The sequence below is a fragment of the Pelmatolapia mariae genome, linkage group LG10_11 (assembly GCF_036321145.2).
Source record: "Pelmatolapia mariae isolate MD_Pm_ZW linkage group LG10_11, Pm_UMD_F_2, whole genome shotgun sequence".
In the NCBI taxonomy this organism is placed as follows: domain Eukaryota; kingdom Metazoa; phylum Chordata; class Actinopteri; order Cichliformes; family Cichlidae; genus Pelmatolapia; species Pelmatolapia mariae.
Genome location: NC_086236.1, coordinates 58,047,114 through 58,180,528, shown reverse-complemented (window position 1 = coordinate 58,180,528; position 133,415 = coordinate 58,047,114). Strand labels below are relative to the sequence as shown.

At 40.9% G+C, this 133,415-nt stretch overlaps 5 protein-coding genes across 10 annotated transcripts; 2 read left to right on the top strand and 3 right to left on the bottom strand.

The window, feature by feature from the left end:
- Positions 1-21,369: 21,369 nt before the first annotated feature.
- tars2 (threonyl-tRNA synthetase 2, mitochondrial) lies at positions 21,370-53,178 on the bottom strand. Of its 3 annotated transcripts, none has more exons than XM_063488256.1 (18): positions 35,894-36,057; positions 29,740-29,921; positions 29,545-29,659; positions 29,086-29,207; positions 28,603-28,711; positions 28,117-28,181; positions 27,954-28,032; positions 27,245-27,391; positions 27,064-27,162; positions 26,179-26,348; positions 25,904-26,066; positions 25,309-25,446; positions 24,811-24,888; positions 22,812-22,912; positions 22,174-22,275; positions 21,999-22,071; positions 21,739-21,853; positions 21,370-21,635 (listed from the first exon to the last, which is right to left on the bottom strand). In XM_063488256.1, exons 1-18 carry the CDS (start codon positions 35,945-35,947, stop codon positions 21,493-21,495), a joined length of 2,055 nt encoding a protein of 684 aa, XP_063344326.1. In that variant the 5' UTR covers positions 35,948-36,057; the 3' UTR covers positions 21,370-21,492. The 3 variants fall into 3 exon arrangements, 2 of the variants coding, with proteins under 2 accessions (XP_063344326.1, XP_063344325.1); XM_063488255.1 differs by lacking the exon at positions 35,894-36,057 and adding an exon at positions 31,164-31,791; XR_010095167.1 differs by lacking the exons at positions 21,370-21,635; positions 21,739-21,853; positions 21,999-22,071; ... (11 more) ...; positions 29,086-29,207; positions 29,545-29,659 and adding exons at positions 38,099-38,263; positions 39,902-40,159; positions 40,302-40,587; ... (4 more) ...; positions 43,981-44,110; positions 52,983-53,178 and having other exon boundaries at positions 29,811-29,921; positions 35,894-38,006.
- Positions 53,179-53,374: 196 nt separating this feature from the next.
- prpf3 (PRP3 pre-mRNA processing factor 3 homolog (yeast)) lies at positions 53,375-66,730 on the bottom strand. Of its 3 annotated transcripts, none has more exons than XM_063487031.1 (17): positions 66,584-66,730; positions 66,007-66,160; positions 65,284-65,414; positions 64,702-64,869; positions 64,498-64,584; positions 64,106-64,392; positions 63,868-63,986; positions 63,579-63,766; positions 63,315-63,481; positions 63,125-63,207; positions 60,612-60,755; positions 60,421-60,520; positions 60,213-60,326; positions 59,978-60,096; positions 54,380-54,457; positions 54,231-54,286; positions 53,375-54,132 (listed from the first exon to the last, which is right to left on the bottom strand). In XM_063487031.1, the coding sequence occupies exons 2-17, from the start codon at positions 66,149-66,151 to the stop codon at positions 53,983-53,985; spliced, it is 2,136 nt and encodes a 711-aa protein (XP_063343101.1). In that variant the 5' UTR covers positions 66,152-66,160; positions 66,584-66,730; the 3' UTR covers positions 53,375-53,982. The 3 variants fall into 3 exon arrangements, with proteins under 3 accessions (XP_063343101.1, XP_063343103.1, XP_063343102.1); XM_063487033.1 differs by having other exon boundaries at positions 64,106-64,368; XM_063487032.1 differs by lacking the exon at positions 66,584-66,730 and adding an exon at positions 66,393-66,485.
- Positions 66,731-77,170: 10,440 nt separating this feature from the next.
- LOC134637625 (circadian-associated transcriptional repressor) lies at positions 77,171-83,545 on the bottom strand. The gene is made up of 6 exons (XM_063488087.1): positions 83,359-83,545; positions 81,565-81,917; positions 81,341-81,416; positions 80,847-80,925; positions 80,311-80,494; positions 77,171-80,185 (listed from the first exon to the last, which is right to left on the bottom strand). Exons 2-6 carry the CDS (start codon positions 81,913-81,915, stop codon positions 79,616-79,618), a joined length of 1,260 nt encoding a protein of 419 aa, XP_063344157.1. The 5' UTR covers positions 81,916-81,917; positions 83,359-83,545; the 3' UTR covers positions 77,171-79,615.
- Positions 83,546-91,911: 8,366 nt separating this feature from the next.
- On the top strand, positions 91,912-105,934 carry ca14 (carbonic anhydrase XIV). Of its 2 annotated transcripts, XM_063488052.1 has the most exons (13): positions 91,912-92,076; positions 92,318-92,341; positions 95,632-95,811; positions 96,035-96,180; positions 97,602-97,697; positions 97,827-97,893; positions 98,929-99,086; positions 99,728-99,854; positions 100,692-100,715; positions 100,857-100,941; positions 101,118-101,159; positions 102,354-102,407; positions 104,543-105,934. In XM_063488052.1, exons 1-13 carry the CDS (start codon positions 92,007-92,009, stop codon positions 104,652-104,654), a joined length of 1,185 nt encoding a protein of 394 aa, XP_063344122.1. In that variant the 5' UTR covers positions 91,912-92,006; the 3' UTR covers positions 104,655-105,934. The 2 variants fall into 2 exon arrangements, with proteins under 2 accessions (XP_063344122.1, XP_063344121.1); XM_063488051.1 differs by lacking the exon at positions 101,118-101,159 and having other exon boundaries at positions 91,923-92,076; positions 104,543-105,544.
- Positions 105,935-120,342: 14,408 nt separating this feature from the next.
- crabp2a (cellular retinoic acid binding protein 2, a) lies at positions 120,343-127,387 on the top strand. The gene is made up of 4 exons (XM_063488117.1): positions 120,343-120,657; positions 123,905-124,083; positions 124,659-124,775; positions 126,734-127,387. The coding sequence occupies exons 1-4, from the start codon at positions 120,576-120,578 to the stop codon at positions 126,785-126,787; spliced, it is 432 nt and encodes a 143-aa protein (XP_063344187.1). The 5' UTR covers positions 120,343-120,575; the 3' UTR covers positions 126,788-127,387.
- The last annotated feature ends 6,028 nt before the right edge of the window (positions 127,388-133,415 follow it).

Sequence of the window (133,415 nt, the reverse complement as noted above, 5' to 3'; positions counted from 1 at the left end):
ACGCGCTCATAACACACACTCACTATGGGCCCTGACTAAGCTATAATAACTCTCAGAGCCGCTTTCTTAGTTGCTCAATCTAACATAAGAATGCCCCATTGTGCTTGGTCACACTGATCAGTAGTAATGATCTAAACACTGTCAGGAACAGCCCTGAGCTGGCAGCATCTGCAGCAGCAGCACTTTAAAGGGGGAAGTACAAAGAATTATGAGCTTACTGTTGTGCCAACACAAACACTAATTGTTGTCTGACAAAGTTACAGACACAAATTCCAAGTGGGAGATATATGTGTGTTTTTATTTTGCGTGGATGAAATATGGCTGTTGACTTACTGGAGGAAAAAAAAAAGACTTTTTCTCATAACTGTTTAATCACATTTAAAGACTGTAACCAGACATGCTTCACCAATTTGGAGCTCAGATAAATAGACCCAAGAGACACGGCTCCCCTGAGCACAGATTTCACTCTGTGTGTGTGCATGTGTGTGTGTGCTTGAGAGAGAGAGAGAGAGAGAGAGAGAGAGAGAAAGAGAGCAGGAGCTTTGGTTGGAAGCAGATGTGAAAACTGTCTGTTTGGTTGCAGTCCACCAACCTTTCCAGTCAGTACCAGGAGGCGTCTCTAAAGGAGGGGTTACTGCCTATCTCCCCCAATCCTGGACTGGATTATTCAGTGAGCTCAGGCCAGGGGTCCATGCACAATTAGGGGCACAGCCAAGAGTTAATAAATGAAAAAACAAAATCCATAAACAAGTTGGTCTTTATGCCACTAGAATTACCAATAAAACAACAAAAAAACATGAGTATGTGATACATTATTCATCTTAAAATTCCATAATTGCTAGAATTCACTGATCCATAGCACATTGTTGTTGTTTTTTTTCTTTTCCACAAAAATGAAAACAGTTCAAACATTAAAGCTGTTGAGAAAATGCTCAGCAAGCTTAGCCAGAGGGTAGCTGCTGCAGGGGCTCTCGGTGAAGTGGATTCCCAGACATCCGACTCCAAGTCGTGGCTGGAAGTAAATGAAGAAGCAAAGGAACAAGGTGAATACAGGTGTGTCTCTGTATGTGTGTTAGGATACTTAACAGAGCATTATCATTATGAATAACAATGTTAAAAAGATTTTTCTGGTCATTTTCCATTTATTATAAGAGAACCTTTAGTGAAGATGCATTATGACAGTTACATTTCATTTTCTTTGGACTCTATAATCAAAGATTTAGAGTCACCTGATCCAGCCCTAACTACATTATCTAAAAAAGGAAAGCATAATCTTAAAAGTAGACAGGGTGTCTGTCTCGCAGGCCTGAAAGCTGAAGGCTCTGCCTCCCATTCTACTCATATATATATATATAAACCAGCAGTCTGAGAGTGAACTGCTCTATTACGGAGATACAGTAGTTTTAGGTCTTTAAAATAAGCTGAGGCCTACATTTGTTCCCAGGGTAAGTAAGATGATCTGTGCATGTCCCAACCCCTCTCAGACACAAACATACACACCTGAACTATGATCGCTCCCTAACTCCTTCAGTCAATAACTATTGGCAAATACTTGAAATAATAATTTTGATCGTTTTTTCAATAATACTACATTAAGCTTCTTAGCAGTAAATAAAGTAGTTAAAATGACGCCATTATATATTGCACATAGCAAGTACTTTTACTTTAGGTACTTTAATATATTTTGAAAGTAATACTTCTGTACTTTAACAGAGGATATGAATGCAGGATTTTTGCTGTAACAGAGTATTTTGACACTCAGCTGTGTGGTGGAGGTGGACTGGGTGGGTGGTCCACCAGCTGTTAGGTTGGTGGTTTGTTTCTCCTCAATTCCTGCAAGTCCAACTATCCTTGGGTGAGATCCTGAACATCAGATTGCTCCAGATGCATCCATTAGTGTGTGTGTGTGTGATTGTGTGTTAGCTTAAAAAACACTATATGTGTAGAATAAGTGTGCACTGGTGTGTATGTGAATGACTGGGTAAATGGAGTTTGCTGTGTAAAGTCCAGTCTATTTTTCATGCGGTCAAAGATTTTAGTAGTTGTACCACCAATTCAACTTCATTACTGTAACCTCTACTTCACAATAACAAGAGTCTAAGGTACTTAAATTGTAAGTAAAGATGATCAAACAATAGTCAAACAATCACGTCATCCACACTGAGCGAGGACTTGAGAGGTAAGAATTCCCTTCAAAGAACACAACCAGGGTCAGGGAGGGGCAGGAATCTGCCTCGACCAGCTGGGGATGAAGGGCACAGAGGGAGGTTAGTATTATTCATTAAACATGCTAATAAACAAAAAGTAAAAAGCAACTTTCAGATTCATGTCCAGGGCCACTTTTAATGCAGTACCACATGTTTTATGGTGCAGTGCACTGCAAAAGAGCCTGAAAATCATACCCGATGTTTACTTCTCCAACTTGCAAAGGCGTATTTACTTCTGATTGGACTTTCTGGTTTCCCACGAGGGAAAATGTGTTTAAATGTGTCACCATATTTAAAAAACAAAACAAAACAAAACATCCTGGTTGGTTTGGTTTTCTAAAACAGAACACACCAAACAGCCAAACAGCTCACAGGGTGACAGTGGGAGTGGGGGTAAAGAGTGTCATTTAGATCACATGCAGAGGGTGTATATATACAAACACAGCTATTACTTCTTTAGTTGCATGGAAAAGAACTGGTAGTCATCTGCTGTCTATTAACATTGACAAATTTAATAACAGTAGGGAGAGACATTGTTTTTCCTCATGTGCAGCACAAAAAGAAATAAGAAAGAATGAGTGTCACAAACAAGAAAATGGGCTTTCATTCTGTTTATTCTTTCATCACTTATTCTCTTAATTAAGATTTAATGTATGAACAACATCTAAGGCACGAAAGCATTAAAATTATGAGTTTGTTTTGTGTTCTTTATTTTTGGGCTGTGCATTCTTTCTTTTTTTTAAAGATATGTGCTCGATCCCTGGATCTGGTTTACATTATTAGCTGGTGTCATGCCCCTTGAGGGCTGGGCATAGCTGCATGACACATTAATAAAAAACATAATCTCCTCACCACTGAAAATAGTGAGGCGGGGAAAGTTCAGAGCATGTGAAGAGTAAAGACGAGAGGAGGATCAGCTCAGAGAAAAAGCAGAGCATGAGAGGACAGCGGGAGGAAAGAGGAACGATGGAGATTCGTTTTCTAGTGTGTCTTCTTGAGATCAGAGCCCAGAGAGTCAACATCACAGCCCCCCGCTACTTGTAAGACATTATCTCACTCAAGGTCACTTCTGATCCCGCTCTTGAACCTCCTCATTAACATTTCCCACCCTGCTACCCTGACGCAAAGAGCCGACACGGTGTAAATGAGAGCGGGAAAGGAGGGCGTGCATGTAAGTTATAGTTGGACACATATTAACACACCCAGGGTTAGCCCGCTGCTTTTCTTGGCAACAATGTGGACACGGCAATGGTGACAGAGATTAGCGACTTCAAAGCCCGCTAAGAGCAGATGACTGAAGACTAAACAACATTACAGACAGGGCTTAAGATCTGATCTGTCAAAATAAAACAAGTTCATGTAAAACCAAGAAATGCGCGGGTGCAGTGGGTGAATACAGACACACACACTCTATACATACATAGTGTGTGTTTTTTGTGTGTTATTAGTGTAAAGGATATCTCTGTACTTCTAAGCACCATGTCTATCAGTAACTACAATTAGCCAGAGGTCATTGCCATGGCTACCACTGGCCTGTGACCACTTATAGCCCTCTTTCCCCCCCCCTTCCGTTTCCCCCTATCTATGTCTTTCTTCTCCCTCCTTCCCTATCTATCTTTCTCTGGATCCTTGAGAAGCAATAACTTACATGCCGGCCTGTCGACACGCACCACCAACCGCAGGACCCTGATTAGCAAAATGTCTCTCTCAACTAGTCACCACAGCACAGAGATAATGTGTGTTTGTGTGTGTGTATGTTTGTGTGTGTGCATGTGTCCGGGGAGGTCTATATGTAGCAGCAGATCTGTTATTTGTCTCGGCTGGCTGATCTGAGTAATAGCACTGCAGATCAGAGTAGCGGGGCCCTGTGGGAGTGATAAATCACTTGAAAAACTTCTAGTATGTACACACACCCTGAGTCCAAAAAACACACACGCCTCAGCCTCAGGCACAGGAACAGTAGGCCCGCGACCATTTCGCTGTTACGGTTAATGAGGGCTCCGGGCTTCTTCAGGTCAGCAGACGGGTTGGGCCTCGGGGCTGGACCGCTGTGTGCTAAAGATGGCAGCAGGGCGGAGAGATGATAGAGACGGAAGCGGGGGAAGGATCAGTGCTGCAACACTCTTCCAGTAATGATAACAAAGAGCTCATTTCACATTCAGCCACTGACAGACAGAAGAGTCAGCGCTGAAACACGCTTCAACAAAGATGTATGTAGGCACCTCTGCGTGGGAAGGAGGGAGAAGTTTCATCTGTTGGTTCGTCCAAGCTGAAATAAATCAGCAGTTATCGGATGTACTGGCATGAAATTATTAAACTTTCACGGTGCACAGAGGATGAATCCTGCACTGAGCCGAGCCTCTTTGCTCCAACACAGTGCTGCTCAAACTTTTTCTACCTGTTCCACTTTAAAGGCTGAAAAAGATCATCAACAGTGAAAAAACTTTATTGAAACAAAATTCAGCATTCTGTTTATTTTCCCCACATAAGTCATAAATATTCCGTTGGTTTCCCTCTGCATGCCCCACCTCCAGACGCTCTGTGCCTCCTCAAAGGTGACCTCCTCACAGTTTTCACACATGACCTTTGGATAATATCCAAAGTTATGCATGCAGCATGCAGCAGTGTTCTCACTACCAGGTTGACCAGATGACCCTCTTCATGTGGGACTGCACTTCATTGATTCATTTTCTGCGTTTTCTTCAATATGATGGGAATTACCACAAAAAATGAAGCAGCGCTATATTCTGAGAAATATTGTTTTTATCTTTTTTTCACGGGAGTTATTTTTGAATTTCACACCAGAATATTTCTGTTAAAGTATGTCTGTGTCATTATGTGTCAAAAGTGCTAAAATTGTCAGATATGGCTCAAAAAAGATATGCCAATCTACGGCACACAGAAACCCAAAAAACTGCTACCAGACAGAGGAGCAGCTGAAATAACAGCGAAATAAAATCCAGACATTCAGGCTACCTCTCAGCATTTGTCCCACACAAACACGTGTAGTTTGTTGGGATCTGGTCACTCTTCTGACTGCTCCATTTACTTTACATATTGATGTTGCCTAAGCAGAGCTGGCAGCAGGCAGGTAAACCCACTCACTCACTGTGAACTCACAGGACCCGTACCTGCACATGTGCACAGCTGGACATCACATGGACTTATAGAGAGTTGAGAGGAAAAGGGTCAATGAGACTGTGTAGGATTTGAGTAAAACAATTCTCAGTTGGACACATGCGTTGGTATGGAAGGTTGTTTCTATCACTGAGATAAAAAAAATCCACTTCCTGATTGGTGAAGCGAAGTCAAAATTTTGAGTTCTTTCAAACTTTTGAGGAATTTTCTCTAAAGCTTGAGTTGAAATTTTGACACAACAACCCAGAATTTTGAGTTATGGACAGAAAAAGTAGCATTTTTCTGTTTTGTTTTTTTCAGCAGAGGAAACAAGCTTCCACACATTGGCACAAATTTTGGTAGATGCATCAGGGTTGCCAAAAGATAAACAGTGACTTTGGGAATCCCCTGACTATTCCTGTGTTTAAAAATGTCTGCCGCTCCAATATTTTTACACAAGTTTTGCCAGAACAGATTTCTCTAGGCGTCACATAAATGAAGATTATGATGAAGATCATCATGCTTGTGTAATGTGTAATGTAGTATTTGGACTTTGTGAACTTATCCCAATATATCCTCCTGAGAACCAGCCTATTCATTTATGTCCTCTGTAATGGACATTTGTTTTTGATCTGTCTTTTGACTTATTTGAGCTACTAAGTCCAAATACTAAATAGAAGACATCCTGGGCTTTCTACTGATATCTCTGTTTGGGTGGCCTCTTTTAGAACCAAAGATGGAGAAAATCACAGAAAAGATTCTTTTTTCCTCGGTTCTCAGGAGGATATTATCCTTCTCACACATAAAACACGAGATCAAAAACACCTTTTGAAGGGAAAGAAAACAAAACTTAAGTGTACAAGTTTTACTGTGACCTGTAGCGGTCCACAAATTGGGAATAAGCTTCAAAGCACTTTAAAAATGTTAACATATTTTTCTGGCTTCAAACATACACTAAAACAGCTAAAATGTGTTTGATTTTGAACCCTGTATTACATGGCTCTTTCAAAGCGTGCCACTGTCTAAATATAGGGGATTAGTGTTATTTTTATGATAGGATTCTTAGGGTACTTTTAGAATATTTAGTGATTTAGGTTAGTGTGATAATGTACATCGTGAATTATATGTATTAGTGATAAATGATCTGATGTTTGGGCCCCTACTCATAAGCTGTGGTCAGCTTTTGACTAGCTTGTATATAATCATGTTGGAATTTGCATTTTAATTGATTTGTGAATGAACAAAACTAAAACTGTGGAAAAATATCCCCAGTACCCATCTATACTTCATCCTATTATTCACTTATTCCTTCAGTTACACGTGTAAATGCTTTGTGTGTGTTTGTGTGTTTTCTGAGTAGCATAAAGAAACTTGATCCTCAATTCAAAAGAACCATGTTTTGAATTGACAATTTAACTGAACGTTGAGGTTTTGGGTAACCTGTAAGCTCTTTCTCTGCTCTGGTTTGCAAACATGTCTACACGTAACTTTGCAGAAGTATCGCCTCAGCCTTAGTCTTCTATAGTTCACACTGGAGTGAGTGTGCACATCAATAGTTCAACATGATCTGCACATATAAAAAAACTGGGGTTGCATCAGCAGCAAACATGAAAGCAAACAAAGAGCGAAAGCCATGAAAGTTTAATTTGAAAAAGGCTTTTCGTTTCTTGATCTCTCCGCTGCAGTCGGCTGCAGCACATATGAGCATCACATGAAAGCGTGTTGGCACGTACCTTCACACAATGCCCGTGCATGTTTGCACACTCTCAGATGAGGCAGCACGTTCTAGGCTCAAGGCAGAAGCATGCAGTTGAACATTTGAACATACAGCACAGGCAGGTGTTGAAACCCAAAGTAGCTTTAAAGTGAGACAGAGAGAGCTTCTAGGGGCAGCTGAGAAGGGGAGGAGGCCTGACCTAACAGTACCGACAGCCTGAGAAGCCTGGAGAGAGAAGAGAGAGTGAGAGGGAGAGAGAAAATGACAGACAGGGACACAAAGGGGGTGAAAAGAAAAGCAGCAGCAGAAAGGACATGAAAGGGAATGTGAGAGAAAGAGGTAATGGCAGATTAGACGGGAACTGAGCAAGTGTAAAGGAGACTGAAAGAGAAAGAACGCAGGAAGGGGGAGTGATTTGTCTGGCTCAGATGGAGTCAATATTTGCTCCATTCCACCAATCCTGTGCCAGAGTCTGGATCAAAGCGGGGCGTGTGTGCTCTGAAAAGGGCGCAAAGAGCCAGAGGAGAAAAATCGACTGACATCTTTACAGTCTACTTTGGATGACGCTGAGAGAGCCACGAGAGATACTATTTCACTAAAAGTATTTCAGCTTGAAATTGACTTCTGAGAAACTGCAAGCACAGCTCCTCAGTACACCTCAAAGAGGAAGACTTTATTGCCAAGGCAGTGAAGAGGAGGCAGTGAGGTGGGGGTGTAAAGTAGAGAGGGAAATAAGGCCGTCTATGGGAGGAGCGCTCTAATGACGATTTCCAGGGGTCGCTGGCGAGACAAGCACACGAGAGGGAGAGGTCAGCTCAGTCGGGGCCTAATTGGCTGACGAAACTGCTGAAATAACCTTGTTCCAATTACTCAAACAAAGAGCAATTGTTGTTCATTCAGAGAAGCCACTGGGCCACCTACAGTATATACGCATATTCACAACAAACAGCACGATTCATGGTATGTGTCAGGAGGCACGTATGGTACAGCTCGGGCATGTTGGGGTCAGAAGACACAGAGAGAATAAGTAGTATAAGGGTAATAAGCTCTTCTATGTGTTTACGGTCGATTGGTTAAAGAATGTATCACAGCCTGTGCGTCAATTAACTGCTGCTGCTGCTGATGAATTCCTGTATTGTTCTTTAATGGAGATCTGGAGCACTGATGAGAGACCCTGCTCACATCAGATGAGAATAATGTTCGGTCGCTGCTGTACATTTAAAGGACAAAAGTTAACTCACTTTGCTGGTCTGTAAGGACGAGCTGCTGCACTCACGCTTTGAATTCACTCAGCTGGGACACTTCTGGAAACTTAAAACCGACTATTTTGGAATCGCTGCTGTTTGAGAACTTGATAGGCTCTGTTCGCTGCCCGGGTTCTGGTCTTATCAATCATTCCCTGTCCTTACATGATTTGTCACGCCTGATCACATGACTCTTTTCCAAACGAAAACATGCCTCAGACTTGGCAGTGGTTAATTCAAAAGGTTTCACTGACGTTGTCTGTGCCAGCGATTCCCAGACAAGAGCACTTTACATGGAAAGATTCGCTTAACTGATTTAAAAAAAATAAACTAGGAATTACAGTTTCTTCAGATTCAGAAAACTAGAAAAAGAGAAGTATAACAAGTTGTTTCAGAGGACATAAAGATGTTCCATCCATCCATCCATCCATCTTCTGCTTATCCAGTCTGGGGTCACGGGGAGCCTGGAGACTATCCCAGCTACAAAGGCCGAGAGGTGGGGTACACCCTGGACAGGTCACCACTCTGTCAAAAGCTAACACAGAGACAGACAACCATTCATGCTTACAATCACACCTCCACTCAGTTTACTCACCTAACTAACCCCATGCATGTCATTGAGAGGAAGCTGGAATACCTGGGAAGGCTCAAGGATGTGGAGTGTCAGGAATCAAACATTTTTCACAAACAAAAGTATGAAAATAATGAGCTACACAAAGCTGCTAACAAAATCCAGAAAACTAGACTAAACTTAAGGAAATAACCTCACAGAGGCACATGAAAAAAAAGGAAAAGCGGGGCATGTACAATCTGGGGAGGTTAGCAAACAGCCCTGTGTATACAGTACACTGACAGGACTTTATACTAACACACAAACACACACAGGACTGACTCAGGAGGAGAAACAGGAGGGGAGAAGGCAAAGGTGAAAGCAATTAAACACAAAGGAGTCTGATAAGTGTAGGGGACAAAATCCCTTTGGAGTAAGGAAAATGCAGGAAGTGAAACTATAATGAAAAGAGAACCAACCTTCAAAGTAAAACAGGAAGTGACAAAGTGACACTGAGATCATAGGTTTACACTTACTTCCAGACTCACAGCAAAACCAGCAAATTTAACAGACCAAAACAGCTCAAATGCAACACAACAACCTTATATCAACCATTTAGATCAACGGTGTCAAAAATAAGGCCCAGGGTCTAGAATACGCTTAACAGTTTTGGAAAATGTGGAGGAGGGCACAGATTTTAAACTTTTAACTGGATTTCCATAGGTTTTATGGTTCTTTTTTGGATTTTTGTATGCATCTTGGACACATCATCAGTGATGTCATCAGGTCTGGGGTCATTGGGTGTTTCGGATCTTTCAACATCAGACACCCTCAGCCAGGCGACCCAGTCAGGGGGACCTTGATGTCTTTTCTGCTGCATCTGTGGTGTTCTTGATGGCTCTAAGGTTTTGGAAATTTCTAACTGTCTCTATCAGTGCCACGTAGAGAGGCTGGCCTGCAAAGCGTCTGGATAACACTGGGTCTTCCCTGGTTCAGCAATCAGCCATAAGCCCCCCATACGTCGCCTTCTTGCTCTTAAAAGCCTCCTCCAGACGGTCTTCCTGGGGGGACAGTCAATTCCAGAAGGACCACTTGTCCTGTAATTTCTGACACCAGGACCATGTCGGACCTGAGTGAGGTCTCTGTGATGGTGTCTGGGAATTTGAGCTGCTTCCCAAGGTCAACCTTCAGCTGCCAATCCCATGCTTTTGCCAGGAGCCGACCTGCTGGACCTATATGCTGCTGAGGCTTCTGCCCAGCTTTGACAAAGGTGATGGTTTGTAGGATGTCAGCGGCCTTCTCCCAGTGCTATAGGGCAAGAGCTTAGAATATGCTCCAGAGACCCCTTCTCTGGTACAGTGGGCACAGATTGGATTGATGGGAGGAAAGTCGTAGACTGACTGAATCAGGAAACTTATCTGGTGGGGCTCAGCCTTCCAGAGTTCTGATCAAATCATATCCAGGTCCAACATCTATTTCCATGGCATCCATGCTCCTTGTCGCCGTATCCCTAATGACTTGCAATAGTGGCCTTCTTCAACCCCTGCACGAACCTCTTCTTGGAGAAGCTGGCATCCTTCTTTCCCTTGGGCCTTGCTATAAAGAGGCCAGGGAAAGTTTCCAAACCCTGCTCACCCTGATGCCACTTTTACCACCAACTCGCTGTGCTCCAGCCAGAATTCAGCCTCACATGCCTTCCACTTCCTCCATGTTCTGACCTCAATGCCTGCTGCAGAGACTTTATTGTAGCTGGAGTTGCTGGAGTCCCTGTACAAAATCACTTACTTGGCCTGGGTGACGATGAATTCTGATTACTGAAAGAGGGAGTTGCCGCTTGTTCTTGCTGCTATAAAGTCTAATACTGCTGAGACTTCAGGGTAGTTACAACCACCAGCGCAGGTAGTGGCTAATCCTTCTGAGTGGAGCCTCATAGACCTGCTGTGGTCAGACAAGTTGAGGCAAGATGCCATGCAGGTAATTTTTAAACTTTAAACTCTTCTGGCAGCCCTGATTTATCCATTGCTAAGGGCCAGTTGCCCAGCTCACTGTTGGTCACTTGGAAAGCTGCAGTGTCCTTCAGGGTGCTATCAAACATCCTGCCAAGGTTCTTGACAGGCTTCTCTGTGACTGATGGAATCGGGATGCCTCCCACACTAAAGCAGAACTTGTCAGTCACCTTCCCCTTCCTCATTACTAATGCTCTAGGCTTGGCAGGCTTGAAATCCATCTGTGACCAGTTGATGAGTTCTTCGAGTCCTTGGAGCATCCACCTACCCCCGGTGACCTGGTGAGGTCATCCATAAATGCTCTTATAGGGGGCTTTACAACTTTTTTCTACAGATAAATGCCTCCCTTATGGCTATTCATACTACACATAAGGCTCAATTAAGTGCACATGTGACTGAAACATTCAGGTTCTCCCTTCAAATACTGCTTGAATGCAAACTTTATTAAAATGACCTAAATATTGACTGTTCCACTGTAAGAAATTACTATTTCTATTACTATTTACATTGTCAGTGTATATTTTGTTAAATCTAATTGAATTAACCCATTACAAACAGCCTTGTGTCAGTTAAGGGACCCTGACATTTGAAGGAAGCACACCCCTGTGTAAGTGGAGTTCAAAAATACATCAACATAGCTTTAGAGTCTACAGTGATGCTCTGTGAGGCAGTGTTTCAAGCTCACTGCTAAAGTCAAACATGCCTATATGCCAAAAATCTGGGTGCAGTTTGCAGGAGTGGATGGAGTAATTCCCCCTTCACCCTACCCACCAAATGGTTTTGATATCTGTGTCTCTGCTAAATTATTTTTATCCCTGATGGGGATAAAATTGATCTTACACTGCTGCTAACGTGTTACTGACCATTTCTGTTTGGCACATCAACATATATATGTGCAAATTTACATGTATAGACAAGATTCAAAGGTCTGAAACAGGTTCTTGGTCAAGACAGTTAAAAAAGGTACTGACTTATGACTTCTGTTTTTAAACTTCGAGTTTGACGTTTTGGTCAATATAAGTATCTTTAAATAAAACCAAACTATAGAAATTAAACGTGTTGCATAACAGGTTGTAAACACTGTTATTTCTGCTGTAGATTTGTGCATTTTAATATCAGAGTGACTTGCTTTTGGAGTCAACCTCAACTTGTAGTGAAGTGGCGGCAGTTATCAAGTGCATTCACTTGACATCCTGGAAGGCCACTGGAATATTATATATGTGCGTTAACAAGCAGTTGAACAGGTGAACCTAATGAAGTGTATTTTGTACTGGAATCTATATTGATTTATATCATGTCTTCTATGCATATAACGCTTTTCACATGATTTTAATTTTGCATAGAATTTCAAATAAGACCAACTTAAACTAATGCTGCAAAGAAATGCACCAGTGCCCCAGCCAAACTGTGATGCCGAGGGGCCCAGAGCTCTACACAACAGAGACGCAACACTGGTTAATAATGCTGGGCTGTGAAGGAGGCCCCCAACATCTGAGCTGATACTGTGTCTGAATAATGGACATTCCCACTGAAATTTGCATTTAACTGAATTACCACACACCAAAATGATACAAGGTGAATGTGGGGCCCTGGAGGAGCTGAGAGCCTTGTTTGAATTATATTCCAACCTCAGCAGAAACTCTAATATTATCTGAGGCCTGAGCACGACGGGAAACCATCTAGTCATTAGACGCTGTGTAGGATTAAAGAAGATATGTCAGAGGATTTTCTTTTTCTTGCGCATACATTTTGCCAGCTGTGCAACTTGTCGGTTTCACAATTCAGTTTTTTCACAGTGTGTGCAAAGAGCATGTTTTTTTGTGGACTTTGGGGGGGGTCTGGTTGTTGTTTTGTTATTCTTTAGAAGGTGCCTGAAATACTTTTTTTCAGTCGACTAGAAAGAAAAAGACGCACAAAGAGGAGGTTAAGCTTGTTTGATATGATCACACACACACACACACGCACACACACACACACACACACACACACACACACACACACACAAACCCTCACCAATAAACTTACGCAAGTGTAAAATGATTAAAACAAATAATCATGACACACTCAGAAACAGTTATGAAATAGCTGAATAAACCTTTGCATCATTTAAAGCATGCCCTAAACCACATCTATGCCAAAAACTTGGCAGCGCACTCTCCCCTCCCTTAGACCCGTATGAACCGACTGGTCCGTCTCCCTTTCCCTCGGGAGGTTTGAATTACCTCCTGAAAACAACCTGGGGTCAAAGTCCGAGGTCAGCCTCTCCTCAGCTTACTCCTCCAAGGCTGCACCGGTCTCTGCACAGTGTACTGAGATGTTTATTCAGTGTGCACAGAAGATGACCGGTATATAACAAATGAACTCTGGTGGACTGGATTTCAGAATGAATACAGTTTGCACTGCACCTTCAGTTTACAGTGCAGGGCTCTGAATCGATTCTAAGACAAATGTTATCTTAAATGACGTCTGGATTGCAAATAATATAATATTTATCCTGTAACTGGTGATAAATGGCCTGGGATTATCACTTTAATTTCCTCCACATCCTAAACGCTTTTTTTTTTGTTACATAAGCAAAAGTAAATCAACTGGATTGTCAGTTTTAAATGGTTATCATGCATCTTGGGAGTCTGTCGGTGCAGATTCACGGCACACCCTGAGCTTTTCTGTCAGCTTTTCTTTTTTACTGCCTCTTGATTTCTAAAGTCTGCTTTGGTTCAACAACAAAAAGACAACACAAGCACCAGTAATGGGATATTAGAGCATGGGCGTCTTCTGCATGAGTTGGCCCAAAGTCATGCAAGAAAACTCAAAGCTGGTGCTTGCTTCAAGAGCCTTTCCACTTCAGCTTTCCTAATAAAAAATTTTCTACAGTGACTTGTTGAGAGGGGAGAATGTCAGCTGTAAATATTTGCACGTTCCCAGGGGGGTTAATTTATTCCCCTTGCTTACTAAACAGTCCTGAGAGTCAACATGACCTCTGACCTTCCCTTGAACCCTAAAACTCCTCCCTCTTGAGAGCGAGTCGACAGGTTGGCTAGAACAATAAACCGAAATGCCTCTTCCACACAGAGTCTCTTGACTGAAGAAAGAGCTTCTTTCTCTGGCCTCTGTCTGCTCTCTCTCTCTCTAGGTATCCCGCTCCGATGAGAAGCGGGATAGGAAATCAGGTCAGCAGTGTGCTGAGCATAGCAGGAATACTTTGGAGCAGTCCGAGGCCAGCCCGAGACTGTACGCCACTGTGTCGAGCTGCGAGCTATCTGTTTGTCTTTGCGAGTGTGACTTCCGCAGCTTGGCACAATTTGTCGGCTCGGTGCGAGTGTGTACATGCTGGAGCATCCATTACTTTGAAATTAGTCTAAAGCCAAGTGCAAGGGCACGTTTGAATCAAAGGCGAGAACGGCACACTGGCGGATTAGAGTGGAGCCCGGCTGACGGGTGGAGAGAGCAGCCAGGTCAAATAAGGATACCCAAAAACTCTTTGAGTGTAAACTAAGAGATGGCTCTTAGCTGAACAGAGTTACTGGACCCAGAAGAATTACTGGAAATGGAGATGGAGAGAAGAGAGAGCAGCCTGGGTGGGCTGAGGTTTTGGGGGTATCCAGTCAGAAGCAGAAAGCTTTCTGACAGTTTTATTCCGCTGTCCTATTAAGAAGTAACTTTTCTTTTTTATTTGATTGTTACTCGGCAGCGCACACAAAAAACGAATCGCCTCCCCACCCGAGTGCACGATCTAGTGATGATTTGCTTGCACTAATGCTGCAGTGCTGTCATATGTTTGCTTGAAACTCTTACCCCGATCGGCACACCTGTTGAACAGAGTAAACAGTACTAATGATCTAGGGATATTCCCTCAGGTGGTAATTTACAAGCCCCTATCCAAACATTAACATGACTCAAAGGCATGGGATCATGCATGTGCACAGACGACGTGCAGTACTGAAGTGTGGAAATTGGAGGGAGTTGGAGTCTACTGCAGGTTAAAGACTCTAAACTGGGAATGTGTGTTAGAAGAAGTGGTTGGTCGAGGGTCTCGACCGCTGGGCTCCTGTCACCGTTTGGCTCTGAGCCTCACAGACCTCCTGTCATTGTTTTCAGTGGCTTCACTTTCTAAGAATGCTCTGGCAGTTCTCATATTTGTCTCCCTTTGCTTGCACACACTCTTTCTTTCTTACCTCTATCTAAAACACACACTAACATGAAATGCATGAACACAGGCCGCTCACACACACACACACACACACACACAGAGGTTATTTATAACAGGGTGGAAGGGAAAGGCAGCGCGGCCTTGCAGGGCCTATTTTGGGAGGTTGAGCCCTTCAATCACTCAGGCTGACAGCTTCTCAGTGATACCAGGAGAACAATACAGAGCAGCTTGTTTATCTTCCTCTAGCCATCCTGTTAGACTCTGCCTCCATGCCTGGGTCACTGCCTCTCAGCCTGCCTGCCTCCCACCAGGGAAACGGGACTTCCAGGACAACGGGACTTCCAGGACAACGGCGATCTCCAAATCTGACATTTCACAACCACAAAGTGATTTTCCATTATTACCTCCCCCCAGCCCGGATGTTTACAGTAAGCAACGGCTTAAAACAAAAAAACAAAAAAAAACAAAACAAACATCTTTAAGTATTATTTAATAAAAGCTTAACGCAAAAACTCTGAGTAAATCTGCTTTTGGATCATATTGATCCAGCATTAGAGCTCCTGCAGATTAACTACCTTAGTGACCAAATTTTAACCGTCGTCATTTCTCAGATGTGAGGATTGTCCTTGTCAAAAATGATTTCAAGTGAATCTCTTTGAGATTTTTGTCCAAAGATGTCATCTTGGGTTCTGGGAAACTATGTGAAACATATTTTTTAATGTCGTTAGAGACCGATTCAAATGTTACTAAATCTTGATCAGACTTTAAATCGGTGAGAAAGAAGTCCACGTTATGTGACCTTACATCCAAACCCTGTTACTTATTTTAAGAAGATGGAGAAAAATGAAACAACTTTGAGTAGATGAATTAGATATGGACTGGCATTTAAACAGTGCTTTTCTAGTCTGAGTGAGAACATAAAGGTCTTTACATTACAGCGCTTTCTTCTGGGAATTTTAGGATCTTTATCTAGCTCGCATCCACAGATACGGCCAAATTAGAGTCACCCATGAGCCTAACATGCGTGTCTTTAGACTCTGCAACAGATGGACAGTTCTTTATGACTTTCCCATCGGGCTTATTCCAACATTAAAATGCTGAAGATATCCGTTCATGTCATTATGAATGAATTCTCTTCACTGTCCTTCCAAAGCAAAAAGCTTTTCCGCAGCAGCCTTACTTGTGGTAAGTCTCTCTAGCTAAAAATAATTTCCTGTGAACTCTGTTCGACTCCACCAGTTGAATGAAGGATTGCTTTGTGTGTGTGTGTGAGCAGAGATAGTAATGATGGAGGATGGGCAGAGTGGGGACGTGAGGAGTGCAACAGGAGGCTGATATAGTTATCTGGTAAAGATTCGAGCGGTGTTTACTGGAGTTAATGGCCTGTGTCATCACTACGCAACTACTGTGCAATGTTGGCCGGTGGCTGTGCCGTCTGGATTGCATTTTATCGCCCCATTTTGGACAAAACCTCCAGCAAAGAGAGCCCAGCCTTACAATAGACCTATAATCAACGTGATGAATACTGCAGGACATCTAGGATCGCAACTGTTTGAGTCACATTCGGACTATTTTCCTGAACATGTCTTAAAACATTTTCAGAGGTCTCATCAGTCTGACAAACAGTACAAAGATGTTCAGTTTTCTGTTATAAAAGGCAAAGGGACTTTTACAACTTCGGTTCAAAACCTGTGAATCAATAATACAATAAAGCTGATTTTCTAATAAATGACTAACACATAAGGAAAAGTTCATTTTTAAAATCTCTGTGTAGCTGTCTGCTTTAAAAACAAACCAGACTCAAACGTATAAAACCCAAACGTCCTCTAATGTTAACTGTTATCATTAATCAACTATTCATTCCATGTTATCAGACATTGTTTGAGCTGTATATCATGTCTGTGATACCATAACTGAGATTCAGGAGACAAACATGTTTGATAAATCCTGTAAAAGTACAGTTTGAGTTTATGAGTCCATTTAGATCCGATTTAGGTAAAAATGGTATCTGCTGTATTGTGAGGCCGTCTGGTTCTCCACTACAAGCAGCTACCATAATCATCTAAGAGGCTGATAAGATGGATAAACACAAGGACAAAGTACAGACTCCTTCTTTTTTATCTCTTTTATGACTCAATATTTTTTTTAAACTATGTATAATACTGAGTTTGTTGGTTTTCTATTCTTAAACAAAAAAAGAACAAAAAAAACCCCTAACATTTATCACATGTGTTATATCGATTATTCAGAGGACCAGGGACATATTGCTTCTGTTTAACCATTAGCTACACTTGCAGCATTGCTAATAAGATTGCCAGTCGATTCACCCAGGGGATGAATCTAAGTGACTTTGTTCCCTGACCTTCCTACAGGCACCAGCAGTAAATTATTTTTTAGCATCAATGTAAAATGCAGTCATGCAAAAAAAAAAAGTTTTCACAGGACTCTATGCAGCCCCGGGAAACTACAAGACTAAAGTGCACCCTTAGTGCAGAGGGTAAGTAGCAGCCAAGTGCTGTTAATCAACTGATCATCAGCACGCGTGAGCAGCTCTATAAAAGCTGATATTTTGGCAGGTTGAAGCATTCAGGTTTGTGGAAACACAATAAAACAATCCTGGAGTGGATGTCCCAACAAATTCTTCTCAAGGTCAGACCATGCAATGGTCAGAATCTACTTTTGGCTGCTCCCTTCCCACAAAGGGTCACCACAGTGGATAACTCTGAATTTTACACTGGATACTCATCAATGGTGACCTTTTGCTTGCTAGGCAAATGTTCAAACTATGGAGCCAGTGCAAGAAACCCAAAAACCTACGTGTCAGACTCTCAGTTAGCATGTTTAATGTTAGCGTTCACGACCGTACAATTAGATAAAGACTGAACAAACATGGCTTGTTTGGAAAGGTTTCCAGGATAAGGTCTCGTCTCAGCACGACTTAGAGTTGCAAAGCTACATCTGAAGAAAACATATCAGCAAAAACACCTCATACCAGCTGTCAAGCACGGTGGTGGAGGGGTGATGATTTTGGGCTTCTTTTGCAGGTATGGTCGACCATGAACTCCTCCATATACCAAATTACTCTAGAGCCATACGTAAAGCCATCTGTCCAACAACTAAAGCTAAAAACTGGGTCACGCAGCAGGACAGTGGCCCCAAGCACAACAGAATGCCTTAAAAATGAATAAAGTACTGCAGTGACCCAGTCAAAGTTTATTGCTCCTAAAACTGGTTCCAAGAGCTGTTGGGGTGCACAGTCCTGTGAAAACTTTCCCTTTCACATGACTCCGTTTCTCCACTTACTAGTTGGGCAAAAAGTTTGTGGGACAATGAAAGACTTTAAATTTGGCTATATGCAACATAATAAATAGACACCATTGACATTTATTTTGTTATAATTCAACATTCCCAACTTCTTACATACAGTACCAGCCAAAAGTTTTGCCACTCACCTATTCTGACTCACTGCAAATGGAAGTTAAACTTTCTTATTATTGTCTTATGTCTTTGTATTTCTCTTTAAGCCATTAGCTGTTATTTCAGCTGCTGCTCTGTCTGATAATCATTTTTGGGTCTCAGCGGGGATGCATCCACAGCTCAGCACAGCTCTCTTTCAGCCACAGGTTTCTTATGAGACATGTTTACTTTTTAAAATAACAACCAGCAGAGATGTGTGACAAGAAGTAGGTGCAGCTCTGCAGAGCTGTCAGTGCCGCTGTCATTTTTCAAGGCTGATAGCACAGCAAAGGATATTTCCTTCACCTCCATTGTATTAGAAAGGCCACAGATCTCAGATTTATATCTCAGCCCAAAAAAGAAGCAAAAATAACTAACTGGCCAAAAAAAATGTGTGTTTAATGGTGTTTCTTTGCGGTCTATGGGGCAAACTTTCCCATTAGAATCATTCTCTGTTGGAGTGACAGCAGCTCAGGTGGTAGAGCGGGTGGTCTATCATTCAGGAGGTCGGTAAATTGAATCCCAGCTTCTCCAGCCTGTCATACTGAACCCTAAGGTGTCACCGGTGCATCCATCTGTGTATGAATGTCCCTGCATGAGTGAGACTTGTGGTAAAAAGTGTCTTGTGTGCTCTAATAAGCTCTACATAAGTACGAGCTAATTTACTATTTGATGCTCAAATTACCTGCCTATGTTTGCACTCTCGCTTCTAGTCAGATCTGCGCTTCAATTAAACGTACTTTCAAACCAGCTCCAGCAGAGAGCTTTTACAAATTTGCCCCAGCTTCCCTCTCTGCGGCCCACTAAGCGATGTCGGGAGGACTTGAACACGGTCACTCTACCTGTCTCACAGTGTGCTTTGTTGAAGCGGTTGCTTTTGTCCAGTCAACTCAGATTATTCTCTCGGGGCTCACACCTCCCACTCTCCCTCTGTGTCACTGTTGTGACTGATGTCTTTTCCATCCTGCTGCCCTCTCTCAATTAAAAAGGAAAAAACCTCCAATTCCTTTGACCTTTACCTTGACTTGGCTGTTTCCACTAAACACACATGAAAACACACAGCCCTGACATGGCTGCTCTCTCTCCTATTTTAGTCAAATCTCCCTCTGTGTCCTCCCTTTCTTCCAGTCTTTTAAAGGTATGCCCGGCTTTCTGCTCAGATAGCACTGCGCACACTTATATAAGCAGGAGGTTTGCACGTTTGATGGCTTATAGGGAACAAATTGCATTGGTAGCTGAGTAATGCCACAGCAGTATAATCTCTTCAGTTCAGTTCCTCCTTCCCCAAGGGACCGCTACCCTAGCCTTTACAACAGGTAGCTCCACCCAAGTGACTGACCCTTAAAGTCTAAACCTGCATAATCTCCATAAGAAACTATATAAAGAACATTTTTAAGCATCCTGTAGAAGAAAAAGTGAGATTTGAAGAGTCTTCTAAACTCATGGATGGGACACTGAATTTTAGCTTATGGCCTTTATCAGTATACCAGTTAATTTTAAAACTCATTTAGCTTTTCTAGATTCAGCCCTGCTCTCCTTACATTAAACTAGGCGAGGGCTTTTATTGTGGAAAGGTGTATCATTTATGTTTCTTTATGGGGTTTCCCGACTTTTCCAGGACTGTGTGCCAGTGGAGGCTCTTAACAGGTTGGTTCTTTTCCACTGTTCCCATTATTAGGCACTCTCATTCCTACTGCTTTTGTTGGACTTTCAGTTTTTCTCTGTTGTTTGCAGATGGCTTATGAGTCACTTATAGCAGGAAGTGGGCTGTGACCTCGTTATCCATCATTGTTCCAAGACTTTTAAATAGATGTGTGAGTCATCGAATGCAAATTGTTAATTATAGCATGTATTATTATTATCATTGTATTATTAATGAATGTGTTTTAGAGTAAAACCTTTTGGGTAGAAAGCTCAGAGAAAAGATGGAAATGTAGCTCTACTGAAATTCATTCATCATCCACTTTGTTAGAGAAAATATCCAGTGAGCAGCAGTTTTCTGAGGCAAAATGCTTTTTTGACGTCAGAGAATGGCCAGACCCCTTTGAGCTGATAGTAAGAAAATATGACACATCATTTCATAAAGCTCATATCTCAAACTGGTGTCTTGAACATGACATTGAGTTCAATGTATACAAATGGACTCCACAGTCACCAGATCGCAATCCAGTAGAGCACCTTTGGGATGCAGTGGAACAGGAGATAGACATCATGGATGTGCAGTCAATAAACCTGCAGCATGTGTGATACAATCACGTCAACATGGACCAAAATCTCACATTTTGAATTTGTCATGAGGAATTGAAGCAGTTCTGAAAAGCAAAAGTGGGGGTGGTGCAGGTACACACGTGTACCTTATAAAGTTTATTACTGTAAATTTGTAATACAGATGCTTAAAAAGAGCCAAAAACTGTAACACAAGTATAAAAATCACTTTTTTATGTGACACATTTTAAGTGTGTTAATTTCTTGGTTACTAGTGATTATACTGCAAACGGTTGTGTGTCCATGAGGATACAACCTACTGTGTACAGTGACCTTGAGTGTTTTGAAAGGCGCTTTCAAATAAAATGTATTATTATTATTACTGTAACTCATACATTTTTGTGTAAACAGTAAGGAGTGTTGGATAGCACTGCCAGAGATGGGACTGAGTGTAACTTTTCACATTTCCTTTGTGTTATGTTTCCTCTCAAAAGGCTGACAAAAGGTTGGAGCAGAAACCACAAAGGGTTCTCCTATGGGAGCAGGTGGTAGGACTCTGTGCTTCTAGTTGGCACCATTATTTCTAAGAGTGTGGCGATCCTTAAATAGCCTTAAATCTCTCTCTCTCCAGTCTCCTTTTTGCAGGACTTTGCAGGACAGTTTAATCAGCAAATTCCATTAAAGGACAAAATCAGCAATGAGTGCAGAACATAAACATCAGTGTTTTATAGACTTTTATTCCAACTTTAACCAGCCGCTTCTTCAGACAAAGCCAAAGTGTAAAAGGCTGAACATGTAAAACAAACATTTCATCAGTGAGTCATTATTTCCAGGACATCATCAAAACTCATCGAGGTTGCTTCTGGTGTCCCGTAGCTTTGTGAGGGATATCAGCACCTCCTCTGTCGGCCTCCTGCCCAGCTGTTTACCCCCTCTGCTCCTCACGTTCACTGTTCCACTCTCACGCTCCTTATCACCCACCACTGCACAGAAACACACACAAAAGACTGTCAAATATGTCAACAGTACTGAAAAACAGTCACAGTCTTTAGTATTTTAAGTAGCCTCTTAGTTATTCATCTTTACCAAATATGTAGTTATACTGGGCGAGCTGAGCAGAGCGGATCTTCTTATTTAAGGTGGCTCCCTCATCGTCATTCAGATCTGCCATAAAGCCAGCTTCATGGAACTGCTGGACCACCTTAACAGGAGAGAGAGAGGGATTCATTCTTTTAAGACTGTATCTGTAATCTACCTCTTATATTAAAGAACAAATTAATCATGGCAGGATGAAAGTTCACTTTGTCTGCTTATGCACCCGAAGCAAGTTTCCATCAGACACTGACCTGCCTGCCGTACGACTCATTGTTGCCCCCCACAGGAATAACTGCGACCTGAGCCGGAGACAGCCACAGAGGCCTGGGTGAGGCACAGAGGGGGGTGACAGGTTAGCGTACAGCTAAAGGACAATAATCCCACTAACGGGGTATATTCAGATTTTGTGCATTATCATCTTCTCACCATTTCCCTCCAAAGTTTTCAGCCAGTATGGCGATCATCCTCTCCAGCGATCCCAGCACTGCTCTGTGGATCATTACTGGTCTGTGCGACTGTCCGTCTCGTCTGAGAGAAAGGTTACAAAAAAAAGAGGTCAGGGGGTGGTGCAGCGTGGCCAAGCTACAGACACAAATACTCTTCTTGACAGTATTGTGAACTTTACATTATACTGAAGTGAAGTAGCTGAGTGGAAGTAAATATGCAGATCTCTGTTGCTTATTTCTAACCTACTTTTCCTATAAACTATTCTACAATGGGACACTAATCTATGTTTGAACATATAATCTAATCAGATTATAATCAAAAACACTTCAGTAGATGTGGACCAAAAGAAGTAAGGCAGACTAGTTGAGGGCAAACAGAAAATTCGACACGCTTGAGCTGATAAATCCAATAAAGGGCTAATGTTTCATCATCAAATTAGCTCCCAAAGTTAGACTTGTGCCATCTTATCCCGAGTAATTACTGGATATACATACACAAGGATGCATTTTCAACAAAAAGAAGTGGCCATCTGTAAAGGAGTAGTGGTTTAAATCAGTGCAGATGCAGGAATGTTAAAGAGATTGAATGCCAACTACTGAAATTTATGAGTGACTCACCCGACGTACTGAAGGTCAAATCTGATTGGCAGCTGGAAGTCCAGCTGGATCGTGGCACACTGATGCTGTCTGCCAATAGCATCTTTGATCTGGATGTCAATCTGATGAAACATGAAGGCGTGTGTTATTACTGGGCTTCACTTTTCCCTTCCAGTTTAGCGCTCTGAGACAAAGTACCTTTTTGTGCACTGACTCATTAGAAATGGGTTTCTGAGAGAAGCTGATTAGCTGCTTAGATTGTGGTTTAAAAATCCTGGATACACGTGCGTTTCTTTGTTTCAACGAGCGTTTAAGCTCAACCTGATTTCACCCATCGCCTCCTCTCAGTGCTTCCACATGAGCACACTGACGTTTATCTGAGGCCGACTTCTTCTTGGAAAGATAAATTAAGTCTCCAAAAAAAAAACCCCCAAAAAAACAACCCCCCCAAAAAAGCAAAGGTCATTGCCGCACTGTCGTTTCTATTTTATTTAAAAATAAACAAACAAAAACACACGCACACAAAACCTCTAAATATTCTGTGAACTACAATAATTCGTGTCTGTAGTTTCTCTGTGCAGAGCCGAAGCAGAACAAAGATGTCTTAATCTGCGTTGCAACATAAATAAATCCCCTTTAGAGGAATTAAAATCATTAAATCTAATTTTATTATTGTGAAAACTTGAGAAATGCACTTGTTTGTTGTTCTCCCAAGATTTCAGAGATAATGAAGAGAAAATGTAAGCTTGGCTCTGTATCAAATGGAAAAATGATCTACCTACCAGCACCTCTAAGCTGATGAACACATTGTTACAGGCTTGTGAGAAACAAAGGTTTCACTGGACTACTGTGGAAAAAACTGAGTGCAGCCCAGTATTCAGTAGCTTGTAGAGCAACAACTGCAAAGTCCTAGCCCACTCTCCTTTACACTGAGTTTCAATCAGGTTGAGGTCTGGACTTTAACTGGGGTATTGTAGATTTGCTGCTGTGCATTAAGTTGTTGTCCCGTTGCATCTGGTCATCTCAACAAGGGGCCCAGGCCCTGGGGCCCCAGAACAAGCCCAAATCATCACCCCTCCACCACCGAGCTTGACAGCTGCTATGAGGTGTTTGTGCTGATATGCTGCGTTCGGTATTTTGCAAATGTGCTGCCGAGCATTATGACCAAACATCTCCACTTTGGATTCTTCTGTCTAAAGGACATTGTTACAGAGGTCTCTGGTTTATTCAGAACTTTGCAAACCTAAGCATTGTTTTTTGGTTCTTTTTAGATAGAAGAGGCTTTCTAAACAAGTCATACTTGTTCAGTCTTTTTATAACTGTACTGTCACAACTTTTAACATTTAACATGCTAACTGAGGACTGTAGAGTCTGAGATGTAGACCTTGGGTTTTTCTGAACATTGCATGGACTGACCCTGGGGTGAATTTCCTGGGACGTTCACTCCTATTGTGGCCAGACCAGCCAACTGTCAGAACTTCTGCTTTAAAAGAAGTGGCAACACTTTCTGATGATCAGTTAGTCAAATGCATTTGATTAGCAACAACCTGGCTGTTAGACTTAGTTTTTAGTTGGACTGCATTAGAGTCATGGTTTGTTTTTTCAGTTTGAGGATACAAGTCAGGCAGTTAAGACTTGGAAGTTGCTATACCTGATAAAGAATTTTCCCACATGGAGACCACCCTAAAACCATAATGTACCATTTCTTGGCTTGCTTTAGAGGTGCTGGTAGCTGTCCCAAAAGTAGCTGCTTCCACCATTTCTCCTGGTAAATCAAATAATCCTATCTTTAATAGTGCTTCAGCATAAAAAACCCCAAACAAACAAAAAGACCCCCCCCCCCCCCAAAAAACCCCCCCAAAACAAAACAAAAAACCACACATTCCCTTAAAGTTTTTTATATTAAGGAGGAACAGAGTGACTAAACTGATGTCACGATGCTTTGGTGTGCTGTAAACAAACAGTGATAAACAACATTTACTCCTGAGTCCATTAAGTGCAAGTCTTCCTTCTCACTGACCTTTGGTCCGTAGAACGCTCCATCTCCTGGGTTTAATTCCCAGCGTTCACCAAACTGCTGCAGACTCCTCTCTAACTGCTTCTCACACACACACACACACACACACACACACACCAAAGACCACAGTAAGCAAGTAGTTGCATGACAGAATATAAGTACATTAAAGCACATTATGATCGCCATGTCTGTGTTTGAACTGTGCAGGCTCAGAACTGTTATGTTGAATTACACTCAATTGAATCAGCTTAGATTGCTGCTGTGCCCATTTAAAAGGTGCTCGGGGGATTTGGAGATATACATCTACCCAACAGCCTGACGCAAAGCAGCTCTCGACTGGAAAGTACCACTTACATAACTGATAGGTTAAGTGGAAATGCCTCCCCCCTGGCTGCCAATCAAGAGTACACATATATACACACACACGTTGAACAGCTGTGTCTGTCTAGGACTGCTTTTAGCACACAATATGATGGAGAGTGTGTCAACGTGTCTGTTTACCTGCTCAGCGGTGTCCCACTGTTCAGGCTCCCCCAGGCACGGCGTAGGTCGCGTAGACAGCAGGCAGTGAAAAGAAAACCCAAACACTTGATAGACGCTCCTCACAAAGTCCAAACAAGTCACAATCTCTTCTTCCAGCTGGGAAAAAAGAAAGAAAAGTCAGGAAGAGGTCAACATGAGGACATAATAATAACAGAAAAGTGTACACAGCTGAGAGACCAACAAGAACTGAGAGCATAAAAATCAAACCAAGATCGAATTTCTCAGGCTGACATAGTGGTGATCATCATGTGACCACCGTCTCTGAATTAACAAGGTGCAAACAGAAAGGAACAGTATCATGGGAAGGCTGCAGGACTCCATGTCGGGGATCAGATTTACTGCAGAGCCACAAAGGCTTACATACGGAGGTGCAAAGTCTGAAAAGGACAAAGACCTTCATTCATCCAGGCTAAAGCTTCCTGGAATGTCTCAGGAGTCATTTACACAGCCCATCTAATCACTGAAATGCGGTTCCACGTGGGTCTTGTTTACAGCGTCTGTCCCACTTAAACATGCCTTGGATTAGAAACGAGTTTGCGTACTGTTTGCGTACCTGTTCAGGTGTGCAAAATATGTGCGCGTCATCCTGGCAGAACCTGCGAACACGAGTGAGACCTCCCAGAGCGCCGGAGAGCTCGTTACGATGCAGCGCCCCGAAGTCGGCCCATCGCAGAGGGAGCTCTCTCCACGAGCGAACGCGCTGCTCAAACATCAGGCTGAACACAACAAAGGAGAGTCAGTCTCTGCAAAGACACCCGAGCACAGGTAGGTAAGGTGTGTGTGTGTGTGTGTGTGTGTGTGTGTGTGTGTGTGTGTGTGTGTGTTCACCAGTGTGCAGGACAGTTCATGGGTTTGAGAGCGTAGGTCTGAGAGCCCTCTGATTTCACAGTGAACATGTTCTCACTGTAGTGCTCCCAGTGGCCAGAGCGCTCCCATAACGCAGTGCTGTACAGCGTTGGGGTCACGACCTCAGTGAAGCCTCGCCTTCGGTATTCGCACTATGAGAGGTCAGGAAGGAAGGACTTGTGTGACAATGAGTGGAGGACAGGGTCAAATGGTCACAGGGTCAAACAGCATAGAGACTTTAGGCTAAAAAGGCTGACATCCTGACCACTGACATGAACACGTATGACCTCAGCATTACAATCAGCAGAGCACATGTTGATGCGTGTTATTACGTTTAAATGGACAACATTCAATAAATACACACACTCAATGAACAACTTCCTGCATAAGCGGCATTTTATCATTATATAAAACCAACTAAGGTCACAGTTGGATTTTGAATAATCAAATTAAAGCATGTGGGGGATTTTTTGGTTTTAATTGCATAAGCGGTGTTGAAAAGCTCACTTAACAGGTTTTTTCTGCAAGCAGATAGTGGATTTGAACCGTTATACAGTTATTTCTTGATTTTTGATTAAACAACTTTTGATGTACCACAAACAGGCAAACTAACTAGAGAAAAAATGTTTCCTGTGTAATGCTGTGTTCATTCTTTAAAGCCAAAACTAGGCAGTGAGAGGCCCAGGCCAAATATGAATTCGGAGACAGGTTTGATGACATGTTTATCCACGACCCTTTGTTTCCACTCACATAGTCCCTGCACTATATTCATACAGTTTCTTATCTGTAATGCTTTCTACAGGTGTAACAAGGTTGTGATGGTGCAGTTCTAGGGGATTCAAAAATAAGCTCAAACAAATAATACACCTTAATGAAGTCCGTGAGTGTGTTGTAGATGTGGGCTCCTTTAGGCAGAAAGAAACAACTTCCTGGACTGACTTCATTGAAGAAGAACAGCTCCTGGTCCTGTGTAAGAACATGAAAAGGTTCTTATTTCACTTTTTAAGATAGCATCATCTTCTGTACCCATGTACGGTTTCTGTCTTACCGTCCCGATGCGTCTGTGGTCCCGCCTCCTCGCTTCCTCCTGCTCCCTCTCCCACTCCTCCTTCTCTTTCTCACCTGGAAAGGCCACACCTAACAGTCGTGTCAAACCCGAGGACTCTGTCTGGTTGGCCAGGGTCACAGAGGACAGCTGGAATGGTACAGAGATGAAAAGTGGGGAGAAAATAATAGGTGAACATGGACGTGGCAAAAGAGAAAGTTATGCGAGGGACAGCACGTCTGGCGGATGGCCGTGTGTTTCTAAGAGCCCAGAACAGAAATCTGGCCTCTGACAAACACAACATCCTGCTGCTGATATTTCCAGGCCCTTTCTGTTGTGGAATCCCAGTCTGCCCAGTGACAGCTCGGTATGGAAACTTTCCTCTCTCCCTGGATCAATATGGATGAGGAAAATTCCACTCACACAGCATGTGTCCCATCTGACAGAGAGCCACGAAGGTCCAAATAAAACTGATTTTAACTGATGAGATGGCACTGCCTCTTTCATTGTAGTCAAACTCTTCATTATATTGTTTGAGTGTGAAAAATCATGATAGCACTGCCATATGAAATACAGTTTTCATAGGAATAGCCCAAATTCTTGAGTTAAGAAAAACAAAACAATAAAATACATTAAGTGGCAGTGAAACACAAAAAGAGAAAACAGAAAGACGAGCAAAGGACTGAATGGATACACAAACACAACCACATACCTGCAGCATCTTGAAGACTGTGAGGAGGCCTGTGTGTGGGAGGAGGGGGCCGTTGCAGACCGCTATAGTGTCTCCACACCTGAGCCACACAGAAAGGTTGAAACCAGTTAATTTACTGGTGAGTGTTTTAAATCACTGGCAGGTAAGAAGTTTTCCTACGTGCCTGTATACAGTGACAGTGGCGCCATTCATCTGCTCTTCAGCAAACTGCAGCCTCAGCTTACTGCTCTGTAAGAAGAAAACACAGAAAACTGATTTTAAGTTCAACATGGACACGAGGACAGACAAATATCACAGCTGGACTAAAAACAGGAGTCACACTTAAACAGCGAGTAACATAACTGCTATTCACATCCTATCAAAGGTTACTCAGATATGCTTCAAGCCAGCATGGCACAATGCTGCTACACCACCAGTGTTTTTTTTAAAGTGGAAATAAATATTAAATCAAATAACAAAACTTTCCTGCTTTCTGGCCTAATATAAGCTGGTGTATTGAAAGTGTGAGGAAGGAGCTTGAACAGCTATGCCAGAGTGATTTGATAATTAAGACTTACCTCCTCTACATAAAGAATTAAAGAAAGATGTGTCAACACTGAAAATGTCTATCATCAATATTATATTATAACAAACAGAGCATGTTGCAGACCTGGAATAGCTCTTGGACCTCTTCTATACTCAGCTCCAGTCTGGAGAAAGGAAGTTTGAGTGCTGCCGCCTCCTTACACCTCGCCTCCACATCACTCAGAGACAAAGAACTGTAGATGAAGTCACATTCAAGCAAAACTTCAGCTGCAGTTTAGTCAGAATCAGGAGCATGCGATACAGGTCAAGCAGCCGGCATAGGTTACATAAGGTGGAAAATGTGTCATTAAAGCAGCACATAATAATGAACAGCTATACACAGCATGCATATAAATAAAAATTAGGAACTAATTAAACTCATGAATAAAAAATATATACTTTATTTGAAAGGTCAGGATTTATTTTTTTTCTTTAAAACAAAAGAAGTTGAAAAACTGAAATAAAAACCATCATGTAACTACCGCCACCTCTTTTGCGTTTGTGAGCATACAAAGATAGAGTTTTGACAGAGCTCATATCTGATAGACAACCTGGCAAAAGTAATCACCTGTTGTCCAACAGGTAATCACAGAAAAGCCCGAACTCTGATGTTCCTTCTCTGCACACCTCAGCACCAAACATGCCCTCCAAGACTCCACCGAGGACGCATGCCCCTGTTCTCCAGGCTGCCTTTGAAATCAAGGGTCGTAATGAGTGAGCGCCAAAGACATCTACACGGTAATGTTGGGATGGTAGAGTAAAACAGCAAGGAAACACAAAGATGCTCTCATCCCACTACTGCTGGTCCCAGTTAAAGTGTCGTTTCAATTTTTGTTTGTCATGTTACATGGCATGTTAACATCTTTATTTATTTTCTTACTTACGATGATGCTGAATGAGGTGAGAAAGAGAAAATGTTTTTAAAAAACCTTCAAAACTCATCTTTCATCAATATCACACTTACAGGTCAAATAGGGGAAACTGCACACACTTAAAGGAAGTTAACAGCAGGGAACTGTGTAATTACCTGCTTTCCCTCAGTTGTATCAAACCCCAGAAGTTGTAGTTCACAGTCTGCCTCTAGGGGTCGTCCAAGCTCCCAGAGTTCCCCATTCACCTTACTCACCAGGGCTCCTTTCAATCTGAAACAACACGTGCAAAAGCACAGTTATATCATGACAGTTAAACATATTAAACCAAACAGTATAAACTGGGTACTTACCTCACACTCCGAGCAACATAGAGGGGTGTGGTGACACCAGCTGTTCCCTTAACTATCCGGCCGTCAACCAGCCGGATACGGAGGGGCATTTCTGTTGATTCAAAACGCTTCCCATTTCCACGTTTTTCCCTGAGAGCCTCAAAGATCTGCAGTCGTTCAGATAAGGCAGGAGATGCATTCACCTGTAAAGCAAAAAATAAAGATTTGGTTTGAAATTATTTACAAGAAGCAAAAGGACAACAGAACTAAAATCTGAAGATGACAGAAAACCAGTCAAATAAGAGCTCCAGAAATTAAGTGCATATGCAGCAAAGCTAAGAGAGACAGACAAGCATTTATGATTTTAGCAACACAATAATATATTCTGAACTTATCGTACTGCCCCAACAGAATGAGTAACATAATGCAAAGATATACACAGGCATAGCCCCTCAATATGTTTACCTTACTATTTAGCTTACACTGCACAGACTCATCACTGATATGCATGGGATGGACTAAATATTTGAAACACCTGTCAGTTTAACGCAGTGAAGGCTTTTCTAAACCAGCTGTAATAACACCTTAAGACAATTCTTCATCTATGAAGGGTATAAAGGGCTACTTTATAAGACTATGCAGGTGTTGGCATGACATAATTAATGAAGTGGAATGGATTTTAAACTTGTTCAATTAATTAATAAGCCATAATACCTTTAATCACCATGGCCCCAAGGTAAAATTAAATAGAATTAACATTTTAGGACTAGCTTTAAAGAAAATCCAAAGTTTTTTACCCATGTATTATTATGTCAGTACTTATTTTAGTTGGTTATAACAAAAAACCTCTATAGACTTTTACAAAAGACAAAAACTAACTTTGCTTCCATGAAGTCCTCAGGAAGTCTACAAAGTTCTTTGTTTTAGCTTTTGGTACTGAGCTGCCATTTGTCAACACAAAAAGCATCAGGACACTTTTTTTGAAGTTTATTGTAAATGAGTCTTGCTTGTATTGTAATACTGGTTTGTCTAAATCTTGTGTCAGAAAAACATGATAATAATAATAATAACAATAATAATAACAACAACAACAAATATTTTTATCAGCAAAAACTAAACAGAAAAATCCAATCTCGACACTAACTGATAATAATTCAATATGAAATAAATATTTTTAAGTTGAATTAAAAACAAAGTTATAACTTTGCATTCAACACTATTTCCCATACATTAACAAACCGGGTATGGCTATCCAAAAAGCCAAAACATGAAACAAAATTACGATAAAAGCGAACTAAAAGCACATTAATCTTAGCTACCACACAACAAATGTTTCCATTAGCACATTTAACAGACAGGAGCATCAACAGCAGCTCACAACACTCACTGAAAACACAGTGCTGCTTGCTAACGTTAGCCTCACTCAGTGCACTGCTTTACCGCACCTTGCTGTACTTCCTCTGCGCGCAAAGGGTTGCACGAGCTGTCGAACGACAGGTAACAAGCCGAAGCAGCTGCGTCACCGCCATGCCAAACACCCCTGCCTAAAACCACCGCTTCATTCACCATTACCACACATTACTGTCCCCTTCACTGCAAGCGGCCATAACACCGGAAAGCACGGGTTACTGACAGCAGCGTTGACGTAAAGACTGAAGAGTTATGACGGAGCTCCGTCTCAGCGTGCGCGCTCCTGACGTCTACGCCAGGGCGCGCAATTAAACGCAGGGGAAATAGAAAGAGCGCGATGGGGGAAAACATCTCTAGCCTTCAAAAATAAAATTACGCACTGTCCGGTCAGGCACTTCAGACTGGGGTCACATATGCTGAAATTTACACGAAACAGCGCATGCGTCGACAGTTCTCGTTTGTGAAGAACACTGCAAAACGATGTTTGAGACCTTGCGTACAAAACAAAGTAATTTCAGAGAAGCACCGACCTGCTGCATCGCGACGGGCCCACAAGCTGAGCAGCAGAATCGGTGCTCTTAGCTTCCCGAGCCTGCTGCAAGTGTGCATCAGTTTAGTGCCCAAAGTACAAGTTTATTTTAAAACACGGAGGGAGGAAAGATGAATACAGTTTGACTTTCACCGAAAACCACATTCACTGCAGCTCTTATTAAAACAACGGACATATTTTAAACCCTGCCCTCTACAGACTCACTGTAAAAAGTTCTAAATAATTTTAATTATACAAATATTCACTGGCCGTTTAATTTTGTGAACAGACTTAAAAAGCTGAGAATATTAATAAACAAACCAGCTGATTCTGAAAAGGGCGTCATTATATTTTGGATTTAGAAATTGTGGGTAAAACAACCCAACGGTGAGATGGAGCGGCTTCATCAAGGACGACTTAAAGACTGCAGCAGCTGAAGTACTTCAGCTCTGCCGCTTGGGGGAGCTACAGCTCTATGAGAGAAATCTACTGGACTTTACAGTGTAAATACAGTGCATTCAGCTTTAAATTACCTCAGCAATTACTTGGTGACATCACCTTAATTAGCAGATTAAACCATATTATAGGGTAAGGCTTGAAAACTGTGTTTGGTTTAACATAATGTCCATGTTAAAATTAGGTCAAAGCCTTTTGCAATTAAAATGCTCCACATGCAACAAGTCTGTTGGCCTCTATAAGGGCAAAAAGTCGATCTAGTATTTTCCCTAACGGGTCAGATGTCTTAATTAGCACTGAAAACCCTACATTTCAGCTGTATGACATTTTAAAAGTGTTAGCAGCAGATTAACAGGAACAGAGGCCCTAATGTGTAGCAGAAAATATCCACAACAAGAATAAATTATCCTGCATCATGTTAAATTAAATAAATGTGAAAAATAATTATTTGGTCTTACTGTGGGCATATTAATTACACACTAGAGGTGAGTCATCACTCAGTCACAATGTCTCAAGTGAGCTCTGCAAATGTGGTCCAGAAATAGGTACAGGGTTTTTAAATGAACTTGAGTGTAAAGTGTGGCTTTCCAGCAACAGTGTGTGGTGTAGTGTGCAAGTTTTGTTTTTTGAAAACAGAATGAACCAAAACAACAACAAATATAGAAAATGGCAAATAGAGCAGACTGATTACAGTCTGTAAAGGAAAAAAAAAAAAAAAAAAAAAAAAAAAGGGGGAGGATTTGCCAATATGTGAAGGCTGGTTTAAGTCACTTCATGAAAGCACTGAAAATGTTACCCCTCTAATAGTTTTGATCCTTAAAAATAATATCATAAGATATATTCCCCCCCTTAAGTATGCATATATTCACTGTGACAAAAATAAAAGCTGCAGAATGTGTGCATGTTCATCACACCAGAAAAGATTGGACACTCAAAGGCCGGTGATATAGCATCATTGATGAGAACAGCAGTGAAAGCAGTTCAACTTATATATATATATATACTTATATTCACACACACAAACAGGCTGGTAGTTTTGTCAGTCATTTTCAATTGGTCAAACCAAGTTATCTTAAGGTCACGAGGAAGGGACAAGAAGGTGAACTTGAAGATGTTTTACAATTATTCTGTGTGCAATGTGAACACTGCAAACTGATTATTAGCTGCTCCTGCATGTGACTGTGAAGATAACAATTTACAGAGGGTGGTAACAGACATTCAGGAAAACACCAGTGTGCCAACGCTGTAGTGACAAATATGCTTTGTGGTTACATTTGGGTATATTTTTTAAACAATGTATTCAGAGGCTTTATGCAGGAAGGTTTTCAGCATATTGATAAAACTGTAATTTCACCTCAGCTTCAACACACACTTGAATCAAACACTAGAGATGTGAGACCACACTGCACCTCTGACTTGTAGAGGTAAACTACTACCAATGTATGAGGGAGGTCAGCATTATGGAAACAATTCCTGGACAAGAGGGAGCATTAAGGCCATCGTGCTAATCTTTTCTTCATTGTTATTTTACCTCTTAAAAGTGGTGAGAGGTGCACAAGTGTTTTAGGGTGAAGTCCATGTGAGCACAAGGTAAGCACAGACGCTTGAAAGCAAAAGCATGAAATTAGCAATATAGAGAAAAGGGCCAAAACAATTGGAAGTATTCAAATGAACCATTTTACATGCAATCCTAATTAGCTTAAACGCCATCTGTGGGTTCCTACAAATGGAAAAGCACCAAGTCTACCTAGCAAGAAAGCACAGCTGAAAAACAAAGGCTTTAAATGTTAATGTAATGGTAACTGTGCAAATGCATGAGAACAATCTGAAAGGTAAAGTCAAACAGCGCAATTCAAGTGATGGATAGTGACCAAATAAAATACCTCCCCCTCCCAGTTGAATTGAAACTCTGGATTTTATTCAAGAGTACATATTGAAGCCTAGCAAGGGTGTGGTTCAAAGTCTAATACTCCCTCCCAACCCATCATCCACTACTGAGTATCTTCATGACTCAGTCTAATGTGAAGCGCGCATAGGCAGACATTTATATATAGGAAATAAAAATGCATAATTATCTTCAGCCTCCTCTTCTGTGCGGTGGTTTCGCAAAAGGAGGACATAAACACATGATAAGTACTGGAGAGAAAATGTTCTGGGCTAAAGCTTATCCAAGGCCTCGATCACAGTAAAGACGGGGTGCGTGAACAACCATCACTGTCCTCATGTACAGAGATAATAGCTTAAAAAAGAGAGGGGGGGGGGGTCTATGTCAACTCAGTCTTTATATTTACAAGCTTAGAAATATACAGTGAGAGTGAGAGAAGGGTGGAAAAAGCTTGAGCAGAAGAATATTATTTACAGCGGGTAGTTTGGATAAAGTCTTAATCTCACCTGAAACACAAATCACTTCAAATCTCTCTCTCTCTCTCACACACACACACACACTCTCATGGAAGAAGAGATTACTGTCATGAATTCAATCCGACATTTTTGTTTTTTACTTTGACATTTTTGGGAAATGCAGTAATTCTTATTCATCTGTTAAATATGATGCAGTCACAGATGAGCTTAGCCGAGTACAAAGACTGGAAGTACGGGCAAAACAGCTTGGACTTCTTGGAAAATTGTGACTTCTCAGAGTTGTGCTGTTGCTGTGAAATTTATCTCAGAAGTCACTGCATGCTCATTATCCCCTGTAAAAGGTCCGTTTTGTATGGGTGAAACAAATTAGATATTTTTTCCTGATCTGGCTTTCCAACTGTTTACAGTTTTTATGTTAAGCGTCATCTACAGCATGCTGGAGATGAGTAATATTGAGCTTCATTACAAAACAAAAAAGCCAATGAATGCATTTCCCAAAAAGCCAAACTACTGCCCTGTTTTTCCCTCAGTATCATGAGACTCATCTTTCTTTTATCCAGCATCTCTCTATCCTTCTCAGATTTAAAAAAAAAAAAAAAAAAAAAAAAAAAAAAAAATCACACAGGAAAACTCTGAAGCCCCTTTCAGACATGCTCTCATTTTCAATTATCTTTTGTAACTTGTTCGCTTCATGTCTGAATAAGCATTCTAGTCACTTTTCTATAATTTTACTAAGTGGGATCCAGTACAGTGGTAATATTCACAATCGCGCTATATAACATAGACATCGTATTTTCACTGGATTAACTTAGTTTCTAGCCTATGAGGGAGGGGCAGGAATAGCCATCACTTGCTACAGCACAGACATGGACATAAATATAAAGACCCCTATCTTAGGGAACAATGGCTAAGATAAGTAATCTTCACAAGTCTGTGGATAAGACTTCAATGGATGCACATAATAATCCAGTATGGCAATTCCCATGTAGCTCATGGTTATGTCCCTAAGCCATGAGGAACATCAACATTAAAAAAAAAAGTGACCCATGTCTGAATGACAGAATGCTGTCACTGTAACAGACGAACGAAGCCACCAGCATGTCTGAAAGGGCTGAAATGTAGTGAAATTTAATTTTTCTTGAACTATTTTGCTTTTTTCTTCTTACAGGTATGCAATTCCTGCAACAAAGCGAATGAAACTTGTGCACGGAGAATTGTTGTGGGGGAAAAAGAAAAAAGATTATTGATTGTTACACAACAACCTGCACTATGAAACTGATAACCTCTTAGCTTTACTGTGCAGTGTTAGATGACTGGCTACCTGGCTGAAGCAAGACAATTTAAATCAGCTATTTACACACAACCTAATGTAGTTTTAATTCAAGCTAATTAACAGAGTAAAGATATCTGGGCTCATACCAGCAGGGCTAACACACACACTGCACTGCTAGATGTGTGGCTTGCACTTCTCATTCAGCTTGTCGCAGATGACCACTTCAGTAGCGTGGGGGTAGGAAAGGCCTCTTCTGTGCATGCAAGGGACCACCTGTGAACGGAGGCCCGGGACGCTTGCCCCCACGAAATCCCCCTATGGGTAGATCTTGATTATGCTGCTGAGGGTTTCGGCCTCGCAGCAGGGATCTCTGTGAGATGGGAACGGAGAGGATTGGAGGCCGAGGAGTAGGCAAGGTGAGGAGGGGAACAGGGTTAGGGTTTTGGTTGCGGGGCTGCCCTGGAGGACTAGCAGAAGGTTTCTGGAGAGGAAGGGTAGCGGACTGGGTAAGTGAGCGCGAAGGAGCAGTGTCAACTGCAGGGGAATTAGGTGTGGAGGGCGAGGTTGCAGATGATGTGGGAGAGGGAGACGGGGATGGAAGAGGTAGATTCAGAGGCTCCTTCACTCTACCCAATAAAGGTGGAGGAACACCAGGGGTACCTGGACGGTGGAGGGGGGGTGCATGGCAGAGAACAAAGGGCTCTTTTACTGTGCCGGGGCGGGGAAGTTTAGGGGGCTCGCCTAGCAATGATGACATGAGGGGTGGGGGGGCCACTTTGCCTCCTCTTGGCCCTACTCCACCTCTCTCTGCAGCTTCAGGTCTGACTGAGTGAGGAAGTGGCAGAGGCCGGTCAGCAGGGACCATCACCCCTCCTACCATGACTGCAGTGGGTACAGCAGGGTGAGTAGGTGGAGGGGAATGGCGCTGTGGCATTGGGGGTGGAGGGGGTCTAGGGATTGCTGGAGGTGTGCTGAAGAAGGGAGATGTAGGAGGAGGAACTTGGTGGAGGTGTGATGGAGGAGGAGTCTGGATGTTCTCTGTGTGGTAAGGCAACTGATACTGAGTTTGAGGAAGATGAGGAAGGGGCGGAGGAGGGTGAAGATGTGGGGGGATTAGGAGATGTGGGGGAGGAGGAGGCATAGAGGGGGTCATGTCCTCTGTGCCCCCTGGGCCAATGTTAAGAGGAGGGGGGACAAGTTGTGGTGAGGGAGGCTGAGCTTCCAGGTATCCTTCCTCTTCATACCACATGGCTCCTCCTGGTCGACTTCCAGCTCCTCCGCCCCGTCGAGAGCCTCGACCAATCACGCGTATGCTCTCTACTGTCTTTATGCGCTCTCCAGTGAGCGGTCTATTAGAGTAGCCTAGAGTTTGAATGGGTGCCCCTTCGGTGCAGGGTGACACAAGTGTCTCAATACGATGGTATTGGCCCTCCTTCCCATCTCCACTTGGAGACATTTGACCTTTTAACTTGTCTTCTTTTTTTCCACACTGACCTCCTTCGTCTGAACCAATGCTTGCCTTACGAGAGCCGGCACAGGGCCTCCTCTCTCCCATTGCTCTGTTGTTTCCCATCATCCTTAGCTGACTTTGCTGTTCATCCTTCTTACCCTTCATGTCATTACTAGGAGAAGAGGAGACCAGCTTCCTCACATGCATCACTTCATCGTCTTTTAATTTTGTGCTGCTCTTTCTTCCAGCGCCATATCGGGAGGTGGGTAGGAAGTCTCCATCGTTGCCGCTTCCTGACGGGGTGATAGCTGCATCCCAGGGTTCATTGCGGTAGGCTGTGGGTGAGAGGTTATGACCTCCAGATGAGCCCACAGATTCTGGCACACTTGCAGGTGTGTCCATAATCTCATCCTGGGTTGGGGTGCCGGCTGCCTCGTCTCTCACTGGGGTCCCATCCACCCCATCAGGACTAACATCACCAAGAGCGAGACTAAAACCTGGATTACCCTGCAGGAAACTGTTGATTTTGGATTCTAAGCTGGGGGGAGAGACAGAAGGTGCTGAGGGGCGAGGAGGGTGAGGTGGTGGAGGAGGAGGGGACAGTTGTCTCTCTCTCCCCCAGTCTCTGATTCTTCCAGGTGTTTCTCGCTTGTGGCTGTTCCCCAGACCAGCTTTCGTTTTTGGGGTAGTTGGGGTGGTCGGGGTGCTGGTGTGCAGAGCTTTAGAAGGTGCTGATTCTGGGGAGGTTCGTGTACCAGCAGCAGCACCAGAGGTGGTGTTAGTCACACTATGCAGGAAAGAGGACAAACCTGACAAAAACAAAGTGTGACAAATATTGAAACAAGGTCACTTCGTTAGTCATTCTTAAAGAAATTCAATAAGCCAAATATATGGATCTTACCTGTTGTGTTGGTTTTAGACAGAGCATTAAGTATCCCTTCAGGTGTGATATCAACACGTGACAGGATACTGGCCAAGGCAGGGCTTGGAGGGGTTCCTTTGGAGGCTGCTGATTGGCCAGATGGGGTTGTGGGTGTCCCAGGAGATGGACGAGGTGATGGGCTTGCTGCAGAGAGAAAGATCAAAGCAGCCTCAGAAATTTAACAAAATTATTTTAAATGTACTCAATCAAACAAAAAGTCTTAAACGGGAAAAAAAATGTTCTGTGTTCCAACAATAAATTGAAAACAACATTAAAGTTAACCAGCAAGTATGAGCTGCATGGTCAACAACTGACTTTGCTCATTAGTCTGTTCCACAGAGATCCCCTGTTGTCCAGACATAATTAAAAAAACAAATCATTGAGCTACGCTGGGTGATGTGTGTCTTCTTTACACAGAAAAATGTCATGGCGGCTTATTTGGAAATGGCTCCACAGATAATTAACCACAACCACTTTTACAGTTTCCAAGAGAGTTGTTCATGTAATGCAGAGGTCATTACATATTCCTGGAAATGCTGTTAACATTGCTTCACTAACCCATTGCAGGCTCTTGAGGGAGGGCTAAAAACGAGTGAGAAACATAAGCACATTTGTTGATAATATTCAAAAGACTGGAAATCTGCAGTCTTATGCTTTCACTTTGCTCCAAGACCTTGCATCATTTAGTGGAAGTTTCAGAAAGATTTTTTTCCAGGATGAATCACACCAGTTAGTCTGTTATTTCAATTAGCATTTCATATTTTGTGAGCACAGTCAGGGTTGAATAACATCTAGATTCAAGTCTGAAAAGATAAGTGATCAATGTAGTTAATTCTAGCACATTCAATTGAAAATGTTGCAATGAATACAAATTATTATAAAACAAAAAGTACAATCAGATAGTTCTAGGATTAAGCACATGGGAAAAAAAACAAAACAAAAATAAGTAGTGGCAGCTGCCAGTTATACCCTTCAGCTTCCTAGTAAATGCACCTATGCTATGAACTGAAAAATCAGGTGATTTTCAGATAACCTGACCACTGACCCTTAACCTTGATGTCAAGGTCACTGACATTAAAACTCACCTGAGCTTTTTAGTAGATGCACCTACAGTATGAACTCATTCTCGAGTTATTGCATTCACAAACTTGGGTTTCTAAACCACCTGCCTGCTCAGCGGAGTGATGATGAAGCTTTTATAGCCGAGAGGATTAAAACAAACAAACAAACAAACAAAAAAAGAACCTAAAAATCTTCCTGGATTTAAAATCTCCCTTTCAAAAATCATATTCTCATCCATAGCTGATCATCTTTTAGGTCAGAACTTGAAGTCCAGGTCTGTCCCCTTAAACGGCTACTTCTGGTATGTATGGCCGACGGTGAACATACCACAGTTCAGTTCACGGCGCTTGCGCTAATGTTTTCCTTGACATGCCCTAAAATGTTAGAGCAGAACTTCACATTGACTCTCTGAAGTTCACAGTGCACAAACCTGTAACTGTCCTGATCTTACAAGTTTAGATATCATAGTTTCATCACCACAGATGATGGCCCACAAATGATGTTTGCTGTTGATGTGGAAAGTAGTCTGGAGGCACATAAGAAGCTGATCTTAGAAGGAAGATGGCCTAAATTAATATCAAGTAACACTTTTAAAGCCCGTCTAGTCCTGGATTTTTTTTTCACAAAACAGAACAGTTTGTCTTGTTTTGTTTTTTACAATTTTGTCTAATAACCACCAAGTATAACACAGAAAGTCTTGTCCCTCTTCCACAAACATACCTGTATTCTTCATGGCGGAGGTTAGTGAGCTGAGAATGGAGGTGATCTTTCCCAGGTCCACCTTGGCCAGATTGACACCCAGAGGGGTGGCTGGGGTACTTGTAGGAGTAGCAGATGTGGGAGTCACTGGGGTGGTTGTGGTGGTAGTAGCAGAAGCATTGTTCTTAGAGGCCTTCGCAGGCGTATTTGGAAGCTTTGAAGGCGCATCTGACTTTGCAGCCTTAGACATGGCAGCAGCTGGCTTTTCTTTCTTATCATCTGAGAATGAAGGAAATTCAATGAGCTCATAGATTCTCAAAATTGAATCACAAGTCTGCAGCTTTGCAACTTAACTTTCTAATGAATTAATTTGGAGACAAAAAATTACATCATAGCACAACCACAGATCTAGTACACTCACCCCCTGCAGTTGCAGCATCAGTCTCTTCATCAGACATATCCATGTCCTCCATGTCTCTGTTGTCACTCTGCATTTCTCCTTCATCCATGGCCTTTCCATCCAGATCTGGATCGAGCTGGGCTCTGCTAGCCACCATTGCCATAAAGGGTGAGTCAGAGCCAGTGGGGGAGGGGGCATCTTCAGATGGTGAGGGGATGGGAGAGTCCTCAGGTCCAGGTAGAGTGGACTTGAGGGAATCCAATTTCCTTTTAAGACTGGCCACACGATTGGCAAATGCGTTGTAAGCCTGAGGAGAATGTCGAAGAGAGAAACAAAATTAAGCTCAAACAGTGAAATAGCTGGATCACCAATCAATGAAATAAATTAGTTTTAATGTTTTAAAAGCAAATGCTTGAATATTTCCACTTTAAGACCAACTAACTCTAATTGTTTTTATATCTTTACATCTTACAAAAGACAACACCTACATTGGCCACAATCTTAACTTCCTTGTACTGCATCTCGTAGAAAATATCTGCGTTTCCCAGAGCCTCCAGCAGAGGAGGTCCTGCTTTCAACTCTTTCTCCAGGAAGCTGACAAACTCCTGCAGCTTCAGGCTGCCATCCTCGAAGTCCTTGGCAAATTTGTTCCCCCCTGCCTTATCTAACACAAGAGACAGTTGACAAGCAAGCCATTAAACACAAGGTTTACTCAATTTTTAAAAAGTTAAATCAGAAAAAAAGCTAACAGAACAGTCAGAAGGTCAGTGCTGATGCCGAATGCATCAGGGGAAAAATAAATAAATAACACACTTTTTGTTTTTTTTCAGAGAACTGCTTCCAGCATAACAAGAATAATCCATTGACCTATCCATGAACCCTTTTCACCGATGCCATTCTCAGAAATGGTACATGGGCCTTTTCAGAAATAAGATGCAAAGACTTAACAGCCATTGTTTACGGTGTGTGTTTAATGTGTGTACTGGCTGTGCAAGAGCTTTCAGCTGAGGCTAGAGAAAAACTTACCAGTACATGTGGAGAATTCAAATCTCCTCCACATGTAATTTGTTTAAATTATTTCATTTATAAGCTCAGATATCAGGGAACTAAGCACAGTTCATCAGTGAGTTTTGCACTGAGACAGATGTTTAAAACAAACAAACAAACAAACAAACAAACTCCCTGGTGATAAAGCTGAGCTGATGCATTTCAGAATGTGAGAACACAAACGTCTCTCCCAGTCAGACTGGTCATTACTTGGGTTTTTAACCTGTACTGTGGTTTCAGATTGTGTCAATATGCAAGCAGCACAACTAATAGTCCCGTATGTCCACCACAAGCTAGTGCTAATCACGTGTTCTGCTGCCCGCACACTACATCAAGGAACACCCTCGCTTAAGATAAGATAGATTTCTCTTATTATGAGCATGTCTTAAGCAAACAGTTTCCTTCAGTGTGCTGCATGTCATAAAGGACAAATGTTGAAAGAGGAGACTCAATTTTTAGATTCTGTAACATAGCTGAAGCAGACTAATTTACAATAAAATACAAAAGTAAAAGCAACACAGCAAATATCAGATGAAAATGAATTGGTTCACTTTAACAAGTGCAACAATTTGAGTTGTTGATATGAGTATAAAGTGTTGTGACAGTGAGGGATTGTGTTGCCTTGTAGAGAACTATTTTTAAAAGGACTTTAGGTACAATTAAAGTACAGGTGTTGTCTAAAACCATCACAAGTCCATGTTTTTATTGTTTGTTTTACCCTCCATGCCCACACCAAAGGCCTGTAACAAGCCAGGAAGACCCCTGCTAGTGATATGTATACTTGTTTTGACAGGCTATGCCAAGGACATAAAAATCCAGTATGTTTGAGACTTAAGACAAAGTACAGAAGACAACAGGTGTGCACTGATGTACAAATAAGCCCAGTGACGTCTGACCTTTAAGTCTCTTGAGGGCCTCCGTGCTGCAGACATCCACCCGGAGAGCTGACAGCTGCTTTTCTTGAAACTCTTCTTCGGCAACAGCTTGCCTATATTTTAACAATTGTTCAATGAGGGAGTGGGGCTAGAAAAGAGAGAGTGCAGATGATTTAACATCACAAGATGTTGTTATATCGTGGTTGGTTTTCAGGCTTTTTAGAAAAGAAAAGAAAAGAAAAGAAAAAAGAAAAGAAAAGAAAAATCCAGGAAAACACAAAGAAGGCCTACCGTGAACTCCGCCACAATCTTGGATTTCAGGGCAGCTTTGGAATTAGCAGGAGCTAGAGAGTAAAAATAAATTACTTTAAAAACACTGTAAGGTATCTGGAAATATTCCAAACAGACAGCGTTAACTTAAGGATGATTTAGTAACCTATGCCCACACTAATACGTTTTCAGTAGTGCCCACACTACCTCAGCATTTTAGCACCTCAAACAGACTTTTTGTTAAACTGCTGACTTTCAGTTTTCTTTGAACAGTGTTTTCCCACACACATACTTTATTCAGCAGCGCCACCAAGTTATATTTTAAAATTTATTGAAGCATTTTTAAAATTTATATTGTTCATCAATGTACAAATTTAATAACTAGCAAACTACAACACTCCCAATTACCAGCAGGCTGACCAGAGGAGTGTACTACCAAACAGGAATTGAATTTATTGAGGTAGGTCAAGGTCACTGAGACTTTAGTTTTTAGTTTGAAAAAGTTTCGAAAATCCTAGGTGACTATTTGTCAAGTTATCGCATTCACAAACTTGGGAGTTCATGTTGCCTGCCCACCTGCCCAGTAGGGGTGACGACAATATCCTATCAGCTTCTTATGGATGAGGGGTAAAAAAACCAAAACTATTTCATCCATCCATCCATCCTCAGAGGCTGGGTTGCAGGAGCAGCAGCTTAAGCCAAACCCAATACCAACTGTAATTAATCATATTCTCCCATGTCTTAACAATGTGTCTTCATACTCTAATAACCTGCAGTCAGCAATTTTGCTTCACTTTCCTTCGTCGTTTCAAATAACCACGAAGTGAATAACTGACTTTAAAACCAACTAATTAAACCTCCAGTATTTACAGCATAATAGATTTACAGCATTGCATTGAGATTGTTAATTTCTTGTTTCCTGCTACCATGATGACCTTATAAATATATTTAATATATTTTAATATTTTGAATAACATTTCCACCTTGTCATCATTTCAAGTAAAGAAAGTTCTGGTCTTTCTTTTTCTGGACATTGCTGTTCTTCCTAAGTAGTCATTTCTGCATCTACCATACGTAACACAGTCATGCAATAAGAGTTTCCTGGCATGTTAGTAAAGAATAATATATAGTTTGGTTTAAAAAAACAAAAAAAAACAAAACACTGACAAAACTCTGAAGTGACAAACTGACCATTTGCAGGTGTAGCCTCTTTTTCCTTTTCCTTTTCTTTTTCCTTTTCTTTTTCCTTCTGCTTCTCTCGCTCCTTTTCCTTTTTATTCAAGTTGGCTTTGAACTGGGCAATGACCTCCTCGGGATACACACTTCTTTCTTCCCAAATGGAAAAGATCCTTTCCACTGACCTGCGAACCTTCCCATCTCTAACAGAGTAAAATGATAAACAACACACAGACCTTAATACCTTTTCAGTGATAGGCATGACGGGTTAAAAGAGAAACAAAATGCAGTGATGGCTGGACAGTACCGTAGAATAAACACTATGTACTTACTTGATGAGCTGAGCAGCATTAGGAAGGACCTCTGAGAAGGCTGAACGAAAAACGATGGCATTCTTTCTTTTGCAGTTTTGTATCACATCGTTGGCAAGGTAGAAAAGATTCAAGCGGTGATTGTTATCAGCTGAAAAAAAGAAAAAAAGCAGAGAAATAAAGGACTCAATCTGGAGTTTAGATCACTATTAGCCTATTTACACTAGTTTCTACTTGGTTTGACCCGATTCAATTTTGGTTGTTTTCCATTGCAATTGAGTACTACCTGAGGTGCGTGGGGTTGTGACATCATTTGTATGCAACACAAACGGCACAACAAAGGAGGACATTGAGGTGATGTACGAGTTCCCTCGTTGCAGGGTTTCAAAAATGGCGCTTTTGATTTTTGTCAAGGACACGCTGTCACGATTCATCAAGTTAAAGCACTGACTAGCTAGAGTTCAACCACTCTGGTGACTCAGTTACTGCAACTTTGCAACTGTTACCTTAACACAAAATTTCTGCTTTTGTGGAAACATGCACATCCAGTGAAAGCTGCTGTTGGATGTGAATGCAAGCCAACATTAGATACTGTGCTTACAGATGAAAGCAGTATACTTGAACGCCAACAAGGGAAAAACAATTCAGTCATTTATTCGATAAACAACAAGGTATAGTCTTAGCCTCAGGAGCTAGCATTGCCCTCTTTCGCAGAAACGACTTCTGTACGTGTTTATTCACCAGTCTTTGAAAATTTTAACAAGCTAAAGTCAAAGTCTTCCAGTAAAAAATTTCTTGCATGTATATCCAATTTAAATAAAACATTTAAAAAGAAATCAAATAGGATTCAATTATTTTTCATGTCACTTTTTAATCGCTCCTTGGTGAATTTTCCGACTCTGCTAACTATCATCCTCCTGCTGAAAGGCCCAGCAATTTAGTCAACTTGAACTTTTGGACAGATGACCCGTGAAAGCCATCTGCAGTCTACACCAAACATCTCTATTGTTTCTTTGGCTAAACAACAACATCTCTGACTTATTTTACCGCATTATTGTAAGAGGCCTGGAAAACTGGAAAACTTTCAGTTACCATCATTGTATAGAAACTATAGCTACAGCAAAAAGCTGAAGATCGTTTCTTCTTGTGATGGTCTGGATTAGTCAAATTATGCATACGTTTCCACTTCAAGAAGGAATGCAATAGTTGGAAGGACACAATGAGTTTTGCTGCTTTAGGGACTAAACAATACTACAGGTTAAATTCTGGATTTTGGGAAATAAATGTCGTATCTAAAAATATCTAAACCTCTTAATGTGTTTTTTACATTTGAATTAGACTGGATTATCACCTCAGTCTAAAACAGAAACAGCCTTTTATAAACACAATCATTTAAAGGTTAATCTACCAGTAAATTAACTTTGTCAAAAATAAAAAAAATAAAAAAATAATAACAATAAACAAGAAGGAGGTGAAAGTATTTCCTCTGCCTCAGCTCTCACCTTTTTACCTTCCATTATATACAGCAAGCTGTGCCAAGATAACTTTTTGACCTTTTAATTAAACCCCCAAAAGTCAGCAAATTTTAGGCTGGTAAAACAAACCTTTAAAAACCTTTTTTTTTTTAAAAGTAGTTTCTTAATAGCAATAACTAACATACAAAACACAATATTATGCATTTAAATTTCATTTGAAACTATTAAATCAGTTCCATCATAATATCAATTTTAAATATCAGTGAAACCTGTGGCACAACAGTAAAGACACACAGTGTCAGTCTGTGACTAAGCACGAGGAGCTTGAGCAGCCTTCTTTCGCTGCATCTTAACTGCATCCTGCTGCAGAATGCTTTACAAATTTCTCCATTCAAGTGATTATATACCAGTTTACTCTGACACAACCATTCATTTTTCTACACTGAAACAGTGCTTGTTTACAACTTCCCATTAGTCTGGTGGTGGGTGACCTTGTAACATTTTAAAACCAACATTTACTTGTTGTTTTAATCCAATATTAATAACTTTAACCCAGTACTAATTCATGTGGCCATTAGTGAGGTCAGTTAACTAGCTATACATTGCCCTGATTTGAAGGAGAGATGAGCTGTACAAAAAGGCCTTTAAAAATCTTTAATAATAGCTGATCAACCTGAAGTCAAACTCAAAACACTCATCTCACTAATAAAAGGAATCTCTGTATGCATGTGTGGGATCATCTGTTTTTGCATACTGTTGTATGATCTACTTTGAACTTGGTATGTTTTTAAATAAGCAGCTTTCTCCCTCTTCCTTTATAAATTTAAAAGATGTTTTCTGTTTTGCTTGCACAGCTAAAGTATTACCTATAGGTGCGGTGTTTAGGAAATTCTACATCAGTACCACCTATTAACACAAATAAGTCTCAACCTGTGGAAACTGAGGTTGTGGCTTAGTTAAATCTCTGCATGTGCATTCCCAGTAGTGCTGTGACAGCAAGGAAGGTGAGTTTAACCACCAATTAATTAATTATCCTTTCACAACCAATGCCGTGCATTTTAGGAACGTGTAAATTGTAGGAACAGAACTTAAGGGACAACATCTTTGTATGAAAATTAGTGAAAACACCCAAACAGCAAACAAATCAAATTTTAATTTGTGTGACAGGAGATCTTTCTTCAATCAAACTCCGCTCTAAAATCATACATTAAAACTTTATTTATGAGAGACTTGCGTGTGAAATAATAAAAATGTCACTAAGTAGCACAAAGTATACATACTGCTATTCAACATCATGATGTTAGTTGTTATCCTTTAATAACACAAGTATTGTTGGGCAGAAAACTGAGGAAGATTTATTTTAGAATTAGAGCTGGGCGACAGAACGACAACGATATGTATTGCGAAATAACTTTTTCTCGATAGAAAAATTAAACTATTGCGATAGACCTCATCTCTCTCTTGCTCTCTTAAAAAAAGAAAAGAAAAGACACAAGAACAGCCAATCCAAATTAAGTAGCGCAGAGCCGAACCAATCACAGCCGCAGCGTCACGTCACGTGACTTGTTACGTACAGCACAAGTGCCAAGCCGCACATGTGTAGTTGTTTGGGAAGCAGCCAGCCGCCGTGCCGCCCCGGTAATGGAGGAAATGAGTGTGCCGACTAGAGAAAAATCAACCGAGAGCGTGGGTGACCAGGTTACCGAAGAGAAAACAGATGATGGTTCCAATGCCGGAGAGATTGTCGAACGGAAGGGCCACTGAAGTTCCGTAGTGCGAAGGTATTTCATAGTGATGTGTCGGTCGCGAACGAAATGGCTCTTAGAGCCGGATCTTTGACGTGAACGACGCGAGCCGGCTACTTATCGCGAGCCGTGGTGGTTTTTTCTTTCTTTCTCTCACCCTCTCTCTTGCACTTTTTTTCCGCTTCACTCCGCACGCAAGCCTTGTGCTTTGCGCTGGAAAGAGGGGGGAGGGGCGGTAGTTACACTCGCAGTGGCACAGGAACAGAGCGGGAGGGAGAGAGAGAGAAAGCGAGCCAGGGACAACAACGTGACATTAGAAAGGTATAGTAATCATCCACAACTATTTTCAGTTGCGGATGATAAAGGATTCAGAAAGTTCAGAAAGCTATACAACAAGGAGAGATTGAAAATTTCCTTTTAGTTCTCAGTGTATTTGATATTGACAAAAGTTAGTCAATTTTGTCTGTTCTTCTGTAAAACAAACTAAGATTTATTTTTAGAATTAATATTTTGTTTCTAAGTGGAATTGACAATTTAGTAGTCTGTTTTGTTTGTTCTATTTTGAAACTTAAACGCTTTAGCGGCTGCCTTTTGTGTAGTTTGTAATATTTGCCTTTATTTATCTGAAAAAGTCTCATGTTCCTTAAGTACATCTACCCTGTTGAACTTCTTATGGGAAATAAATATTAAAATCAAGACAAGCTGGTGATTATTTCACATTTTACTTGTGAGCAACGGCACATTTAAATCTTACAAATATAGTTATTTGGCTTATATCGTGATATATATCGTTATCGCCTGAAATGAAAAAAACATATCGTGATATGAAAAAATCTTATATCACCCAGCTCTATTTAGAATCTATATTATGCATGATTAGACAAGATAAAGGAACAATGAATATTTAATTAATGTAATACTGTTTCACTGTGTTCAATTTTTTCATCTTCTTTGTTTCTACTTTAGAAGTGATTTTCCCCCCACTTGTTTTTAACTTTAATTGAATTGAGAATTTACTCAGTCATGTTCCTTTTGAATTACACATTACCTTTTTTTGTTATGTCAAATTTATTTATATAGCACATTTAACACAGAGTTGACCACAGTGCTGTACATTATAGAGCCCGCCCCCGGAACTACATTAAAATACTTCGCTTATTATAGATCAAGATGTGTGTCTATTCTAATAAACTGCAACACTGACTATACTATAATGCATTAAATTACAATTAGGTAAAAGATACAGTATTAAGCCCAAAAGTTTACAAAAGTCTACAAAAATTCAATATGACAACAAAGCTTAAGAGTTTAAAATAAGCACAACTGAACAGAAAAGTGGGATAAAACTGAGTTAAAAAACTAAAATATAAATAAAATAAAACAGGTATCAAAGTTTGACAGATTTCCTTTCTTATAACTTGGCATAAAAACTGAATCAGCCTGAAAAAACAAAAAAACAAAACTCCACTGCCTGTTGTCTATGTGTTGCAGTAGTTGGTCTGAATTATGCATGACAGACACTTTTGCATCTAAAAAAAGGTCCATCAAGCATTTTTATCATCGTCCACTCAGATCACACTGAAAAATGTTACTCATTACATGTATTGTGCTGCCTCACTCAAATGAGCAGTGAGAGACAACAGTTAAGACGGGCTGACCTCTCCATGACAGAGAGCATCTTTAGCATGGTTATCAGCAGCTGGGAACATTATCTCAAAGATAAGAGCAAGCCTCACTCCAGAGCATGTCCTCTACAAACGTGTATTTATGAACCGAATCATCTGTAAAATTTGGAAACTTGTCATTTTGGACTGGAAAAAGAATATTTTTAATTTAATTTGAAGCTTGATTTGTACTTATAGTCAAAAGCCATTTGGGTTTCCTTTTTGCACATTATTATTTTTTTGTTTGAATACTACTAGCACTTTAATTTGTATTATCTAATATTTTTATTTATTATTTTTAAATTCATATGTTTCCTGGGTAATTATTTTAATTTTCTGTGGGATGAGACAACAGGATGATAGTCACAGGTGGGCAGACTTGGGCAGGTGAGGCACTGGAGCCTAGAAGAGGAGGTCTGCCCAACAGGAAGAGGAGATAAGAGTTACTTAAATAATCATTGACTAATCAAAGAAAAATTGGCAGATTATTCAACTACCAAAATAATCTTTAGTTGCAGCCCTACAACAAAGTCCCTTCTGGTCAGTTTGCTCTGGTCTCCATCAGCACGCAAAAGCTCAAATGGCACACAACAGTTCATTTGTATTGTCAGCATAAGCTAATCTCATCATTGTTCTGTGGGCAGCGACGTAGGGTGGGAATTATAAAAAAAAGAAAAGAAAAGAAAAATGCCCACATAGTAACTGGACTTAGCCACTGAAACAGAACGTCCCATTGGACAGATTAACTTTCTAAAACACAGGGCCTGAGCCTGCAAAAGAAGAGCCTGCAGCAATAGTGTGTCTGCTGATTTTGTGTGTTTTCAGCACTTTTCTTTCTTTCTTTATTTTCATACCAATAGATCACATGCTCAAGATTAGAAAACATGCTTAAATACTGACGGTTCATTTCAGCTTTCTAAATTTTAGTTCATGCTAACTTTCTTGCTGGAGTTTATGAATACTAGGGCTGTGCTATCATATATCATTCATGATAACACTGGTACAAATTCTGAAATGATATATTACTACAGAAACATCATTTGTTTTCTATTACAGAGTGTGCCCAACAACAGCTGAAGCCCAGGCATGTCTGAGAGTGAAAGCAATTGTTAGGATGATTAAGATTTAGTATGTGAAAAATTAGCTTCAACAACCTCCAACAATCTACAGTACTTTGCAATATATACAAGAAAACTGTTTCCACTAAACGTGGAACTCACACACACACACACACATACACACACGTTTTTCTACTTGAAAAAAGAAAGAAAACAAACAAAAATCATAAAGAACAACAACAGAATGAAAGAGGACCTGCTAGCAGCTGTGATCCTTCACCCAAATATAAACAAATGTCTCCACCGAGCATTGCTGGAACACTCGCTAGTTGCACTCCATATGACAGGATGAATATTACTTAGGCCGTTAAGCAGTTGGTTAAAAAGCTAAACAGAGATAACATCCCAGGTAGAAAATATTCTTCAGTTTTATCATGCAGCAACTGAAGAGTTACAAAGATAAGTTTACTTAAAAAAAAAACTACACTAAATGTTAAGTAGTTAACTTACAGTTTCCAGGAAAAACACTACCCAGGGTACATACAGGTTTACATGTTACTTATGCTGTGAACTACAATGCTGCTACTACAATGACAGTAGCTCATTAAAACATTCCTGAAAGGTGCAGTGAACATTCCTGAAAGGATCAGGAAAGTCATCAACCAGGAACCAAATTTGGTTTGTGAATTTGAACAATCTACAACAGAAACAACAACACAGAAGCACTATTTCAATATGATTTTACCAGCACTTCAAGCATCCATTTCATTTAATCATGCATGTACCAACATAAATAAAGAAACACAGAATATGTAGGGCAGTTGGCCTGCCTTGTTCTTCCCACACAACTCTACAAAGCTGATGAAATTTATTTACTGCAGGCTTAAAAATAACAATCAGCCCATAACCCATCAAATCCTATACAAATAAAGATAAAGGCAGCAAATTTATTTCTAATAGCAATGGATAAGGAGGGAGAGACTTATCAAATGTACTGTAGACACTTAAGAGGCACAAATTAAAGAAACGGGAGTGAAAAAACTGAAGTATATTGCAGAGACTTTGACTAGCTCTAAATAATACAAAACAGGTGCAAATTTATATGGACTTGAGGGAAAAATTAAAAAACAGCGTTACTACATTTTCAACATATGATTCAGTTTGTTTGTTTGTTTTTTAAGCAAAGAATGTAAAGTTTTCGAACACATCTCATCATCATCCATGAGAATCTGTCACAAAAAGCTCACCTAGCAACTGACCAAAATGCATAATCCTCCTCGGCTTTTGGGTGAGCTGTCTTCAGTAATACAGGTCTTTTTGTTAGCAAGATTAAGCAAACAAACTACCAGGCCAAGGTGGAGAATAGGAAAAGGAAGAAGCCATTACATTTAGTGCTGATCTGAATTCGTTTCTTTAAAAATGCACGGTTTGGCATTGGCAGACAAGTGTGCTGATTAACTGCCCTTCCACTGATGCCACTGAATTGCTCCACACTGCGATTACGGCTGGTCTTATTAGATTTATTATGCAGGAGGATTCATAAAAACTCATAAGATACAAGTACATGGAGGGAGTAGAGATAAGAGTGCCGCCTTGAAATGTCAACATAGTGTTAGAGTGCAAAAGCAGAGATGACTGCAGTGACTAAGGAAATGCTTTCAAGGCTACAACTCTTCATAACTCTCTCTTGATAACTTGTTCTATTATAGAGGGCTCTTTTAACATTTAATCAACACAACTAACTAGCAGCTATTTATTTTTTTATTATTTGGCCATCACATGTTTTGGGATCTAGAATTACATCCAATTTAGGGTTTTGGGGAGTGCTGAACCCTACACCAGATGTCACCAGACCTTAATATGAGTCCTTAACAGGTTGCCAGTCCATAACAGGGCAAACACACAGAGACAAAACCATCCACACACACATCCAGTTTAAAACCACAAGTTAACCCAGCATGTATGTCTTTGGACTGTGGGAGGAAGTTTTAGTACCGACAGAGAACCAACGCATCCACAAGGGGAACATACAAAGTTAATAAAAAGCATAAGACATAAAAAGCAAGAGCTATGAGCAATTGTGTTTCCAATATATCTGACATATTAACAAAATATTTCTGATGTAGCAAAATAATTAGTATATGTTGAGTTTAATCTAACTAGACAGGATTTAATATCAAACAACGTAACTTCTAATGTAAGAACTGTTGCGCACGTGTACTCTGCTACTTCAGATATAATTAATTAGAAACCAGTCTAAACACGTTATGGATATGTCAACGGGGATTATAACACGTCAGAACTAAATAATAACTATCTAACACATTTTAAACAGAAGCCAATAGTAAAGGGTGAGGTGCTGTAATTAAAATGCATTACACGATATCTACACTGCACATACCCACTATATGGCATTATTGTTAATACTAATCTGACTGGAGATAAATGAAGTGTAGATAGTTTAAACGACGTTATCACTGTTTGTTTGGAAAGTCTGGAACTACAGCTAGTCGAGAAACACGTGTTAATTTTGCACTTTTAGTATAAATGTTAAATGAGCTTGTCGGTAAAAGTTAATAATATAATAATGAAAGGGACATACAAGTTTAATTAAAGTGGATCGCTCCTTTATCGCTTCACGCGTCCCATAAATAAACTATGCTCGATAAGACCAGCCGTCAGGAACAACTCAAACCACCATGCACCAACTAAAGCTAACATGTAGCTGATTAAATCCGTCTAAAAATAATCTTTTTATCAAGTTCGCGCTTCGGCTTAAAAGCGCAGTGCCGTGAACCCCGGGAGGCCCGACTGTAAACATCGCTAGCAGTAGCTTTGCTAACATTAGCAGCTAATTTCAAGCAACGGCAGCGTTAGCTTATAAATATGCTGCATATCAAAAAACTTGAACTTTGTTCAGGGGGTAAATTATTGCTCTTTTGTGCACTAAACAACTTTGTCCCTAACGCAATAAACTGCAGCCGAGTTTTGCAAACTGGTAGCTGGTCCAGACAGAAATGCATTTGAAAAATGGCTAAAATACGCTAGCTAGCGGATTAGCTTCAGTGACAAGCTACTCACATTTCTTGAGCCACTTCATCCAGTAGCGGACGATAAGGCTGTGATGTTTCTTGTTTTCAATGCACCAAGCTGAAAGTCCTTGTATTGACTCCATAGTGTTTGAAACTCCCTGAAAACGCCGGTCCAAAGACGCTTCCAGAGCAGCGGTGGAGCTGCGTGAGCCGTGACCGCTCGCAGCCCCTGAACCGGCCGCCATCTTTCCAACTCTGTGGTGCTGCTGGGGATGGAGGAGCTAAACTAATGACTGCTGGGGGTAAAACACGCCCCCCTGTTTTACTTTATTAGGAGAGCAAAACTAGAGCTACAAGCACAAGTGCAAAAGAAAACAGTGCACTACCAAAACCTAATATATAGTTTATATATTAATAAAATAATTCAGTTACAGAAAATAGGGTGGAGGCGGCGCTTAAAGTTGGTTTATTTAAGATGGTCACTGTACAGAGAAATATAGCAACAACTGAGTCAAGGTCCTCCTTTTACCTAAACAAAAAAACAAAAAACAAAATAAACAAAACACAATGAGGCATTTTAAACTGTGAAATGTAAGTTTTCTCTAAATGTGTGGGGCGTCTCTTTATTGAAGTGCTTTAGTCAAAGCAGTTTTATTTTCATCAAACTTCAATCTTTACGTAACCTGACAGATTCTCGTCATCTCATCACATGTCTTATGTAATGATTTCCATAACATAATGCAATCTGCCAGACTGTATTCAATAATACAGGAAATATCTAACAGAAGAGTCTACTAGCCAAAAAGATGAACACTGATGCAGACCTACATACATACTGTTCCTACACACATCCTGATCGGTCACACATTCTCACAAAAATATCCACACAGGGTCACTGTTCCTTGTTTTCAATGTTCAAGTCTCTTGATATTGCCTCTTTCCCCTGCAGCAGACAGTCAGCAGTGAAGGCTGGCTAGCTGTGAGGCTGTTGATCTGGAGGTTTGTAGGAAGAGAGCCCTAACTGAAACTAGATACTCCGCTGACAAGTTTCAGTCGTCTGTGGTCTCCAACACACTCTGGCTCAGCGCTAGGTCCCAGTAGTGTTCAGTCCCGTGCTTCTTGAAGTGTTCTCTGGCCATGCTCTCTGTGGGGCACTGCTTGAACTTAATCTCTCCATAGCTACGCTCTTTAGCTGTTCCCTAAAGAACCAAAAGGAATCATTACACTTGAGCAACATCACAAAAAACAAATTGTAATTAAAAGTGAGTACACAACAGATGGTAAAATGTTCACTCACCTCCCAAATCAACCAACACTTGTTGTTCCTCTTCGTATCATCATCACCATCTGGATCTAATTAGGAATAAAAGGCAGAGATTTTCATCTCACTAAAATACTGTATATGCTTGCATTTGCATAAAGAATCAAAATTCAAAACAATCTCACCATCTCTCTTGCTGTTGTGTTCCTCCCATTTGATTCTGTGCATCATCAGCCTCTTGAACTTTTTCTGCGATTTGGGCCCTAAAAGGAGGGAGAAATGTAGACTTAGGCCCAATTCCAATCCAGTCCTCTTCTCATTCTATTCATTGTTTTGAGATGAAGGGTCTAATACATTAAAGTACTATTTTAAGCCAACTACTTGTAAGTCCCAAAGAGATTTGTCTCTCCTCCTGGGATTAAGCTGCGGATCCTTCATTTGTGGGGCAAACGCGTAAACCCCAACACTATGGAGCCACTCATTTCATGACAGTGTTAAAGTAAATAGCTGTTCTGGTAAATTTGTACATCACTTTATATATATTTCATGAAAGGGCTTCCTAATTTATTCATTGTTTTTATTTTTGTTGTGATGATGCACTGGCAAACTGTCCTTTGTACACCACCTCCCACCCTGTGTAAGCAGAGATAGGCCCTTACATTACTTTGACTTGGATACATCATTAAAATGCTGATAGTGAATAATAATAATTTTAAAAGAGATACGAATGTCAAAAATTAGGAGGATTTCAGAAACGCTGTTTTAAGCGCTAGGCACTTTTTTTAGTAAACTATGGATATGAATGCAAACTTAAGAGGTTGTGGACATGGACTAGCAAAATGCGTGTAGAAGAGGGTAAGAAGCAATATATAAAGAAAAACTTTATTGCTTGACTGACGTGTTTTTGACTTGTAGCTTCCATCATAAAACATTGCAGACAACTTTTTATGACCTTAACAATCTAACAGTTGTGGGTTGAAGATGACACGGCCAAACAGAAGGAAAAGAAGAAGCCACAGAGACAATTTATGGATGTAATGAAGGAGGACATGCAAAGGGTTGGTATGACAGAGGAGGACCCCTAGGACAGGGATAGAGGCAGATGATTTGGTGTGGAGACCCCAAAAGGGAGCAACCAAAAAGATGAGGAGGAGGAGAAGCACAAAGCATGCAGCTGTCTATCCCAAACCTTCATTATGAAATCCTTTAGCAGCCCCAAATGTAATACACCGAGTAGTGGACAGAACAGACCTTAAACTCTGACTGTGTTTATCCCATTGCTTTAATTTCTGAAGCAGTACCAGGAAAGAAATTTTGTAGAACCCAATTAATTGCCTTCTACATGCTTTCAGTAGTTTAGAACCAAAGGGAACAACTTCAAGAATTAAATGATTACATTCATACACTGGGCTCTCACTAACATTTCACACCCTAGCAGTTAGGCAAATTAGCAGTGGGGAAAAGCTTGTGATTAAGGGCTCACGAGCAGCTTTATAACAAAGGATCTACAGATTACTTTTAAAAAGAGCTTTGCAGAAACTTCAGATTCAGAATAGACAATTTTTAATTGCATTTCTGGTTCTCATTCTATATTCTAGCTGTAACATGCACATGCAAAAGTAGATGTCTGGAATGTCTGGAATAAATGTCTGGAAATTTGCATAGCTTAACAAATACAATTCTAGTCAAAAACCTTTTCATAAAAAGAAATACATATAGCTGTACAGTTTTTATGGAGACTGTTAGGGGTGGGCAGTATAAACGGTATATGGTAGAAACTATATAAATTTGGCCAACGGTAGAGATTTTGACTATACCCCTCTACCGCGATAGCGCATGTTGAGGGTGTCATCGAGCTGCACCTGTTTTGGTCGAAAGCATTGCAGCGGCTGCAAACAACATCATCTGCAAATTACTGCGCTTCCTCCACTTCCGTACCATTGATTCATTAATGCTGAATTCTTTCGCAGCTGCTCTATTCCCATGTTGTTGCAGTATGTTAATGACTAACCTCGTATTGTGGATGGATTATCTCAGTTGTTCTCCTGACTGAATTTTTGTCCGTTTATAGCATACTGCCATGCAATTGCATTTGTCCCTAACCACCAGAAACCCTCACGTTAACTTTTATCAAGTGGAAAAATGTTAGCGTTCATCCTTCAGCTTTACTGTGCTAATGTTAGCGAAGAATTTTTTTGACAACCTTGAAATACCACCACTAGAGGCAGCAGATAGAGATAGGTTAGAGGGACCCATATCTGCCACGGAGATAGACAAAGCAATTCGGAATATGAAGACAGGAAAAGCGCCGGGCCTTGATGGGTACCCAAATGAGTTTTATAAAACATTTGCTCCCAGACTGATACCCTTGCTTTGCAGAGTATTTAAGGAAGCTCTTGATAAAAAAGCTCTGCCCCAAACAATGTCACAGGCCTTGATCTCTGTACTCCTTAAGAAGAATAAGGACCCACTTAAATGTGAGTCATATCGCCCAGTAAGTTTACTTGGATGTGATTATAAAATACTGACCAAAGTACTGGCAGCTAGAATTGAGCTTGTTATAAGTAAGATAATACATCCTGATCAGACAGGGTTTGTTGCAGGTAGACAACTCTCCAGCAATCTCCGCCGTCTGTTCAATGTACTATATACTGCTGAAGATAACATTGTGCCAGAGGTTGTGATATCCATAGATGCCCACAAAGCCTTCGATAGAATAGAGTATTACTATCTATTTACGGCCCTCGAGAGATTCGGCTTTGGTCCAACATTTTGCTCGTGGATTAAAATAATTTATTCGAGCCCCCAGGCTGTGGTAAGAACAAATAATATCATATCTGAACCCTTCTCTCTATTCCGGGGAACGAGACAGGGGTGCCCTTTGTCACCCCTGCTCTTTGATGTGGCAATTGAACCCCTTGCGATAATGCTAAGACAGGCTGCTGAATTGGTAGGGATACAAAGGGGGACACAAAACCATAGGCTGTCCTTATATGCTGACGATCTCCTCCTTTTCCTGTCAAACCCTGCCATTAGTATCCCGGTGGCCCTTGGTATTGTCAAAGATTTTGGGAGGGTGTCGGGCTATAAAATTAATTTAGACAAAAGTGTTCTTTTCCCCATTAATAAACAGGCGAGGAAACTTTCTTTCCGGGCCTATCCCTTTGCAATACATAAGGATAAATTTACATATTTAGGTGTTGATGTAACTAGTAAATATAAAGATTTACTGGACAATAACTTTAAAGTAACACTGGACAAAGCAAAATTAGATATGGAAAGGTGGGCATCGCTCCCATTGTCATTAGCAGGGAAGATAAATTCTGTTAAAATGAATATAATGCCACGGTTCCTCTATTTGTTCCAGACGATACCAATTTTTATTCCTAAATCATTTTTTAAGGAATTGAACAAATGTACATCTGCCTTTATTTGGAAAAAAACAGTCCCCAGGATAAGAAGAGAGTTTCTTGAGAGACAGAAAGAAGAGGGAGGCCTGGCTCTGCCGAACTATATGCACTATTATTTTGCTGCTAATATACATAAGTTGTTATTTTGGGTCAGAGAGTTAGATGAGGATGAAACCCCAATATGGGTTCATATGGAAAGGTATGTCTCTAGCCCAGTGTCCCTGCGCTCCCTGGTCTGCGCTCCTCTACCCTTGAGCAAACATCTTTACACAAACAACCCGGTGGTATCTAATTCTTTGAAAATTTGGACTCAATTCAGATCACATTTTAAAAACAGAAACGCCCTCCTATCTGCGCCCATCTATGGAAATCACTTGTTTTCCCCAGCCCTCGGGGGAACAGCCTTTAGGGAATGGCATAGAGCTGGGGTGGAATGTGTCAAACATCTGTTTAAAAATGGTACTTTTATGTCTGCTGCTCAACTGGAAAAGGATTATGGAATCTCCTCCAAGACTAACTATTTTAGATATTTCCAGGTTCGGGACTTTGTGAAAAAGTCATTCAGCCCCTCCCTCGAGCTTCCACAAAGCGGATGGATAGACGAGCTGATGGACACAGATCCGACTGCTAAGGGGACAATCTCCACGCTATATGCAAATATTCAGAAGGTGGCTTCCCCCTCCCTGGACAATGTAAGAAGGAAATGGGAGGAAGAATTGGGGCTGGACATTTCAGAGGTTGACTGGGGAGGGGCAGTGGATCTAGTACACTCTGCTTCTGTATGTGTAAGACACGGATTGATACAGTTCAAGGTGTTACACAGACTCCACTGGTCAAGGGAGAAACTGGCAAGAATGTACCAGGGGGCCGATCCGACCTGCCCCAGATGTAAACAGGTGCCAGCCAACTTATGCCACATGTTCTGGTCTTGTTACAGGCTGAAAGACTTTTGGACTAACATCTTTAGAACATTCTCATTCATTTATAATAAAGATGTGGAACCAATGCCTCTGACAGCCATCTTTGGGGTGGCACCGAGGGAAACTCAACTAACAGCCTCTCAGAGGAAGGCAATAGCATTCACCTCATTGTTGGCTAGGAGACTGATTCTATTTAATTGGATAAAGGCAACACCGCCATCCCATAAACGCTGGGTGGAAGAGGTGATGGCACACCTCAAATTAGAGCATCTCAGATTTACGATACAGGGCAACACCAAGAAATTCTTTAAGGTCTGGCAGCCTTTCATTTCCTATTTTGAAAATGAGTTTCCGTCTACTCCATAACTGGCAACTTTTTACCCCCCCCCCCCCCCCCCTCTTTTTTTTTTTTTTTTTTTGTTTTTTTTTGTTTTTTTTTGGTCCTGTCTGGGTATAGTTTTGTCTTACATTGTGTTGTAGGACTTGAGTTCGAGTTTTTCTGTATGAATGATATGCTTTTTGGAAACTCAATAAAAACACTTTGATTATTATTATTGTGCTAATGTTATGCTAACGTAGCTGTTTTGCTAGCGATCACGTAGGACATCATTATATACCAGCAAGTCCGATTTCAGTAACCCTACAAAAGTCACTGCTGTTTACTTTTCTGTCTTCATTTATGTTGGAAGTGATAGCAGAGCTGTACGTTTTAATTTTTTTTATTAATCTCTCACTCAGAACATGGCATATCATATTTAGGTGAAAACTAGCGAGCTAACTTCCTGCTAACTTCTAACTCCGTTGAATTTAATAAATTCTGTTTTCATGCATGCCTGGATGTTAAACTTAATTGTTACACCTGATAAAGCAGCAACACTGATCATTTTATTAAAGATGAAAGAATTTAGACAGTTTTTAACTCTCAGTGATGCCGCAGTGTTCATTTGACTTTGGGACCTTTTTAAGTGTGCCGTATAGTGTGTAAAATACATTATACAGAAGAAAAGAATATATCGCGATATATATCGTTACCGCACATGCTTCAAATTATACCGCGATATGGATTTTAAGCCATATCGCCCAGCCCTAGAGACCGTTCATGAGAGCAAACCAATGCAGAACCAGACATGTATTTATAGATACAAAAATCTGTTCATTAAGGGCTAAGTGACACAGGCTTAGAACAGTTGGAGACTCACCAGCAGTTGCTGGGAGTCACAAGGGGGCACTGGTTACAAAAAGGTATACTGTGCTGCAGCAAAAACATTCTTGTGACTGCTTTGGTTACTAACAGGCTGCTGCAGTTGCCTGGAGTTTGCATGGAAGAAGCCAACTTGTCTGCAAATGCTTGCTAAACACTCTGTGAGGAATAGGGAAACTTGAAAATTGTTTATTACATTAAGGGTAATAAACAATAAAACATGTCTTGGCATCTGTCGGTGTCATCACTTACCTCCTTCCACCACAACAATGTTGACATCTTTGTGCAGAACAACTGTGCCTGTCAGGTATAGCTGGTTGGCATTGGCCTCCACTTTAAACTTCTTAGAAGGATTTTGCAGGTTTCGAATCCTGAGTAGGGAAGATGCTTAAATCAGTCACGCTTCCTAACAAACATACTTAGCATTATACATTTTACTATTAACTACTGTATTGTACTTAAGTGCTCGCTCCCTTTAAACACACACCTGTACACTGCGATGTGAACACCATTAGTGAGGTCTTCTTTTAACTTCTTGACCTTCTTCTCTTTTCTTTGCTCTGCTGTGAGCTTGCGAGCTGCATTGGCCTCCTCGTGGGCCCTGAAATGCAGAGGGCAATGTTAGACAAAACCTAAGGAAAGCCTCTACAAACATAAACAAAAGGATAAATATGGAAATTATCTGTGTTACTGACTTTTGCCTCTTGGCCATCTGCGCTCTAACATGTGCTTCTACTTTTGTGGGGTCCTGAACCGCCTCCGTCCCCAAGACTCTCATCAGGTTGGAGATCCGCACTGAAAATAATCAAAGCAAACATCAGTTGAATTCTGTTAAATCTTTCATTATAATAACTTTTTTTAATTGTGGTGATTTGTACATGCATACCTTTGGGCTCTGGTGGAGGCATCAGTCCTAGACGAACCTTCTCTTGCAGTTCTTTCTGTCCTTCCCTCCGTGTCTGCCGTCTAAGTTTCTTTTGTTCTTTCTTCGTCAAGTATACACCTAGAGTTACTGGCTTATCTGTGTCAACTAAAGGGGAAAAAAGAAAGGAATATATAACAGCTAGTGATACATAAACACCACTAAGATATTTGAAAGGGTGTGTGATTATGTTAAGAATTATTACTTTTTATTATTATTTAATTTATTATGTATTAATTTTTTTCAAGTAAGTTCTTAAAAAAATACAATGAAATAAAAAAACCTAAAAACCTACAGCAGATGAACAAACTGTCAAGAAGCGATTCATAAGGAATGAAAACAGGGATAGGCTGAAGTATGCCAAATTACACATGAACAAATCAGCGGCAACAGAACTTATGGCGTGATGAATCCAAATTTGAAATGACTAGGTCATATCAACATCTATATGCACAGAGAAGATCAGGGGAGAGGTGGTGTCCAATGTTCCCTCTAATTTTTCATGTGCCTGAGCGAACACACAAACTGCTTGAGCGGTCCCTTGGACCACTGTAAGCAACAGTAGACGTGTGCACTGTGGTCACACCAGCATCAAATCCATCCAAGTTACATGGAGTCATGTAACTCTCTGTCTGCAAAATACAGTATATAATGACCAATGCTGGGCAATTTAATTATATAGTTACTTCTTCAAAAAAAGTCACTGAGTTATGCAAACAACAAAGTTTTTTGCAGCTGTTTACCTAAAAATGCAGCCAAGGCGTTTTTTTAAATAAACATTTCAAACTATTTACAGAACAATCAGCTGTTCTGCATCAAATTTGATGCCACACAAATTATTTGTGCCACTCCAAAAAATAATTTCTGTCCACTATGAGATAAAGGAGAACAACAGCTGATACCTGCAGGCCTGACAACAGGAGATGTATCACTCCTGTAACACCTGTAACATTCAGCAGTTGCCTCATTGTTCTGACACACACAACAAAACTATTGACTACACTACACACTAACTACACAAGATTTGCGCTAAATGTTGCAAATCTCTCACATCTCAAAACACCACCGTCACTCCTAAAACTTCCCCCTTCCTAAACAATAAATGCCATGTTGCCATATCATTTTTTGATTGGTCGACATGGTACATTTTTCGACCAATAGGAAAGGGTGGGGTTTTTTGGCGTTGTTTTTGCTCACAGGCGGAGAGTGCTTTCGAGCGTTTTCTTTATAAAACGCAGTTTTTACCGTTTCTTCCTGCAGTAAATATAAACAACGACAGTATTCAGGAAGAAAACCAAACATTGCATATATTTTTATCATAACTCTGGTTTTACGTGGCCTATCAACACAATTTAAAAACTGGTATAAAGTCCACACTTTTTCCATCAATTGTTCCCTCTGTCCTGCTCACATCTCCAATGGTTGTACACGTTGTCATTAACGTGGCTTCACTCCACATCAGCCACGCCGCTTTGCTAGCTAAAAACACCGGTGTCGGCACATAAGGACGCTGTCATAGCCTGTCAACGACGTTGATTAGCTGCGTATATACGAATGTGAATCGCATTATTGGCTGGACTATGGGATAAAGTGGCATCGTTCTAATCCCATACGGGAGCAGCCAGTCACTCACTTACTAACACTGCAAAACAGAATTGTTAAAGTATTAATTTTAATTTCAATTCAGGTTAGATTTTTTTTTGTGCACAACGCAGATTTGCTGTGCGCAGAGACCGTGCCAGCAGTGCGCAATTGCGCACGTGCGCAGCTTAGAGGAAACATTGGTGGTGTCTACATCCATCTGTAAAACGCGGTGGAGGCTCTGTCATGGTTTGAAGCTGTATTTCAGTCTGTGGTGCTGGAAAGCTTTTCAAAACTGATGGAATTACGAACACAGAAAATTGCTGAGATTTTGATAGACTATGAATGTGCCATCTGGAAAGCATGTTACTGACAACAGCTTTATTTTTCAGCATGACAATGCTGACAAACACGCTGCCAATGCAGCAAAAGCTGGACAGAAAAAGACACAGTGGAACACCATCAGTCATGGACTGGACTCCCCAAAGCCCCATCCTCAACATTATCGGAGCAGTGTGGGATCATCTTGACAAGAGAGCAGAACAAAAGACAGCCAACATCCAAAGAAGAGCTTTGAATATCCTTCAAGAACCCTGGAAAACTTTTCCTGAAGACTAGTTGCAAGTTGCTCATACCACATATTGACCTTCAAGCCTATTAGAATTGTAAAGCCTCTGTTTAGCCCTAATATACTGTATTTGTATGTATGGTTGCACAAATTTCAATAACTCACTGTACCCATTTACCATTTTAATAGCTAAATATATTAATATTAATTAATTAAAATGAGTGGTGGCTCAAGACTTCTGCACATTACGGCATAAGGACATTTTTAACAGTTAATTTTGTAGGACAAAATCTGCTTAACTTACACATTTTACCTCCTATAGACTTACCTGGTGGGCTCATTTGGGCAGGATGTTCCACCAGGCTGGTCACACCAAACAGCTCAAACTCTTCAAATTTTGTGTCTGAATTTCTTAAAAAAAAAACAAAAAAAAAAAAAAAACATTATTATTTTTGCCATGTATTCCACACATTCCTGATAGCAAACTCAATGTTTAAGATCAAATTTTGATTTCTTACATGTCTATGTTGGAAGGCAGGATGAAAGAGTCCCACCACTCAATATTGGGAACCTGTCCCTCTCCAATCTCTTTTTTAGGAGCAATCAGTGCTAGCTTGGTTGAAGCCTGGATTCCTGTCTTCTTTGCTGCCTGGGCAATCTCATTCTGCAACCTTTCCAACTGGGCCTGGTCCATGCAAGAGAGACAAGAGACATATGATGACTTTCTTTTTCTTAAATTCTAAATATTCTCTTTCAAACAACTGGGACAGGGTTGTATCAACCTTAGTTCTAATTCTCTGAGCAATCTTCTCAAAGCGTCCCTGGTCATGGAATTTGAAAGTCCTGCGTGCACGCTGAGCTGGAGGAACAGGCACACGCTGGTCGAAGTAGGATGTGGACTCCAAGTCATCTCCAGGCTTCTCCTTCAGCTGCTGGCGGAACTGCTCTCTCTTTACTGCTCGAATGTTAGCTACACAGGGAAAGAAAAATGTTTTGTGGAATATCAAAACAAAGAAAACACATTGTGTATGTTTGTGTACAAATACTGGATCAGTGTATCCATGTATGTACCTTTGAGCGTAGGCATGCGGTGTGTGAGTTCAACCTCTTTGCCACTGGCATCTACAGTTCTTCCCTTCTCATCCAGGATAAGAGGTGTCGGTTTGTTCACCTCCTTGGGTTCTACTTTGCTGTAGTTACACATAAAGAGAAAGCAGTTCAATGTCAATTGAGCACAAAGACATCACCTACTTTTTTCATGTCTTGTGCACATTTTAAAATCTTATATTTATAGTCTGACATCACTTACGGTGGAGCAATCCCCATGGCATGTAGATTAGCTAGTGCCACAAAGTTTTGTGGCCCAGTGTTCCCCAAAGCTCCGAGGATGCCAGGTTTCATAGCTAACTGGGACTGAATGCGAGCCTGTAGTTCAGCGGCTTTACGGGCCTTCTCAATTGCATCATTCATGAAGCTGGCAGCCTGGTAGGGAGCGATGGATGACCCACCACCAGCTGCTGCAGCACCAGCAGTGCCAAGAAGTCGAGAGAGTGGAGGGCTATCCAGCTGTGACTGTGGAGTAGGAACAGGCAACCGCTAGAGTCAGAAAGAAATTAGAAAGGTTTTAAATAGAATTTAAAACCTGAAAAGACTGCAGTTCTTTATTCAGCATGTATTTTTATGGTAAAGAAATCTCATTACTGTTGTAGCAGGAGCTGGAGCAGTAAAGCTTAGTTGTTTCTTCCTTTCTTCGATCTGTTTTGTGGCTGCTTCCATCATTTGTTTGATCTATTAGGACAGCAAAAGGATTCAGAGGTGACTGACGAAGAAAATAAACCGACTATACTTACATATACACATATATATATATATTGTCTACTGTCTATTGCACCAAGTATCATGTACCTGTATTTTGGTGAGCATGCCGGGGCTCTCTGATGGAGGTCCTGGTATCACCTCAGGTTGCTCCACCTCCTCAAAACGGGGGACTCGTTTCCTCTTTGCCGTTGTGCCATCTGTTGGCTCGGGAGTTTCTCGCACTGCGCCTGTGTCAGCCTCTTCACCAAACACATCCTGAGTACAGCCGGCAAACACACAAACACCAATAAAAATAAAAAATAAATATCTTATGCAGCAATTAAAGTTTAAGTAAGAATAATCAGCATTGTATCAGTGCAGTCCATGTAAAACTAAAGTTAAGTGCCATCTGAGTGAAACCTCAATTAAGCTTAATGCAGGAGTAAAGGAAGTGTAAGGGGATATTTACATTGAGGTTTAAGTTAATCAAACTGAGGCTTAACACAATCAGTCTAATCACTGCAGGCATTGAATGCAATGTATTTATTTTTCTTTAAACGGGTCACTTTTGCATGTGAGCGTGTTAATATAGTCTGTTTTCTTGTCAGAAAACTCCCCACCTTCAGATCTAGTTATTCAGTTATATAATGATAATATAAAGCATGAACATTTGCTATGATGTTAGGCTACCTTAAGTTCTCTCTTCCGGTTTTTTTCTCCAGATCCTTTGTTCCCACGTGTGCTGCGGCTCTCCTCGAGGGCTTCAAAAAGTCGCTCTACAAAGCCTCCAGCAGAGTCATCGAGAAAAGGACGCAGCTGGTCTGAGGACGATAAATATGAAATAATTAACACTCTGAAAAGAAAATAATGTTACCACAGAATGGCTTAAATACCCACATAAAAATATACACTATGAAAACCCAATACTGACATTTAAACTACAGCACCTGGAGAAGTCACAGTCTAACAGACCGAGCAATTATTTCCCAGACAGATGAAATAAATAAATAAACAACCAAACAAATAAAAGCAATAGGCAGCTTTCTTTGTACTCACAATCTTTCATTTGAATGAACAAATGACTGGAGTATTTTAACTGGACAGCAAATCTATTACCTTTGCAAACAAGCCCTGCTGATAGCTACATCACAGATCCTCACACCATCATTTTGTGGGCTGGCTGTCTGCACTATGTTAAGAACCCACAGCTTGGTAGTCATGCCAAATACTCCTAAGAAGGCCAGATAGGTTTTCAGACTGCTGTTGGACTCGTTTCTCTTCAATGATGGGTGCATTTTGTAACCCGGTAAAACAAATCACCCTGGGATATACCTCTGATGTCAGAGGCACTTTTGGCTGAACTGAATCGTCACCAGATCTCTAAGTACATAAGAGATATTTCTCCGAACTTACCTATGGTCTTCCTTTTGTCTAGTCCCTTTCCCACACAGTGCAATGCTGCAGTCACCACAGTGGGCTCCGAGAAACCCAGCACCTTCTTCACAGTGCGTTCCACCCATGGCCTCAACTCCTCCACCTCCCGCTTTGGAAGAGACATCCTCCAATCCTGCAGAACATCAAATACTTATGTCATGGATTATCGCTACTGAGCATGGTTATCACTTAAATATCTTCGTGACCTGGCCTTGATTAGTCATATATCACACAAATGTGATAGTCCCAAACATGAACTCCAAAACCCGCCGTCCTTTATCCACTTAGCTACAGCTGCTCTGACACAGACGTTCACCAGTTTCCAACTAATAAAAACTCCCACATAAACAGTCAGTCACTCTGACCTTGCCGCACTTCGTTAGTTGATGAGTGTTAAGTCAGACTGATTAAATTAAAGCGCCAGCCCGTAGCAACATACATTGCTAAATCAATCACATCCGCCAAACCTCCCTGGTTAGATGCTAACTAACGTTAGCACACTGCTGTACGCGAGCTACCATCACCGGGGAATAACTACTTCATGAGGCTTACAAACCTTAGATTACTCTTCTATCGTAGTCAGCCCGTTTAAGCCGTGGAGGTCAAATAAAAACGATGAAGACTTAGACGCGTAAAACACTCAACGTGCGAAGTTTTCTGCAAAACTTTCTGTTTGGTCGCGCGTCCGCACGACGTTTCTGTTTCAAGCCCCGGAACAGGAAATGGATGCAGCTTCTTCTTCTTCGTGGAGTTTTTCGCAGAGTCGTTTCGTTTCAAGTGTGCGGTGTTTCCACCTATCTGCACATGTATGGAAATAGCCATGTTCTCCACAAGGTAAAACGTATTTCTCCCAAACAGTTTTGAAAATCTGAGGATTAAGGGAATTTATTTATCCGTGAAAGGTTGTTCTTGACCACGTTAACGTTGTGTCATTATAGCATTATGCCCATAGCTCAGGGTTTTTCTAGGAATTAAAACTGTCCTGTGGGTGTGACTATGCACAATGCGTTTTATCACAGTCCTGACATGTTCGCTTTCAAGCCCATTTTCCTTCAACTAACCTTACACAAGCCCCAACCAGTTTTTATTTTCACCAGCGAAAACACATTAATGAATCTGCCTATTTAGCTTGGGTCATATTAAAAGAGAGAGCCATGGCAGTCTTTGGGTCCTGGATTTACATTTATGGGAAAATTCTCCAACAGCACAAACTGATGGTAGAAGTAAAATGTATATAGAAAAAGTTCTTACACTTTTTTTTTTTTTTTTTTTTTTTTAGCAGATTTGTCTGGTGATACACGCAGTCTTTTGTCCATTTAAATCAAACTAAGCTAACTGACTTTCAAGTTGTTGGCATCATGTAATTGCAGAGCAATATATTTATAGAAACTCTAGCTGAACATTAGGTGTAATAGAAATAATTAGGTACTGAAATAATGGGGTTATGGTTAGGTTCACTTCTACGCATCTAGTTTACATATTCAAATGGAAGTCTTATAACAAAGTAGTTGTAAAGTCTAAATGTGTGTGAGATGCCAGCTTTAGAAGGTTATGTCTTCTAGTTTCTGAGACTATGCTTCTTTATTTTGCTGGTAAAATTCAGCATAAGCATACCACTAAGTGGATCAGCAGTGACTTGGTGGTAGTTAAGGGTTTAAATCTTTCCCCCGGCAACTTCAAATACCAAAACTAGTTAAAGCTGGATTAAAACTAATGTTTTACATTCTGGGAACTGAGAGAGTGATCTGAATTGCAAATAAAAATCCAAATTGAAAAAATAGCTGAAGAAGAGCTTTGGCAGAGAGTATTCACATACTTCTCCTTTACAAGGTTCATGACAGGGTTTTGTCTTCATGTTAAAAGTGCAGTGTTTCTATGAATTTCACAGAACTCAAACTAGTCATAAATATTGCCTAATTATTAACCGCAGCTCAGTCATGAACCCAGTCCCCTGGTAAAAACATGAGATTATCAGATGATCTCCATTTCCTTCCCCTGAATGCCCGCCTTCTGACTTTTTCCCTTCCCTTTGCATGATGTGGGTCAACTGCGTGCACTTATAGTAGTGTGAGCATGAATCAGTTGCAGAGAGCCCGAGGCTATACCAGGCTGCCAAATGACTCGCTCGCTCTACAGCAAGCCACATCCATGCTTTCGCTCACAGTGCTAATGCTACGTGCAACCATCAGGAAGAGGTGCATACACAGCATGCTTTAGTTACAACACATGCTCTTTCTCTATCACCAAAATGTCAGCTAGTCATTACGGGTGCATTCATTTACTCCTACCGAACAGCACACCTCCATCGTCATCATCTGCCGATTCATCACCCATGTACTTAATATTTAGGTCCATGTTTACAAGCACACTACAACCCAAGTTGTGTGAATATGGAAGGAAATCTGGTAGTGTAAAGGAAGCCTCTAATTAGGACCACAGAATAATACATGGAAATCTGAGGCACTTTGATTACATGCTTTTTCCACCACAACAAACGCCTTTTGTTGTTTTCACTTTGAAGCCATTTTTCTCTGTGACCTCGAGGAAAATCAGAATGTCATATATTTAGTTTTCCCAAAAACAAGGTCTTACTGATCACTTATTTTTGTTATTGAGTGTGGTAAATTATTCTTTGTTTAAATTGTTGAACGCAAGTTGCAATGCAATGTTTTGATCTGAAACAGTCTAATGATTTGTATATTAGCTGAATTGCAGAAAAACATTCAGCAACTATTTCAATTGAAAATTAAATGTATTTTACCATAATTTAAGCAAAATAGTTTAACACATGAGCCAAGGTGTGAAAACGGGTGTGGGACACATTGGAGAGACCAAACAGCCACTTCACAAGCGCATGGCACAACATACATACAACATACGGGACAAGACTCAGCAGTCCATCTGCATCTAAAGGTCAAAGGTCACTCTTTCGAGGATGCCAATGTTCACATTTTGGACAGAGAAGACAGATGGTTTGAAAGAGGAGTGAAAAAAGCTATTTATGTCCCCTGTGAGCAACCATCTTTGAACAGAGGCCTTGGCTTACGACACCAACTGTCTGCCATCTATAATCCAGTTTTGAGATCCCTTCCAGACGCCTTAACGACCACTCACATCCTGGGCCATCTGACCTCAGGAAATCACATGATAGGGTGGGGTCAGGTTTCACAAGGAGCTCACCCGAAACCCTGGCTGATTGTGTCCCACACCCGTTTTCACACCTTGGCTCATGTGATTAGGTAGAGGATCATCAGGGGGTCCTTTTGTCCCTCTTTGGTGGGACACTCCCACAGGGTTTAAATCTGGGACTCTCCACCATTTGACCCTAGAACTGAAGAAGCTTCTCGGATGAGAGGTGAAACGTCTTCAAGCAACTTAAAGAAGTCCAGACGCTTTTCTTTCCAAGCTCCTTAGACTAAGATGTTCACTGATATATTGCCCAAGAATAACTGCTGTTGGCAAGATTGACCTTGTTGGCTGTCAGTTATGTAATGACATTTGCAAGTAGCAGTGACTATTGTTCCATTGTATGTGTTGTACAAATGTGGCTGCCTCTGGAGCTGAAAACTGATGCCAGCATGGAAGTGCCAAAAACTGCACTAGTGGCCACTTTAGGCCCGCTCCAACAAGGAGTTAATCCCGAGGGATGTTTTGGCCCTTTTCTAATAATATCTATCAGGCAACTATCCTATAGAGCCACCTGGATACTGGAGTTAGGTTCATGGACTCTTTGACTGACACAGGCAGCTGAACCTGATAGGCAGAGGCAATGCTTTCGACCAGGCATGCCAGGCCAAACAAACTTCAAACTACAGCAGTTGCAATGAGCAAAGTTTGCCGAGACACTAGGAGAGGCCTGACCTCGCTAAGGGGGAACCAGACAAGTGTTTCAAATTCTTTTTAAACAAACCTAAAGACAAAAAAGAAAGTCATTCAATAAAAATGAAGTTGTCCCTTAAGGAGTGACAAAATAGAAAGTAAATGATGTTTATATATAAAGTGCTAGCAATATAAAACTATGGTAGAATACATAAAAATAAAAAAGACGATAAAAATATAATTAATAATAGAATTTCAACAGAAAGCGTGGTTAAACAGAGAAGCATTCAGTTGTCAAAGAGTCAGCTAAATGTACAGTAGGGAAAATTTGATTCTCCTGCTGCATTTGTACATTTTGCTGAGTTACAAAAAAATGCATGGTCGCTAATTTTTATGGTAATTTTCATCTTAATATAGGGGGACAGAATATCAACCAAAAATCCAGAAAAACACATCACATAAAAGTTATGCATTGATTTGCATGCCATTGACTGAAATAAGTGCCACTCAGAATTCTGCCTCCCACAAATTGCCTGCGTGTCCATGTGGCACACAAATTACATTCAGTCTATTACAGATACTCCTGAACTTAACTCACTATGTTCAGAAAGCACACCTCCTCACAGAATCAATTTCTTTCTTTCCAACTTTGGCTACCAGTACCAAAAAAAGCTGTCAAATGACATCAAGGACAAGATTGTAGATCTACACAAGACCATCAGCAAGAAGCTTGTTGAGAAGGTGACAAATGTTGGTGTAATTATTCAGAAATTGAATAAATATAAATGGACCACAGTCACCTACAACGCAATTGGTAAAACAATACACTATGCCCAAGAAGGCACATGTGCAGACCCATCTTTGCCACTGAACATCTAAATGACCTAGTATGACCCAGGGGACACCATCCCCACAGTCAAGCATGGAGGGAGAAACATTATGCTATAGGGCTGTTTTTCTACTAAGTGTACAGGACAACTTCACGACATTGTGGGGCCATGTGCAATCAAATCTTGGATGAGAACCTCCTTCCCTCCGCCAGAACACTGAACATAGGTTATGGATGGGTCTTCTATCATTACAGTGACCTAAAAGGGACCTAAAACATACCACCGAGACAATAGCGGAGTGGCTAAAGAAGAAGCATATTAACGTAATTTTGTAGCCTAACCAGCCTCCAGACCTCAGTTCTTGAGAAAATATGAGGAGGGAGCTGAAGGTTCAAGTTGCCAAGTGGCAGCCAAGAAACCTAAAGGATTTAGAGTTTCTTTAAAGAGGAATGGGCCAAAATCCCTCCTGAGATGTGTGCAAACCTGGTGACCAATTACAAAAAATATCTTCCCACTGTGCTTGCCAACAGTTGTTTCTCCACCAAGCACTAACACATTTTTTGCTTGGGGATCAAATGCTTAGTTCACTCAGTGACATGCAAATCAATTTATAACTTTTATGTAATGTGTTTTGTTTTGTTTTTTTTTACTGGATTTTTGATTGATATTCTCTCTGTCCATTTACATAAAACTTCCACAAAAATTAGAGACTGTTAATTTCTTTGTAAGTGAGCAAACCTTCAAATTCAGCAGATGATCAAATAATTATTTTCCCCACTGCCACTTCCCCACACTCCCCACTTCCCCACAAAGTAAAAACTTTATTTATATAGCACCTTTAAAGATATTGATTACAAAGTGCTGAACAAAAGAAAACAAAAAACATCAGACATTAGTACATCAAAATAGTTAATTAAAAGCAATTGTAAAAGATTTTTAGTTGCTTTTAAAAAAGCTGAACAGAGTTTGCAGACCTAAAACTAAAGGGGAGAAAGTTCCAGAGTCCTGGTGCTACAACTGAGAGAAGGCTCTGTCACCTTTAGTTTTTACCCTTGCATGTGGCACAGCAGGCCTCAGTCATATGACCTCAGGGATCTGCTAAGGACACACAGATGTAAAAGTTCTTAGATGTATGCTTGTGCTTGACCATTCAGAGCCCTATAAGTGAGAACCAAAATCTTGACATGTATTCTCGAGTCAATGGGATGCCAATGGAGCTGGGAGAGTAGCAGTGTGCCATGAGAAAACTTTGGTGATTTGTTCAGAAGTCTGGCAGCATTCTGTACATTCTGCAAACAGTCCAATGATGCTTTGTGTAGGCTGGTCAATAACGAGTTACACTAATATATACACTATGTACACACAGATATACACTAAATAACTGGTGATGATTTACACTAATCCAATCTCGAAGAAACAAAAGCATGAATAACAGTTTCCAATCTAAATTGGATCTAAATTTGCCCAGAGGTTCCTGATGGAAGGCTTGGAATAGTCTAATCAACTAAGAGTCTAATGCACTAAGAGTTTCCTAGAGTTATGTACTTTTGTGGAGCACAAACAAGAATTTCATTTTTTTCCTTATTAAGTTAAGAAACAATTTTATCCATCCAGCTTTTTACACAGTGTAAGACATGCAGTTTCGAACGTCATGAGGCTTAAAAAAGATATAAAACTGAATATTACCTCTGTAGCAGTGATATGAGAGGTCTTTAAAAGTGCTCAAAATGTGCTGAAGAGGGAGCATGTAAACCTAAAATAATACAGGCCCCAAAACAGAACCCTGAGGTACACCAAAATGAAGATGACTTAAGGAAGACCTATAATTTGAAGCAGGCACGCAGAAAGAACGATCAGAAAGATATGAAGGCAGTGTAAGGCAGATCCCAACACACTGGTCCAATACCTCAACCTGTCAAGCAAGATCTGGTGATCAACTGTATCAAAGACTAAAGTCGGGTCCAACATAAGGAGGACAAAACAATTCCTGTGGCACTTTGCGCCAAAACATCATTAGATAGTCTAAGAAGAGCTGTCTCAGTTAATTGTCTCTCACAGAACCCAGGTGGAAATCTATCAAGAATGCTGTCTATCATAACTTAGTCTGGGGTGAGTAACAGAATTCTTAAAGTAACCCAGAACTTGACCAGAGGCCAGAGAGGAATTTACTATAGCCTGTATGCGACTAACTAAGAAACAAATAATAAGTTCTGAACCCGTGACTTAAATATGTGAGGAACAATGTGTTTAAGACAAAGCTGAGATAAATTGTCTGGAGATATCCATTCAGTGATAGAGGAGGAAAAAAAAGCAGGACAGTGGGGAGTGAAGCACATAATTACAGTTAAATATAATGCTAAATAACTGAATGTTGTACATCTAGCCTCAACTGTGGGTTAGAGGCATTTGAATAATGTCTTTAATAAAATTACCTGATACATAATATGGTTTGCTGGGTGATAGAGATCAACATCCAAGACATCTGCGCTTCAGTTCTGGTGAGGGAAATTGTAGTATGTTGTTAGTCTGTTGATTAACACTAATGAGTCTATATTTGTGTCTGTGCCATGCACGTGTACAGTTTATGAATCAGCTTGCTATTGACGCTTCGTCATCTCATTCGCATATGGTCATGTCTTGCTCAAAAAACAATAGCAACATGTCAGCAGCCAAAAAGCTAGTTGAAGCTTCAAAATGCATACTCCAAAACCAGTGGGTGACATCTGAATGTTCAAGGATAGTCTGATGAAGCTAGATGAGCTAAAAGACTCCAAAAGTATTGAGGTTTTTTGTAATTATGGTACCTTCTCTGATAGGAAAGGGTCCAAAAAGGAATTAAAAGTTAGTGTTCACCCATACACACAAAACATCTGCATCAGCTGTCAGCTAAATTCTAAAGATTGGTATTAGTACTGGCCCTAATATCACATTTTTGTATGTTGTTATTGTTTTGTTTTGTTTCTCCAAAGGATGAACTAATTATTCAAGAAAATAATCAGTAAATGAACAATGACAACAACTGTTTGTGGAAGCCATAGTGAGACAAATAAACAAAATCTAAACATAACTCCAAATAGTATGTTTCAAAAAAAGAGAAGAGAAATACAGGAAATAATCAAATTTAAAAAGGTTCTGGTATTTTTTTCCCTCCATAAATGGCTGAAATTGTTGGGCTTCACTTTCTCGCTGATCAGCCTAAAAGTAGTACATGAGTTGCTAAATGCCAGATTTACATATAAAGCTCTTCTCTCAGTTTTAACTCTGATTTTGGCTAAAAACAAAACAAAAAAACCCAACATGGGTAATTATTTTCATTAAATTTACAATAATGCTACCATAATCTGTGGGTAATCAAATGATTAGCCTGACAGTAAACACCACACACACCACTGTCTCTCACATTTACCCACTCTGCTATGACCACCCGTGGCCAACCTGAATCCCTCCCATGTGCCGTCTGCCCTGCACACCCCACAGCCCACAGCCCCCACCCCCCATTCCCTCTCTCCAGCCAGCTCTATTATGTAATGACACCTCAGCACATAATATGACAATACCACAGATATTTCTATACAAGTGCACACAGGAAAAACAAAAACGCACACAGCATCACATGCGCACACGCATGCCCTTACCCCACACTGGCAAACACAGTGATTTCAATTTGCCTGTGCAGCTAAAACAAGAGTAATGCATCATGGGGGCATGCGATGGGAGCTGTATGAATTAATCTATTATATTACTGGAATGTCAGGCATTTAGTTTGTAATCCTAGTCCGGTATCTGCAAAGCTTTTATTGCTGAATCTTAAGTGTTTCCTTTCAGTCTTAACAGCCCCCAGAGTGATATCAGCTATTAATGTATATTATTGCTTTCCTCCAAAAATTAACTACAGAGCAAAGTTTATGACTTTAGTTAAGTTATCCCCCCTGTTCTCACACAAAGCTTTTTGATTCATCAACTGTATGGTTATGGTATATTTTATCATGCTGACCCAGTTTTATTTCATTGTGTCTGACAGGGGTTGTAAATCATCTTGGAAGATACTCTCTCAGGGGTCTCAGCTGTCTTCACTTCGAGCATACGCTGCTAGGATTTCAGTTTATGTGCAGGTGCTTCATTCTAACTCGAAAGGAGTAAGCTTTAATCTCTCACTTTTGTCTCATTTATAGCCCTCTTTGCTTGCCATCTGTGTCTTTCTTTTCCCCCTCATGAGTATACTGAACCTGGTGATTCCCTTTCACTCAGTGTACTTGAATAATTAAGCAGCCGTGTGGGATGGTGTCATCGCGAGCAGACTCCCGAGAACACATTCAGGCCAGAGAAACTGATGAGGATGTTATTTGCCTGTAGCTGAACCGTGTCCCAAATATCACACACACACACACACACAATGTCATGATGAGACACACGTGCGCCCTTGAAAATTTAGTCCTGGTGTCTCTGTCTTTACCTTGTTCCCTGTTTGTAACATCACAGAGATGGAGACCACAGATGGCGCGCAGAGCAACCCCTTCAACCTGGCACACCAAGCGCCTGTCACCGCTGTTATCTCCAGCGAGGCAGGGACTTCGAAATGTCTCTGATTTCCATTTCAGGCTGTTTTTTGGTCAAGTCTGCACTAAAAAAACCCCTGTGGACTTATGGTGAGTAAGAGGCTGTGTATGTAGTTGTAAAGTCAGAGAGTGACTTCACCTCACGCGGGTCGTACTGGAGTGAAATTATGGGGGAGGGGTGTTTAGAATAAGTGAATAAGCACCTCATTGTGTCGTTCCCTTCATTATGTGCACAGAGCAGAACTGGAAGGACACCATTAAATCATCAACTTGTTAAAACCAGTAACAGGATGTGGGCCCACAATTAAAACCTACACAGCAAGAGATAAGAGCCGCAGTAAGTTCATTATGTGCAATCCTATTGATGGACACACACATGCTAAATTAAGCCAACACATTCTCGGAGAAGTGAAAACAACTTGAATGTGAACAGTGCTGTAATGTTAATTATGTGAAAATATACTCCCCAAACAGAATATTATAATCCAACTGAATGATTAAACACAAAACAAATGTAGCTTTGTGTTCTCAAAACTGTAGCGAGGTCAAGTTTCGTCCCTGTGCCCTCCACACATCCTCTTCTCGTCCTTTTCCTCTTGCCCCTCGTTTCCATCCTCCGGAGTAGAAGGGGGGGGGGGAGGGGGGGGGGAAGAATAGCAGCGGTGGGGAGATGGAGGGCAAGGGCTTTTTCTGCTAAAAACTGCATGGATACAAGGGGGGGCCGAGGGGGAGGGAGGGTGGAGGCAGGGAGGGCTGTCTGTGTTGTTGTAACGTAGCAGAGTCACTGTGTCAGAGACAAGCCCATCACCAAATCAGCCAGTCAGTGTGTCAGAGCGTGCGACGGGGGGAGCAGCGCATGCATGCATGCATACGTGCCGCATGGCATGAGAGAGAAGTCAAAACCACACCCTCCCAAAATTTGCCACTCTCATCCTGGTGCGCATGCAGTATCTAAGGATATGATGCTGGGCGAAGGAGAAAGAGAGTGCAATGATGATTAATACATGAAATTACCAGTTCTGCTCCTTATGCAGTGTAACATCTATTGTTGCGTCTGATTTCTTGGTCATAGATTTTTCTTTGAGAATTGGTGAAATTAACAGAATCAGAACTTCCGAGTCCAGATTTAAATATTAAAGGATAAAAGAAGCAATGTTTTTTGAAAAAAACAAAAAAGACAGATTGAAGTTAAATTAGTACACAGCTTCATAACTTTAAAGTTTTTACTTTCTCTTTATTTTGAAGTAAAACTCACATTTTGTTACATAACATTACTCCTAGCAACCTCCCAGTGTGCGTTTGGGTTATCAGAATTTTTTTTATGTTCTTTCATCACGTTCGGTGTGGGTGATGCAGCGCTGCGCCGCTCAATTTTTCATTCTCACCTTTTGATTTTTTTTTTCTAGAGGGAATTAAAAATCTCGGTGGTCGCCTGCAGAGATCAGACTTGAGCCTGTGGGTAATTGTTTTCTTGTGAAATGCAGGACCGCGCTACAGAGACCACCAACTCTTCTCTGCTAACCTCCAGAAGGTATTTACTCATTATAACACTCTCACATGAGCACACATATAAGCTAAAGTAGTGTTTGGACTCTGATGTAGCAGCTGGTTGGAGGATCAGCCAGCCCCCCTACCTCTCTCAGTCAGATTACAGAGGCTGTAGTCTCACCACCCCACTGCCCCTCCTCTTCTTCCTGCCTTCATCGTCTCCGCCTCACCCCCACTCACTCACTCACTCACTCACTCATGCACTCACGCAGCCTTCAGAATATGCAGTCTGTAAATCTGCACCCCATCGAGTCACACATCTGTTTATTAAAAGCTGCTTTCCAAATCGGGAGCTGCATAATCAAAATAAAACAAAATAAATGCATGAAGATTTGCGTAAACAAGCACATAGGCAGTTTCATCTTTCAAAAATTGGTTTCATTTATTAAAAGTTTTTTTTATCCTTGATTGTATCAATATTTAAAAAAACAAAAACAAAAAAACAAATCAAAAAAAGAAAGCCAGGAGTGTAATATCACATAGAAATGGGGTGAGTGAAAGACAGAGTTTAGTTTAGAAAGAAAATATACTAACAGGATCGAGGGAGATGAAGGAGAGGAGAGGGCAGGGGCAGACGAGTGCAGCAGAGTGGGGGAAGGGAGGCGAGGTGGAACTACAGTCAGCTTTTAAAATGTAATAAGTAGTTGTAGTAGTAGAAGAAGAAGGCAGCTGAAATAAACAAGACATTATTTCTGACCAATAAGCAGTGGTCGCTGCAGTAGAAAATATACATGAAAAAGGACATAATGAAAAATAAGTGCAATTGGCTTCTCTGTCATACCACAAATGTATAAAAAAACCAAAAACCAAAACAGGAGTGTGGTGGAAGACACCCCCAGCCTCTGATCTAGAGTCAACATCTGGCGTATTGTAGCAGGATAACAGTGACTGAGGGTTTGTACACCCCGTACTAAGAAAGACAACAAAAACAAACAGGCAGTAACATGTTGGCTGCCGGTGGCTCTGTGTTCACGTGTGGTGCTTTTTGGAGGAGTCTAGTAATGCAAATCCCCCCACCCCATTTGTAGTCATGTAAATAACATATGAACCTCTCACGCCGATTCAAAAATATCAGTCCAAATATTTACAATATAGATTAATCCAGTCGGGTTACTAAGAACCCCTTCAACATTTAAATGAATACTGTGAGTGGATTTCCAATTAAAGAGCAAGCCTTCCATGATACATGTAAATCAGCACAATGATAGCAGCGGTAGAGAGTGGTGCAAAGAAAGATTTCTTCCCTTACATTTATATTTTCACCGTGTTTTCAAGTTTTCAAGAGCACCATCTTTAAGTGCCGTTCAGTCGGTTTCTCTCCTGATCAGAACCTAAAGAAAAGCCCCAAAGGAAGGCTCGACACTTAAATACTACATGACAAATAGTAGCCACTGCTGTTGGTGTGTGTATTAGTCAGAGATGCAGGCCATTCAGGTGAGCTGTAGATGTTGGGATATAAGAGCTGGATGCCATTTTTTTTTTTTAAAGAATCACAGTTGATGATGTTGGTTTTTAAGCTGTGTGCGATTTTAGAAGAAGGATGACTACACGTTGGCTTTCGCGTTTGACTGTGCACTGGTTTTGTGAAACACATGCAAACAATCAAAACACAGTATGAATGCACTGAGCGCACCGAATGCTTTTTTTTTTTTTGAAAAACACATCCTATTTGGTAAAAAAGGCACAGTAGTCCAAGAGACCAATCATAAGATTTCACGTCCTTTTTGTTTTGCCCTCCTCACGATAGCAATAAAAACCACAAAAAAAATGTCAACAGCATCTTCCCAGTCACCTCAAAAGAACAGTAGGCCAAACTATGCAAGCGCACAGCAGGTGATAAGCTGCCCAATAAATACAAACAATAAATAGATGCAGTATCAGATCAACACATGAATAAATTAACTGTGTAATTGAATCAAGAGACATATGTCTTTTAGTGGTCCTTGTTAACTCCATACGCTGGTCTATTAAAAGTCTTGGATTGTAATGAGACTGATTGCCAGTCGGTTTGCCGTCGGAAACATCTGATCCACAGCATTACAGGAAAAGTTATGTGACCACCGGTCACTGCGATGTCACTCCTGCTCGATGCTGATGATCTGCCAGCCGAGTGTCCAAACAATTCTTGGATTACATTCGTGAGTTGTGATGTCATTTTTCCACCGTCTCCAATGGCCCCGACACGGCACACACTACACCTCATTTCTCACATCACTAGCAACAAGATTTTTTTTAGTTAACCCAGTGTCGCTTTTTCCTCTTCAAACCATTCAAAAGAATGTAGAGAAAAACGTGTCTTCTGCTGCAAGACTAGAATCAGCTCACTCATCAACCACATCAAAATAAACACTGGAAGGTTTTATTTTGATTACTGACATCGGCTGTTCCATTTTCGGACAGTTTCTTTCAAGTTAGATGTCTGTTGAAACAGTCACCTACATAAATATTTCTTCTTTTTGTATTGATTGCCTTCATGCTGAAGAGGAGCGATCATTTACTCCTCTAAATACTCTAGAATGTCTCTCGTTACCTGTACATTGCTTTTAAACCTTCACAACCACCTTTCCGCACGAGTTTCGATTATAAGTGTGATAACGGTTCTTGTTTATGTCCTTTTGTTTGAAATGTCTGTTTTAACTGTGGTCTGGATGATAGGTTATGTTTTTATCCGTCATTGTTTTCAACATCTATCACCAACAATTCTTTCCTCACTTCCTCTCATTAATGCAAGTATAATCACAGGCCTTCAGCCTCTTCCCTTCTTCCTGTCGCAGCAGCTTTTAGCCCAGTGGTGTAACAAAGCAAGGCTGCCAGTTCTTTTGCTGATTCAGTACATCAGGTCTTCAAGCTGGTGGGACACGCCCCAGGCAAAGGCTTAAGTGTAACAGGAGGAGACTGGCTCTCACCCGGAGTTGTCTCAGTGGTCCCCCTCTCACTCTGCTGTCCAGCAACAGGCTGGCTTTGGCACCGGATTGGCTTCTTCAGATTTTTGGGGTGCTTGTAAGGTGTGGTGGAAGAGATGGAGCTGTCTTGTGTAGCCGGGCTCCCCCTCCTGCTGGCTGTGAGGGCATCGTGTGAGAGGCAGGTATTTCGTGGGGACAGGATGGGCGCAACGTGAACCCACGTGAGGCTCGGCTCAGAGCTCTGACCCGCTTGGTACTTCGACAGCTTCCCTGGTTCCTTGCTGTCTCTGTCTTCTCCGTCATTTTTGTCATCAGTTAGCTGACTGCTGCTGGCTGCCAAACTCTGATTTGCATCAGCTGCTAGTGATGGGGAGGAAGAAGGTCCACCTCCTTCACTGCGATCAGACTTCACCCTGTTTTCTCCTGTGCTGATATGGGGGGACTTGAGAGGTACAGGGGAAGGCGTGGGAGAGTCTGTACCCGTCCAGCTGAGTCTGCGCTTCTGGAAAATAAACAGGAGAGTAATTTTCCGAATATGAACGGGAGGTTTTTGTAAAATTTGTAGTGCTGGTGGGGTGGAGAAATGTTTATGTGTATTAGCAAGAAGTCAGGAATGTGTGTCCTCACCTTAACGGGAATATGTAACTGATCCCTGTGTTTGTGCGGTGGTGTGGAGCCGGAAGCTTCCTGGAGGGATCGGGCAGGGGATGTGGCGACACTGGAGGCTGTAGACACAGGCTGAGTGGGAATTTGGGGAAACCAAAGTTTTAGCATCATCTCCACCTGGAGCAGAGTGTTCAGATACTTCTCCCTATGATGTAGAAAGAGAAACAAAATTTAGGTGAGGAGCAGATAGGAATACGACTTTGCTGCTGAGTAGGAACAGGCGTGGATATTTATGATCCTGCACAGAGATCTAGGTAAAATTTCATCTGAAGTTTGGTGTTTCTCTGTACTGACAATGAAAGCTGTAACTCTACCTGCCTGAGGACTGTTCAATAAAACATGCAGTGCACGGTGAGGCAAGATATCTAAGATCAACTCACAGTTTGATAAAGATAATAATTCTTAAATGCAGCTAAAACATCTCATGATGGCAGGACTTGATAAGAGTGAGAAAAAGAGGGCTGATGGATGGTGGGACAATTTGGATGACATCCTACCCGCAGTCAGGTCTCTGTAAAACCCCCACAATCCTCTGGATACGATCCATCGCCACGCTCTGCTGGAAACTACTCAAGCCTGTCAATCAAAAGAACATAATCCTTCAGTCAGCATTCACACTGAATGAATGCATATGTGGGCATGCACGGTCTCTCACATGCGCACACGCTCTAACTCATGATATCGGTAAACTCTTGCAAGCTACTGAGTCAGCGAGAAGAGTCGCTTCTCTCTCTCTCTCACACACACACACACACACACACACACACACACACACACACACACACACACACACACACACACACACACTGCACTGTGGACTGCATCAATAGGCTACATCAATACAGACTGCTGCTCGAAGGAAAACTTACTATTTCAATGGACTGAGGCCACTTAGATCATGTAAACCTGTGTTCAGCCTCAACAACTGCAGCAGCCAGCGAGCGCACACACACACTTGCCTCCCAGAAGATGGTGAAGTAAGGATGCTTACCCCGGTCGAATCGGCCCCTCTTCAGTCCATTCAGCAGCTCTAGCAGGGGCCTGATGAAACCCTGCAGCTCAGCACACTGACAGAGGAGGAGGGAAGACAGATTACGAGTTGGTTTGGGTTAGACTTGGCTGTCTGAGGCTGTCTGCTGGGCTTTCCTTTGCACACACACTGCTATGTCAGCCCTCTTCTCATCACTCTCCTTTTCTGCCCATCACCTCTCTTACCTTCTGAGCAAACAGCAGATCTCCTTGTGATTTTGCGGTCTGCCTCGCCGGATCAGTCTTCCCCAGGCTGACGTGAGCCGCTTTGCCACCACTCTGTGACCTGTACGAGTCCTCCTCTTCCTCTTTGTCGGTGAAGCCGTCACACGTCCACTGTGACCCGGGACTGTCTGAACCCCCATTTCCACTTGCTGACGCGCCGCCCGACCCCCCGATGATGACAGATGGAGAGCTGTCTGTCAGGAAGACGTCTGTGTCGTCCTCTGCCTGCTCTGAATCGCTGAACAAGAGGCTGTCACTGGAGCTCAGGGAATCAAAGGAGGGCTGAGAGGAGGTGCTGCCCTGCGACTGCATCCCTATCGGGACAGAAAGAAAGCTCAAAGATTAGGATGACGGAAAGAAACACAAGTGTGGCTTAGGTGAACATTGAAAACCAGCACGTCTGAAGTGAGAGGAAGTTCAGTTCTTAGCATTTGGCAATACTCCATTTTCCTACCTCGCTACCAAAAATAATAACCCCTATTACTCAAAATGGTGGGTATAGCAGTGCCCTAGTTTGGGACTGGGGGTAGGCAGTAGGCACACAATAGTAGTGCATGTCTGGCTTCCATTGAGGAGATTGGAGGCTGTGGGAGAGTAAAATGTGTGAGGGGGATGGGAGCTTGTAGAGTAGTGAAATCGGAATAGGCCTGCTCTCTCTCTTTGCCACAGCCTCCAGTGCTCTCTCTAGCCCCTCCTCTCTGTCTCAGGCTTGCGCTCCATCCCCCCTTGGATTCACTCACACACACACACACACACACACACACACACACACACACACACACACACACACACACACCACTCTCTTTCCTCTCGGCTGTATTTCTGTATGCTTCTCATCCCTCTCCGCTCTGCCTTCAGCTCATCCTGTTCGTTATGCACACAAGCCCGGTGCCCCCTCTTCCTTTCCTCTCCAAACCAAGCCCTCTTCCTCCTCCTTTTACTCACATTTTCACGTTCTGCATCTCTGGCCATGTGCCTTTCTCTCATCTGTTTGTTTTTCTCCCCCTTTCTTTCTCGGCTTGTGTAATCTCTGATCCCACCAATACCGAGGGGGAGATTTCAGGGGGAACTGGGAAATGCTCAGCAATGAAATACACCAACAGAACTCTTTATCAGCGTCAGAAAAATAAAGTCAAAAGTCACTCACAAATGAAGGAGACTGACACAAACGCAAAAAGAGAAAGAAACGCTCAGACAGCGTGCTTTGCCATTTACATTTTATGTCTGGTGGCTGTCAAACCAAATGGCACGTTGTTAACGTGAAAGAGCCAACAGCTTCAAATACCGTGAGGGAATCTGATGCTATTTCTGTTTATGTACAACCCCTTACTTAGTTTATAGCCCCAGGTGGATGGAGATGCGGTAGGATTGGATTGGTGGATGTGTTGCCACAGCCTGCACAGGTAGACCATGAGGCTGCGACTCAGGTGTTTTCTGCCGGCCTGTGTCTGTACCCACCACCACCACCACCACCACGCCAGCAAGAGAAACTAATAGAACTGTACATTCAGGCCATCTAAAGCCGTTTAGTCTATCAGACACTAACATAAATCCAAAGCAGTTACTTGTCTTAAACATGAAGGAAAATCTGAGCAATCATTATACTGTTTAAAAGCAATTTATCGTTAGGCAACACAGCTTTAGGATATATTAAAATTATACCGGGATGGCACGCACAGGACAGGAAATTCTTTCAGGCTAAGCTGCCAACTTCGGCAAACAAAAAAGAAAAAAATGCTTTTAAAAAATACTTACCTTTAGTAACGCGCGTTTAAAAACAACAGCTGATTTTAATAATAGAGGAGGATGGCTCTGTCTTCTACTTTTGGTCCGTCAGTCCACACTCCGAGGCTGGAGCAGCATCGGGACGCCGAGCATCACCTCTCTGTCACACACACATATACACACACACACACCACCCGGCCTGCCGTTCATCGGTCTGTGCCTGTGCTGCCTCTTTCTCTCGGCAGTTTACGAGCGTCAACATGTGCGCAAATCCACGTGCCCACGCTCTGCGCGCACTCCATTGGCTGCCGTGTCGACGGCCGCGCGCGCCATTGGCTGAACCTTTCAGCCAGTGATCGCAGTGATCTCCGCTGACTGGACGGCGGCCCCGGCACTCACGGTCCTGCCCACTCATGTGTCGCCCGTGAGTGTGGCGTCTGGGCTGGGCTGCTCTACTATAGCGAGCGGGTGTAAACACACGCAGGCACGCACTACGGCGTCGGCCCGAGACGTGCACAGTATGTTCTATGCATGCGATGTGCGCAAAAATTACTCATACCGAGAGTGTAAGAACGCACGTTGATAAAAAATAAATAAATAAATATAACAAGGGACTTGAGAGGTTTAGCAGAAGGCACGCATGGAGCACGAAAACCGAGAAAAACAGCAAAACGCGATGAGATTGTCTTCTTCTTTTCAGGCTTGCAAATAAGGCCTCTCAAAGATAAAATAATAACTAAACAAACAATAGGCGACGTTTTTCATTATATTGCCCAGAACAGACTAGAAAATCACATTTCTTATAATGACGGTCACTCTGCCTGGACAAGGCTGTGCAATTCTTTCACCCTGAGATATCTCGGCTTACATAACTCGCAATATTAGACGGATATTGTTCATTTGCTAAATTTCTTGCAGTTTTACATAATCTCATGTGAACATTTTTGTATTTTCCTCAGTTTAAAGCTTACCAACGCGTTTGTCTAGTGTCACAAACTGGAATTCAGAGGATGAAAGTAGGAAGGAGAGCTGAGGTGATAAATTTTCCAACAATGAAATATCGTATTTAAAGTGTGATAGCCTGCTTTGTGTCAGTGTCATTTCATGTTTAAGTTAAAAACACACACTGCTGCATGCACTCATACAGATAACAAATCACCTCCCAGTACCATGATGTATAGCCTTACAGCAGCGAACTCACTGACCCTCCCTCTGAAACTTGCAATGCATTATTCCAAAGGACATGGATCATACACATGATCTTGTCACATGCTACATACTTATCTTATTGCTGGTTTCTCTCCTCATTAGGCTTTATTGTAAGGCCACGATTTTACTGGCTTTGACTTGTATTTTTAGATCCGAAATGCCCAGGATGTTTCAGCCTAGGATAAAGGGCTTACCCTTCCCCCACTGCCATGCTTAACATACACATGAACCCACTGACCCTCCTCAATGTACACAACAGGCTGTGTCCTTGTTAGATTGACAATTACCATCTTCGAGGCCTGCAACTATGTCAACTCCCTCAGTATTTAGTAACCTTAACATCAGGTGCGCAAACAGGACCCTCTTATTGTCAGGATACAATAACAGGTGACCTTTGGCAAAAAGTAAACCAGGGGAAAGGTCGTATGTGTGCTACGTGAGCATTCCTCTACAGCACATGAACCCGCTGAACCTACTTCGAGTTCATGCTTGCTGAAGACCACCCCCATCATTTCCATCTTCCTCTATCTCCCCATCCCCCCCAAATCCCATCCTCCACTTGGCTTCCATGTTTTTTTTTTCTCTTTTCTCATTATCATCCCTTGTATTGACAAGCTCAAGTATCATCTATGGAGGATGTGTTTGTCAATTAAGTTGGTCAAAGTTCAGTGTGTCAAACCGGTCCCTGAGGTGGAAATCAGAGCATTGCTCCATTGGGTTGTTCGTAGTAAAAACTGACTATTGCATGAATGTAATAAAAAGGATTCTGTTGGCTCTGAAGTTACAATATGGGGTAAATGATTTGTTTGATTTTGGAGCTCATGTCCTCAAATTCCAGCAGATGATTTAGAGGGAAACAAAGAGGGATGTGAGAGCGCTTAATTATAGAAGCTAAATTAAACATTTACACGGTTACTTTACGTAGAAGACATTTCTACATAAATTCTTACTCAGTGTGAAAGCATTTAAATGTTTAGGTAGTGAAAGTTGAAGTTCCTGTTTGGTGAGGTGAGAATCAGACACTAGGACTGAAAAGTCATTGGTCTAATGGAAGACAAAGACACAAAGAGCTGCAATATAAAATGGAGACAGTTTGCAGTATACACTCTTTGCACTCTTTGTATCTTTGTCCTCCACCAGAAAGACAAAGATTCAGACCATGTCAGGATAGCTGGGAAACTACTACACACTGCTGCTTTACCCTGCCCTACCTTTTCCTTCAGCTTCCTCTGATTTAGAGGAAATGTCGATCATGTTGCCATATCACAATGAATTAATATCCATAAAGGAACTTGATGAAACACACTGTACATCCCTCATGTAATTATTATGTGTTTGGGTGCACGTACCTGAGTGTCTAAACAGTATATTTCTTTTCATTGCAGAACAGGCAGAAACTGCTTAGTACTACTAAACTGTGTTTCAAATTTTAAATAAGTTACTATTTGGTTTGAAGCCTGGTACTTTAGCGCCTGCCTCACAATTATTAACTACTATATCTGCTCCTCAGTGATAGTGCACTCACCTTTGTATCATGCAAACTGTTTCACAATGTATTTTGCAACTACAGTGCGATTACAGCTTCCAACGTCAGTTTCAAAAACACTGGCACACTGAGTAAAATGTAAATAAAAACAGGATGCAGTGATTCACAAATCTCATGAACCCTTGTTCTATTCACAGTGGAACACAGAAAACATATCAAATATTTAAACCCAAGAATAATATCAGCTCATTTTGAATTTGATAGCAGCAACATGTCTCAAAAAGGTTGGGATGGGGTGCCATGTTTACAACAGTGTGTAAACTTCTGGGAACTAAGGAGACCAGTTTTTGGACTTCTGGGAGAGGAATAACGTCCCTTTCTCGGTTGATATAGGATTCTAGCTGCTCAAAAAGTCCTGGATCTTTTTGTTGTACTTTTAATTTCATGATGTATTGACTATTTGTAGAAGGCAGGACTGCAGGCAGGCAAGTTTAAAACCTAGAGTCTTCTACTACAAAGTCACGCTGCTGTAATAGATGCAGCATGTTGCTGAAAAGTGCAAGGCCTTCTCTGGAGTAGATGTGGTCTGGATGGAAGTATATGCTGCTCTAAAACCTTTATATGTCTTTCAGCATTGATGGTGCCTTTCCAGATTTGCAAGCTCTCAATTCCATAGGCACCAATGCACCCACCATCAGAGATGCAGGATTTTTTGACTGACTGCTGATAACGAACTGGATGTTCTCTCTCCTCTTTAGTTGTGGGATGCTGTGTTCATTTTTCCAAACAGAACTTCAAATTTTGATTTGTCCAACATCCTTGCCTGAGTACATTTTAAATGAGGGTTAGCACAGAGAAGATAGCTGTTTCTGGATTATGTTCACATATAAGCCATATGTGATATGGATGATATAGCTTTTTTTTTTTTTTTTTTTTTTAAGAAAATTTGTGGATGTGAACAGACAATAATTTGTGGAAGTGTTCCTGAGCTAATGCAGTAATTTCTGTGAAAGGATCACACCTGTTTTTATTGAACTGCTGCCCGAGGGCTCGAAGATCACCGACATCCAACATTTATTCTAAGCCTCGTACCTTTAACACGGAGATTTCTCTAGACTCTTTTTCATATGTTACTATCACACAAGTGCTAAAGGACACCATTATGGTAGTAATATTTGTTGCTGTCACCACAAACATTACAGTTTCATTCAGAACAGTCAGAATCCTTCTTCTGTTTAGACTGCAGGCGTACATCTGCGGAGCAGACATGTGTGCCACAGAATAAACAGAGGGATCTTCACATGTCGGAGAGACGCTCCGCTGCTAGATTTGTGAATGAAACCGGCAGACACGCCCTCGGCACAGACTTGGCAAATGGCAGGTGGAAGCACTTTAGCCACACCTCCAAGTGGAAGACTCAGCAGCCAATGGGAGAGCGGCAAGTGTTACCAGTGTTGCATAATTTGGCTGAAGTGCTTCACGTTTGAGCGCTCCGGTGCACTGTGTGAAAGGATGGAGCTGAGAGACAGACAGCGGAGGTGGAGAAAACTAAAACCGCGACATCAGTGCCAGAGATGTTAGAAACAATAGTCACGAGTCACACAAACCGCTGTCAACAACCCGAGGAAGAGAACAGATCAGAGTTTCACGAAAAAAACAACGACAAACAAAAATAGCAAATAATTCAAACACTTATGAGCAGACCTGGTGGGGGTTTTCCACACATTTGTTTATCTGAAGGGATAAATAGTTGCAATCAGTGATTTTATTAATTAAATTCTATATCCATCTATCGGCCTGTTGTTTCTATGCTTGATGCAGTAAGTGATGTAACCTTTTCAGTTTTATCTTTGAAGTTTATCCTTGAATCCACAATGTGATGTAATCTAGATCAAAAGACTCTTGCTTGGATTGACTCTGAGGTTTTAAAGGGAACTGCTCCATAAAGGGCGATTTATATCCAGTTTAAAAGTAGTTGTGCAGCTAATCAGAGCGTGGAGACTTTAATTGGTGATGTAATTTAGTGGCGCTTGCGGTTCACAGTGAAGCAGTGGATTCACGTGGACTCAGTCTTTCTGTTTTCACTAGTTTATTTATTTATTTTTGTGATTCGCTATTTTTCACCTAAATGAATGTCGATGTTTCCTTATTCGGCATCTTTGGAGCAGTTCCAAGATTGTAACGATCTTTCCAGTGTTGCAGGAAGAAGTGACGATAACATTTACTTTTAGGGTGTATTTTCTGCTCGTTAAGCCCAAAATATGTCACATGGATAGGGCTCCCCCTGGTGTTCACACCGAACATGTCTTTTTTTTAATTACAGTTTTTATTGATCATTTTGACGCCATTCTCACATCAATCTCACACCAGTGAGAACCCACATCAGGCTTTCTCATAGTATTTGTACACACTGCTATTGGTTTTACACATACTTCACTGCTAAAGATGATAGTCATTGTGTTGATGTGTTTCTCATTTGAATCGCACAACTGATCAAATTGTACTTTTCCAGAAAGAAATACAGATCTCTCACATATGAAACAACACTGTGAAGCATTGCATTAGTGTTGTCAATCAAATCACTTCTCAAGTTTTTAAAATATGCATGAAACAGCAAGGCCGTTAAATGCTGTCAGTGGTAGCAGTGAATATGCTCTTCAGTTGAAAGCAAATATAAACACATGGTCTAAGAAGAGGTTCAGTCAAAGCAGCTACAAACACATATTCTCAGTCTTGTGTTACATGTGCATGTTGTGCATGTTATGACACTCTTTATTACACACAAGCATGAACTACACACATATGTAGTGTGACTTTGTTGTACTATACAGTAGTTGTTGCTGTGTTGTAAGTATATTTTTGTCTTTGTTTATTTTCTGATGCACATAGTATCAGGACTGATTTACAACAAAAAGGGATGATTTTTAAAAAATGGCAGTGACTGATATGATGTTACTCTTAGAAAAAACTAGAGGTGGCTAGGCTGATATGATGGGTTGCATTAAATTTTGTATTTTTCTTTTATAAATTTGACAGCTAACTCAGTCAACCACTCGTTACAAACACGAGTGGTTGCAGTAGTGTGCAGGAGCGCATCTCTCAAATCATAACACATCTGACTTTGAAGCAGATCTGCTACAGCAACAGAAGAGCACAGTGGAGGCCACTCCTGTCTGCCAAGAACAGGAAACAGCTGTCGGTTATATATTGGATGAACATTTGAAAATCAATGGCCCCCAATGTCACCTGCACTGTGAATGATCTCCAAGATGTGACTGATAAAAGTACAAAGCAGAGTTGCATCAATTGCACCTCAATAACAAATATTGTTTGTAGTGAAGCATGAGTAAGTTATTAAAAAAACTGGCATTATTATTATTATTTCATAACAAAAGAGTATCAGTTGTAAAGAACTGACAGTGTTGAGAGTAGATTGCATTTGAAGAGAGGCCTTGCAAACCAAAAAAATCTGTAATTTTCCCAAAATTTTGCTGCAGCAGGTGAAAGAACTTTTGTTGTTTGTAATTTAGTTTTGTAATGAATTTGTTGTTGATTCAGTTTGTGATAGGCATTCTTCTATGAAGAAATCATAGAACTTCATGTTTTTTCATGCTCAGAGAAACACTGTGCTACTGTTGCCATTCAAGTCAATCAAGAAGAAAACAACAGAAAACAATAAAACACATAAATCTGACACCATATTGTTAATAAACTGCGGAGCCTTTAGGGACACACTGTGGTCACAGAGGGTGACCAGAGGGTGACCTCCAGTCAATTATTTGACTATGGTTAAACCTCATATATGACATGCACATACATACCACACAGTCAAGCATGCAGTCACAAGTCACAAAGACAAGAAAATTGATCACACCTGCCAGCTGCTGACACACACAGTCACAGCTGAGGAAAAAGCAAAAGTGGACGACAATCTTTGACTGGGGTCAAAAAGGAAAGGAGGGAAGAGGATAAAAGAATGAGTGTGGAGTGAGAGGCTGAGTGAGGGTGGAGAGGCAGAGCCGTAGGATGGGAGAAGATGGAGGGGTGATACGATAAAATCAGAACTGCACTTTTATTGACCTTTTTGGGGTTTTTTGATAAACGAAACATAGAAGAAGGTTGACTAGCAATACTAGTATGAGAACCAGCGCTTGTTTGTCTTCTCAGCTTTCTGTTTTTCACTCATCCACATCTACTGACTGTACTAAACACCTTTATTCTTTGCCTGTATGACCTCCTTTTTCTCCTTTCTTCTTCTTTTTAATTTTTCTTTTCTCTTGTCATCTATATTCTTGCCCAGTGTAAAGCAGCTCAGCATCATTCATTTCATACAATGTGGTTTTACGGCTGATGTGGGATCATAAGTTTGTGAACAGTGGCATAGCTCTTGTCATTTTGCCTCCTATAGATCATCACGACATCATTAACCCTGTAATGCCATGAAATTTAGCATTGGGAAAAAGTTTTGTTAAGGTGTCATCTTTGGCTCTTCTCTCGGCTCCTTTTGTCTGTCTGGAGAGTTTGGGAAATTTGGAAAAAGGGATTTCAAATTTGCTGTGCATTCCTTGGAATCTGCTGCCGAATAAATTAAATGTGATTTGAAATGATCTGGAAGAAATTACTTCAGACATGTGCATTGTTTAAAAAATATTAAGATTACCACCCAGTTTAACTTGTAGTTGTAATGGTTGAAAGTTATGCTTGATTCATTTCTAATTTCTCAGAGAAGTCCAGTGTGCCGGCTCAAATTTGGGTATAAAACCGTGAATTCAGTTTTGTTATTTGCATAATAAATAAATAAACTAACTAAATACTAACAATAAATACTACTACTAATAACAATAACAACAATAATAATATAAATTTTACTTTTAAAAACGTTTTTGACAGATTTCTAAAATATTTGTGGTTTCTTGTTTTTATCTTAGTACATCTGGGGGTGGGGGTAGTCTACAATTAGGTCTTACTTTGATATTTTGGGCTTTGAAGCTTATTCTTTTTGGTCATTTTTGGACTTTATCTCATATAATTTGTATATTTTTCATCTATATTTTCACCGTGTGTATTTGTGTCTGTGTGTCTGTGGAAACACTGTTGATTGTCCTGCATTAGGCAGGGTATTTTTGCAAAAGAGATTTTTATTTTCAGGAGTCACGCTATAACAGATAAATAAAAGTTTCATCATAAAAAGGAAATATTGGTATTATTCACACTATTGATTAAGGTTCAGTAACTAAATACATCAGAATCTTTGCAAGTTTCAGTAGTAAAACCAGTTTAATGTTTGGTTAGATGTGCTAAGTAGAAACGTTTTACATGTTCAAATCAGCTGTTCAAAGAGTTTTCATCTTGCCTAATGACACCAGAGGAGGTTCTTCAGCATCAACAAGGAACTCCACAGACATGCGTGTTCAGCTAACTGTTGATTCTAAATTGCCCCTGTATGTGACGTAGGGTAAAATACTAGTTCATACACAAGCATGCATACAGAAGGTGTGGTTAAATGACTCAAATTCAACTCACAGAAGTTCTTCCTACCAAAAGAACTTATGTTTAAGACAGCAGATATCTTTTTTCCTTCACACATTTCCATTTCTCCTCTTTCCTAATCAGTTAGGTCTTTCATTCTTTCGTGTTATTTTTTACCCAATTTCCTCCATCTTGTAGCTTCTTTTTCCACCTCCAACTCTGAATGAATTCTCACTAACACATCCCTAAACCGGGCCTTGTCTCGCCCCTGATTTCCTTGTTTTGTCTTCTTTCATACTTTCTGTCCATCTCTCTCTTGCTGAGACCAGTGCACTGTGTGCCTGAGTGGATTCAGCATGTGACATCAACACTCTGGCTGTTAAACAGAGCTGTGGCAGGTGGGATTGCTGGAGCCCGTCACTTTCTCTCCTCTCTTTCTCTCGCTCTCTCTCACTTGTTCCTCATCTCTCAGTCTGTTCTTATTCACTTCTGTGTATGGGCAAAGCGGGATAACATGGACACTTTGGGTCTTTTTATGCTTCTAATACTTCTGTTTTTCCAGTGGACGGCTGCCCTTGCTGCTGGTAAGGTGAAAATTAACATAATAACAGGCATCATGTGAGATTTTTGGCTTTGATTCTGGTATTTGATGGTTTGGGTTTTCCAGTTTGAGCCTTAGTAGAAGAAAAGTAGTAACTTCCTGATCTATCTTTTATCTTTTATCCTCTGCCTTTTCTTTTTTCAAAGTGAATTTTTAAATTTGGTTTAACCAAAACAGAAATTTCAGGAATTTTTTCTCTTTTGTTTGTTTTTGTTTTTTTTCAGAGGAAATCACCTGGACTTACACTGGTAAGTTCAAGTTCCCAAGGTAGCTCATTAAAAAACAGATTCTTTTATTGAGTGATAGTTAGCATAACATTGTCTAGATTGATGTTTAGAGTATGTTAGATATCTGGGGCAATTGTTTTTTTGTTTTTTTTTAGCACTTTACAAATAAGGAACAAAGTCCTGAAGTCAGTTTTGTAATGACCTGAAAACAAATAGAGACATTTCGTCCAGTTTAATGCGTAATCCACTACGCAATCTAATCTGATGACATCAAAGACTTGGACAAGTTTTGCATGAAACAACTAAGCAGGGTTTTCACCTGCTTGGCTGCACGTGTTAAATCTGGATCTCTAAAATGTTAAAATTCTGGTAAAAGCTTCTGTAACTGGGGTAGGATTTAGGTCTTCCCCTCCCATATCTTCCACCCTTTCTCCCTCTGTTTTTCCCCTTCTCTGTATTAGTTACAGTTCAGCAAACTGGCATGAGGGCAGCAGCCACACAGAAATGATGAAGGGGTGGGTGGAGGCCGGTAGAAAGGAAGAAAGCTAGAAAGCTAGAAAAAGCCTGAGAGAGAGGCTGACTGGGAGAGAGGCAGGTGCACGAAGATGAGTGTGTTGGACAGAGCGAGGGAGATGGGACGGGATGAAGCTAAAGCAAAGCAAATCGCACGGTGTATTGTTGCAGCGCACAATATCCTATGTGTTTATTGTGTTGTTGAGGCACACTGGCTGCCTATGCTGCAGACAAAGACATTGTGGGAATGAATGGGGCGCACAGATTAGCACCCTTTGCATGTATTCAGGAGAGCAGCACTGATATACAGTACATGCAGAATACACAGCAAACTTTAGAGTCTGTACCAGGAGGCAGATGGTGTATATACATATGTGTTTAGGTCTTATTATACTGGATATAGAGGCAGACGACTGTAAGATTGTGTTGCAGTACATACGGTGTGTTTGCTAATGCAGAAAATCAGTTTTTATTAAGCACAAGGTTGTGAAGTGGAGAATCACTTGATGTCAGAGATTTGTCTTCACAGGAGTTTAGAGACATTTAAGGGAAAGTCGGTGATCTCCTCATCATGCCTCTCAATGTGTCTTTGTTTTTAGCTGCATTCAGGCCGGTTGTAGCATGCTTTGAGAGGTAGGGTGGGTGCATGGGGGTCATAATTTTCGCCTCCAGTCACCATGGAGACCTCCATGACAACCAGTTAGGGGGCTGCGAGACTTTGAAGTTCTTTGCTGTGAAGAGTAGCTAGTGAGGGGCAGTGGGCATTTGGCAGATTAGAGGTGGGGGTTACATGGAGACATGGAGAAAGCAGTGGGAGTGGACATGTGGTATGCGTTTACATAATTAATGTCAAGTCCCCTCCTCAATTCCTCAATTTCTGTGTGTTTGAGTGGAAACAAAGCATTCTGAATTTACTGTGTTTATGCAGAGGAAGTGTTGGTTTTGCAGAGGTATAATGTGCTTTTAAACACAGAACCAGTGAACCTAAAGCTGCAAATAACATGACAGTCCTTGCATTTTTGTGCGTAAAAGGTGTCAGTAGTGTGCCTGTTTTCTAAAGCATTCCTCGCTTTGCAATTGAAATTCAGGTTCTTTGACTCACATGTCGCTCTTTCTCTTTCCTCTTTTCTAAGTTTCTTTTATCGTGCAATAGAATAGACCAGTCTCTTTTTAATTCAGTGAACCCAGGCCTCAACTACCCTCCTCTCCCTCAGTTTCTTTCTCAGCATATCCTGTCCACCTTTCCATTAAATTCTTTAAAAATAATTAATCTACCTTTTATACATTAACAGATATTAGATATTAGATATTATGTGAGCAGGGGACTGACATTTCATAGTAATTTCCTATGGCAGCCAGCAAAAATATCTGAATCTTGTACAGATTATTATAAAAATGTACAGAAAAATATAATTTCTGTACACACTAATACTTTGTTTTTCATGCTCATCAGGTTATAATTATATAAAATACTGATGTTGTCATTCAATAATCAAGTCAGTAATTATCAGTGCCACAACAAAGGTTTTTCCAGAATTTACCATCATCTGTGTTAACCATCCAAAATTAAGCATCACATTTTATATAAAAAAAAGCAATTTTAATGGGTTTTTTTTTTTTTTACATAGCTTTAGGAATTTACTCATGGTACAAGTATAGTATTTATGTTTTTAAAAAAGCACTGTATTTTATGAAAAAATGGACTCTCATCAACAATCATAATGCACTTTACGTTAAATTCGAAGTAATTTTATAATCTTATCTATCATTGCACATCTATTGTACATGGTTTATTTATGTTTTGTGTCTCTTTGACCACAGATATCTGCATTAACTAGCTGTTTAGTAGCAGATATCATCAAAACATATTAGGTCTTCATTAGTAATCAGAAAACACATATTACTGCTTTTGTGTTTTTTAATGTTGATATTTTAAATCTACTAAGTAATAAACAGAGTAGCCCCTCAGTAACCTTTGTATTAATATGTTCTGATCAATTTGAGCCTTACGAGGCACTAGCATCACTAGAATAACATTATTCATGCTACAAGAACCAACACTAACACTAAGAAACACACACAAAGCAAAAGTCTAAGTGTCTGAAAAACTAAAAACAAGTCTTTCCAACTCCTCACTCATTCCTCATTCAATATGAGATCATGCCCACACTGATTTCTGAGGAGTCTGACAAGTAAGAGCCCAACATGGTTAATGTGGTCATGCAAAATAAGAAAAAAGACACCGCGTACTATTATTTGTGTTAATTAAACAACTACGTAATGTTAAACGAGTGACAAATAAATATATTAGGACAAATAAATATTACCAGACATTCAAAGTTGGGTTAGAATATATCACTCTCAGGTGACAACCAACATTGACTGCTCTGGTTAATAAAAATTAATGCTGTGCTGATTTCTTTGATTCATTGTTTAGATCCATTTCCCCGCATGTTTGTATTTTTCAGCCTTTTTTTAAAAAAATGTGTTTGACAGTAGAGTTAATTCAATACAATAGAAATAGAAATGTTTCTCTGAACAAACAGTTTTCAGTTATTTAGACTGTTTTAACAAAACTGGTTCAGGATTGTCCTGCACTGTCAGCAGTAGTGGCTTTTATCAAAGGCACATAAATATTTGGATGTGTGCATGTTTTTGCCACGAGCCTGTGAACCTAAAGAGCACATAGAGGAATAATTGTTCTGCATAATTAGAGATACATCAATAGAAGCTTTTCACTGAGCCAGTGAGCTGTGTGATTGAATGACATCAGTGTAACTGTCTTTCCTCTGTCAAAGGCTTAGTCGGCCAGAGTGAGTGGTCAGAGTATTTTCCAGATTGTGGTGGTACCTCACAGTCTCCAGTTGATGTGATAACCACCCAGGCTAAATACGACCCCAGTTTGATCCCTGTGACTCCGCTGGGCTACAGCCAGCACGGCAACCAACCCTTCACTATGTACAATAACGGACACACAGGTAACTTTGGCAGCCAGCTCATTTCCCGTTCCAGTTTTACGGTCTGCCTGTTTATACTGGAGTCAGATGTGGTCAGAAAACTTTTATAGCTCATTAATTACTTTAGGAGATTAATAAGAGATGACTTGCAACTTTCTATTTTTATATCCACTTTTAAAATTGTAGATTCTCATTATACGCTTTCCTAGAAACAAGTCACCAGTGTTGTTTATTTCTCCATCAGTGGTGATTGAACTGCCAGAATGGATGGGACTCGGGGGGCTGCCGTGGCTCTTTACAGCCGTACAAATGCACCTCCACTGGGGCAGTGACGGCCCAAGTCCCGGAGGCAGTGAACACACCATTAACGGACAGAGTGCAGATGCAGAGGTACATTTAAACACATCTGACTGTTAACTACCAGTAACCACACACATATAGTTAAAGTAAATATGAAACTCATCCACAATACATGATGTGTCGCTTAACATAGCATGGACTAAACAGATTTGTAATATAAAAATAATAATAATAAATAAATGAATAATTAAACAACAAGGACCAGTATAAAGATGTTTATTCATTCATTTATAAATATAAAGACAAATATTTTTATAAATATAAAAGTTTTTTTTCAGCTGATTTAACATGTATGTAAGACACACTTGTGTAGCTGTGGCAGCATGACGGCAGGTAGATTTCTTGGTTGTTAGGGGTTTTTTTTCCAGACTGATACAAATTTGTGACTACACACAATATGTATCAACAATTACAGCTGTAAATGTGTGAATTTGCGGCTGGAAATAGTCACAAAGAAATTCATCGCTTCCTCTCGTGTGCCTAAAACTACTTTGTAAAACGGCTGTGCTACAACTATTACATTTTAATTAAGTAATAGTCAAAAAACAGACAAAGATTGATAGAAAAACACTTTGAGAATTAGCAGTCAATTCAGTTATTTTTCTATCAAAAGTGAAAAAAACCCCAACTCTCTTTTTAAAAATGTATCTATTTATCTTTGGCACATGCAGTAAATGCAGTAAGCATTTAACTAAAAATGGACACAATTAAATGAGAGACTTTTTATATTCTCTGATAAACTATTTTTGATTGTGTTTTTCATTTTTTAGTGATGATTGAGATTATATAAATATTTGTTTAAATATAACATATTAATAACAAATATATAATATACCCTCCTATAAAGATTAATGTTATTTTAACAAATACAATTATTTATTTTTAGAATTGCATCGGTATATTTAAAGATCTTTTTATATTCTATATTTAAATCTTTGTGTCACTTTTTTGTTGATTTAATTTTGGTTTACTGTGATAATGAAACAGCCCACTGACGAGAGGCTAAGGGGGGAAATGACATCCAAGAAACATTTGTGTTGATTTACTGTTAATTAAAAAAAATAAAAAATACAGAACTTAAAAGAGGGAAAGACACGAATAGGTGACTGAATAAAATTTGGAAAGAGTGAACAAGGTAGAAGAAAGAAGGTAAAAGAATGGAGTAAGGATGAAGGTGAGCTGACTCTGCGCCGCCGTTCCTGTCTATCTGTCACTGTCCAGATATGCCAGAATATAGATACACCTCTAAGAAAAGGACAATTATCATTTTTAAAAAATGAACTTGGCATTTGGGCTTTTACAGCATAATGAGACATTTCAGTGCTTTTCAGGACTGAGTTTGCATCCAGCTTTTTCTGTCTGTCAGTTTTAAACCCAAGCCTCTCTTCACCGCCTTCTTCCTTGTCAGAGTGAATTTTAAAAAATACTGCGTGTCCTCCTACTCCCTCCAGCTCCATGTGGTGCACTACAACTCTGAGCTCTACCCAAACATGTCTGCAGCGATGACCCAGAAAGACGGTTTGGCTGTTTTAGGAGTTCTCATTGTGGTAATGAAACAATTTTGTCACACAGCAGCTATCCATATAATCATAAAAAAGTAATAGGTGTAAATCTTACACTCATTAGCTGGAATATTTTGAGCATTTTAGTGATCATTTAAGCCCGACTTTTCCCAGACAGGTGAGGAGACAAACCCGGCGTTTAACAACATCCTCGACTACCTGAGTCGCATCAGGCATGCAGGTAAGTCTTCTTCCACTTTACTCCTAAAGCACTTTAAAACAAGAAAACAGCTAACCAAAGGGCTTTACAAAAAATACAAGAACAAAAATAAAACAATAAATCAGCTATAAGTTAATACATATGAGCTGAAGAACATTAGAAATAGTACAGGTGCATACAAAGGGTAAAAGTTTAAGACAGAAACTCACACTGGGTCAAAGCCAAGAAGAAAAGGTGTGTTTTTAAACGAGTTTTAAAAACAGCGAGAGATGGAGCCTGCCTGGCCTCCAGCTATAGCTCATTCCACATTTTAGGAGCAAAAGATGCAAAGACTCTGTCTCCTCTGGATTTATAAAATGTCTTCGGGAGAGTCAAAACCACCTGGCTAGCTGATCTAAGAGCACATGATAGCATGTAAGGGTGATGCAGCTCAGACAAACAACAAGGGGCAAGACCATTAAGAGACTTAAAAACAAATAAAAGAATTTTACAATGGATCGAAACTTAACAGGAAGTCAGTGAAGGGATGCTAAAACTGTGATTATGTGCTCTTGTTTGCTTGTACCAGTTAAAAATTGTGCAGCAGCATTTTGTACCAGCTGTAGACATAAGAGGGAGGCCTGGCTAATTCCAATCCAAAGAGGATTTCAGAAATCCAGGCGAGAGGTGATAAATGCATGGATCAGTGTCTTTAGGTGGCATCTAGATAGGATGGGCTTAATTTTTGACAGCCGCCTCGAATGAAAGAAGGTGGACTCAACCACAGTATTGACATGTGAGTCAGGTCCATTTTCAGCTGGATCCTCCTACAATTTTTTTAAACCACATCATTGTTTCACAGTTTCTTTACATTTAATCATTTACAGTGTTTGTGTTCTTTTAAGTGATCTCACTATTTAATAATTTTCAGTAATTAAACATAAATCAGTTCTTTTGAGCTCTGCTTGTCACTGTAACAAAATGTTTTAAATTAAAAGCAGTTAAGTTTTAAGAGGATAAAAAATGTGTTGCTTTGGGTACTTACACATTTCTTCTTCTCCTGTCATCCGTAATCAGACCAGAAAGCGTTCATCCCAGCCTTTGACGTGCAGTCTTTGCTTCCTGAGGATCTTGGGCGATACTATCGATACAACGGCTCCCTGACAACACCGCCGTGCCACCAGAGTGTTATCTGGACCCTTTTCCATGAAAGGGTTCAAATCTCAGTAGCCCAGGTCTGCGCATCTAAAATCTCATCTAAACAGTGCAAAAAGAGAACAAACATGCCTCATTTTTTCTTATCGTGCTCAGTTAGTAAGGTTTTTCCTCACTAATATGAAACAGGTCGATTGAGCATATTGAGTACAACATTAATCCTATTTTTACTTTAAAATCAAAGTGAAATGTATTATTTTTTATCATGATAAATATATGTAAAAACATATCTCACAGAACTTATTATCCCTTTAAGATAACAAAACATTAACTTACCAACAACATATTTACCTGTTTAGACATGTTATGGCTTCCTGTGGATGTGATGAGTGCATCCTGCAGCTGTGCAATGCTCATTGGTTGTATCTGCCTCTGATGAGAACATCAACCCAGCATGTCAGACATATCAGCACTAAATACTGGCCGAGGAGCTGCCTGCATATGATCCAGAAAATCCTGTCCTACTCAAGCAGTGTTATATTTTCTTTATCTGTAACAGAAAGTGTAAACTTGAAATGTTTTTATGACTTTGACTTAACTTTCAGCACTACACTATAGTTGACAGCTTTTATTCTACCAGAAGGATATAAACTTGCTTTCCACGTGCAGTCTAGAACTCAGTGTAACTGCTCTACTTCTCCTTTTTATCTCTCCACTCCAGCTGCTGAAGTTGGAGAAAATTCTTTACTCCAGTAAAGCTGAAGAACCAGACAGGATGCTGCTGCAGGACAACTACCGTGCAACACAGCCACTCAACCACAGAGTCATCTTCACCTCCTTTTCTGCAGGTCAGACAGAGTAACTACAACCAGATAATTAAAAGAGACATGAAATTCTCTCTTTAATGTTGCTGTGGTGCACAGGAAGTCACATATTTGCATATAGGCACTTAGAAAAATGGTACTTGGTTAGTGTAGAATATTACCAGAATATTCTTTTTAGCCTTTCAGACTGAAGAAATGCAGATTTGGGACAGGTCGCAGCTAGTCTGCTTTGAAGTGTTGCCCCACTTTAGCCCTTCTACACTGGGTGATTGTAATGCCAATCTGCTGCTCATGATACAAAGAACAATGAGTACAATAAAGTCAGTGGGTGGCCATGTAGAGCAAAGCAAGCAATTAGTACAATGCATGGAAAGCGTGAAAAGTGAGGAGAAATGTGGGAATACTAATGATTGCTGGTGACTTTGTTTGAGAGACAATAACCTTAGGATGGCATGATTAAAGAGAAAAAGAGAGAGAATAAGGGGAAGTGATGGAAAAGGAAAAAGTGTTTTCTTTGCAAGCTTATTGGAGAAAAGGATTTTTTAGAGACTGAACACTGTCTCCATTGTAATCGCAAGAGAAAAGGGAAGAGGAAAAAGAGACAGAGAGAGAAGTGAAAGAGAGAGACAGAGTGGCAGATGAAAACAAAGGAGAAAGAATTTGTGTAAAATGCTCATTGTAATGAGTGGCTGAACTGGAAAGCCCGTGATATCAGCACTCTTGAAAAAGGCAGCAAGACTGAGTGGACATAACATTTTATAACACTACGAGCTGAACAGGAGATACTGTCAAGATAAACCGATCGGTTACTCCGTGTGAGACGAAAAATAACAAAATGATTATTTATTCTGTATTTTGTAGAATCGGGGAAGGAGCTCTCTTCTGGTAAGACTAGCAGTTATTTTATGCATATCTTTGCTATCACTTTTTGTAGAATCACTTTTTTAATTCACTGAACTGCTTTATTTCTGTATTTCTGTTCACTTTTTATTACTTTCCTGTTTGTCTCTGTGATTATCCCTGCAGGAGAAGTAACAGCCATAGTGATAGGAGTGATGTGTGGCTGTGTAGGCCTGGCGGTTATCGTTCGCTTCATCGTGAAGACAATACGGTAAGAGGTTTTTACTGCGTTGCTTCGTCATTTCCATAGTCTCGTTGCTGTTTTTTCTTTCCACTCTTTCAAAAGCACACTGTGGTCTTTCTGTTTTTCTTTTTGGTTTAACTTTACTGTTTACCTGTAGAAACTTTGGGGGGAATCGCCTCACTCCAACTACTTTCTCTTGGCAGATTTTTTAAACTCCTCCAATTTGAAGCAGTCGTGGTAAACAGGTGCTTTACCTGACCTGAATACTGACAGAGTTTTTGGCTAGCACTGACTGTGTCGGGTGTCCTCAGCGCAGATCTTGGATCGGCTTATAGACATATTCATTCTGTTTTCGATCCCTGTGAAAGAAAACAATGGTGATCTCATAGTAATCTACATATAAATCATTAATTACAGTATTCTGACAAGCAGACATAAATTAGAGTCCAACGAATACACTGGCATGGACAAAACTGTGGATATATTTTGATTTATCACAGATAAACTGGCACCTGCATATATTTCAGGCAACAAGTAAAATTTCCGTTAGCAACACAAAACATAAGTGGGCACAACAGACTGTTTATAAAAGATTGATATTTTAATGATTGAAGCCTCGAAAGAATTAAAAATTACAGGCACGCCTCAGTGTGATCCAATACAACCCAACATACAGCGCAGCGTCCTGTTGAGATCAGCGCTCTGAGCTCAGTGAATATAGTTACAATGTCAGATGGTTTTAACTTAAATATGATCATTTTTACCATTACCAGTGTTGGTTGGGCTCTGATAGAAATGTAAAGAAAGAAATGAAAAGATAAAATTATCACTAAGATCAGTGCTGGGAATAATCTGATCCTTTGACCTCTGCTGCAATAACATGCCTATTTCATAATTCGCTGCCTTCTCTCATGATTACCACTGATTAATGAAAGTATGAGCTCGTCCCGTGCCCGAGCGATTTAACTCTTTTCCCCTTGGATGCCTACTATATGTAACCACTGTCTCTCTTTTTTGTGCTGAACGGTTTCTGTCATATTTGAGGCCTTTCTTCCAGAATGACTGGGTGTTTGTGGTGGTGGTAGTGGTGGGGGTGGGGTATATATAAATAATATACACTCAGGTGTCAAACCTCATCAATGATGATACAGGGGAAGTCGTCAAATGTTGACTTCATGGGGGAAAGAGCTAACATCTTCACTGCTTTCTTCAGCACTTCCCAAAATGGATCATTAGGTCCCTCAAGGAGTTTGGGAAACCATCAGCTTTAATTTTGTTAATCTGCTTTAAACTTTACATTAAAATCTCATCTCCGGTCCCTCAGACTAACAAGAGCACAGTGGGAAGAAAACATTTGCATACAGCCTCTTTGAAATGTTAACTCTCTGTTTTGTTCTTCTGTTCCTGTCATGTGATTCTATCTTTTGATCTTGTGACAGCTCTACCTCTAGCTGGGATGTCCTGCACAATAACCGGCCTGCTCCCATGCCAAGGTCACTGTTCAAAATTATGACCCCTGACCTCAAAACTTTAACTTCAACCTCTCAGACGTAGTTTATTCTTTTTTTAACCACCTATTCACAATAACTTATCCTCATGAGTTAGACATTCTTAGAGTACCTGCTAAAGACTGTGAGACATTTTAACTTCCAAGAAAGCCTCCAGAGTACAGTTAGAATTTCTTAAACATGTGTCATTAGTAAGAAGAGTAGTCCTTAATCCTAAAGTTTTAGGTGTTAGAGTTCTGTCCTCTGTCTTCTAATGTTTTCATTGCTCACTGGATACATATGTGACTGTGTTGGACTGTCTCTTAAACTGTAAATTTACATGGGAAGGAATATGAATATCTGTCTCTATTGGCTAAAGTTTAGCTGAATTAAAGTGGCAACAGGAAACTTTTCATCATTCGCCACTCTTGCGAAAAGTTGATAGCTTTCCATTTTAAATACTCTTGTGTTTTAAACCAGTGTAACAACGTGAGAACACAAGGATCCACTGGAGTCTGAATGGCACATCAAGGCTTTCTGGGGACACAACCTCTGATTTCTTCTAAATGCACTGACATTTCTGCACAGAAGCTATAAGGGGACCAACTGTGCATTTTTTTCTAGACTGGACCAGATTTCAAGCAAACTAAGCTGTATTATAAAAACAATTATGCATTCCTTGAAGTTGCAGCTGTCTTTGTGTACATCTACAAGGGAGTGTAATCCTGGCCTAATAAGTAGACCGAATAGAAGTAACTGAAGGTCAATTTAAAACCTGCCTCTTTGCTTTCAAAGGGCTCTTTTTCTTGTGCCAAGTAGTGTTTCTACAACACACTCAGAAGCAAATAGAGCTGCTTATTAAAAGTGAGATAAGCAAGGAATCTGATGATGTCCTTGTTCTCGATATTTACAAAAGAAAAAAAGTTTATTGTCAATTTATGATTTGAAAATTTTATATAATGCAGTACAACAGCTTCTATAAGACTTTCACATTAGTGACTTTAATGAATCTTGAATGCATTACATTTTATTAACATTTTCTTTCTACTTTATTATCACATCTGTTGTGGCTCAAAGTAATGCACCAGACTCTGGTCACAGCAGATGCAGATGCCTGAGCCTGGTTCTGCCTGAGGTTCTTCCTGTTAAGGGAAGTTTTTTACTTCCCACTGCTGCCAAAGTATTTGCTCATAGCGAGTTATATTATTATTGGGAATTTTCTCTGCATTATGGTAGGCTCCTTACCTTACGATATAAATCGCCGTGAGGCAACTACTGTTGTGATCTGACACTTTATAAATAAACCTGAACTGAACTGAAATGCATTTTACTGAAAGGTGTTAATAGTATTTTGTCAACCCCAGTAACCTGCTTCAGTGACCTGACAGAGCTGCTGTGTTGGATTGCATTAGATTACATGTTTAATGTTTCCCAAACACAGAGTAAAGCTGGAAGGAAATGAAATAAAAAGAGAATACATTTTTATACCATAACTTTACAACTCTATGAATGCGTTTTATAGTATTACATGGCAGTTGATATGACACGACCAACCTGAAAGACAGGATATATATCCACAGATTCTTAAAGCTTCTGTTACGACATCTAAATGAACTGCCAGGACATTTATATGAATGGGGGCTTGTTTACTCCCCCTCTTTCCCTATGACAGCTGCAATAGGCTCCAGCTCCCTCCTGTGACCCTGAATTCAAGTGGAAAAAAATGGATGGGGATAGAAGGATATTTATATACATTTAAAGCAAAATGTCATTAATATATCCAAAATATGTGATGAAAAAAATGTACTCTTGCTGTACTGCCATGCGACAGTGACACAGTAAATCCAGTGGGCATCCTTTGTTACATGTCCCCCTCTGCTAGTTTATTTTCTCTTGACTCTACTAATTTATCCCCTACCCTCATAGGCTCCTAAAACACCCCCGTTTGATCATTTTTAGTTTTCTTTTTTTGTTTTTTAATCATATAATGGAGCCTTACCGGGCCTGAGCTGTATTTTTGGACAAGGAGCGACCTCTTCTGGATAAACTACACTGACATTTAAAAAAAAAAAAACTGTCTCAGAAGTTTTGAATTATGTGCGATTACTCAGTGGGGATAACTCTTCCCTTTGACATTTCAGGACAAAGGATTCGGAGAAGGAAAAAGAGAAAAAACAAGACATGGCTATGAACTCGACTTCAGAAGCAGAAAAGAAAGAAGAGCCCTCGCTGTCACCTCAGAGTGTGCCCTAGCTCACAGCAACATCAAACACTGTCCCTCTCATCAGTGAGTTTATTGCTGATCCACATCTCCTCAGGGGAGAGGAAGCAACATGTTTTTACTTTATCATTTACAAAACGCTAAAAGAAAAAGAAGAAGGAGCAGCTTATAAAAAAAAGCGAAGGGACTTGGACACAGGAGAAGCCACCTGCTGCCCGGACCATTTCTGTCTGGTGTATGACATTTCCTCAGTTTGCACAGGGAGCAGTTGGTGTAAATATGCAGTTTTGCTGGGGTTTTTTTTTCCAGGTATGGCTCATGCGTGGCTGGACTATATGACTGACTCATGTAAATACTTTGGGGGATAAATATTCTGTTGTTTTTATCACAGTGGGGCGGTATTTTATCTCGTTCACTTTGTTCTTTGAACTGTAAGCACACGTCACTTGGCACATTAATAATCTTAATTAAAACGATTTTATTTTTCACTAAAACCTAAGAATTGAAGAAAATTTGATAACAACGCACACGAGAGCTGAATCAGGTTAGATTTGTATTAAATAGACGATATCGGAACATTTCTGGCTCTGAACTGGATTTGTGGCTCAGCAGATTTTGTTGTAAATCAGATTTATTTATGTGCATTTAGTTATTCCATCGAGGGTTTGGGTGCTATACGTCCTCTTTATGTGTTTGTTTTCATCTAACTTGTCAACATGGACACCACATTAAAACACCTGAATGTCAAACTTGCCGATTCTTGATTACATATGACTGCATGTTAATATCTGGCTCGCAAAGTGGTTTTGCATGATTGCATGTGATCAAGTAAGGAGTGTTGAGAGCTGTGGCAGTTTGAGGACGCTGCTGATGGTCAAAGGGACAAGCAGGTGATGGATCTGGGACACTAGAGAGATAACTGTACAATCTCTAAACTGTCCTTGAGTGTTTCCTCTGAAGTAGAACAGTCTGGTGAGGAATGTCAGAGAACCAGGGTAGCTTTCGTGAGCACAGAGGTGATGGCCTGATCCCTGGAAGGGCTGCAGGATGACCAGAGCTGAGACCCAGGTGAAGAGAAACCACACCCAAACTGATCCATAATAAATACACACATTCATTTTTATATCTTAGTGAGGACATCTAGTTGACATAATGTTTTCCCTATTCACTTACCTTAACCCTAGCCATAAAAAGTGAATGCCTAACCCAAAATGTCATGGCCATTGTGTGTTTCATCTGAGATCATGAGATAGAGCAGTGGGCCAGGACAAAACTGTTCATGATGCAGCAGAGCCACGTGTCATATTCATGTGATACAACCTGACAGAGCTGTAAAATGACAGCTGCGATGCAAGGCTGTCTAATTTCGTTTCCTCTGCCTTTCCTACCTGAGGTGGAGGGTGCTTTCACATCTGCAGTGAAAACGTGAAAAGACTGAAGAGGCACTTTTGATATTTGATACCGAAATGTAACAAACTTAGACATTTTTCTTAAATGAAGTAACATATCAGCAAAAAGAGTAATGTGTGTGTTCATGATGCAAAATATTACACCAGTAAAACACTTAAAGCTGGGGGTGTCTCTGGATTGTAGTGGTTAACATGGTTGCTTAGTAAGCAGAATGGCACTGGGTTGATTCCTGCTGGAGACACAAACCTGCTTCCTGGGCCTTATGTGTTAAACTCAAACGTGCTGACGAGATCATGACGAGGGAGCAATCCAACGAGCTTTTTTATGAAAAAACTAAACTGCCTTTCAGCATACAGTACACGTGACCAGCTGCACATGACATAGATCATTTCTGCAGACTGCAGTGACAACATATGACATCTATGAGAGTCATGACTGATACCGGTACTGATACTGGTAGTACCAGTAAATTAGAGGAGATTACATGGTCCCCATGTTTTCACTATGGCCTGCTCTCTTTGTGGAATCACAGCTAAATCAGCTGAAAAGACCTTCTTAGCTTTATGTGTATTAATCAGATTTTAATGGACATAAACGTGTGTTTAATGGCACAGTTCTTTTGTCCTCTGGAGGCCTGAAGATTACATCACAACTCAGATGAAAGTGAGAAAAGACAATGAGGAAGTTTGGTTACACTTCACTCACGAAAGCAAAGCCATTCAAATATCTCCTGATCTCATTAACCCATTTTCTTTATTTGATGTTAAATTGATGTCACACATATAGATATGATTTCCTAATTTATAACATATTCTGACTTTTTGATGAAATCTTAAGCAATTTTAAGTATTCCTGTGTTTCAATCTTAACTATAATTTACGCTGACTATGATGTCAGATGATTTATAATTGAAAGGTCACGTCTGCAGGAACATAGGCTAGGCTATCAAAACAGAGACAGTGATGTATCGGTTGAAACATGATAATAATCTGCATAATTAAATTAAAATGTTACAAAAAGCAGCCGTTCAATGCAGCAGACTCACACAGTGAGTAGCCAAAATAGCTCACTGGACCTCTAGTATTTATAGCACTCACTGGATCGCCTTTCTCTCCACATAATCACTTCTCTGAACCTTAGCCATGTGGTCGGCCTTATGTAATGCACAAGTTCAGGCCACTCCTACTCCTACGGTACAGGAAGAGAACTGAAAGACAGCGTCTCACATCTGGAGCACTTCTATATCTCACAGAAGAACCAGCAGCTGGCAAAGGGTAGGAAGTTGTCTCAAATAAGCAGCGGTTTTCTACTTCTGCTCCCGTTTTCATGTTTTAAAAACTGCACAGACAGTCAGCTGTGGCTTTGTCGCTAATTCAGCTGCTTTTCATGTACTGTTCAGCGAAAAGCTGTAAAGTGTTTGTTCACGACTTCTTTATAGCTCCGTTATAACTCTTCTCGCTCTCTGCAGGACCGCTGGGTAATGGCTGCTCCCAAGACTTACCTTTCGCTTGCCGTCTGTCTTTTTCTGGGACATCAAACTGTTGCAATAAGCGATGCTCCCTGCCAGCTCTCCACTTGGAAAAAAGGCTTCAAAACCTTCATGGATCGCCACGTTCGCGATGGAACTCCTACGACCCTTGATCAAAATGAGTGGTTGAATTACATTAAGAATATCGGGGACTGTAGCAGACCCACACAGTCCTTCCTTGATCCAAAGGAACTGAAGAGGGTGAAGGCCGTCTGCTCAAAGAATGGAGGAAAGACGTACAAGGATAACCTGTGCATCAGCCAGCAGCCTTTCACCTTTGTCACAGTGAGAAGTCAAAAGGGCACCTGTGGGATCAAAAGTGTCCAAAAGGAAACCAAACACCTGATCCTGGCCTGTGAAGTGTTGGACAACGAGTGTGTGCCGGTCCATTTTGAGGGAAACCCCACGAACCTGAAGCCTGATAACAATGCCAAAGCCTGCCAGGACCCCAGGATAAGCCATGCTCCCAGCTTGAAAACGACATGTCTCTGGTTGTTGTTTACTTTGTTATTCCTTATAAGCTTTTTTTTTAAAATTGATTAACTAAATGTTATGGATTTGTTTTGTTTTTTGTTTTTTATGTGAAGGCATTTCAATTCAGTTCACATTTCAGTCATGAAATTTGATTTGAAGTTTCTGACTTCAAAGCAATATTAAAAAAAAAAAAAAGTCAAGTATTCAGTTATTTAAAGATGGATTTTTGTAACAAATGTTGCTACTTTTTTATGCATGTACTGCTCAGGTGAGTCTGTCTATGAGTTTGATTTGAATAGTTTGATTGTGGACATGGCAGACATGGTGTGCAGGGTTCGAATAACAACAGTGTTCTCTTGAGACTGACTCTAATATTATTCAAAAATAAAATTATTGGTGCTAAATTATGAGCCCATGAGAGTAAATTTAATAAAAATTCACAAAAAGCAACTGCAGGAATTTTTCTTTCATCTTTGTCTGATACAAACTCAACGAATCGCCCCAATCCATCCACGTCTTTTTTTTTTTAATCCACCAGTAGTTAGTGATTCATGTTTACAAATGAGGTAGATGACAACCATGTGAAGATTGTGTCTCTAGATTTGTCTTATTTTAACTGATTGGCCTGCTAATTAGTCCACAAAAGCTACAGTGAAAGTGCAGCAATTAGACAGCAAACCCATTCAAGCTGCACAGATGACTCTGATAATAACTATTGTTTGGGTGAGCTTTGTTTGGAGCAGCTGATATATTTATTATACATCCATAAGAAGAAGTCTTGTCACACCAAAAAGATCCAGTAGTTCAGTTTCAGAATTCAAGAAATTAATATTTGCCTTCTTCCTTCCAGAAAATTAACCAAATGGGTTTGTCGTCTGTCAGTGATGAAAGTATCGGTACCTCACTGTGCTGTACACTTATTGCATGCGATGGGAAAACCACAGGAAATATCAGACCATGAAGATGCGTGCACTCGAGACTCAAATTGCTCATCACTATCTGACATGCTGAATAGCTTAACATGCACATGATGGCAGTTTAACTAAATGAAATAAGAGTTTTCAGGTGTGGTTAAATACAGATGTAGTCTGAGATTAAGAAAAAAAATCAGCATATGAGCTGCTTTCAATCACAATCTTAACACAGCTTTGCCACAGTGCCTCTCTGGTCTCTGCTGATTCAGATTTGCACCCTCTGCTGGCTTCTTCTTACGTTCGACCTTCTAAAGCAGCGGTCCCCAACCCCCGGGCCTCGGACCGGTACCGGTCCGTGAGTCGTTTGGTACCGGGCCGCGAGAGTTGAGGCTCAGGTGTGAAATGTATGGTTTTCAGGGTTTTTATCGGTTTTCAGCGTTGTTTTGTTATCGTTTTTATCGTTAACTCAGTTTTCCTGGGTCTTTTCACGTGTGTTATGAATAAATCTTTTTTTTCGGTACCGGTACTAGTTTTATTTTGTTGTATTTATCCGCGACACCTTAAAGGCTGGTGTTCTGGGAATCCATCCTACCTGACAAACCATCCTACCCGTTGTTTCTGCGTATGCGCACAACACGAATTTAAGTGGCGAACCGTCCTACCTTTGTGAATGTGACCTACAAGCAGTGTTGGGGAGTAACGGAATACATGTACCGCCGTTACGTATTTAAAATACAAAATACGAGTAACTGTTTTCCGTTACAGTTGACCCAGACCCAGACAATAAAGTAAAGCTAGTTTTCAGCTACGAGCCCGACACGAGCCCGACACGAACCCGACGTATTAGCCAGATGTCCCTTTACTACGGTTCGGAGCCGCGGACCTTCAGTAACAGTAATAAATCACAGCAATAGTACATTCATGTAGTTGTAAAAAGCATGATAATATATTAAGTAATCCAAAGTATTCAGAATATGTTACTCTCATTGAGTAACATAACGGAATACGTTACAGAATACATTTTGGGGCATATATTCTGTAATCTGTAATGGAATACATTTTAAAAGTAACCTTCCCAACACTGCCTACAAGCATACTTTAACAGCTAAAATTAAGTGGCAAATCATCCTACCTTTGTTAATAAGATCTAGAAACATACTCTGACGGGTAAAATGAAGTGCCAAACCATGCTACCTTTGTGAATGTGACCTACAAACATACTTTAACGGGTAAAATGAAGTGGCAAACCGTCCTGGCTGTATGAATATGAGCTACAAGCATACTGTGATGGGCAAAGTTAAGTGGCAAACCGTCATACCTAGTTAAATTTGTGGTGGAATTACTCTGTGACAGCAGAAATGTGCATAAACTACTTACGGTAGGACGTTTTGCCAAAGTAGGATGGTTTGTCAGAACACCGGTCCGTGAAAATATTGTCGGGCATAAAATCGTCCGTGGCGCAAAAAAGGTTGGGGACCGCTGTTCTAAAGGACAGCCTACCAGTTTGAAAACACAAACAAGCAAAACAGAAACTAGTAAAACGAGCACAGAAAGCCGTTGTGGCTACGCTGGACCGAAGGTATTTGTATGTGCTATGCCTCAAGCAGAGATGAGAAGTGGATCCATAGGTTTGCCAAGCTGACTTCTTTCTACCTCTTCAGGGGTTTTTTTTAATACTTTTGAGGATGTAGTCAGTGAAGTGACGTATCTTAGACGCAGCTTGTTAATGAAAAGGGAGAACGGTGTCACAGAAATTTAAAATAAACTGATTTTACACACAAATGGGTTGAGGGGTTTTTGTGAGGTTTAAAATTGGCTTTGCGAAGGGGTCAAACAACAATACAGAGTGCAGTTCAGTACCAGTCGTTGCATGACATTTGTGAAAAAGAGAACAAGAAGAACAACAAGCACAGAATCATTTATAGGCATGTTATTTACAAGTTCACAGGTCGCAGAACACAGAAGATTCAATGCAAAAGATAAATAGTAGAAATTGTTACAGTTCACAGGCACTGCTATTTTTTGCGAGTGTGTTTGTGCATTTGGCTATGATCTCTGCAATTTGAGTTCTTGGTGTTGCCCTCTGATGATAAAGGAGGGTTGTGGCTATTTATGTGGCCTTCTCTTTAGCTCTGCCCTTCCTTGGTGTCTCTCATCTCATTACGTCTGTGCACTAGACCTCTGTTCTTTCCGGTTGCATGTTTTCTTTTTATTGTTACTAAGTGATGTTCATCAGGCAGGCAGTATCTGTCATTTATGTGTTAGGGCCTTACAAGCCAGCTGTAACAAGTCGATTACATGTTGCATTAAAAGATTACAGGGAATCAAAATGAGACACTATGGAGACTCCCATTCAGCCAGGTCAGCTTGGCACAGAGATGAGAAGAATGTTAAAAGTTTCCATTACAAAGAGGCACTGCTGCATTTTTACTGCACTTATACTGACATGGGTGTTTGCAAGAGAAAGATTTAAAGAAGAACAGATGGGAAAAGAATAAAGACACTACAGTCCTTGAATCACTGATACAAAAGCAGACAGTTTCCTTTTCTTCATTCTTATTTGACTTGTTATCCACCCTCATATGAGACCTTGTGTATTTAATTTAAGATGCACTTTTTCAGCTCTGTCATTAAACATATTTACAACAGGGTGGGTGGTCCAAAATGATACAATATACAGCAACACCAATATTAAATATTGCAAGCCTGTATCTCCACTCTGAACTAAACTATGCAAAAGAAATATGAAATAGAAACTTACTGAAATAAGATACTTTGTGATACACGAGTCATTGTTGCTGTTGAGAGGTCACCATTTTCCTGAGTTTGCATTAGAATTTCCCCGAATTGCCCATTCAGCAACAAATGCTGTGCCCACGTGTGCACCATATTTACAGTTTTCTACTAAGCCAGTTCACTCACAGCGTTAACTCAGGCTGAGTGAAGGTTGAGTAGGCTGAAAGCCTGCCTCAAGTCAACCACAGGCCCTGCTGCATGAGCCAACTGTCAGGTATATCGTGGCACATGGCCCACATAAAACTTGCCACAACCAAAGCCTGGCTCAGCTCAATATTTTTGTGCCAGAATTGGTAAACAACACTTTTCCCATAATGGAGCCAGAAATGCCAAGTAGCTCGGATTCAGCTCAAATCTGTCTACTGGCTTTGTGGTGATTGGAGCTGACCTTTTATTATTCTCATTTTGCACTTTGTGGTGTTAAATGAACATAAACAGCATAAGAGCTAACTTGCAGACTTGACATAGCCTTCTTAAGACGCTCTGCAACAAATTAAGGCCTGGGTGAACTGCTGCCACTCTGTATCACATTAAAACTGGTTCTCAGAGAGACAAAAACACAAACAAAATTATCAGGATAACTTGTGGGTGTTGGGACTCCACCTGTCCCTGCAGGAGTATGAGCAGGCCTGCAGTCACGCAAAGCCGAGGGCACTAAACTCCTGTAAACACTAATAACAATAGTTTGATTAGTTACAGTAGGCTCCACAAGCCCAGACATCTTCTACATGTGGAGCCAAAAGGTTATAACGAGTTTGAAGACTTAGACACAGCACCGTCAGTTTGCCACCAACAGATGGCAGGAGAGTTGCTCATTAGGCTACTCACCAAAATCCCAGGATCCAAGCAAAGCCTGAGCATAACAGTACAAACAGCCTTCAGGCTCAAATTCATTTAAAAATATAAAAGGTTCCTTCATCTTTTATTCTAAAAGAGAAATACTTTTAGTTGTTTAGAGTCTTTTTAGGCACCTACAGCTACACCCTGTGAGATTTCATCGGTCATGTATTTTATTGCAAGCCACACCCTATGGGCCTAATATACTTGGTTAGAATATAGAGTTTGATTGTAAACTGCAGAATGACAATACTTAAAAAGTCATCTGCAACTCTGCTAGGTTTTTCCCATGCTATGTCTACTTTGTCATGGTCATTATAACGGCTGGCACATGACACATCATACAAACAAATTTTCCAACACACATGCATTTTAATCTTTGCTAGAATTTAGTTCTGGCTCATTTTCGCTTGCTGTTGGTGAGACTAGATTGTTGCAGCAGTCTCTGTGAGATGATTGTCCTAAATTTCCAACATTTGTTTGCAAATTAGTCTTGAAGAGTTTTTAAAGTGCAACAACCTTTTTGGATCAAAGAATCCCACAAATATAAGTAATATAACAGGTAATAATGATACGCTGGGAAAGTACAGATCAGATTGTGAATAAACAACTTTGGGATTTTTTTCTTTATTTAGTTTTTTACCATTCAGTAGAATGTCCCCTCTTGTTTTGGGCTTTGTGCAAAAAAAAAAAAACAAATAAAAAAAAATAAAGAACTCTGACCTGGAGACCACCTGACCCCTTTTAAAAGAACTACATAGAATAAAACTTTACTTATATAGCACCTTTCAGGATAAAAATTACAATGTGAATCACAACAAGATACTAAAAACATACAGACAAAACGTTTCTGAAAAACAAGGTGACAAAGACGAGAGTTTAGCTGCTTTTTAAACCACTGAGTCCACAGATCTCAGGCTCAGTAAGGAGGAGCTCCAGAATCTGGGGACCACTGCAAAAGCTTCGTCTCCTTTAGTTCTCAGCCTTGTATGCTGCACAGCAATCAGGGCCTGAGCAAATGACCTCAGGGCCCTGCTGGGTCCCTGTCCTATACAATATAGGCTAAAATAAAGCCCCAAACTATTTTTAAAAAGGGTTCCTGATAGAAGATTTAGGAAAAGTGGCAAGGAAACCTGGTGTTTCCATATGTTGGAGGCATTAGACTCAAATAGCGAAATAAGCAGGGTGGAGGTGTTATTATCAAGAGAAAATATTTCTTGCATACTTTAAAAAGTTATGGAGTTCTTATGGAGCTTATTTTGTATACATCTGCTTGTACAAAGCCACATTACACTGATATGAATGAATAGAGGTGTGAATGAAACAATGGGCTCATTGATTTGCAGAAAAGTTAATCAAAAATAAAAGAAGTGATGACTTGCTTGGCATTTGACAAGAAATGACAATTCTTCACTTGGTTTTTCTTGTACAGCAACACCGAAAGTATCACAGATGACTCCATCTCTAAGCACTGCACCTTGTAAAATTTCATCACACCTTTCCATTTCATGTATAGCTACCTCTCGTAGCTTTCTTCCCCATCATGTTTTTGCAAAGGCAGGTGAATAAAAGCTTTTTTAACCTTATATTGAGCATTTATTTTCTCACAGGTCTAAGTCAGAGGATCAGTGAAGAAATCACAGAGCTTAATGTCATTTTCCAGTTTTCTGCCTCAGACTCAGCGGACTGATATGCAGATCTACTGCTATTCAAGGCAATCAAGAGAACAATAAAGCATAAATCTGACACTGTGTCAGTTAATTGTAGAGTCTTTGGGGACACACTGTGGTCACGTACAGCAACAGTGACCAGAGGGTGACCTGCGCCAAGTATTTAACTATAGCAATTCTTCATCTATGACATCATCACATGCACACATACTGTCCAGTTGTGCATACATCCATATGTGCACAAATGCACGGACAAACTTAAACAGATGAGAAAATTGCCTTCTGGACACACTACTGACACACAATCGTGGCTGAGGAAAAAGCAAAATTGGACAACAATCGTTGACTCGGGTCAAAGAGGAAAGGCAGCGGGAGAATAAAAGAATGAGTGCGGAGTGAGAGGCAGAGCGAGGGTGGAGGGGCAGAGTCGTAGGATGCAAGAAGAAGGAGGGGTGATACGATAAAAGCAGGGCTGGACTTTTATTGAACTTTTTTGGGGTTTTCAGGAAAACAAAACACATAAAATAAGGTGAAAAGCAATAAAAGTATGGGAACCAGCTCTTGTTTGTCTTCTCAGCTTTCCATTTTTCTCCAGTCCACATATGCTAGCTGTATTTCACAAAACCTTCTTCATGAACACCTCAGCCTCCCTCAGTTCCTTTCTTTGCCTATCTGACCTCACTGTTCTCCTCTTTTCTTCTTCATCCTTCTCATCTGCTGTCTTCTGTTGGCTGCAAGACAATTCAGCATCACTCAGTGCAGTTGTCACCTCAGAGGAAGTGCAGGTGACAGTGTACACAGGGAAACACAGGGAAAACTTCAAGCATTGAACACACAAGGAGGACCAAATAAAGACAAGCTCGACGTAATCTATTTCTCCAGTTTCTTTTCATTCAGTGCTCACAGTCACAGCCGTCTCCTCCCCTTCCTAATCAACCTCTCCCTGCTCTTGCTCTCCTGCTGTCCAGACTGGCTCATAACAAATGTGATAATTAGAACCACAAAGACGAGGGAGGAGAGAAGAAGAGAAGAGGGGGGTTTTTGGGAGCAGGGCGAAAGCAGGGAGGAGCTCTGAAGGACAATACGAATAGAGTGTGAGTAATACAGGCGTCTGGCTGCAACTGCACAGGCATCTAGAGGTTCAGTCTCATGTATGCAACACACAGACGCACACACACAGTGTCCATTAGTGATACTTTAAATGCAAAACTCCCTGCATGATGATGTGGTGTATGTGTGAGTGTGTGTGTGTGTGTGTGTGTGTGTGTGTGTGTGTGTGTGTGTGTGTGTGTGTGTGTGTGTGTGTGTGTGTGTGTGTGTGTGTGTGTGTGTTAGGAACAATCTGTGTCTGATGATTTCCATTACCAAGAAAAATAATAAGGAAGGAGTAACCGTTATGTGGGGAAAAGCACACACACACACACACACACTTGTTTTGATGTTTTAGTGAGGACATGTAATTGACATAATGCTTTCCCTAGCTGCTTACTCTAACCCTAACCATCAAAAATGAATGCCTAACCATAACCCTTAAACCCTAAACCTAACCATGACCTAATTGTAACCCTGACACAAAAATCTAATTTTGAGTCTTAAAAAATCCTTCAAACTCATGTGGACGGGCATTTTGTCCCCATAAGGGACTGCTGGTCCCCACAAGTTTAGTAGAATTCCAATTTTTGGTCCTCACAAAGATATCTAAACATGCTACACACACAGACGTGCGCTCTTAACTTTTCTAATTTCTTATCTTTTCCTCTGCTCTTTGGTTTGAAATCTCTGCCTCTCTTCCATGTACACAGTTAAATACTGCCATCTCTAATCAGGCCCATATGGTTTGCTGGGTCAGCATGCCAGCAGCCAGCAGCCAACAGCCAACAGTGCTGCACACACTTTTGGCTGCAAATGTGTGTCTGCAACTGTTGTGAAAGTCACACAGAGCAGGGGTTCGCAAATGTTTTAACGCTGTGACCCCCTTAAACTTATTTATGTCTCAGAGGCTGGAAGAGGTTCAGCTGTCATGTATTTTTTGCTAAAAGTGAAAAGATTACAGAAAAAGACAGAGTCTTGTGTCACGTAAATGTTTTGTGTTCTTTCCTGTTCTATTAGTCATCTAAAAGGCGCCCGATTCATCTCATGACTCTTTGGGGAGGTCCCAAGCCCACACGGACCCAGGGTTAAATCATAAAAGAAAGCTACGGTAATTTGGGGAATGTTAGTCTGCATGCATGTGCACTTCTTGCCCAGCGGTTTCCTGTGAGGGTAAAGGCCAGTAATAATGACTTCCAGGAGCTGGCAGTTTGGAAGGCCTGGGTCAAGTTCACATCTGGGATTACTAAGGTTACTGGGTGAGAATTTTTACTGGAGGTCATCGGCATGATAAAGTGGAGAATGCCACTGAAGTGTGGCTTTAACCCGACTGATCGCATTCACACGCACAGGCTCCAACTTGTGCATACATGTTGCTATTTCTTTAATGCTTATTGCAACACAAATATGATAAGACATCTGAAATAGGACACCCACATTTTAGACATACTTTAGATACAATTTGCATTAAATCTAATATGGTGTGAGCTTTTTTCCTTTTTTCTTTCATGACCACATGAGGAAACTTTGGAACAGTAAATAGTCTGTAGATTGTAACTTTCACAGATATGGTTCAAATCTGTGTCATTTGAATGAGGAGAGGAAATAGGAAACAATACGCAGCATAAGAGGAAGTGAGTGTGGAGATATGGTACAGGTCACCCTAGGGAGGGTGTTGATACAAGGCTCAGTCTGTTTTAAATGTAACACAGAGAAGGAAATACAGCTGGAAATTCTCTGCTGCCAGCGACACAACTGTAAAGATTTCAGGGTATAGATTGTTTAACCAAATGATTTTGTTTAACTGTTTCGTGGTATCACCAAGGATGTCAGTGCCACAGTCAGCCCAGTTTTATTCTAATTAAACCACTGTGTAAAGGATTCAGATTAATTGTGCTTACACTTCTCATCACAGAAATGAACAAACCTTCCTTAATAGCATTTGGCAAAGTGCAGCAGGCTCCACATAACCAATTATTTAGCATCCTCATTCCTTTCTGTGTGATCCAATTTCAAGCCATTGAAGTATTAAACTGAACCCTTCATCACGATTATTAACAACCCCTACATGTCCTAAAAACTATGCAGAATTTTTCAAATACATGAGATTTCCTGCATTCTTGCTGTCTGTTGTCATGGCAAAGAAACACTAGTGTCATAAATCAAAGAAATTCTTCGGCACAACCCTTTAGCTAAACTGGTTTACTGGTGTAGCATGGTTAATGTCCTGATCAATAAGAAGGTTGCAGATGGGCAATGTCTCAAATGTGTCTGCAGGACAAGAGACAGCTAAAACTCCAGTGATGCATTTTTTCAGCGTCCTACTCTTCTTCTATGGTATTATTGCTGCTTTATGTTATTGTTTCTATAAATGCTGAATGTTTGTAGCCATGCTGATAAGAGCTAAAAATGACTGTAAACAGGCCGCGAGAGATTCTGTTTAGCTTGCACATGGTGCAGCCTGCCTGCCTGTCAGTCTCTGTGATGGCAGTTGGTGATATCAGTTACCAATAATAATCTTGGTATGAGAAAGAACACAGAAAGATGAAGATGACAGAACAAAAGAAGTAAACAGTATATGTGAGGATAATAGCTGGAACATAAGGAAATAGCTTAGATAAAGTTGGCGCAGGAGCAGGAAAATAATACTTCTTACACCTCCGAAGACAGATCTTAATCTGTCACCTTCATTCATCCACTGTTTCTTAACCTCTCCATCGCTGTTGGCTTTTGATCTCCTTGCTTCTCTTGCTGACTCACTCTCCCTATCCTTCTCCCCACAACAAAGAGATAAAAATTGACATGCACTTCAGTCTCTAACTTTCTCACTAACTAGCCCCCCCTCCTTTTTTCTTCTCCTTTCCATCCTCTCCCCTTCTGTTTTTGTCTCTTCCCTCTCTTCAACATGCATGAGGAATGTGTCAAAGCAGAACAAAAGAACAAAAGCTTGACAGGAGGAGGAGAAGGAGGAGGAGGAGGTGGAGAAGGTCGAAAAGGAGAAGAAAGGGGGGGGAGAAAGTAGCATGAGGTAAAGGAGAGACAGAAAGGAAAAGAGGAATGGAGGGAAGGAATGGGGGGCAAGAGAGAGGTTGAGAGGAGCGGGGCACGGTTGAGTGGATCTGAATGTTGAGCTTTGCTTTGTCATCACGTGCTGACATGCAGCATCACACACATTTCAGAGCTCTTTATCAAACCCCCCCATCTGAACAGCACACACACAACATGGGTGAGGCTATCGTCCTATACTGCATGGCTGCCTGTTTCATTCAGTGGCCTTTGATGCATTTCTTGTTATGTCATGCTAAAGTGGTAATGGCCTATGATGACGCTGAAGACGAATTACTCCATGGTAGCCAGCTGTCTTTTGTAACCTTTGTGGTTTGAATCAGCCACCTTTAAACTGGGGGCATTGTCATGTCCTCTTTTCTGAACCACAGACCACCACAGATGCTGTGCTTTAATATAAAGATTCCCATGCGGATTTGGATTAATCTCAGTAATAAACTGCACTTTTTTTTACTTCACTATCAGTTGTTTTGATTTAATAATATAAGAGAAAACTGTTAAAGAGTTTAAAAAAGAAGAAGAGGCAAGCCAGCTTACAAAAAAACCCAAAAACATGAATGACAGAGAAGAAGAAAAAGAGAAGACTGGAGTGCAAATTACACCTCTAATATGGCTGTCTTGTGAGGACATGCTGTGATTGTGGCATGGTGTGTGGCCAGTGACTTAGATGTTAGGTGTGTGTGTGTGTGTGTGTGTGTGTGTGTGTGTGTGTGTGTGTGTGTGTGTGTGTGTGTGTGTGTGTGTGTGTGTGTGTAGATGAAGGAAACAATGAGAGCAAGCTTTGTTCACATCAAACAGACCCGCCGGGCCCGATGCAATCCCCAGCAACTGAACGCAGGGCTGTGCGCAAAAGCGCATATCAGGTTACCAAATATCAATCTGACACTGTTATTCACCTCTGTTAGTCACTGTGTCTTTGTAATAACCCTGACACTGAGCCGGTGTGTGCGTGAAGCTTATATCCTAAGCCGGGGGGGCGGGGAGGCTAATGCCCGCGCCTTAAAGTCGCCCGGGTTACCTCGCGCTAATTCGCCGTGCAGTGTAGCGGATGGGATCATCCATCAAGAGTCAATAGTTAACGTCTGCTTTGTCCAGTTGCCATCCATCATCAGCGCGTGCGTGAGCCCGCATACATACGGTGTGTGTGCGTGTGCATTTCCGTGTGTTCTTTATAGGACTACCTTCCGACCCCGCAGGGCCCCTGACCCCGCCTGACGCGTCTCCTCCCCTCCTCTTTCTTCCGCCAGCGGGGGGCGAAAAACTCTAATAAGGAGAGCCACCGCCGACCTGCGCCAATACCACCTCTTATTTTTAATCCCAGCCCCATGTAATATATTTCCCTCATGGGTTCGGGTTGTTTTTTCCTCTGACGCAGGCTAGCCCACCGGTTGCAGCCGTTAGATGTATCCCATTACCACTGCTTATATTTTTATGACACAGAACCAGGGCGTACTGGAGGCTGGGAGATGAACTTGGCCCCTCTCTCACTCTCTCTTTCTCTCTCTCTCTCTCATCACACACCCACACAAACCGCTCCGCCATCTCTTCAGGCTGGCAGTTGACTTGTTCTTCCTTTGCGCCGCCCTGCCAAGACGACATGTTCTGTCAACGTACTTACCTGGTTACATCCTTTCTGTTTTGCAATGACAACATTGATGGTAATATTAATGTAATTGCCTAAAGTAAGTGGCTAAACACCTAATAAATAGAGCACGCGGGAGTTTCGGGGAGTGGTTAGTTTGGGTGGTGACAGGTGCGCGTGTGGATGAGAGGGGTCTCCAAACGGCGTCTCCCTGGGCCGAAGTGAACAGAGTGCTTGCTGGGGTGTTCTCAGGTTAAAGCACTGTGGGCCTGTGCCTGTAATCTGTCGGCCTCCGGGGCGTGTCCGTTCAGAAAGGGGCGTGTGCATCTCTACACAAGTATCTTTGCGCTCCGTGCCATTCATTTGAAGTGCAAATGCTTATAACGTGCACTGCTACATAGATGAGATAAGAGCTGCTGTCAGTAGGTCTCTCATCCCGGGAAGAAGGCAAAACCAAGTCACGGACACATCCAAGCCATCTGGCGCACACACAACTTGTTCATTTTTGACGCACAGACGCGCACTGACTGCAGCCCAGGACCTGACAGCTTATCTCGTCCACACCACTAAGCAAACTATCGCCGAACATGGAGCGCAAAATCCCAGATTTCTCCGGCACTTGGGAGATGAAGAGCTCTGAAAATTTTGAGGAACTCTTGAAAGTGTTAGGTAAGTAATGTGAAGCAGGTTTGTTTTGGGTTATTTTTTCTTAAATCATCATCACTGTAAGTGACAATTTGAATCTTTTTATGCGCCAGTGGTTTCTGATGAAGCTTTTAGTTCTGTTCATAGTGACAGATCAGATGTGTCAGCTCAAACTGTAGCTTTCTCAGCACATTGTGAGTCTTCCTCTGCGTCCGTGCACCAGCGTACTGCATGGGTGGGGGGTCTTTGTCATTCTGCTGCAGAACCCCAAACTCCGTTCTTGGCCCCCAGCCAGCCCCCCCCCCCCTTTTTTTTTTTACCCTCTCTCATCACCCCTTTTGGCCTCCCCTGCTAACACAATAGAGACAAACGGCGACACATCTGTCTGTGTCTCAACCTCAGATTGTTTGCGTGTGTTTTTAAAGAGGACCGTTATGACACAATACAGTGCAGGACAGCGGCATCGTTATCCGAAGTGACAGTCCGAGAGAAGAACAAATACCTGCCGCTGAGATCCACGCTGTTTTTTTGTCTGGCTCGTTTGCAAACCGGCCAGTGTGTGCGTGAGCGCGCCTGTAGTGCGCGACCGCACTACAGGCGCGCATCTGTCGTTAGTAGCCAATTTTCATTAGATGACTTGGCAGTGCACACCTGGAATCCGTTTTATCGCAAAGCGCCAACAACACCGCCTTTTATCTCAGTCTCTTAGCTACCTACACATATAGAGGTAATTGAACTACATGAATCCCGTACCACCACTACACAAATGAAAGACCACCAGTTAGTTTTAACGTCTGTTTGATCCAGATTATTCTGTCCAAATGGCACCGTGCGCAATAATGCGAGGACAGGATATTTTATGCGTATACTGTCTGTCTAAAAGGACGTTTCTATGACTTTTCGATAAAAATAGAGATCTGAGCAACCTTTAAATCTCCTCTTAAGATATACTTTCATCACCTGATTTTTTAAATACTCTTCTTTTTCTTTTATTTTTCCTTAAATGGTTTTAGCATATGTTCTAAAATGCATTGTTCTTGTGATGCGCCTGCTTTGTGCACTTTGTAAAGTGTTTTCAAAAGAATTATTTTTATCTCTTGTTATTATTATGAGACAACATTCCAACAGCAGGAATGCTGTGTAACTGCCATACACACATACACACACGCACACATCCACACCCATGACTGCGTGTGTTCCTTTAATTTACCTCTACATTGGGATGACTGACAGAGGGGAATGGGCTCTGATCCCTGATTTCATTAGGGGCAAAGCACAGCTGGATGCATACTGTCATCACCTACTACCCTATTCCCTCCATCTATCCTCTCTTCCTTTCCTCACTCCAGCTCTCCTCCCTCTACCCTCGTCTCTCCATGTCCCAAATGCTTCCTCTGCCCTATGATCTTTGACCCCTGACCCTGACCGTCTGTCTGAAATTGTGTTTGGCCCCCAGTGGTCAAACCTGTGTGAATTAAAGAATTTCGGTCACAAAAATTAACAGCGGGGAATACCTTGAGAACCTTCGTATCCCTCTGTGGCTTCCAAAGGTTTTGGCAGGCCAGCAGCGTCTAAGCCAAAAAACTGATGGGGGCCACATTTTCACTTCTAGGCTTTTATCCTTGGTCCTGCACAAATAGTCATTACATATGGTATCTGTGTAAGTGGAAAAAAAAAGTGAAAATAGGCTACATTGTGAGTAAAGCTATAAAGCACATTTTTAAATGCACAGTAGCAGCTATGATGTGCAGTGATTTACAATAATAAAAAGTAAATAAATAATCACATTTTTAAACTTTTGCCACCTCGTCACGCCATGGAGGGGTGCAAAAAGTATTTATAGAACCAAAATAAAGGAAGCCGTTCCACAATGTAAACACACACATACTGCAAATGCCCCCTGAAATGTTGTGAATTATTAGCATAACATAATATTTAAGTACTTGGAAGTATTAATAATTACCTGGGGCAAAAAAAGGTGCAAGTAATTCCTGCAAAATAATGTCTTTCCAATGAGTGGACATTCATCTGCACACCACAAGCTCACAATGCATATATATATGAAGCTGCTTGTACAGTGCATACAAATTATACACAGGGCATAGGCTGAACAACCCAATGCATGGCAAATGACTGTGCATTTCTCTCAGTATATATTTACACTTGGTGACAGGTGGGAATGTGTGAGAGGTGAGAAGTGAGAAACCCAACTCGCAGCAGATACACACTGGGCGGCATACACACACTTCCCCTCACACTTGGACAGAGATCTTCGCACACCACACACAGACCGCTGCCCCTCGTCTGCCCAGGCCCCCAACCTCCCTCCCCCCACACCGGTCTTCTCCTTGTTCCCTCTCTTTTCCCACGGGGTAACGGGTTTTTTTTCCTTCTTCCCCTTTTCAGATAATCACTATCGGACAAACCTTTTCCTCCTTCACATTTTTTTTAAACTTGGAAAAAAGGCTGGGGAAATTAATTTTATTAAAAATAATACTGCAGATTAGTTTATAAATGTGGCTAAAGTTAACAAACACTAACAATAATTAGATTTTACGTGGCTTGTCTTTTTCTTGGGAGTGCTGTTCTGGTCACTCTTTCGTGAAATCATTGTGAAATACAGATGACCAACATACCACAAACTGCCACCGTATGGAGAAGCCTTTTACAGTCATGCAAAATATTGAATGAGTTATGCTTTTTCCTAGAAGCAGAAAAAAGGGAATAACTGAGATTACACTTCAGGAAGTGCAAATCGCAATCACGGTGTGAGTGTTAAAGTCAGTAAGCGTGTGTTTGCATGGCCGCAACGATGATTAAGTCTGTGGAGGGGGATTGAGGCATGCTTTGTCATATGACCTCATTGTTTTTTGTGCAATCATTATTGGAAAGCACTGTGCATTTCAAGTCTGCTCCAAATTTTGCCCCGTGTGTGCAGAAAGACATTGCAGATAAGCAGCAACACAACAACACTCAAACACAACCCCACAGCAAGCCAATACAGGGTTTGCTTGTCTTTGTTTGCTTGTGTTTTTGTTTACACTTCAATACAGAGGCACAGGGAAAAAAAAAGATCCATCTCCATGAACTGAGTTTACCAATGTCCAAGGGAATATTTTTAGTTTTAGTGGAAGCAGTAGTGTTAATTCAAGGCACCACAACTAGCTGTGTAAGAGCATTGTCACTATGTTTTTTGTCATTATGTGTTGTCTTTTCTGGAAATCTCTTCTCACACATGCTCTTTCGCATTTTCTGTTGCTTGTTTGTGTAGGTGTGAACGTGATGCTACGCAAGATTGCAGTGAAGGCAGCCTCCAAGCCCCTGGTGGAGATTACTCAGGATGGAGAGACGCTCTCTATTAAAACATCGACCACAGCCCGAACCACCCACATCAACTTCACTGTTGGGCAGGAGTTCAATGAGACCACTGTGGATGGGCGTCCCTGCTCGGTACACAAAATATGGACATGAATATATTACTAAATGCACTTCATCTCTTCTTGGACTACACATGGACACACACATACATAACCAAATACACAATAGATATGGGTGGGAGCTGTGTAGATTACATCAATCTGTTTAATTTGGCTTTTCATCATATTTGGACTGATAGCACAGCTTTACCCCTCCCTTGGTCTCTGAAGGCCTATCATGCTACACTGCACTCCTTCACACACTTTACAATCCCTTTCAACTTCCCATCTTCCCTCCGTTCCCCCTACTTGCCCTTTGCTACCCTCTGTCCCTCCCTAATTCTCCCCGCTACTCTCTCCAATTTCCCATAGATGGCCTCTGTTCAGCCGTTTCCAAAGCAAACACATGCAACCCAGCCAGCGCTTCGCTCTACTAACGATGAGCGCATCACGAGTTATCACCTCTCAGTGATCACCCTGCTAAAGCCTTTTTGTGCTCTCTCTCCATTAGACACTCCCTCATTAAGTTCCCTTCCCTACAAATGGCATTGTATTTATTCGTGAGTCCATTTATTTGTGCATTCATTCATGGGTCTAATGGCTTTTCAGAGTTTTCCACGTTGGGAAACAGACAGCAAGATCAGCTGTGAGCAGACTCTGCAGAAAGGAGAGGGGCCTAAGACATCTTGGACCCGAGAGATCACCAGTGACAGCAAGCTGATCTTGGTAAAACACACAAACTATCACCTGAGCAAGAGTTTAGATTTGGAGACTAACAAGTGCAAAGCTTTACCATAGATTATAGTTCACAAATTATTGTATACTATCTACTACTGATCTACTACTAAACTGAATTTTCAGACTTGAAATTAACTCATTTAAAAAAAAATGTGTGTTTTAAAGGTCATTATTAAAAAAGTGGCTAAGGAGCAAATCTTAAAATGAACTATGAACTGGAAATAAAAAATGGACATTGCCACTGTGCTGCCTCCAACATACACTTTGAGCCTTGACCCTAGCGTTGTGAACATCCCCATTTATTTATGTAGCCATAAATGATTGCAATTGGACCATAGGAAGAGGTGCGAAGTTGTCAGCTAATTTCAGGAAATTTGGCATCTCTAAATCATACAGGATCACACATACACAGACAAGAAACACAGTGACATGGTCCAATTCAGTAACCCAGCAGTCAACGACCAGCAACATCTGCTTGAGCTACATGTCACCTATCAGTCGAAGAAGCTACGCCCTTAACACAGTGCCCACGAAGGGGGAAATTAGCTTGAGAGACCAGTTTGTAAACCTGTTTATTTTGTCTATGTGGATCAACTACAGGCTGTATAAAATAGATGTTCATCAGTTCTGGGACTCGTAAACCAGGTGCAGAAATGCTTTAACCCTGCATTTTTTCTAATGCCTAATAGCTCATGACTCCTCTGACTGCAAAAAGAAGTCCAGCTGTGTAGAAGTCTATGGGTGCAACAACTCTTGAGCTCACATGATCTATGACATCATTAAATGCTCCCCTAATGAGTTTATGGTCTCAGTTAGCACTTTTAACTTTAACACACAATGATTATGTTATTTCTAAATCATGGTCCTCATTCGAGTCAAAAACGACGATAAGAAGGTTATGTTCACCTTGGCTATGCCCATCTTTTAATTACAGTCTGTGGGGATTGGCTCACTTTTGGAGCCAGCCTCAAGTGGCCAATCAAAGTACTGCAGTTTGGGGTTTTTTTGGGGGGGGGGGGGCTTGTCCTTTAGTCCAGGTTGTTTCCCTTTATTTAACTCTGCCATCAGCAAAATTTTATTCAGCTGTCGTGAAGACAGTTCAGTTGTCATCACATGTCACAGCAAGACAACTGGCTGAACAGACCATGACAAAAGCTGCTACGTGGATCTTGTTTTACTTGTGAAACCTAGAAATATTCTTTTGTTTATAGCAATGAGGGCTGCGTGGGCTGTAGCATTGCACTTCTGACATTAGCTGCATGTGTTTGTGAGACACTCACCACACAGAGTTGAGTTATTGCACTCAAATAACCTTTTTGGAGTCCATTGCTGCCCTCTTACAATAAAATACTAATCTAATGAAAACATAAACACAGAAGCATAATTGCACTTAATGGGGAACCCCACCCAGCTAGCACTTCATGTTGATTAAAACAAACTTTCAGATGTAATTAAAATGCTTATTTGACCCAGTAAACCAGTTCAGCTAGAGATAAGACACCACGCAGGCTTCAGTCTGGAGTGAACTGTTTTTAAAGTGAAGAAATTGCAAACACAGTAAGTATTTATGGGGAGATGCTTGCTTGAGGCTGGCAGTAAATAGTTCACATTTAAGACTCCTGAAGTGTTGTTAAGCACCAAACCCACAACTGGTTTTTAGAAGCCAGTGTAGTTGTAGAGTTTGTGTGTGTGAGAGAGAGAGGGAAAGCAAGCAAAGTGTGTTTACTCTTTGCATACACAGTGATTGGCACAGCAACATTATGTTATTCATAGCTGCTGGAGGCAATAAAAATGGGACTTTTAGGGTGGATTAACATGAATGGCTGTTCCGTGAAAGTTTTAACTTCTTAAAAATGAATTTATGGCTAACTCCATGCCAGTATTTTTGCCTCAGTGCGTGCGAGTATCCTCATTAACTGCCCTCATTGCCCTCTCTTTCTTTTCAGACCATGAGAGCAGATGATGTGATATGCACCAGAGTCTACGAACGACAACAATGAACAAGAGCACTTCTCACTTTTCGCCCTTTCAGCGCGCCCCGTGTCTACAGCATCACCGCTTTGCGTCATTGCTCCTCTTTGTCAGAGCTGGGAAATAGCAGCCTATAGTTTTATTCCAGCATCCATGTTAGCTTCACTATATAATAGGTGTGGTAATTATATCTAGCATGTCACATGTACACTATAGTCTTAGCTACTGTGCTATCCGTCTGTCTTTCCAGACCCATCAAACGTGACCAGCTGAAGATTTAAACATGAAAATGTCTTCTGCATTGTATGTAGACTTGCTAAGGAACATCTTGTGTATTTGGCATTGTGTGTGTTTGAGTGTGTGTGTGGAAGGAGATGGGGCGTGAGACTATATTTGTAGATGTGTAAACCAATCTATGAGCTCTTCCAGTCTTCGGGTCAGTTTTGATGTGTCCCTCTGTCCTCTCTGTTGCCTTGCCCTGACAACTTTAACCTTTTTCTATCTCATGGTGACATTTTATATTTATTACTACGCTAGTGTCGGTTTTTACATGTGTCTCTTTTATACGAAATGTGATCGCAGGAAACAACACTTTCTACGGGAAAACAATAAACTACGACATTAACTCAGCTCGACTCTTGGCTCTCCTGTGTTGAAAACCATTAGGAGCAGAAGCGCATTTAACAGTGCCAGCAGTGTTTTATGGTTTGTGAGTGTAGCTGCAGAATGTGAGCCCATTAGACGGCTCCATCTTATTTTGGGTTTGCTGTCAGCTGCCTGCAACTAGAATAACTTGTCTGTCCCCTCCCGTTTAGTCTTGCTTCCTCCCAACCTCCCGTCCCTCCCTTCCCTCTCTCTCTGTCAGTCATCTCGGTGCCACATGTCCTCCTTATTCTTCTCTCACAGTTTCATCTTGCAATGTTTCCCTGGCAGCTGGCTCTCATTTCTTTTATTTCCATATTATTTGCCAGTTGGTTAAATGATTCATACTTTTAAAGCCCTAAAAGGCTGCTTGACTTCAAGGAATATGTTGTGTTTTTAATCCACTTACTCACTTTCCAGTCAAGAGTTAGATGAGAAGATTGATTCCACCTTTACATATTTAAGGCCTAGATATGCGTACACTATATGGGTATAAGTACTGGGTCACACCACACCTGGTATGCACCAATTCAAAAGTATAATAATGAGCTGTAAGTGATATTATGGCAAAGGGGAAGCATTTAGGAACAAATTCAATTAAATTCAAGTTGATTTATATAGCACCAAATCATGACAACAGTTGTCTCAAGTCACTTTTCACTGTAAGGTAAAGACACTACAGTACTGGAGAAAACCCCAACAACAACGAGCAAGCACTTTGCAATAGTGAGAAGGAAAAGCTCCCTTTTACCAGGAAGAAAGCTCCAGCAGCATCCAACTCGAGGGGGGGGGGGGGGGGGGGGGGGGGGGGGGGGGCAGCCATCTGCCACGACTGGCCAGGAGAAAGAGAAGAGAAAAAACATAGAATAAAGAAGAGAAATTACAAAAATATAGCAACATGCTGCAGTCGTATACAGGCAGTGAAAAAAGTGCTCAATGCACCATGGGAAAGTTCTCGCAGCATGCTTGGGCCTCCAGCAGTGTAACTAAAGGATAACTAACATAACGAACTACATGCTTTATCAAAAAGGAAGGTTTTAAGCCTCATTTGGAATGTAAAGAGAGTGTCTTTCTCCAAAATCCAAAATTGGAGTTGACCCCACAAGAAAGTTGCCGGATAGCCGGAGACTCTGCCTCCCATTCTACTTTTAAATATCCCAGGAAACACAAGAAAGCCAGCAGTCTGAGAGTGAAGTGCTCTATTACAATAAAAATCTACAGTGAGTCCTGAGTTGATCATTCAAGACCTTGTATGAAAGGAGAAGGATTTTAGATTTGATTCAGGATTTAACAGGGAGGCAATAAAGAGAGGCCAGTATGGGAGAAATATGCTCTGTCTTTCTGATCCCTGTCCATACTCTCACTGCAGCATTTTGGATCAGGTGAAAGCTTTTCAGAGAGCTTTAAGAGCAACCTGACAATAGTGAATTACAATTTTCCAGCATAAAAGTAACAAATACACAAACTAGCTTTTCAGGATTAATCTGAGACAAGATGTTTTTAATTTTAAAGATATTGCACAGATTAAAGAAAGCAGTCCTACATATTTGTTTGAGATGCATCTTCAAGGACATATCCTGCTCAAAATAGACACTTTGTTTCAAAGTTTTTTCAGACAGAGGGTAAGCTCAGTTACATTTGAATTTAGGAGAAGAAAATTACAGGAAATCCCGGCCTTCATGTATGTCTTTATTATATGTGTTTGGCTCGACACATTGATTTAAGTAATCTGGCTTCCAGGACTCTGCTGACTCAATAACGTATATAATATAAGTTCAAACCCCCTCTGGCAGTAACATCAATACAAAAGCTGCACCAGGAGTGGATGGATTTCCATAACCAAGCAGCTCCTGTAGGTGTAAGATTTAGATGGCCAACTACTTTTGTCCATGTAATGTGTCTGCATATAAAAATGCAGAATCTGTAGACAACAGATTCCGCAGGTTTCTACTGTAGTTCGAGTTCTATTGACCAATTAGATTTGCATAGGCTTTGGTTGCATGTGCAGGCAAACAGTCGATGTGGAGTTTCACCTGGTTTCACCTGATGATTATTTAGCTTTTTATTATTAAAAAAACATATTTCTTTGTAAACAATGACCAGAGGATGAAACAGATACCTGCTCACCAGTTGGAAAAGCCTTTAAAATTGTTTATAGTCAGAGGCAGCAAAATTGCCCAAACCAGCACAACTAGTTAATGTGTTATACTAAAAAAAAAAAAAACAAGTCTATAAATACCAAATGTTAGGACCTTACCTACTTTTTTTACATGTGTTTTTTAAATCTTACACTTCATGTTTAGAGGTGCTGGTAGCTGGGCGTTGCTGCCTATACACAGAGCAGGGTTGTTGAAGCTAGCTAACTATCCATTTGAGGTAGATAAGACCCAGACACAAGAGTGGTATTGATCTTGGAAAAAAAAGGTTAAAAGGAATCTCTGACAGGTCAGCCTAATTCATTAAATGTCCTCATTTATGGATTTTATATTATTGCAACTGTGGAGCGTTACTGGACAAATAGAGGTCAGCCTGAGATCTTTTTGGGTCAGACGTTGAACCTCTTGACCAATCGTCAAATGGTCAGAGTTCGGGCAGTGGGCGTGCCTCTAATGGCAGGAAATGCCACTTGGATTACAGGGTACAGCTGATTGACAGCAGATGTGCTTAACAACAAGCAGGCCATTAAGGGTCCTGGAAATGGAAGAGGCAGGGGGGGAAATGACAAAACAATATCCCACACACATTTACGGTCATGTAATAAGTGAAAAAAAGTACAGATGGATTCCTGAGGGAGGAATTTAGCTTTGACAAAACTTTTTTCTTTAAAGAACTATCTCATCTTTATTTCTCTTCTTGCCCTGCAGCTGTGTATAGTTACGGTGTGACCCCAATAAAGTCCCCTCCTCTGCCTCCTGCCCTAATAAAAAAGGTAAATAACTACCCCTCCCTCTCTGTTTATTGCCCCCTGGGGCAGTAAAAGGCAGCTGTCTGGCCCCCTTCAAAACGCCTGGCTTGCACTGGACTTCTGTAAAAAAAAAAAAAAAACATGCACAATTTCACACAGAAAACTGAAAACACACATTCTGTCAACTTTTCACACACACCATCAAACACCCACACTCTACATGCAGTTTATAAAACACTGTGCACAAAAACAGGTGAAAAAAGCAGTCTGGATAACTAAGAAGACACCGAGCGCACTCGTGTCTGCTGATGACATCCTGACGGCATCATTATTTCTGCAGGTTGTTGGCTTTAGAGAAAACATAACAAGGAAAAGAAGATATGGGAATACCTTGGCAAACCCTGGACAAACATACTGCACGCCAACACTGTAAGAAAAACAGTAACGGATATACTGTAGGAAAAAAATGCAGACATGCATATACACAATGATTAACAACTGCTGCTCTTCATCCGTCAGATTTAAGTGGAAACTTGACACCACCTGAACATGTCTAACAAGTAACCATGGGCAATCGCAGATATCTGAATAGAAACTAGATGTTGGTGTTGTCGAAATTTGTGGGGGAGCAGGTTAGTTTAGCTGCCCCGGGGCCACGGCTGACTCAGGGTGGCGTTTGATAAATGACTTACTGCAGGAGTTGAGTGTGTTCTTGCCTGCATACTTGAGTGCGTGTCACAAAAGTCAAGACAGGTGATTTGTGATCTGGTTGAAGGAATTACTGAGGAAAACGGTCAAGTGCATTCTGGGTTAGATTGTAAAGGAGTGGGAGGCGTCAGAGAAAAAAAATGTCCTGTGGGTGCTCAGAGAGCACGATGGGCAAAAAGCGGCACATTCCCACTACATCTTCCTGATACACATATTCATAGGGAAAGTATGCATGTGGCAGTGTGATGACAGGTTAAACACCCTCACACACTATACTGTCACTGTCCGGGATATTGATTTACACTCACACACACACATCTGAAGGTAAAGTGCACCAATCTCCTGTGGCAAACACTATTAGACCACCCAGGAACCTTTGAGGTCTCTTGTAAAAGACTGGTCAAGAATAGTGCACATGACATCATACCACACACACACACACACACACACACACACACACACACACACACACACACACACACACACACACACACACACACACACCAACCGGACTGGCTGCAGCACATGGAAATCTACAGTTTTAAACACATCCATAAGCTCACAAACAAAAATCTAATTATCCCCCTCCATTAAATTAGAAGTTTGTTATTCAGCCAAGAAAAGGCATGAGAGGGAGAGGAAGGCATGCAGTAAAGGTCAGAGGAAGAAGTCTGGAAATCAAAAGTATTCGGCTGGCGCCCTGACCCACTGGCTCAAACCGACAGACTTCAAAATATCCTCACTTTAACATCTGGCCAGAGAATCCTTCCATTAAGGAAAATAAAATCAAAGAGGAGCACAACCGAGAGACTTGGAGACACTGAGTCAGAGACTGAAGAGGTAGTCTCAGTCCTATTTGTATAAAAGATGACAAATTCACTTATACACAATGAGGCCAAGGATTCAATTTGCTGAGGCTCCTCATGTCTATTCACTGAGGGGAATCTCCAAACTCCAAAATCACAGTGTATCATGAGCACACTCATCCTTCTCTAAGTATAGGACAATAGTCTTACAGTATGCTGGAGGTGAACTGAATGAAGTCTTTGTAGAGGTGAAGAATGTAATAAATCTGATTACAGACTCTTAATGGTGAACTCTAGATACACTGCAGGACACAGAGGAGATGGGAGATAGCATCTGAAGACAGATAGAGAGAGGGAGGGTGAACTTTATAGAGACAGGAAGGACAGTCGGTCACATTTTGCTGCAAAGAACTGACACTGCAGGCACATTATGTGCTTGTGCATCCATTTTCCCCATCAATAAAGGAAAGCTAAATAGGCACGGAGACAGTAAAGCAGTCATTAAGCTCACCCACCATATGTAAACATCACGATTTTGCCTTGTGTCCTTTTTATGCCTTAATCCCACCTTAGTTTCATCAGTACACAAAACAGAATGAACAAGCTCCAGTTATTTGCTTATTAATAAAGAGTCATTTAAGCCTTGAGTTGGTTCTCTTGCTTTATTTTTTTTTATCCTTATTTGGTGTTTAAGAATTCCTTCAGGGCATTCGTCTCTTTCTCTTGTGATCTCTTTTCGTGGGGGCACAGTGCATGCTAAGCAAACTGAAAATGTAAGTCAAAGTAGCTCAAATACTCCTGACTCCAGTTATCTTTGTTAATGTGATTATCCCAAGGATTCGTGCACTTTCCCCAGCTTAGACTGTTAGGGTTTAAATGATTAAAAAAGACAGTGCAGTTAAAAAAGTGTGACATTTAAAAACAGATCATGTTTCAGCCTTTAAGCAACCCGTATGTGAATAGAACCCATATGGCCTATCCTCTGGTCTTCTGTCCCCTGTTCCACCGCAACATATAGATCCATCTATCCATACATCCATTTATTCATTCATCCACACATCCATGCATTCATACATTCATCCATACATCTGAGTTTTTTTGTGTCCAGTGCAAAAGAGATGGAGGTGGGTGTGAAGGCAGGCATCCAGAGGGACCATCAGGCATCACAGCTGCTGCAACTGTTAAATCGACATGACTCACTCCTTGTTTTTAGGATCAGCACTCAGTAAAGTCTCACACATGCATTAATATGCAAAACAACATGCACACGAAAGTGCACAACATGTAAGCTGAAAAAAAAAACCATATTTCAACCATAATACTTTTTATGATTGAACTTGTATTTATTATTAATTTTAATTATTAGAGCGGGAAAACCTAATTTCAGTCTATTAACATCCATGTTTATCCACTTCTTCACTCCACCCCTATCTCTCCCTTTCTCACTCTCTCCATCTCTTTCCTCGCTCAAGCACACTTGGGAACAGCGAGTCATAGCTGGACGCAGCGTAATGCTGGGTGAGGTGCGCTGTGGTGTCATTTGATTGGTTGCAGAGCACTGTGATTTGAGAAGCAGGGTTGGAGGAAACACACCTT

Coding starts and splice junctions, on each gene's coding strand:
- tars2 (XM_063488255.1), bottom strand. CDS start 31,247: ATGGCGGTGACGCAGCTGCTTCGGCTTGTTACCTGTCGTTCGACAGCT. Junction 28,182..28,602: donor AGGTCCAAGAGCTATTCCAG/GTCTGCAACATG, acceptor TTCTTCTTACAG/AGCAGTAAGCTGAGGCTGCA. Junction 25,447..25,903: donor TATTTTGCACACCTGAACAG/GTACGCAAACAG, acceptor CTTTTTTCCCAG/CTGGAAGAAGAGATTGTGAC.
- prpf3 (XM_063487031.1), bottom strand. CDS start 66,151: ATGTCTCTTCCAAAGCGGGAGGTGGAGGAGTTGAGGCCATGGGTGGAA. Junction 60,521..60,611: donor GCCTCCACCAGAGCCCAAAG/GTATGCATGTAC, acceptor GATTATTTTCAG/TGCGGATCTCCAACCTGATG. Junction 54,287..54,379: donor ACACAACAGCAAGAGAGATG/GTGAGATTGTTT, acceptor ATTCCTAATTAG/ATCCAGATGGTGATGATGAT.
- LOC134637625 (XM_063488087.1), bottom strand. CDS start 81,915: ATGCAGTCGCAGGGCAGCACCTCCTCTCAGCCCTCCTTTGATTCCCTG. Junction 81,417..81,564: donor ATCTGCTGTTTGCTCAGAAG/GTAAGAGAGGTG, acceptor CTCCTCTGTCAG/TGTGCTGAGCTGCAGGGTTT. Junction 80,186..80,310: donor AGTTACATATTCCCGTTAAG/GTGAGGACACAC, acceptor TTTATTTTCCAG/AAGCGCAGACTCAGCTGGAC.
- ca14 (XM_063488052.1), top strand. CDS start 92,007: ATGGACACTTTGGGTCTTTTTATGCTTCTAATACTTCTGTTTTTCCAG. Junction 92,342..95,631: donor AATCACCTGGACTTACACTG/GTAAGTTCAAGT, acceptor CCTCTGTCAAAG/GCTTAGTCGGCCAGAGTGAG. Junction 95,812..96,034: donor GTACAATAACGGACACACAG/GTAACTTTGGCA, acceptor TTTCTCCATCAG/TGGTGATTGAACTGCCAGAA.
- crabp2a (XM_063488117.1), top strand. CDS start 120,576: ATGGAGCGCAAAATCCCAGATTTCTCCGGCACTTGGGAGATGAAGAGC. Junction 120,658..123,904: donor GGAACTCTTGAAAGTGTTAG/GTAAGTAATGTG, acceptor TTGTTTGTGTAG/GTGTGAACGTGATGCTACGC. Junction 124,776..126,733: donor GTGACAGCAAGCTGATCTTG/GTAAAACACACA, acceptor CTTTCTTTTCAG/ACCATGAGAGCAGATGATGT.